The sequence below is a fragment of the Carcharhinus amblyrhynchos genome, chromosome 21, assembly GCF_965287045.1.
Source record: "Carcharhinus amblyrhynchos chromosome 21, sCarAmb.v2.hapA, whole genome shotgun sequence".
Lineage (NCBI taxonomy): Eukaryota > Metazoa > Chordata > Chondrichthyes > Carcharhiniformes > Carcharhinidae > Carcharhinus > Carcharhinus amblyrhynchos.
This window is the reverse complement of record NC_137344.1, coordinates 52,064,999-52,209,177: the sequence shown is the minus strand read 5'-3', so window position 1 is coordinate 52,209,177 and position 144,179 is coordinate 52,064,999.

The window sequence follows — 144,179 nt, the reverse complement described above, 5'->3', positions numbered from 1 at the left end:
AGAGACTCTGAGACGCAGAGACGCAGAGACTCTGAGATGCAGAGACGCAGAGACGCAGAGACTCTGAGACGCAGAGACGCAGAGACTCTGAGACGCAGAGACTCTGAGACGCAGACACGCAGAGACTCTGAGACGCAGACACGCAGAGACTCTGAGACTCAGACGCAGAGATGCAGAGACTCTGAGAATCTGAGACGCAGAGACGCAGAGACTCTGAGACGCAGACACGCAGAGACTCTGAGACTCAGACGCAGAGATGCAGAGACTCTGAGAATCTGAGACGCAGACACGCAGAGACTCTGAGACGCAGACACGCAGAGACTCTGAGACTCAGACGCAGAGATGCAGAGACTCTGAGAATCTGAGACGCAGAGACTCTGAGATGCAGAGACGCAGAGACGCAGAGACTCTGAGACGCAGAGACGCAGAGACTCTGAGAATCTGAGACGCAGAGACGCAGAGACTCTGAGACGCAGAGACACAGAGACTCTGAGGCGCAGAGACGCAGAGACGCAGAGACTCTGAGACGCAGAGACTCTGATACGCAGAGACTCTGAGACGCAGAGACACAGAGACTCTGATACGCAGAGACGCTGAGACGCAGAGACTCTGAGACGCAGAGACTCTGAGACTCTGAGAATCTGAGACGCTGAGACGCAGAGGCGCTGAGACTCTGAGACGCAGAGACTCTGAGACGCTGAGACGCAGAGACGCAGAGATGCAGAGACTCTGAGACGCAGAGAAACAGAGACTCTGAGACGCAGAGACGCAGAGACTCTGAGACGCAGAGACGCAGAGACGCTGAGACGCAGAGACGCTGAGACGCAGAGACGCTGAGACGCAGAGACTCTGAGACGCAGAGACGCAGAGACTCTGATACGCAGAGACGCTGAGACGCAGAGACCCTGAGACGCAGAGACGCAGAGACTCTGAGACACAGAGACTCTGAGACGCAGAGACGCTGAGACGCTGAGACGCAGAGACGCAGAGGCTCTGAGACGCAGAGACGCAGAGACTCAGAGACGCAGAGACTCTAATACGCAGAGACGCAGAGATGCAGAGACTCTGAGAATCTGAGACGCTGAGACGCAGAGGCGCTGAGACTCTGAGACGCAGAGACTCTGAGACGTAGAGACTCTGAGACGCTGAGACGCAGAGACGCAGAGATGCAGAGACTCTGAGACGCACAGACGCAGAGACTCTGAGACGCAGAGACGCAGAGACTCTGAGACGCAGAGACGCTGAGACGCAGAGACGCTGAGACGCAGAGACGCAGAGACTCTGAGATGCAGAGACTCTGAGACGCAGAGACGCAGAGACTCTGAGACACAGAGACTCTGAGACTCTGTGACTCTGAGACGCAGAGTCTCTGAGACGCAGAGACACAGAGACTCTGATACGCAGAGACTCTGAGACTCTGTGACTCTGAGGCGCAGAGACTCTGAGACTCTGAAATGCAGAGACGCAGAGACTCTGAGACGCAGAGACGCAGAGACTCTGAGACGCAGACACGCAGAGACTCTGAGACGCAGACACGCAGAGACTCTGAGACGCAGAGTCTCTGAGACGCAGAGACACAGAGACTCTGAGACGCAGAGACGCAGAGACTCTGAGACGCAGAGACGCAGAGACTCAGAGACGCAGAGACTCTAATACGCAGAGACGCAGAGATGCAGAGACTCTGAGAATCTGAGACGCTGAGACGCAGAGACTCTGAGACGCAGAGACTCTGAGATACAGAGACGCAGAGACGCAGAGACTCTGAGACGCAGAGACGCAGAGACTCTGAGACGCAGAGACGCAGAGACTCTGAGACGCAGACACGCAGAGACTCTGAGACGCAGACACGCAGAGACTCTGAGACTCAGACGCAGAGATGCAGAGACTCTGAGAATCTGAGACGCAGAGACGCAGAGACTCTGAGACGCAGAGACGCAGAGACTCTGAGATGCAGAGACGCAGAGACGCAGAGACTCTGAGACGCAGAGACTCTGAGACGCAGAGACTCTGAGACGCAGAGACTCTGAGACGCAGACACGCAGAGACTCTGAGACGCAGACACGCAGAGACTCTGAGACTCAGACGCAGAGATGCAGAGACTCTGAGAATCTGAGACGCAGAGACGCAGAGACTCTGAGACGCAGACACGCAGAGACTCTGAGACTCAGACGCAGAGATGCAGAGACTCTGAGAATCTGAGACGCAGACACGCAGAGACTCTGAGACGCAGACACGCAGAGACTCTGAGACTCAGACGCAGAGATGCAGAGACTCTGAGAATCTGAGACGCAGAGACTCTGAGATGCAGAGACGCAGAGACGCAGAGACTCTGAGACGCAGAGACGCAGAGACTCTGAGAATCTGAGACGCAGAGACGCAGAGACTCTGAGACGCAGAGACACAGAGACTCTGAGGCGCAGAGACGCAGAGACGCAGAGACTCTGAGACGCAGAGACGCAGAGACTCTGATACGCAGAGACTCTGAGACGCAGAGACACAGAGACTCTGATACGCAGAGACGCTGAGACGCAGAGACTCTGAGACGCAGAGACTCTGAGACTCTGAGAATCTGAGACGCTGAGACGCAGAGGCGCTGAGACTCTGAGACGCAGAGACTCTGAGACGCTGAGACGCAGAGACGCAGAGATGCAGAGACTCTGAGACGCAGAGAAACAGAGACTCTGAGACGCAGAGACGCAGAGACTCTGAGACGCAGAGACGCAGAGACGCTGAGACGCAGAGACGCTGAGACGCAGAGACGCTGAGATGCAGAGACTCTGAGACGCAGAGACGCAGAGACTCTGATACGCAGAGACGCTGAGACGCAGAGACCCTGAGACGCAGAGACGCAGAGACTCTGAGACACAGAGACTCTGAGACGCAGAGACGCTGAGACGCAGAGACGCAGAGACTCTGAGACGCAGAGACGCAGAGACTCAGAGACGCAGAGACTCTAATACGCAGAGACGCAGAGATGCAGAGACTCTGAGAATCTGAGACGCTGAGACGCAGAGGCGCTGAGACTCTGAGACGCAGAGACTCTGAGACGCAGAGACTCTGAGACGCTGAGACGCAGAGACGCAGAGATGCAGAGACTCTGAGACGCACAGACGCAGAGACTCTGAGACGCAGAGACGCAGAGACTCTGAGACGCAGAGACGCAGAGACGCTGAGACGCAGAGACGCTGAGACGCAGAGACGCAGAGACTCTGAGATGCAGAGACTCTGAGACGCAGAGACGCAGAGACTCTGAGACGCAGAGACGCAGAGATGCAGACACTCTTAGAATCTGAGACGCAGAGGCGCTGAGACTCTGAGACGCAGAGACGCAGAGACTCTGAGACGCAGAGACTCTGAGACGCAGAGACTCTGAGACGCAGAGACGCAGAGACTCTGAGACACAGAGACGCAGAAACTCTGAGACGCAGAGTCTCTGAGACGCAGAGACACAGAGACTCTGAGACGCAGAGACTCTGAGACTCTGTGACTCTGAGACGCAGAGTCTCTGAGACGCAGAGACACAGAGACTCTGATACGCAGAGACGCAGAGACTCTGAGACTCTGTGACTCTGAGGCGCAGAGACTCTGAGACTCTGAAATGCAGAGACGCAGAGACTCTGAGACGCAGAGACGCAGAGACTCTGAGACGCAGACACGCAGAGACTCTGAGACGCAGACACGCAGAGACTCTGAGACTTAGACGCAGAGACGCAGAGATGCAGAGACTCTGAGAATCTGAGACGCAGAGACGCAGAGAATCGGAGATGCAGAGACGCAGAGACTCTGAGACGCAGAGACTCTGAGAATCTGAGACGCAGAGACGCAGAGACTCTGAGATGCAGAGACGCAGAGACTCTGAGACGCAGAGACACAGAGACTCTGAGGCGCAGAGACGCAGAGACTCTGAGACGCAGAGACGCAGAGACGCTGAGACGCAGAGACGCTGAGACGCAGAGACGCAGAGACTCTGAGACGCAGAGACTCTGAGACGCAGAGACTCTGATACGCAGAGACGCTGAGACACAGAGACTCTGAGACGCAGAGACGCAGAGACTCTGAGACGCAGAGACTCTGAGAATCTGAGACGCTGAGACGCAGAGGCGCTGAGACTCTGAGACGCAGAGACTCTGAGACGCTGAGACGCAGAGACGCAGAGATGCAGAGATGCAGAGACGCAGAGACGCAGAGATGCAGAGACTCTGAGACGCAGAGACACAGAGACTCTGAGACGCAGAGACGCAGAGACTCTGAGACACAGAGACGCAGAGACGCAGAGACGCTGAGACGCAGAGACTCTGAGATGCAGAGACTCTGAGACGCAGAGACGCAGAGACTCTGAGACGCAGAGACTCTGAGAATCTGAGACGCTGAGACGCAGAGGCGCTGAGACTCTGAGACGCAGAGACTCTGAGACGCAGAGACTCTGAGACGCAGAGACGCAGAGACTCTGAGACTCTGAGACGCAGAGACTCAGAGACGCTGAGACGCAGAGACTCTGAGACGCAGAGACGCAGAGACGCTGAGACGCAGAGACTCTGAGACGCAGAGACTCTGAGATGCAGAGACTCTGAGACGCAGAGTCTCTGAGACGCAGAGACACAGAGACTCTGAGACTCTGTGACTCTGAGACGCAGAGTCTCTGAGACGCAGAGACACAGAGACTCTGATACGCAGAGACGCAGAGACTCTGAGACTCTGTGACTCTGAGACGCAGAGTCTCTGAGACGCAGAGACACAGAGACTCTGATACGCAGAGACGCAGAGACTCTGAGACTCTGTGACTCTGAGGCGCAGAGACTCTGAGACTCTGAAATGCAGAGACGCAGAGACTCTGAGACGCAGAGACGCAGAGACTCTGAGACGCAGACACGCAGAGACTCTGAGACGCAGACACGCAGAGACTCTGAGACTCAGACGCAGAGACGCAGAGATGCAGAGACTCTGAGAATCTGAGACGCAGAGACGCAGAGAATCGGAGACGCAGAGACGCAGAGACTTTGAGACGCAGAGACTCTGAGAATCTGAGACGCAGAGACGCAGAGACTCTGAGATGCAGAGACGCAGAGACTCTGAGACGCAGAGACACAGAGACTCTGAGGCGCAGAGACGCAGAGACTCTGAGACGCAGAGACGCAGAGACGCTGAGACGCAGAGACGCTGAGACGCAGAGACGCAGAGACTCTGAGACGCAGAGACTCTGAGACGCAGAGACTCTGATACGCAGAGACGCTGAGACACAGAGACTCTGAGACGCAGAGACGCAGAGACTCTGAGACGCAGAGACTCTCAGAATCTGAGACGCTGAGACGCAGAGGCGCTGAGACTCTGAGACGCAGAGACTCTGAGACGCTGAGACGCAGAGACGCAGAGATGCAGAGATGCAGAGACGCAGAGACGCGGAGATGCAGAGACTCTGAGACGCAGAGACACAGAGACACTGAGACGCAGAGACGCAGAGACACTGAGACGCAGAGACGCAGAGACTCTGAGACACAGAGACGCAGAGACGCAGAGACGCTGAGACGCAGAGACTCTGAGATGCAGAGACTCTGAGACGCAGAGACGCAGAGACTCTGAGACGCAGAGACTCTGAGACGCAGAGACTCTGAGAATCTGAGACGCTGAGACGCAGAGGCGCTGAGACTCTGAGACGCAGAGACGCAGAGACTCTGAGACTCTGAGACGCAGAGACTCAGAGACGCTGAGACGCAGAGACTCTGAGACGCAGAGACTCAGAGACGCTGAGAGGCAGAGACTCTGAGACGCAGAGACGCAGAGACTCTGAGATGCAGAGACTCTGAGACGCAGAGACTCTGAGATGCAGAGACTCTGAGACGCAGAGTCTCTGAGACGCAGAGACACAGAGACTCTGAGACTCTGTGACTCTGAGACGCAGAGTCTCTGAGACGCAGAGACACAGAGACTCTGATACGCAGAGACGCAGAGACTCTGAGACTCTGAGACGCAGAGACTCTGAGACTCTGAGACGCAGAGACGCAGAGACTCTGAGACGCAGAGACGCAGAGACTCTGAGACGCAGAGACGCAGAGACTCTGAGACGCAGACACGCAGAGACTCTGAGACTCAGACGCAGAGATGCAGAGACTATGAGAATCTGAGACGCAGAGACGCAGAGAATCGGAGACGCAGAGACGCAGAGACTCTGAGACGCAGAGACTCTGAGAATCTGAGACGCAGAGACGCAGAGACTCTGAGATGCAGAGACGCAGAGATTCTGAGACGCAGAGACGCAGAGACTCTGAGGCGCAGAGACGCAGAGACTCTGAGACGCAGAGACGCAGAGACGCTGAGACGCAGAGACGCAGAGACTCTGAGACGCAGAGACGCTGAGACGCAGAGACTCTGAGACGCAGAGACTCTGAGACGCAGAGACTCTGAGACGCAGAGACGCAGAGACTCTGAGACGCAGAGATGCAGAGACGCAGAGACGCAGAGACTCTGAGACGCAGAGACGCAGAGACGCAGAGATGCAGAGACACAGAGATGCAGAGACGCAGAGACGCAGAGACTCTGAGACGCAGAGACTCTGAGATGCAGAGACGCAGAGACGCAGAGATGCAGAGACGCAGAGATGCAGAGACGCAGAGACGCAGAGACTCTGAGACGCAGAGACTCTGAGATGCAGAGACGCAGTGACTCTGAGACGCAGAGACGCAGAGATGCAGACACTCTGAGAATCTGAGACGCAGAGGCGCTGAGACTCTGAGACTCTGAGACTCTGAGACTCTGAGACTCTGTGACTCTGAGACGCAGAGACTCTGAGACTCTGAGACGCAGAGACGCAGAGACTCTGAGACGCAGAGACGCAGAGACTCTGAGACGCAGACACGCAGAGACTCTGAGACGCAGACACGCAGAGACTCTGAGACTCAGACGCAGAGACGCAGAGATGCAGAGAATCGGAGAGGCAGAGACGCAGAGACTCTGAGACGCAGAGACGCAGAGACGCTGAGACGCAGAGATGCAGAGACGCTGAGACGCAGAGACTCTGAGACGCAGAGACGCAGAGACTCTGATACGCAGAGACGCTGAGACGCAGAGACTCTGAGACGCAGAGACGCAGAGACTCTGAGACGCAGAGACTCTGAGAATCTGAGACGCTGAGATGCAGAGGCGCTGAGACTCTGAGACGCAGAGACTCTGAGACGCTGAGACGCAGAGACACAGAGATGCAGAGATGCAGAGACGCAGAGACGCAGAGATGCAGAGACTCTGAGACGCAGAGACACAGAGACTCTGAGACGCAGAGACGCAGAGACTCTGAGACGCAGAGACGCAGAGACGCAGAGACACTGAGACGCAGAGACGCTGAGACGCAGAGACGCAGAGACTCTGAGATGCAGAGACTCTGAGACGCAGAGACGCAGACACTCTGAGACGCTGAGACGCAGAGACGCTGAGACGCAGAGACTCTGAGACGCAGAGACTCTGAGACGCAGAGACTCTGAGAATCTGAGACGCTGAGACGCAGAGGCGCTGAGACTCTGAGACGCAGAGACTCTGAGACGCAGAGACTCTGAGACGCAGAGACGCAGAGACTCAGAGACGCAGAGACTCTAATACGCAGAGACGCAGAGATGCAGAGACGCAGAGATGCAGAGACTCTGAGAATCTGAGACGCTGAGACGCAGAGACTCTGAGACGCAGAGACTCTGAGACTCTGAGACGCAGAGACTCTGAGACGCAGACACGCAGAGACTCTGAGACGCAGACACGCACAGACTCTGAGACTCAGACGCAGAGATGCAGACACTCTGAGAATCTGAGACGCAGAGACGCAGAGACTCTGAGATGCAGAGACGCAGAGACGCAGAGACTCTGAGACGCAGAGACGCAGAGACTCTGAGACGCAGAGACTCTGACACGCAGACACGCAGAGACTCTGAGACGCAGACACGCAGAGACTCTGAGACTCAGACGCAGAGATGCAGAGACTCTGAGAATCTGAGACGCAGAGACGCAGAGACTCTGAGACGCAGACACGCAGAGACTCTGAGACTCAGACGCAGAGATGCAGAGACTCTGAGAATCTGAGACGCAGACACGCAGAGACTCTGAGACGCAGACACGCAGAGACTCTGAGACTCAGACGCAGAGATGCAGAGACTCTGAGAATCTGAGACGCAGAGACGCAGAGACTCTGAGATGCAGACACGCAGAGACGCAGAGACTCTGAGACGCAGAGACGCAGAGACTCTGAGAATCTGAGACGCAGAGACGCAGAGACTCTGAGACGCAGAGACACAGAGACTCTGAGGCGCAGAGGCTCTGAGACGCAGAGACTCTGATACGCAGAGACTCTGAGACGCAGAGACACAGAGACTCTGATACGCAGAGACGCTGAGACGCAGAGACTCTGAGACGCAGAGACTCTGAGACTCTGAGAATCTGAGACGCTGAGACGCAGAGGCGCTGAGACTCTGAGACGCAGAGACTCTGAGACGCTGAGACGCAGAGACGCAGAGATGCAGAGACTCTGAGACGCAGAGAAACAGAGACTCTGAGACGCAGAGACGCAGAGACTCTGAGACGCAGAGACGCAGAGACGCTGAGACACAGAGACTCTGAGACGCAGAGACGCAGAGACTCTGAGACGCAGAGACTCTGAGACGCAGAGACGCAGAGACGCTGAGACGCAGAGACGCTGAGACGCAGAGACGCAGAGACTCTGAGATGCAGAGACTCTGAGACGCAGAGACGCAGAGACTCTGAGACGCAGAGACTCTGAGACGCAGAGACGCAGAGACGCAGAGACGCAGAGATGCAGACACTCTTAGAATCTGAGACGCAGAGGCGCTGAGACTCTGAGACGCAGAGACGCAGAGACTCTGAGACGCAGAGACTCTGAGACTCTGAGACGCAGAGACGCAGAGACTCTGAGACACAGAGACGCAGAAACTCTGAGACGCAGAGTCTCTGAGACGCAGAGACACAGAGACTCTGAGACGCAGAGACTCTGAGACTCTGTGACTCTGAGACGCAGAGTCTCTGAGACGCAGAGACACAGAGACTCTGATACGCAGAGACGCAGAGACTCTGAGACTCTGTGACTCTGAGGCGCAGAGACTCTGAGACTCTGAAATGCAGAGACGCAGAGACTCTGAGACGCAGAGACGCAGAGACTCTGAGACGCAGACACGCAGAGACTCTGAGACGCAGACACGCAGAGACTCTGAGACGCAGACACGCAGAGACTCTGAGACTCAGACGCAGAGACGCAGAGATGCAGAGACTCTGAGAATCTGAGACGCAGAGACGCAGAGAATCGGAGACGCAGAGACGCAGAGACTCTGAGACGCAGAGACTCTGAGAATCTGAGACGCAGAGACGCAGAGACTCTGAGATGCAGAGACGCAGAGACTCAGAGACGCAGAGACACAGAGACTCTGAGGCGCAGAGACGCAGAGACTCTGAGACGCAGAGACTCTGAGATGCAGAGACGCAGAGACGCAGTGACTCTGAGATGCAGAGACGCAGAGATGCAGAGAATCGGAGAGGCAGAGACGCAGAGACTCTGAGATGCAGAGACGCAGAGACTCTGAGACGCAGAGACTCTGAGAATCTGAGACGCAGAGACGCAGAGACGCAGAGACGCTGAGACGCAGAGATGCAGAGACGCTGAGACGCAGAGACTCTGAGACGCAGAGACGCAGAGACTCTGATACGCAGAGACGCTGAGACGCAGAGACTCTGAGACGCAGAGACGCAGAGACTCTGAGACGCAGAGACTCTGAGAATCTGAGACGCTGAGATGCAGAGGCGCTGAGACTCTGAGACGCAGAGACTCTGAGACGCTGAGACGCAGAGACGCAGAGATGCAGAGATGCAGAGACGCAGAGACGCAGAGATGCAGAGACTCTGAGACGCAGAGACACAGAGACTCTGAGACGCAGAGACGCAGAGACTCTGAGACACAGAGACGCAGAGACGCAGAGACACTGAGACGCAGAGACGCTGAGACGCAGAGACGCAGAGACTCTGAGATGCAGAGACTCTGAGACGCAGAGACGCAGACACTCTGAGACGCTGAGACGCAGAGACGCTGAGACGCAGAGACGCAGAGACGCAGAGACTCTGAGACGCAGAGACTCTGAGAATCTGAGACGCTGAGACGCAGAGGCGCTGAGACTCTGAGACGCAGAGACTCTGAGACGCAGAGACTCTGAGACGCAGAGACGCAGAGACTCTGAGACGCAGAGACTCTGAGAATCTGAGACGCTGAGATGCAGAGGCGCTGAGACTCTGAGACGCAGAGACTCTGAGACGCTGAGACGCAGAGACGCAGAGATGCAGAGATGCAGAGACGCAGAGACGCAGAGATGCAGAGACTCTGAGACGCAGAGACACAGAGACTCTGAGACGCAGAGACGCAGAGACGCAGAGACTCTGAGACGCAGAGACGCAGAGACGCAGAGACACTGAGACGCAGAGACGCTGAGACGCAGAGACGCAGAGACTCTGAGATGCAGAGACTCTGAGACGCAGAGACGCAGACACTCTGAGACGCAGAGACGCAGAGACTCTGAGACGCAGAGACTCTGAGAATCTGAGACGCTGAGATGCAGAGGCGCTGAGACTCTGAGACGCAGAGACTCTGAGACGCAGAGACTCTGAGACGCAGAGACTCTGAGACGCAGAGACGCAGAGACTCTGAGACGCAGAGACTCAGAGACGCAGAGACTCTAATACGCAGAGACGCAGAGATGCAGAGACTCTGAGAATCTGAGACGCTGAGACGCAGAGGCGCTGAGACGCAGACACGCAGAGACTCTGAGATGCAGAGACGCAGAGATGCAGAGACGCAGACACTCTGAGATGCAGAGACGCAGAGACGCAGAGACTCTGAGACGCAGAGACGCAGAGACTCTGAGACGCAGAGACTCTGAGACGCAGAGACTCTGAGACGCAGAGACGCAGAGATGCAGACACTCTGAGAATCTGAGACGCAGAGGCGCTGAGACTCTGAGACTCTGAGACTCTGTGACTCTGAGACGCAGAGACTCTGAGACTCTGAGACGCAGAGACGCAGAGACTCTGAGACGCAGAGACGCAGAGACTCTGAGACGCAGACACGCAGAGACTCTGAGACGCAGACACGCAGAGACTCTGAGACTCAGACGCAGAGACGCAGAGATGCAGAGAATCGGAGAGGCAGAGACGCAGAGACTCTGAGACGCAGAGACGCAGAGACGCAGAGACTCTGAGACGCAGAGACTCTGAGAATCTGAGACGCAGAGACGCAGAGACGCAGAGACGCTGAGACGCAGAGATGCAGAGACTCTGAGACGCAGAGACGCAGAGACTCTGATACGCAGAGACGCTGAGACGCAGAGACTCTGAGACGCAGAGACGCAGAGACTCTGAGACGCAGAGACTCTGAGAATCTGAGACGCTGAGATGCAGAGGCGCTGAGACTCTGAGACGCAGAGACACTGAGACGCTGAGACGCAGAGACGCAGAGATGCAGAGATGCAGAGACGCAGAGACACAGAGATGCAGAGACTCTGAGACGCAGAGACACAGAGACTCTGAGACGCAGAGACGCAGAGACTCTGAGACGCAGAGACGCAGAGACGCAGAGACACTGAGACGCAGAGACGCTGAGACGCAGAGACGCAGAGACTCTGAGATGCAGAGACTCTGAGACGCAGAGACGCAGACACTCTGAGACGCTGAGACGCAGAGACGCTGAGACGCAGAGACTCTGAGACGCAGAGACTCTGAGACGCAGAGACTCTGAGAATCTGAGACGCTGAGACGCAGAGGCGCTGAGACTCGGAGACGCAGAGACTCTGAGACGCAGAGACTCTGAGACGCAGAGACGCAGAGACTCTGAGACGCAGAGACGCAGAGACTCAGAGACGCAGAGACTCTAATACGCAGAGACGCAGAGATGCAGAGACTCTGAGACTCTGAGAATCTGAGACGCTGAGACGCAGAGACTCTGAGACGCAGAGACTCTGAGATACAGAGACGCAGAGACGCAGAGACGCAGAGACTCTGAGACGCAGAGACGCAGAGACTCTGAGACGCAGAGACGCAGAGACTCTGAGACGCAGACACGCAGAGACTCTGAGACGCAGACACGCAGAGACTCTGAGACTCAGACGCAGAGATGCAGAGACTCTGAGAATCTGAGACGCAGAGACGCAGAGACTCTGAGACGCAGAGACGCAGAGACTCTGAGATGCAGAGACGCAGAGACGCAGAGACTCTGAGACGCAGAGACGCAGAGACTCTGAGACGCAGAGACTCTGAGACGCAGACACGCAGAGACTCTGAGACGCAGACACGCAGAGACTCTGAGACTCAGACGCAGAGATGCAGAGACTCTGAGAATCTGAGACGCAGAGACGCAGAGACTCTGAGACGCAGACACGCAGAGACTCTGAGACTCAGACGCAGAGATGCAGAGACTCTGAGAATCTGAGACGCAGACACGCAGAGACTCTGAGACGCAGACACGCAGAGACTCTGAGACTCAGACGCAGAGATGCAGAGACTCTGAGAATCTGAGACGCAGAGACTCTGAGATGCAGAGACGCAGAGACGCAGAGACTCTGAGACGCAGAGACGCAGAGACTCTGAGAATCTGAGACGCAGAGACGCAGAGACTCTGAGACGCAGAGACACAGAGACTCTGAGGCGCAGAGACGCAGAGACGCAGAGACTCTGAGACGCAGAGACTCTGATACGCAGAGACTCTGAGACGCAGAGACACAGAGACTCTGATACGCAGAGACGCTGAGACGCAGAGACTCTGAGACGCAGAGACTCTGAGACTCTGAGAATCTGAGACGCTGAGACGCAGAGGCGCTGAGACTCTGAGACGCAGAGACTCTGAGACGCTGAGACGCAGAGACGCAGAGATGCAGAGACTCTGAGACGCAGAGAAACAGAGACTCTGAGACGCAGAGACGCAGAGACTCTGAGACGCAGAGACGCAGAGACGCTGAGACGCAGAGACGCTGAGACGCAGAGACGCTGAGATGCAGAGACTCTGAGACGCAGAGACGCAGAGACTCTGATACGCAGAGACGCTGAGACGCAGAGACCCTGAGACGCAGAGACGCAGAGACTCTGAGACACAGAGACTCTGAGACGCAGAGACGCTGAGACGCTGAGACGCAGAGACGCAGAGGCTCTGAGACGCAGAGACGCAGAGACTCAGAGACGCAGAGACTCTAATACGCAGAGACGCAGAGATGCAGAGACTCTGAGAATCTGAGACGCTGAGACGCAGAGGCGCTGAGACTCTGAGACGCAGAGACTCTGAGACGTAGAGACTCTGAGACGCTGAGACGCAGAGACGCAGAGATGCAGAGACTCTGAGACGCACAGACGCAGAGACTCTGAGACGCAGAGACGCAGAGACTCTGAGACGCAGAGACGCTGAGACGCAGAGACGCTGAGACGCAGAGACGCAGAGACTCTGAGATGCAGAGACTCTGAGACGCAGAGACGCAGAGACTCTGAGACACAGAGACTCTGAGACTCTGTGACTCTGAGACGCAGAGTCTCTGAGACGCAGAGACACAGAGACTCTGATACGCAGAGACTCTGAGACTCTGTGACTCTGAGGCGCAGAGACTCTGAGACTCTGAAATGCAGAGACGCAGAGACTCTGAGACGCAGAGACGCAGAGACTCTGAGACGCAGACACGCAGAGACTCTGAGACGCAGACACGCAGAGACTCTGAGACGCAGAGTCTCTGAGACGCAGAGACACAGAGACTCTGAGACGCAGAGACGCAGAGACTCTGAGACGCAGAGACGCAGAGACTCAGAGACGCAGAGACTCTAATACGCAGAGACGCAGAGATGCAGAGACTCTGAGAATCTGAGACGCTGAGACGCAGAGACTCTGAGACGCAGAGACTCTGAGATACAGAGACGCAGAGACGCAGAGACTCTGAGACGCAGAGACGCAGAGACTCTGAGACGCAGAGACGCAGAGACTCTGAGACGCAGACACGCAGAGACTCTGAGACGCAGACACGCAGAGACTCTGAGACTCAGACGCAGAGATGCAGAGACTCTGAGAATCTGAGACGCAGAGACGCAGAGACTCTGAGACGCAGAGACGCAGAGACTCTGAGATGCAGAGACGCAGAGACGCAGAGACTCTGAGACGCAGAGACGCAGAGACTCTGAGACGCAGAGACTCTGAGACGCAGAGACTCTGAGACGCAGACACGCAGAGACTCTGAGACGCAGACACGCAGAGACTCTGAGACTCAGACGCAGAGATGCAGAGACTCTGAGAATCTGAGACGCAGAGACGCAGAGACTCTGAGACGCAGACACGCAGAGACTCTGAGACTCAGACGCAGAGATGCAGAGACTCTGAGAATCTGAGACGCAGACACGCAGAGACTCTGAGACGCAGACACGCAGAGACTCTGAGACTCAGACGCAGAGATGCAGAGACTCTGAGAATCTGAGACGCAGAGACTCTGAGATGCAGAGACGCAGAGACGCAGAGACTCTGAGACGCAGAGACGCAGAGACTCTGAGAATCTGAGACGCAGAGACGCAGAGACTCTGAGACGCAGAGACACAGAGACTCTGAGGCGCAGAGACGCAGAGACGCAGAGACTCTGAGACGCAGAGACTCTGATACGCAGAGACTCTGAGACGCAGAGACACAGAGACTCTGATACGCAGAGACGCTGAGACGCAGAGACTCTGAGACGCAGAGACTCTGAGACTCTGAGAATCTGAGACGCTGAGACGCAGAGGCGCTGAGACTCTGAGACGCAGAGACTCTGAGACGCTGAGACGCAGAGACGCAGAGATGCAGAGACTCTGAGACGCAGAGAAACAGAGACTCTGAGACGCAGAGACGCAGAGACTCTGAGACGCAGAGACGCAGAGACGCTGAGACGCAGAGACGCTGAGACGCAGAGACGCTGAGATGCAGAGACTCTGAGACGCAGAGACGCAGAGACTCTGATACGCAGAGACGCTGAGACGCAGAGACCCTGAGACGCAGAGACGCAGAGACTCTGAGACACAGAGACTCTGAGACGCAGAGACGCTGAGACGCAGAGACGCAGAGACTCTGAGACGCAGAGACGCAGAGACTCAGAGACGCAGAGACTCTAATACGCAGAGACGCAGAGATGCAGAGACTCTGAGAATCTGAGACGCTGAGACGCAGAGGCGCTGAGACTCTGAGACGCAGAGACTCTGAGACGCAGAGACTCTGAGACGCTGAGACGCAGAGACGCAGAGATGCAGAGACTCTGAGACGCACAGACGCAGAGACTCTGAGACGCAGAGACGCAGAGACTCTGAGACGCAGAGACGCAGAGACGCTGAGACGCAGAGACGCTGAGACGCAGAGACGCAGAGACTCTGAGATGCAGAGACTCTGAGACGCAGAGACGCAGAGACTCTGAGACGCAGAGACGCAGAGATGCAGACACTCTTAGAATCTGAGACGCAGAGGCGCTGAGACTCTGAGACGCAGAGACGCAGAGACTCTGAGACGCAGAGACTCTGAGACGCAGAGACTCTGAGACGCAGAGACGCAGAGACTCTGAGACACAGAGACGCAGAAACTCTGAGACGCAGAGTCTCTGAGACGCAGAGACACAGAGACTCTGAGACGCAGAGACTCTGAGACTCTGTGACTCTGAGACGCAGAGTCTCTGAGACGCAGAGACACAGAGACTCTGATACGCAGAGACGCAGAGACTCTGAGACTCTGTGACTCTGAGGCGCAGAGACTCTGAGACTCTGAAATGCAGAGACGCAGAGACTCTGAGACGCAGAGACGCAGAGACTCTGAGACGCAGACACGCAGAGACTCTGAGACGCAGACACGCAGAGACTCTGAGACTCAGACGCAGAGACGCAGAGATGCAGAGACTCTGAGAATCTGAGACGCAGAGACGCAGAGAATCGGAGATGCAGAGACGCAGAGACTCTGAGACGCAGAGACTCTGAGAATCTGAGACGCAGAGACGCAGAGACTCTGAGATGCAGAGACGCAGAGACTCTGAGACGCAGAGACACAGAGACTCTGAGGCGCAGAGACGCAGAGACTCTGAGACGCAGAGACGCAGAGACGCTGAGACGCAGAGACGCTGAGACGCAGAGACGCAGAGACTCTGAGACGCAGAGACTCTGAGACGCAGAGACTCTGATACGCAGAGACGCTGAGACACAGAGACTCTGAGACGCAGAGACGCAGAGACTCTGAGACGCAGAGACTCTGAGAATCTGAGACGCTGAGACGCAGAGGCGCTGAGACTCTGAGACGCAGAGACTCTGAGACGCTGAGACGCAGAGACGCAGAGATGCAGAGATGCAGAGACGCAGAGACGCAGAGATGCAGAGACTCTGAGACGCAGAGACACAGAGACTCTGAGACGCAGAGACGCAGAGACTCTGAGACACAGAGACGCAGAGACGCAGAGACGCTGAGACGCAGAGACTCTGAGATGCAGAGACTCTGAGACGCAGAGACGCAGAGACTCTGAGACGCAGAGACTCTGAGAATCTGAGACGCTGAGACGCAGAGGCGCTGAGACTCTGAGACGCAGAGACTCTGAGACGCAGAGACTCTGAGACGCAGAGACGCAGAGACTCTGAGACTCTGAGACGCAGAGACTCAGAGACGCTGAGACGCAGAGACTCTGAGACGCAGAGACGCAGAGACGCTGAGACGCAGAGACTCTGAGACGCAGAGACTCTGAGATGCAGAGACTCTGAGACGCAGAGTCTCTGAGACGCAGAGACACAGAGACTCTGAGACTCTGTGACTCTGAGACGCAGAGTCTCTGAGACGCAGAGACACAGAGACTCTGATACGCAGAGACGCAGAGACTCTGAGACTCTGTGACTCTGAGACGCAGAGTCTCTGAGACGCAGAGACACAGAGACTCTGATACGCAGAGACGCAGAGACTCTGAGACTCTGTGACTCTGAGGCGCAGAGACTCTGAGACTCTGAAATGCAGAGACGCAGAGACTCTGAGACGCAGAGACGCAGAGACTCTGAGACGCAGACACGCAGAGACTCTGAGACGCAGACACGCAGAGACTCTGAGACTCAGACGCAGAGACGCAGAGATGCAGAGACTCTGAGAATCTGAGACGCAGAGACGCAGAGAATCGGAGACGCAGAGACGCAGAGACTTTGAGACGCAGAGACTCTGAGAATCTGAGACGCAGAGACGCAGAGACTCTGAGATGCAGAGACGCAGAGACTCTGAGACGCAGAGACACAGAGACTCTGAGGCGCAGAGACGCAGAGACTCTGAGACGCAGAGACGCAGAGACGCTGAGACGCAGAGACGCTGAGACGCAGAGACGCAGAGACTCTGAGACGCAGAGACTCTGAGACGCAGAGACTCTGATACGCAGAGACGCTGAGACACAGAGACTCTGAGACGCAGAGACGCAGAGACTCTGAGACGCAGAGACTCTCAGAATCTGAGACGCTGAGACGCAGAGGCGCTGAGACTCTGAGACGCAGAGACTCTGAGACGCTGAGACGCAGAGACGCAGAGATGCAGAGATGCAGAGACGCAGAGACGCGGAGATGCAGAGACTCTGAGACGCAGAGACACAGAGACACTGAGACGCAGAGACGCAGAGACACTGAGACGCAGAGACGCAGAGACTCTGAGACACAGAGACGCAGAGACGCAGAGACGCTGAGACGCAGAGACTCTGAGATGCAGAGACTCTGAGACGCAGAGACGCAGAGACTCTGAGACGCAGAGACTCTGAGACGCAGAGACTCTGAGAATCTGAGACGCTGAGACGCAGAGGCGCTGAGACTCTGAGACGCAGAGACGCAGAGACTCTGAGACTCTGAGACGCAGAGACTCAGAGACGCTGAGACGCAGAGACTCTGAGACGCAGAGACTCAGAGACGCTGAGAGGCAGAGACTCTGAGACGCAGAGACGCAGAGACTCTGAGATGCAGAGACTCTGAGACGCAGAGACTCTGAGATGCAGAGACTCTGAGACGCAGAGTCTCTGAGACGCAGAGACACAGAGACTCTGAGACTCTGTGACTCTGAGACGCAGAGTCTCTGAGACGCAGAGACACAGAGACTCTGATACGCAGAGACGCAGAGACTCTGAGACTCTGAGACGCAGAGACTCTGAGACTCTGAGACGCAGAGACGCAGAGACTCTGAGACGCAGAGACGCAGAGACTCTGAGACGCAGAGACGCAGAGACTCTGAGACGCAGACACGCAGAGACTCTGAGACTCAGACGCAGAGATGCAGAGACTATGAGAATCTGAGACGCAGAGACGCAGAGAATCGGAGACGCAGAGACGCAGAGACTCTGAGACGCAGAGACTCTGAGAATCTGAGACGCAGAGACGCAGAGACTCTGAGATGCAGAGACGCAGAGATTCTGAGACGCAGAGACGCAGAGACTCTGAGGCGCAGAGACGCAGAGACTCTGAGACGCAGAGACGCAGAGACGCTGAGACGCAGAGACGCAGAGACTCTGAGACGCAGAGACTCTGAGACGCAGAGACTCTGATACGCAGAGACGCTGAGACGCAGAGACGCAGAGACTCTGAGACGCAGAGACTCTGAGACGCAGAGACTCAGAGACGCAGAGACTCTGATACGCAGAGACGCTGAGACGCAGAGACTCTGAGACGCAGAGACGCAGAGACTCTGAGACACAGAGACTCTGAGAATCTGAGACGCTGAGACGCAGAGGCGCTGAGGCTCTGAGACGCAGCGACTCTGAGACGCTGAGACGCAGAGACGCAGAGATGCAGAGACGCAGAGACGCAGAGATGCAGAGACTCTGAGACGCAGAGACACAGAGACTCTGAGACGCAGAGACTCTGAGACACAGAGACGCAGAGACGCAGAGACTCTGAGACGCAGAGACTCTGAGAATCTGAGACGCTGAGACGCAGAGGCGCTGAGACGCAGAGGCGCTGAGACTCTGAGACGCAGAGACTCTGAGACGCAGAGACTCTGAGACGCAGAGACTCTGAGACGCAGAGACGCAGAGACTCTGAGACGCAGAGACTCAGAGACGCAGAGACTCTAATACGCAGAGACGCAGAGATGCAGACACTCTGAGAATCTGAGACGCAGAGGCGCTGAGACTCTGAGACGCAGAGACGCAGAGACTCTGAGACTCTGAGACGCAGAGACTCTGAGACTCTGAGACGCAGAGACGCAGAGACTCTGAGACGCAGAGACGCAGAGACTCTGAGACGCAGACATGCAGAGACTCTGAGACGCAGACACGCAGAGACTCTGAGACTCAGATGCAGAGATGCAGAGACTCTGAGAATCTGAGACGCAGAGACGCAGAGAATCGGAGAGGCAGAGACGCAGAGACTCTGAGACGCAGAGACGCAGAGACGCAGAGAATCGGAGAGGCAGAGACGCAGAGACTCTGAGACGCAGAGACGCAGAGACGCAGAGACGCAGACACTCTGAGAATCTGAGACGCAGAGACGCAGAGACGCTGAGAATCTGAGACGCAGAGACGCAGAGACGCAGAGACTCTGAGACGCAGAGACGCAGAGACTCTGATACGCAGAGACGCTGAGACGCAGAGACTCTGAGACGCTGAGACGCAGAGACTCTGAGACGCTGAGACTCTGAGAATCTGAGACGCTGAGACGCAGAGACGCAGAGATGCAGAGACGCAGAGATGCAGAGACTCTGAGACGCAGAGACACAGAGACTCTGAGACGCAGAGACGCAGAGATGCAGAGATGCAGAGACGCAGAGATGCAGAGACTCTGAGACGCAGAGACACAGAGACTCTGAGACGCAGAGACGCAGAGACTCAGACGCAGAGACGCAGAGACGCAGAGACGCTGAGACGCAGAGACGCTGAGACGCAGAGACACAGAGACTCTGAGATGCAGAGACTCTGAGACGCAGAGACGCAGAGACTCTGAGATGCAGAGACTCTGAGACGCAGAGACGCAGAGACGCTGAGACGCAGAGACTCTGAGACGCAGAGACGCAGATACTCTGAGACGCAGAGACTCTGAGAATCTGAGACGCTGAGACGCAGAGGCGCTGAGACTCTGAGACGCAGAGACTCTGAGACGCAGAGACTCTGAGACGCAGAGACTCTGAGACGCAGAGACGCAGAGACTCTGAGACGCAGAGACGCAGAGACTCAGGGACGCAGAGACTCTAATACGCAGAGACGCAGAGATGCAGAGACTCTGAGAATCTGAGACGCTGAGACGCAGAGGCGCTGAGACTCGGAGACGCAGAGACTCTGAGACGCAGAGACTCTGAGACACAGAGACGCAGAGACTCTGAGACGCAGAGACGCAGAGACTCTGAGATGCAGAGACGCAGAGACTCTGAGACGCTGAGACGCAGAGACTCTGAGACGCAGAGACTCTGATACGCAGAGACGCAGAGATGCAGACACTCTGAGAATCTGAGACGCAGAGGCGCTGAGACTCTGAGACGCAGAGACGCAGAGACTCTGAGACGCAGAGACTCTGAGACGCAGAGACGCAGAGACTCTGAGACGCAGAGACTCTGAGACGCAGAGACGCAGAGACTCTGAGACGCAGAGACGCAGAGACTCTGAGACGCAGAGACGCAGAAACTCTGAGACGCAGAGTCTCTGAGACGCAGAGACACAGAGACTCAGACGCAGAGACTCTGAGACTCTGTGACTCTGAGACGCAGAGTCTCTGAGACGCAGAGACACAGAGACTCTGATACGCAGAGACGCAGAGACTCAGAGACTCTGTGACTCTGAGACGCAGAGACGCAGACACTCTGAGACGCTGAGACGCAGAGACGCTGAGACGCAGAGACGCAGAGACGCAGATACTCTGAGACGCAGAGACTCTGAGAATCTGAGACGCTGAGACGCAGAGGCGCTGAGACTCTGAGACGCAGAGACTCTGAGACGCAGAGACTCTGAGACGCAGAGACGCAGAGACTCTGAGACGCAGAGACTCTGAGAATCTGAGACGCTGAGATGCAGAGGCGCTGAGACTCTGAGACGCAGAGACTCTGAGACGCTGCGACACAGAGACGCAGAGATGCAGAGATGCAGAGACGCAGAGACGCAGAGATGCAGAGACTCTGAGACGCAGAGACACAGAGACTCTGAGACGCAGAGACGCAGAGACGCAGAGACTCTGAGACGCAGAGACGCAGAGACGCAGAGACACTGAGACGCAGAGACGCTGAGACGCAGAGACGCAGAGACTCTGAGATGCAGAGACTCTGAGACGCAGAGACGCAGACACTCTGAGACGCAGAGACGCAGAGACTCTGAGACGCAGAGACTCTGAGAATCTGAGACGCTGAGACGCAGAGGCGCTGAGACTCTGAGACGCAGAGACTCTGAGACGCAGAGACTCTGAGACGCAGAGACTCTGAGACGCAGAGACGCAGAGACTCTGAGACGCAGAGACTCAGAGACGCAGAGACTCTAATACGCAGAGACGCAGAGATGCAGAGACTCTGAGAATCTGAGACGCTGAGACGCAGAGGCGCTGAGACGCAGACACGCAGAGACTCTGAGATGCAGAGACGCAGAGATGCAGAGACGCAGACACTCTGAGATGCAGAGACGCAGAGACGCAGAGACTCTGAGACGCAGAGACGCAGAGACTCTGAGACGCAGAGACTCTGAGACGCAGAGACGCAGAGACGCAGAGACTCTGAGACGCAGAGACTCTGAGACGCAGACACTCTGAGAATCTGAGACGCAGAGGCGCTGAGACTCTGAGACTCTGAGACTCTGTGACTCTGAGACGCAGAGACTCTGAGACTCTGAGACGCAGAGACGCAGAGACTCTGAGACGCAGAGACGCAGAGACTCTGAGACGCAGACACGCAGAGACTCTGAGACGCAGACACGCAGAGACTCTGAGACTCAGACGCAGAGACGCAGAGATGCAGAGAATCGGAGAGGCAGAGACGCAGAGACTCTGAGACGCAGAGACGCAGAGACGCAGAGACTCTGAGACGCAGAGACTCTGAGAATCTGAGACGCAGAGACGCAGAGACGCTGAGACGCAGAGATGCAGAGACTCTGAGACGCAGAGACGCAGAGACTCTGATACGCAGAGACGCTGAGACGCAGAGACTCTGAGACGCAGAGACGCAGAGACTCTGAGACGCAGAGACTCTGAGAATCTGAGACGCTGAGATGCAGAGGCGCTGAGACTCTGAGACGCAGAGACTCTGAGACGCTGAGACGCAGAGACGCAGAGATGCAGAGATGCAGAGACGCAGAGACGCAGAGATGCAGAGACTCTGAGACGCAGAGACACAGAGACTCTGAGACGCAGAGACGCAGAGACTCTGAGACGCAGAGACGCAGAGACGCAGAGACACTGAGACGCAGAGACGCAGAGACGCAGAGACGCAGAGATGCAGAGACTCTGAGACGCAGAGACACAGAGACTCTGAGACGCAGAGACGCAGAGACTCTGAGACGCAGAGACGCAGAGACGCAGAGACACTGAGACGCAGAGACGCTGAGACGCAGAGACGCAGAGACTCTGAGATGCAGAGACTCTGAGACGCAGAGACGCAGACACTCTGAGACGCTGAGACGCAGAGACGCTGAGACGCAGAGACTCTGAGACGCAGAGACTCTGAGACGCAGAGACTCTGAGAATCTGAGACGCTGAGACGCAGAGGCGCTGAGACTCTGAGACGCAGAGACTCTGAGACGCAGAGACTCTGAGACTCTGAGACGCAGAGACGCAGAGACTCTGAGACGCAGAGACGCAGAGACTCAGAGACGCAGAGACTCTAATACGCAGAGACGCAGAGATGCAGAGACTCTGAGAATCTGAGACGCTGAGACGCAGAGACTCTGAGACGCAGAGACTCTGAGATACAGAGACGCAGAGACGCAGAGACTCTGAGACGCAGAGACGCAGAGACTCTGAGACGCAGAGACGCAGAGACTCTGAGACGCAGACACGCAGAGACTCTGAGACGCAGACACGCAGAGACTCTGAGACTCAGACGCAGAGATGCAGAGACTCTGAGAATCTGAGACGCAGAGACGCAGAGACTCTGAGACGCAGAGACTCTGAGATGCAGAGACGCAGAGACGCAGAGACTCTGAGACGCAGAGACGCAGAGACTCTGAGACGCAGAGACTCTGAGACGCAGACACGCAGAGACTCTGAGACGCAGACACGCAGAGACTCTGAGACTCAGACGCAGAGATGCAGAGACTCTGAGAATCTGAGACGCAGAGACGCAGAGACTCTGAGACGCAGACACGCAGAGACTCTGAGACTCAGACGCAGAGATGCAGAGACTCTGAGAATCTGAGACGCAGACACGCAGAGACTCTGAGACGCAGACACGCAGAGACTCTGAGACTCAGACGCAGAGATGCAGAGACTCTGAGAATCTGAGACGCAGAGACTCTGAGATGCAGAGACGCAGAGACGCAGAGACTCTGAGACGCAGAGACGCAGAGACTCTGAGAATCTGAGACGCAGAGACGCAGAGACTCTGAGACGCAGAGACACAGAGACTCTGAGGCGCAGAGACGCAGAGACTCTGAGACGCAGAGACTCTGATACGCAGAGACTCTGAGACGCAGAGACACAGAGACTCTGATACGCAGAGACGCTGAGACGCAGAGACTCTGAGACTCTGAGAATCTGAGACGCTGAGACGCAGAGGCGCTGAGACTCTGAGACGCAGAGACTCTGAGACGCTGAGACGCAGAGACGCAGAGATGCAGAGACTCTGAGACGCAGAGAAACAGAGACTCTGAGACGCAGAGACGCAGAGACTCTGAGACGCAGAGACGCAGAGACGCTGAGACGCAGAGACGCTGAGACGCAGAGACGCTGAGATGCAGAGACTCTGAGACGCAGAGACGCAGAGACTCTGATACGCAGAGACGCTGAGACGCAGAGACCCTGAGACGCAGAGACGCAGAGACTCTGAGACACAGAGACTCTGAGACGCAGAGACACTGAGACGCAGAGACGCAGAGACTCTGAGACGCAGAGACGCTGAGACTCAGAGACGCAGAGACTCTAATACGCAGAGACGCAGAGATGCAGAGACTCTGAGAATCTGAGACGCTGAGACGCAGAGGCGCTGAGACTCTGAGACGCAGAGACTCTGAGACGCAGAGACTCTGAGACGCTGAGACGCAGAGACGCAGAGATGCAGAGACTCTGAGACGCACAGACGCAGAGACTCTGAGACGCAGAGACGCAGAGACTCTGAGACGCAGAGACGCAGAGACGCTGAGACGCAGAGACGCTGAGACGCAGAGACGCAGAGACTCTGAGATGCAGAGACTCTGAGACGCAGAGACGCAGAGACGCAGAGATGCAGACACTCTTAGAATCTGAGACGCAGAGGCGCTGAGACTCTGAGACGCAGAGACGCAGAGACTCTGAGACGCAGAGACTCTGAGACGCAGAGACTCTGAGACGCAGAGACGCAGAGACGCAGAGACTCTGAGACACAGAGACGCAGAAACTCTGAGACGCAGAGTCTCTGAGACGCAGAGACACAGAGACTCTGAGACGCAGAGACTCTGAGACTCTGTGACTCTGAGACGCAGAGTCTCTGAGACGCAGAGACACAGAGACTCTGATACGCAGAGACGCAGAGACTCTGAGACTCTGTGACTCTGAGGCGCAGAGACTCTGAGACTCTGAAATGCAGAGACGCAGAGACTCTGAGATGCAGAGACGCAGAGACTCTGAGACGCAGACACGCAGAGACTCTGAGACGCAGACACGCAGAGACTCTGAGACGCAGAGTCTCTGAGACGCAGAGACACAGAGACTCTGAGACGCAGACACTCTGAGACTCTGTGACTCTGAGACGCAGAGTCTCTGAGACGCAGAGACACAGAGACTCTGATACGCAGAGACGCAGAGACTCTGAGACTCTGTGACTCTGAGACGCAGAGACTCTGAGACTCTGAGACTCTGAGACGCAGAGACGCAGAGACTCTGAGACGCAGAGATGCAGAGACGCAGAGACTCTGAGAATCTGAGACGCTGAGACGCAGAGACGCAGAGACTCTGAGACGCAGAGACTCTGAGACGCAGAGACTCTGAGACGCAGAGACTCTGAGACGCAGAGACGCAGAGACTCTGAGACTCTGAGATGCAGAGACGCAGAGACTGTGAGACGCTGAGACGCAGAGACGCAGAGTATCTGAGACGCAGAGACTCACAGACGCAGAGACTCTGAGACTCTGAGACGCAGAGGCGCTGAGACTCTGAGGCGCAGAGACTCTGAGACGCAGACACGCAGAGACTCTGAGATGCAGAGACGCAGAGATGCAGAGACGCAGAGACTCTGAGACGCAGAGACGCAGAGACGCAGAGATGCAGAGACACAGAGATGCAGAGACGCAGAGACGCAGAGACTCTGAGACGCAGAGACTCTGAGATGCAGAGACGCAGAGACGCAGAGATGCAGAGACGCAGAGATGCAGAGACGCAGAGACGCAGAGACTCTGAGACGCAGAGACTCTGAGATGCAGAGACGCAGAGACGCAGTGACTCTGAGACGCAGAGACGCAGAGACTCTGAGACGCAGAGACTCTGAGACGCAGAGACGCAGAGATGCAGACACTCTGAGAATCTGAGACGCAGAGGCGCTGAGACTCTGAGACTCTGAGACTCTGAGACTCTGTGACTCTGAGACGCAGAGACTCTGAGACTCTGAGACGCAGAGACGCAGAGACTCTGAGACGCAGAGACGCAGAGACGCTGAGAATCTGAGACGCAGAGACGCAGAGACGCAGAGACTCTGAGACGCAGAGACGCAGAGACTCTGATACGCAGAGACGCTGAGACGCAGAGACTCTGAGACGCTGAGACGCAGAGACTCTGAGACGCTGAGACTCTGAGAATCTGAGACGCTGAGACGCAGAGACGCAGAGATGCAGAGACGCAGAGATGCAGAGACTCTGAGACGCAGAGACACAGAGACTCTGAGACGCAGAGACGCAGATACTCTGAGACGCAGAGACTCTGAGAATCTGAGACGCTGAGACGCAGAGGCGCTGAGACTCTGAGACGCAGAGACTCTGAGACGCAGAGACTCTGAGACGCAGAGACGCAGAGACTCTGAGACGCAGAGACGCAGAGACTCAGGGACGCAGAGACTCTAATACGCAGAGACGCAGAGATGCAGAGACTCTGAGAATCTGAGACGCTGAGACGCAGAGGCGCTGAGACTCTGAGACGCAGAGACTCTGAGACGCACAGACTCTGAGACACAGAGACGCAGAGACTCTGAGACGCAGAGACGCAGAGACTCTGAGATGCAGAGACGCAGAGACTCTGATACGCAGAGACGCAGAGATGCAGACACTCTGAGAATCTGAGACGCAGAGGCGCTGAGACTCTGAGACGCAGAGACGCAGAGACTCTGAGACGCAGAGACTCTGAGACGCAGAGACGCAGAGACTCTGAGACGCAGAGACTCTGAGACGCAGAGACGCAGAGACTCTGAGACGCAGAGACGCAGAGACTCTGAGATGCAGAGAGGCAGAGACTCTGAGACGCAGAGACGCAGAAACTCTGAGACGCAGAGTCTCTGAGACGCAGAGACACAGAGACTCAGACGCAGAGACTCTGAGACTCTGTGACTCTGAGACGCAGAGTCTCTGAGACGCAGAGACACAGAGACTCTGATACGCAGAGACGCAGAGACTCAGAGACTCTGTGACTCTGAGACGCAGAGACTCTGAGACTTTGAGACGCAGAGACTCTGAGACGCAGAGACGCTGAGACGCAGAGACTCTGAGACGCAGAGACTCTGAGACGCAGAGACGCAGAAACTCTGAGACGCAGAGTCTCTGAGACGCAGAGACACAGAGACTCTGAGACGCAGAGAGTCTGAGACTCTGTGACTCTGAGACGCAGAGTCTCTGAGACGCAGAGACACAGAGACTCTGATACGCAGAGACGCAGAGACTCTGAGACTCTGTGACTCTGAGACGCAGAGACTCTGAGACTCTGAGACGCAGAGACGCAGAGACTCTGAGACGCAGAGATGCAGAGACGCAGAGACTCTGAGAATCTGAGACGCTGAGACGCAGAGACGCAGAGACTCTGAGACGCAGAGACGCTGAGACGCAGAGACTCTGAGACGCAGAGACTCTGAGACGCAGAGACTCTGAGACGCAGAGACTCTGAGACGCAGAGACGCAGAGACTCTGAGACTCTGAGATGCAGAGACGCAGAGACTGTGAGACGCTGAGACGCAGAGACGCAGAGAATCTGAGACGCAGAGACTCACAGACGCAGAGACTCTGAGACTCTGAGACGCAGAGGCGCTGAGACTCTGAGACGCAGAGACTCTGAGACGCAGACACGCAGAGACTCTGAGATGCAGAGACGCAGAGATGCAGAGATGCAGAGACGCAGAGACGCAGAGACTCTGAGACGCAGAGACGCAGAGACGCAGAGATGCAGAGACACAGAGATGCAGAGACGCAGAGACGCAGAGACTCTGAGACGCAGAGACTCTGAGACGCAGAGACGCAGAGACTCTGAGACGCAGAGACGCAGAGACTCTGAGATGCAGAGACGCAGAGACTCTGAGACGCAGAGACGCAGAAACTCTGAGACGCAGAGTCTCTGAGACGCAGAGACACAGAGACTCAGACGCAGAGACTCTGAGACTCTGTGACTCTGAGACGCAGAGTGTCTGAGACGCAGAGACACAGAGACTCTGAGACGCAGAGACGCAGAGACTCTGAGACGCAGAGGCGCTGAGACTCTGAGACGCAGAGACGCAGAGACTCTGAGACGCAGAGACTCTGAGACGCAGAGACGCAGAGACGCAGAGACGCAGAGACGCAGAGACTCTGAGACGCAGAGACGCAGAGACTCTGAGATGCAGAGACGCAGAGACTCTGAGACGCAGAGACGCAGAAACTCTGAGACGCAGAGTCTCTGAGACGCAGAGACACAGAGACTCAGACGCAGAGACTCTGAGACTCTGTGACTCTGAGACGCAGAGTCTCTGAGACGCAGAGACACAGAGACTCTGATACGCAGAGACGCAGAGACTCAGAGACTCTGTGACTCTGAGACGCAGAGACTCTGAGACTTTGAGACGCAGAGACTCTGAGACGCAGAGACGCTGAGACGCAGAGACTCTGAGACGCAGAGACTCTGAGACGCAGAGACGCAGAAACTCTGAGACTCTGTGACTCTGAGACGCAGAGACTCTGAGACTCTGAGACGCAGAGACGCAGAGACTCTGAGACGCAGAGATGCAGAGACGCAGAGACTCTGAGAATCTGAGACGCTGAGACGCAGAGACGCAGAGACTCTGAGACGCAGAGACGCTGAGACGCAGAGACTCTGAGACGCAGAGACTCTGAGACGCAGAGACTCCGAGACGCAGAGACGCAGAGACTCTGAGACTCTGAGATGCAGAGACGCAGAGACTGTGAGACGCTGAGACGCAGAGACGCAGAGAATCTGAGACGCAGAGACTCACAGACGCAGAGACTCTGAGACTCTGAGACGCAGAGGCGCTGAGACTCTGAGACGCAGAGACTCTGAGACGCAGACACGCAGAGACTCTGAGATGCAGAGACGCAGAGATGCAGAGACGCAGAGACGCAGAGACTCTGAGACGCAGAGACGCAGAGATGCAGAGACACAGAGATGCAGAGACGCAGAGACGCAGAGACTCTGAGACGCAGAGACTCTGAGATGCAGAGACGCAGAGACGCAGAGATGCAGAGACGCAGAGATGCAGAGACGCAGAGACGCAGAGACTCTGAGACGCAGAGACTCTGAGATGCAGAGACGCAGAGACGCAGAGACTCTGAGACGCAGAGACGCAGAGACTCTGAGACGCAGAGACTCTGAGACGCAGAGACTCTGAGACGCAGAGACGCAGAGATGCAGACACTCTGAGAATCTGAGACGCAGAGGCGCTGAGACTCTGAGACTCTGAGACTCTGAGACTCTGAGACTCTGTGACTCTGAGACGCAGAGACACAGAGACTCTGAGACTCTGTGACTCTGAGACGCAGAGACTCTGAGACTCTGAGACGCAGAGACGCAGAGACTCTGAGACGCAGAGATGCAGAGACGCAGAGACTCTGAGAATCTGAGACGCTGAGACGCAGAGACGCAGAGACTCTGAGACGCAGAGACGCTGAGACGCAGAGACTCTGAGACGCCGAGACTCTGAGACGCAGAGACTCTGAGACGCAGAGACGCAGAGACTCTGAGACTCTGAGATGCAGAGACGCAGAGACTGTGAGACGCTGAGACGCAGAGACGCAGAGTATCTGAGACGCAGAGACTCACAGACGCAGAGACTCTGAGACTCTGAGACGCAGAGGCGCTGAGACTCTGAGGCGCAGAGACTCTGAGACGCAGACACGCAGAGACTCTGAGATGCAGAGACGCAGAGATGCAGAGACGCAGAGACTCTGAGACGCAGAGACGCAGAGACGCAGAGATGCAGAGACACAGAGATGCAGAGACACAGAGACGCAGAGACTCTGAGACGCAGAGACGCAGAGATGCAGAGACACAGAGACGCAGAGACGCAGAGACGCAGAGACTCTGAGACGCAGAGACTCTGAGATGCAGAGACGCAGAGACGCAGAGATGCAGAGACGCAGAGACGCAGAGACTCTGAGACGCAGAGACTCTGAGATGCAGAGACGCAGAGACGCAGTGACTCTGAGACGCAGAGACGCAGAGACTCTGAGACGCAGAGACTCTGAGACGCAGAGACGCAGAGATGCAGACACTCTGAGAATCTGAGACGCAGAGGCGCTGAGACTCTGAGACTCTGAGACTCTGAGACTCTGTGACTCTGAGACGCAGAGACTCTGAGACTCTGAGACGCAGAGACGCAGAGACTCTGAGACGCAGAGACGCAGAGACGCTGAGAATCTGAGACGCAGAGACGCAGAGACGCAGAGACTCTGAGACGCAGAGACGCAGAGACTCTGATACGCAGAGACGCTGAGACGCAGAGACTCTGAGACGCTGAGACGCAGAGACTCTGAGACGCTGAGACTCTGAGAATCTGAGACGCTGAGACGCAGAGACGCAGAGATGCAGAGACGCAGAGATGCAGAGACTCTGAGACGCAGAGACACAGAGACTCTGAGACGCAGAGACGCAGAGATGCAGAGATGCAGAGACGCAGAGATGCAGAGACTCTGAGACGCAGAGACACAGAGACTCTGAGACGCAGAGACGCAGAGACTCAGACGCAGAGACGCAGAGACGCAGAGACGCTGAGACGCAGAGACGCTGAGACGCAGAGACACAGAGACTCTGAGATGCAGAGACTCTGAGACGCAGAGACGCAGAGACTCTGAGATGCAGAGACTCTGAGACGCAGAGACGCAGAGACGCTGAGACGCAGAGACTCTGAGACGCAGAGACGCAGATACTCTGAGACGCAGAGACTCTGAGAATCTGAGACGCTGAGACGCAGAGGCGCTGAGACTCTGAGACGCAGAGACTCTGAGACGCAGAGACTCTGAGACGCAGAGACGCAGAGACTCTGAGACGCAGAGACGCAGAGACTCAGGGATGCAGAGACTCTAATACGCAGAGACGCAGAGATGCAGAGACTCTGAGAATCTGAGACGCAGAGGCGCTGAGACCCTGAGACGCAGAGACGCAGAGACTCTGAGACGCAGAGACTCTGAGACGCAGAGACGCAGAGACGCAGAGACTCTGAGACGCAGAGACTCTGAGACGCAGAGACTCTGAGACGCAGAGACGCAGAGACTCTGAGACGCAGAGACGCAGAGACTCAGGGACGCAGAGACTCTGATACGCAGAGACGCAGAGATGCAGACACTCTGAGAATCTGAGACGCAGAGGCGCTGAGACTCTGAGACGCAGAGACGCAGAGACTCTGAGACGCAGAGACTCTGAGACGCAGAGACGCAGAGACGCAGAGACTCTGAGACGCAGAGACGCAGAGACGCAGAGACGCAGAGACTCTGAGACGCAGAGACGCAGAGACTCTGAGATGCAGAGACGCAGAGACTCTGAGACGCAGAGACGCAGAAACTCTGAGACGCAGAGTCTCTGAGACGCAGAGACACAGAGACTCAGACGCAGAGACTCTGAGACTCTGTGACTCTGAGACGCAGAGTCTCTGAGACGCAGAGACACAGAGACTCTGATACGCAGAGACGCAGAGACTCAGAGACCCTGTGACTCTGAGACGCAGAGACTCTGAGACTTTGAGACGCAGAGACTCTGAGACGCAGAGACGCTGAGACGCAGAGACTCTGAGACGCAGAGACTCTGAGACGCAGAGACGCAGAAACTCTGAGACGCAGAGTCTCTGAGACGCAGAGACACAGAGACTCTGAGACGCAGAGACTCTGAGACTCTGTGACTCTGAGACGCAGAGTCTCTGAGACGCAGAGACACAGAGACTCTGATACGCAGAGACGCAGAGACTCTGAGACTCTGTGACTCTGAGACGCAGAGACTCTGAGACGCTGAGACGCAGAGACGCAGAGACTCTGAGACGCAGAGATGCAGAGACGCAGAGACTCTGAGAATCTGAGACGCTGAGACGCAGAGACGCAGAGACTCTGAGACGCAGAGACGCTGAGACGCAGAGACTCTGAGACGCAGAGACTCTGAGACGCAGAGACTCTGAGACGCAGAGACTCTGAGACGCAGAGACGCAGAGACTCTGAGACTCTGAGATGCAGAGACGCAGAGACTGTGAGACGCTGAGACGCAGAGACGCAGAGTATCTGAGACGCAGAGACTCACAGACGCAGAGACTCTGAGACTCTGAGACGCAGAGGCGCTGAGACTCTGAGGCGCAGAGACTCTGAGACGCAGACACGCAGAGACTCTGAGATGCAGAGACGCAGAGATGCAGAGACGCAGAGACTCTGAGACGCAGAGACGCAGAGACGCAGAGATGCAGAGACACAGAGATGCAGAGACGCAGAGACGCAGAGACTCTGAGACGCAGAGACTCTGAGATGCAGAGACGCAGAGGCGCAGAGATGCAGAGACGCAGAGATGCAGAGACGCAGAGACGCAGAGACTCTGAGACGCAGAGACTCTGAGATGCAGAGACGCAGAGACGCAGTGACTCTGAGACGCAGAGACGCAGAGACTCTGAGACGCAGAGACTCTGAGACGCAGAGACGCAGAGATGCAGACACTCTGAGAATCTGAGACGCAGAGGCGCTGAGACTCTGAGACTCTGAGACTCTGAGACTCTGAGACTCTGAGACTCTGTGACTCTGAGACGCAGAGACTCTGAGACTCTGAGACGCAGAGACGCAGAGACTCTGAGACGCAGAGACGCAGAGACGCTGAGAATCTGAGACGCAGAGACGCAGAGACGCAGAGACTCTGAGACGCAGAGACGCAGAGACTCTGATACGCAGAGACGCTGAGACGCAGAGACTCTGAGACGCTGAGACGCAGAGACTCTGAGACGCTGAGACTCTGAGAATCTGAGACGCTGAGACGCAGAGACGCAGAGATGCAGAGACGCAGAGATGCAGAGACTCTGAGACGCAGAGACACAGAGACTCTGAGACGCAGAGACGCAGAGATGCAGAGATGCAGAGACGCAGAGATGCAGAGACTCTGAGACGCAGAGACACAGAGACTCTGAGACGCAGAGACGCAGAGACTCAGACGCAGAGACGCAGAGACGCTGAGACGCAGAGACGCTGAGACGCAGAGACACAGAGACTCTGAGATGCAGAGACTCTGAGACGCAGAGACGCAGAGACTCTGAGATGCAGAGACTCTGAGACGCAGAGACGCAGAGACGCTGAGACGCAGAGACTCTGAGACGCAGAGACGCAGATACTCTGAGACGCAGAGACTCTGAGAATCTGAGACGCTGAGACGTAGAGGCGCTGAGACTCTGAGACGCAGAGACTCTGAGACGCAGAGACTCTGAGACGCAGAGACGCAGAGACTCTGAGACGCAGAGACGCAGAGACTCAGGGACGCAGAGACTCTAATACGCAGAGACGCAGAGATGCAGAGACTCTGAGAATCTGAGACGCTGAGACGCAGAGGCGCTGAGACTCTGAGACGCAGAGACTCTGAGACGCACAGACTCTGAGACACAGAGACGCAGAGACTCTGAGACGCAGAGACGCAGAGACTCTGAGATGCAGAGACGCAGAGACTCTGATACGCAGAGACGCAGAGATGCAGACACTCTGAGAATCTGAGACGCAGAGGCGCTGAGACTCTGAGACGCAGAGACGCAGAGACTCTGAGACGCAGAGACTCTGAGACGCAGAGACGCAGAGACTCTGAGACGCAGAGACTCTGAGACGCAGAGACTCTGAGACGCAGAGACGCAGAGACTCTGAGACGCAGAGACGCAGAGACTCTGAGATGCAGAGACGCAGAGACTCTGAGACGCAGAGACGCAGAAACTCTGAGACGCAGAGTCTCTGAGACGCAGAGACACAGAGACTCAGACGCAGAGACTCTGAGACTCTGTGACTCTGAGACGCAGAGTCTCTGAGACGCAGAGACACAGAGACTCTGATACGCAGAGACGCAGAGACTCAGAGACTCTGTGACTCTGAGACGCAGAGACTCTGAGACTTTGAGACGCAGAGACTCTGAGACGCAGAGACGCTGAGACGCAGAGACTCTGAGACGCAGAGACTCTGAGACGCAGAGACGCAGAAACTCTGAGACGCAGAGTCTCTGAGACGCAGAGACACAGAGACTCTGAGACGCAGAGACTCTGAGACTCTGTGACTCTGAGACGCAGAGTCTCTGAGACGCAGAGACACAGAGACTCTGATACGCAGAGACGCAGAGACTCTGAGACGCAGAGATGCAGAGACGCAGAGACTCTGAGAATCTGAGACGCTGAGACGCAGAGACGCAGAGACTCTGAGACGCAGAGACGCTGAGACGCAGAGACTCTGAGACGCAGAGACTCTGAGACGCAGAGACTCTGAGACGCAGAGACTCTGAGACGCAGAGACGCAGAGACTCTGAGACTCTGAGATGCAGAGACGCAGAGACTGTGAGACGCTGAGACGCAGAGACGCAGAGAATCTGAGACGCAGAGACTCACAGACGCAGAGACTCTGAGACTCTGAGACGCAGAGGCGCTGAGACTCTGAGACGCAGAGACTCTGAGACGCAGACACGCAGAGACTCTGAGATGCAGAGACGCAGAGATGCAGAGACGCAGAGACGCAGAGACTCTGAGACGCAGAGACGCAGAGACGCAGAGACGCAGAGACGCAGAGATGCAGAGACGCAGAGATGCAGAGACGCAGAGACGCAGAGACGCAGAGACTCTGAGACGCAGAGACTCTGAGATGCAGAGACGCAGAGACGCAGTGACTCTGAGACGCAGAGACGCAGAGACTCTGAGACGCAGAGACTCTGAGACGCAGAGACGCAGAGATGCAGACACTCTGAGAATCTGAGACGCAGAGGCGCTGAGACTCTGAGACTCTGAGACTCTGAGACTCTGAGACTCTGTGACTCTGAGACGCAGAGACGCAGAGACTCTGAGACGCAGAGACACAGAGACTCTGAGACGCAGACACGCAGAGACTCTGAGACGCAGACACGCAGAGACTCTGAGACTCAGACGCAGAGACGCAGAGATGCAGAGAATCGGAGAGGCAGAGACGCAGAGACTCTGAGACGCAGAGACGCAGAGACTCTGAGACGCAGAGACTCTGAGAATCTGAGACGCAGAGACGCAGAGACGCAGAGACGCTGAGACGCAGAGATGCAGAGACGCTGAGACGCAGAGACTCAGAGACGCAGAGACTCTGATACGCAGAGACGCTGAGACGCAGAGACTCTGAGACGCAGAGACGCAGAGACGCAGAGACTCTGAGACGCAGAGACTCTGAGAATCTGAGACGCTGAGATGCAGAGGCGCTGAGACTCTGAGACGCAGAGACTCTGAGACGCTGAGACGCAGACACGCAGAGATGCAGAGATGCAGAGACGCAGAGACGCAGAGATGCAGAGACTCTGAGACGCAGAGACACAGAGACTCTGAGACGCAGAGACGCAGAGACTCTGAGACGCAGAGACGCAGAGACGCAGAGGCACTGAGACGCAGACACGCTGAGACGCAGAGACGCAGAGACTCTGAGATGCAGAGACTCTGAGACGCAGAGACGCAGACACTCTGAGACGCTGAGACGCAGAGACGCTGAGACGCAGAGACTCTGAGACGCAGAGACGCAGAGACTCTGAGACGCAGAGACTCTGAGAATCTGAGACGCTGAGACGCAGAGGCGCTGAGACTCTGAGACGCAGAGACTCTGAGACGCAGAGACTCTGAGACGCAGAGACGCAGAGACTCAGAGACGCAGAGACTCTAATACGCAGAGACGCAGAGATGCAGAGACGCAGAGATGCAGAGACTCTGAGAATCTGAGACGCTGAGACTCTGAGACTCTGAGACGCAGAGACTCTGAGACGCAGAGACGCAGAGACTCTGAGACGCAGAGACGCAGAGACTCTGAGACGCAGACACGCAGAGACTCTGAGACGCAGACACGCACAGACTCTGAGACTCAGACGCAGAGATGCAGACACTCTGAGAATCTGAGACGCAGAGACGCAGAGACTCTGAGATGCAGAGACGCAGAGACGCAGAGACTCTGAGACGCAGAGACGCAGAGACTCTGAGACGCAGAGACTCTGACACGCAGACACGCAGAGACTCTGACACGCAGACACGCAGAGACTCTGAGACTCAGACGCAGAGATGCAGAGACTCTGAGAATCTGAGACGCAGAGACGCAGAGACTCTGAGACGCAGACACGCAGAGACTCTGAGACTCAGACGCAGAGATGCAGAGACTCTGAGAATCTGAGACGCAGACACGCAGAGACTCTGAGACGCAGACACGCAGAGACTCTGAGACTCAGACGCAGAGATGCAGAGACTCTGAGAATCTGAGACGCAGAGACGCAGAGACTCTGAGATGCAGAGACGCAGAGACGCAGAGACTCTGAGACGCAGAGACGCAGAGACTCTGAGAATCTGAGACGCAGAGACGCAGAGACTCTGAGACGCAGAGACACAGAGACTCTGAGGCGCAGAGACTCTGAGACGCAGAGACTCTGATACGCAGAGACTCTGAGACGCAGAGACACAGAGACTCTGATACGCAGAGACGCTGAGACGCAGAGACTCTGAGACGCAGAGACTCTGAGACTCTGAGAATCTGAGACGCTGAGACGCAGAGGCGCTGAGACTCTGAGACGCAGAGACTCTGAGACGCTGAGACGCAGAGACGCAGAGATGCAGAGACTCTGAGACGCAGAGAAACAGAGACTCTGAGACGCAGAGACGCAGAGACTCTGAGACGCAGAGACGCAGAGACGCTGAGACGCAGAGACGCTGAGACGCAGAGACGCTGAGATGCAGAGACTCTGAGACGCAGGGACGCAGAGACTCTGATACGCAGAGACGCTGAGACGCAGAGACCCTGAGACGCAGAGACGCAGAGACTCTGAGACACAGAGACTCTGAGACGCAGAGACGCTGAGACGCAGAGACGCAGAGACTCTGAGACGCAGAGACGCTGAGACGCAGAGACGCAGAGACTCTGAGACGCAGAGACGCAGAGACTCAGAGACGCAGAGACTCTAATACGCAGAGACGCAGAGATGCAGAGACTCTGAGATTCTGAGACGCTGAGACGCAGAGGCGCTGAGACGCTGAGACGCAGAGACGCAGAGACTCTGAGACGCAGAGACACAGAGACTCTGAGACGCAGAGACGCAGAGACTCTGAGACGCAGAGACTCTGAGACGCAGAGACGCAGAGACTCTGAGACGCAGAGACGCAGAGACGCTGAGACGCAGAGACGCTGAGACGCAGAGACGCAGAGACTCTGAGATGCAGAGACTCTGAGACGCAGAGACGCAGAGACTCTGAGACGCAGAGACTCTGAGACGCAGAGACGCAGAGACGCAGAGATGCAGACACTCTTAGAATCTGAGACGCAGAGGCGCTGAGACTCTGAGACGCAGAGACGCAGAGACTCTGAGACGCAGAGACTCTGAGACGCAGAGACTCTGAGACGCAGAGACTCTGAGACGCAGAGACGCAGAGACGCAGAGACTCTGAGACACAGAGACGCAGAAACTCTGAGACGCAGAGTCTCTGAGACGCAGAGACACAGAGACTCTGAGACGCAGAGACTCTGAGACTCTGTGACTCTGAGACGCAGAGTCTCTGAGACGCAGAGACACAGAGACTCTGATACGCAGAGACGCAGAGACTCTGAGACTCTGTGACTCTGAGGCGCAGAGACTCTGAGACTCTGAAATGCAGAGACTCTGAGACGCAGAGACGCAGAGACTCTGAGACGCAGACACGCAGAGACTCTGAGACGCAGACACGCAGAGACTCTGAGACTCAGACGCAGAGACGCAGAGATGCAGAGACTCTGAGAATCTGAGACGCAGAGACGCAGAGAATCGGAGACGCAGAGACGCAGAGACTCTGAGACGCAGAGACTCTGAGAATCTGAGACGCAGAGACGCAGAGACGCAGAGACACTGAGACGCAGAGACGCAGAGACGCAGAGACGCAGAGATGCAGAGACTCTGAGACGCAGAGACACAGAGACTCTGAGACGCAGAGACGCAGAGACTCTGAGACGCAGAGACGCAGAGACGCAGAGACACTGAGACGCAGAGACGCTGAGACGCAGAGACGCAGAGACTCTGAGATGCAGAGACTCTGAGACGCAGAGACGCAGACACTCTGAGACGCTGAGACGCAGAGACGCTGAGACGCAGAGACTCTGAGACGCAGAGACTCTGAGACGCAGAGACTCTGAGAATCTGAGACGCTGAGACGCAGAGGCGCTGAGACTCTGAGACGCAGAGACTCTGAGACGCAGAGACTCTGAGACGCAGAGACGCAGAGACTCTGAGACGCAGAGACGCAGAGACTCAGAGACGCAGAGACTCTAATACGCAGAGATGCAGAGATGCAGAGACTCAGAGAATCTGAGACGCAGAGACTCTGAGACGCAGAGACTCTGAGATACAGAGACGCAGAGACGCAGAGACTCTGAGACGCAGAGACGCAGAGACTCTGAGACGCAGAGACGCAGAGACTCTGAGACGCAGACACGCAGAGACTCTGAGACGCAGACACGCAGAGACTCTGAGACTCAGACGCAGAGATGCAGAGACTCTGAGAATCTGAGACGCAGAGACGCAGAGACTCTGAGACGCAGAGACGCAGAGACTCTGAGATGCAGAGACGCAGAGACGCAGAGACTCTGAGACGCAGAGACGCAGAGACTCTGAGACGCAGAGACTCTGAGACGCAGACACGCAGAGACTCTGAGACGCAGACACGCAGAGACTCTGAGACTCAGACGCAGAGATGCAGAGACTCTGAGAATCTGAGACGCAGAGACGCAGAGACTCTGAGACGCAGACACGCAGAGACTCTGAGACTCAGACGCAGAGATGCAGAGACTCTGAGAATCTGAGACGCAGACACGCAGAGACTCTGAGACGCAGACACGCAGAGACTCTGAGACTCAGACGCAGAGATGCAGAGACTCTGAGAATCTGAGACGCAGAGACTCTGAGATGCAGAGACGCAGAGACGCAGAGACTCTGAGACGCAGAGACGCAGAGACTCTGAGAATCTGAGACGCAGAGACGCAGAGACTCTGAGACGCAGAGACACAGAGACTCTGAGGCGCAGAGGCGCAGAGACGCAGAGACTCTGAGACGCAGAGACTCTGATACGCAGAGACTCTGAGACGCAGAGACACAGAGACTCTGATACGCAGAGACGCTGAGACGCAGAGACTCTGAGACTCTGAGAATCTGAGACGCTGAGACGCAGAGGCGCTGAGACTCTGAGACGCAGAGACTCTGAGACGCTGAGACGCAGAGACGCAGAGATGCAGAGACTCTGAGACGCAGAGAAACAGAGACTCTGAGACGCAGAGACGCAGAGACTCTGAGACGCAGAGACGCAGAGACGCTGAGACGCAGAGACGCTGAGACGCAGAGACGCTGAGATGCAGAGACTCTGAGACGCAGAGACGCAGAGACTCTGATACGCAGAGACGCTGAGACGCAGAGACCCTGAGACGCAGACACGCAGAGACTCTGAGACACAGAGACTCTGAGACGCAGAGACACTGAGACGCAGAGACGCAGAGACTCTGAGACGCAGAGACGCTGAGACTCAGAGACGCAGAGACTCTAATACGCAGAGACGCAGAGATGCAGAGACTCTGAGAATCTGAGACGCTGAGACGCAGAGGCGCTGAGACTCTGAGACGCAGAGACTCTGAGACGCAGAGACTCTGAGACGCTGAGACGCAGAGACGCAGAGATGCAGAGACTCTGAGACGCACAGACGCAGAGACTCTGAGACGCAGAGACGCAGAGACTCTGAGACGCAGAGACGCAGAGACGCTGAGACGCAGAGACGCTGAGACGCAGAGACGCAGAGACTCTGAGATGCAGAGACTCTGAGACGCAGAGACGCAGAGACTCTGAGACGCAGAGACTCTGAGACGCAGAGACGCAGAGATGCAGACACTCTTAGAATCTGAGACGCAGAGGCGCTGTGACTCTGAGACGCAGAGACGCAGAGACTCTGAGACGCAGAGACTCTGAGACGCAGAGACGCAGAGACGCAGAGACTCTGAGACACAGAGACGCAGAAACTCTGAGACGCAGAGTCTCTGAGACGCAGAGACACAGAGACTCTGAGACGCAGAGACTCTGAGACTCTGTGACTCTGAGACGCAGAGTCTCTGAGACGCAGAGACACAGAGACTCTGATACGCAGAGACGCAGAGACTCTGAGACTCTGTGACTCTGAGGCGCAGAGACTCTGAGACTCTGAAATGCAGAGACGCAGAGACTCTGAGATGCAGAGACGCAGAGACTCTGAGACGCAGACACGCAGAGACTCTGAGACGCAGACACGCAGAGACTCTGAGACGCAGAGTCTCTGAGACGCAGAGACACAGAGACTCTGAGACGCAGAGACTCTGAGACTCTGTGACTCTGAGACGCAGAGTCTCTGAGACGCAGAGACACAGAGACTCTGATACGCAGAGACGCAGAGACTCTGAGACTCTGTGACTCTGAGACGCAGAGACTCTGAGACTCTGAGACTCTGAGACGCAGAGACGCAGAGACTCTGAGACGCAGAGATGCAGAGACGCAGAGACTCTGAGAATCTGAGACGCTGAGACGCAGAGACGCAGAGACTCTGAGACGCAGAGACTCTGAGACGCAGAGACTCTGAGACGCAGAGACTCTGAGACGCAGAGACGCAGAGACTCTGAGACTCTGAGATGCAGAGACGCAGAGACTGTGAGACGCTGAGACGCAGAGACGCAGAGTATCTGAGACGCAGAGACTCACAGACGCAGAGACTCTGAGACTCTGAGACGCAGAGGCGCTGAGACTCTGAGGCGCAGAGACTCTGAGACGCAGACACGCAGAGACTCTGAGATGCAGAGACGCAGAGATGCAGAGACGCAGAGACTCTGAGACGCAGAGACGCAGAGACGCAGAGATGCAGAGACACAGAGATGCAGAGACGCAGAGACGCAGAGACTCTGAGACGCAGAGACTCTGAGATGCAGAGACGCAGAGACGCAGAGATGCAGAGACGCAGAGATGCAGAGACGCAGAGACGCAGAGACTCTGAGACGCAGAGACTCTGAGATGCAGAGACGCAGAGACGCAGTGACTCTGAGACGCAGAGACGCAGAGACTCTGAGACGCAGAGACTCTGAGACGCAGAGACGCAGAGATGCAGACACTCTGAGAATCTGAGACGCAGAGGCGCTGAGACTCTGAGACTCTGAGACTCTGAGACTCTCTGACTCTGAGACGCAGAGACTCTGAGACTCTGAGACGCAGAGACGCAGAGACTCTGAGACGCAGAGACGCAGAGACGCTGAGAATCTGAGACGCAGAGACGCAGAGACGCAGAGACTCTGAGACGCAGAGACGCAGAGACTCTGATACGCAGAGACGCTGAGACGCAGAGACTCTGAGACGCTGAGACGCAGAGACTCTGAGACGCTGAGACTCTGAGAATCTGAGACGCTGAGACGCAGAGACGCAGAGATGCAGAGACGCAGAGATGCAGAGACTCTGAGACGCAGAGACACAGAGACTCTGAGACGCAGAGACGCAGATACTCTGAGACGCAGAGACTCTGAGAATCTGAGACGCTGAGACGCAGAGGCGCTGAGACTCTGAGACGCAGAGACTCTGAGACGCAGAGACTCTGAGACGCAGAGACGCAGAGACTCTGAGACGCAGAGACGCAGAGACTCAGGGACGCAGAGACTCTAATACGCAGAGACGCAGAGATGCAGAGACTCTGAGAATCTGAGACGCTGAGACGCAGAGACTCTGAGACGCAGAGACGCAGAGACTCTGATACGCAGAGACTCTGATACGCAGAGACGCTGAGACGCAGAGACTCTGAGACGCTGAGACGCAGAGACTCTGAGACGCTGAGACTCTGAGAATCTGAGACGCTGAGACGCAGAGACGCAGAGATGCAGAGACGCAGAGATGCAGAGACACAGAGACTCTGAGACGCAGAGACGCAGATACTCTGAGACGCAGAGACTCTGAGAATCTGAGACGCTGAGACGCAGAGGCGCTGAGACTCTGAGACGCAGAGACTCTGAGACGCAGAGACTCTGAGACGCAGAGACGCAGAGACTCTGAGACGCAGAGACGCAGAGACTCAGGGACGCAGAGACTCTAATACGCAGAGACGCAGAGATGCAGAGACTCTGAGAATCTGAGACGCTGAGACGCAGAGGCGCTGAGACTCTGAGACGCAGAGACTCTGAGACGCACAGACTCTGAGACACAGAGACGCAGAGACTCTGAGACGCAGAGACGCAGAGACTCTGAGATGCAGAGACGCAGAGACTCTGATACGCAGAGACGCAGAGATGCAGACACTCTGAGAATCTGAGACGCAGAGGCGCTGAGACTCTGAGACGCAGAGACGCAGAGACTCTGAGACGCAGAGACTCTGAGACGCAGAGACGCAGAGACTCTGAGACGCAGAGACTCTGAGACGCAGAGACGCAGAGACTCTGAGACGCAGAGACGCAGAGACTCTGAGATGCAGAGACGCAGAGACTCTGAGACGCAGAGACGCAGAAACTCTGAGACGCAGAGTCTCTGAGACGCAGAGACACAGAGACTCAGACGCAGAGACTCTGAGACTCTGTGACTCTGAGACGCAGAGTCTCTGAGACGCAGAGACACAGAGACTCTGATACGCAGAGACGCAGAGACTCAGAGACTCTGTGACTCTGAGACGCAGAGACTCTGAGACTTTGAGACGCAGAGACTCTGAGACGCAGAGACGCTGAGACGCAGAGACTCTGAGACGCAGAGACTCTGAGACGCAGAGACGCAGAAACTCTGAGACGCAGAGTCTCTGAGACGCAGAGACACAGAGACTCTGAGACGCAGAGACTCTGAGACTCTGTGACTCTGAGACGCAGAGTCTCTGAGACGCAGAGACACAGAGACTCTGATACGCAGAGACGCAGAGACTCTGAGACTCTGTGACTCTGAGACGCAGAGACTCTGAGACTCTGAGACGCAGAGACGCAGAGACTCTGAGACGCAGAGATGCAGAGACGCAGAGACTCTGAGAATCTGAGACGCTGAGACGCAGAGACGCAGAGACTCTGAGACGCAGAGACGCTGAGACGCAGAGACTCTGAGACGCAGAGACTCTGAGACGCAGAGACTCTGAGACGCAGAGACTCTGAGACGCAGAGACTCTGAGACGCAGAGACGCAGAGACTCTGAGACTCTGAGATGCAGAGACGCAGAGACTGTGAGACGCTGAGACGCAGAGACGCAGAGAATCTGAGACGCAGAGACTCACAGACGCAGAGACTCTGAGACTCTGAGACGCAGAGGCGCTGAGACTCTGAGACGCAGAGACTCTGAGACGCAGACACGCAGAGACTCTGAGATGCAGAGACGCAGAGATGCAGAGATGCAGAGACGCAGAGACGCAGAGACTCTGAGACGCAGAGACGCAGAGACGCAGAGATGCAGAGACACAGAGATGCAGAGACGCAGAGACGCAGAGACTCTGAGACGCAGAGACTCTGAGACGCAGAGACGCAGAGACTCTGAGACGCAGAGACTCTGAGATGCAGAGACGCAGAGACTCTGAGACGCAGAGACGCAGAAACTCTGAGACGCAGAGTCTCTGAGACGCAGAGACACAGAGACTCAGACGCAGAGACTCTGAGACTCTGTGACTCTGAGACGCAGAGTGTCTGAGACGCAGAGACACAGAGACTCTGAGACGCAGAGACGCAGAGACTCTGAGACGCAGAGGCGCTGAGACTCTGAGACGCAGAGACGCAGAAACTCTGAGACGCAGAGACTCTGAGACGCAGAGACGCAGAGACGCAGAGACGCAGAGACTCTGAGACGCAGAGACGCAGAGACTCTGAGATGCAGAGACGCAGAGACTCTGAGACGCAGAGACGCAGAAACTCTGAGACGCAGAGTCTCTGAGACGCAGAGACACAGAGACTCAGACGCAGAGACTCTGAGACTCTGTGACTCTGAGACGCAGAGTCTCTGAGACGCAGAGACACAGAGACTCTGATACGCAGAGACGCAGAGACTCAGAGACTCTGTGACTCTGAGACGCAGAGACTCTGAGACTTTGAGACGCAGAGACTCTGAGACGCAGAGACGCTGAGACGCAGAGACTCTGAGACGCAGAGACTCTGAGACGCAGAGACGCAGAAACTCTGAGACTCTGTGACTCTGAGACGCAGAGACTCTGAGACTCTGAGACGCAGAGACGCAGAGACTCTGAGACGCAGAGATGCAGAGACGCAGAGACTCTGAGAATCTGAGACGCTGAGACGCAGAGACGCAGAGACTCTGAGACGCAGAGACGCTGAGACGCAGAGACTCTGAGACGCAGAGACTCTGAGACGCAGAGACTCTGAGACGCAGAGACTCCGAGACGCAGAGACGCAGAGACTCTGAGACTCTGAGATGCAGAGGCGCAGAGACTGTGAGACGCTGAGACGCAGAGACGCAGAGAATCTGAGACGCAGAGACTCACAGACGCAGAGACTCTGAGACTCTGAGACGCAGAGGCGCTGAGACTCTGAGACGCAGAGACTCTGAGACGCAGACACGCAGAGACTCTGAGATGCAGAGACGCAGAGATGCAGAGACGCAGAGACGCAGAGACTCTGAGACGCAGAGACGCAGAGATGCAGAGACACAGAGATGCAGAGACGCAGAGACGCAGAGACTCTGAGACGCAGAGACTCTGAGATGCAGAGACGCAGAGACGCAGAGATGCAGAGACGCAGAGATGCAGAGACGCAGAGACGCAGAGACTCTGAGACGCAGAGACTCTGAGATGCAGAGACGCAGAGACGCAGAGACTCTGAGACGCAGAGACGCAGAGACTCTGAGACGCAGAGACTCTGAGACGCAGAGACGCAGAGATGCAGACACTCTGAGAATCTGAGACGCAGAGGCGCTGAGACTCTGAGACTCTGAGACTCTGAGACTCTGAGACTCTGAGACTCTGTGACTCTGAGACGCAGAGACACAGAGACTCTGAGACTCTGTGACTCTGAGACGCAGAGACTCTGAGACTCTGAGACGCAGAGACGCAGAGACTCTGAGACGCAGAGATGCAGAGACGCAGAGACTCTGAGAATCTGAGACGCTGAGACGCAGAGACGCAGAGACTCTGAGACGCAGAGACGCTGAGACGCAGAGACTCTGAGACGCCGAGACTCTGAGACGCAGAGACTCTGAGACGCAGAGACGCAGAGACTCTGAGACTCTGAGATGCAGAGACGCAGAGACTGTGAGACGCTGAGACGCAGAGACGCAGAGTATCTGAGACGCAGAGACTCACAGACGCAGAGACTCTGAGACTCTGAGACGCAGAGGCGCTGAGACTCTGAGGCGCAGAGACTCTGAGACGCAGACACGCAGAGACTCTGAGATGCAGAGACGCAGAGATGCAGAGACGCAGAGACTCTGAGACGCAGAGACGCAGAGACGCAGAGATGCAGAGACACAGAGATGCAGAGACACAGAGACGCAGAGACTCTGAGACGCAGAGACGCAGAGATGCAGAGACACAGAGATGCAGAGACGCAGAGACGCAGAGACTCTGAGACGCAGAGACTCTGAGACGCAGAGACGCAGAGACGCAGAGATGCAGAGACACAGAGACGCAGAGACGCAGAGACGCAGAGACTCTGAGACGCAGAGACTCTGAGATGCAGAGACGCAGAGACGCAGAGATGCAGAGACGCAGAGACGCAGAGATGCAGAGACGCAGAGACGCAGAGACTCTGAGACGCAGAGACTCTGAGATGCAGAGACGCAGAGACGCAGTGACTCTGAGACGCAGAGACGCAGAGACTCTGAGACGCAGAGACTCTGAGACGCAGAGACGCAGAGATGCAGACACTCTGAGAATCTGAGACGCAGAGGCGCTGAGACTCTGAGACTCTGAGACTCTGAGACTCTGAGACTCTGTGACTCTGAGACGCAGAGACTCTGAGACTCTGAGACGCAGAGACGCAGAGACTCTGAGACGCAGAGACGCAGAGACGCTGAGAATCTGAGACGCAGAGACGCAGAGACGCAGAGACTCTGAGACGCAGAGACGCAGAGACTCTGATACGCAGAGACGCTGAGACGCAGAGACTCTGAGACGCTGAGACGCAGAGACTCTGAGACGCTGAGACTCTGAGAATCTGAGACGCTGAGACGCAGAGACGCAGAGATGCAGAGACGCAGAGATGCAGAGACTCTGAGACGCAGAGACACAGAGACTCTGAGACGCAGAGACGCAGAGATGCAGAGATGCAGAGACGCAGAGATGCAGAGACTCTGAGACGCAGAGACACAGAGACTCTGAGACGCAGAGACGCAGAGACTCAGACGCAGAGACGCAGAGACGCAGAGACGCTGAGACGCAGAGACGCTGAGACGCAGAGACACAGAGACTCTGAGATGCAGAGACTCTGAGACGCAGAGACGCAGAGACTCTGAGATGCAGAGACTCTGAGACGCAGAGACGCAGAGACGCTGAGACGCAGAGACTCTGAGACGCAGAGACGCAGATACTCTGAGACGCAGAGACTCTGAGAATCTGAGACGCTGAGACGCAGAGGCGCTGAGACTCTGAGACGCAGAGACTCTGAGACGCAGAGACTCTGAGACGCAGAGACGCAGAGACTCTGAGACGCAGAGACGCAGAGACTCAGGGATGCAGAGACTCTAATACGCAGAGACGCAGAGATGCAGAGACTCTGAGAATCTGAGACGCAGAGGCGCTGAGACCCTGAGACGCAGAGACGCAGAGACTCTGAGACGCAGAGACTCTGAGACGCAGAGACGCAGAGACGCAGAGACTCTGAGACGCAGAGACTCTGAGACGCAGAGACTCTGAGACGCAGAGACGCAGAGACTCTGAGACGCAGAGACGCAGAGACTCAGGGACGCAGAGACTCTGATACGCAGAGACGCAGAGATGCAGACACTCTGAGAATCTGAGACGCAGAGGCGCTGAGACTCTGAGACGCAGAGACGCAGAGACTCTGAGACGCAGAGACTCTGAGACGCAGAGACGCAGAGACGCAGAGACTCTGAGACGCAGAGACTCTGAGACGCAGAGACGCAGAGACTCTGAGACGCAGAGACGCAGAGACTCTGAGATGCAGAGACGCAGAGACTCTGAGACGCAGAGACGCAGAAACTCTGAGACGCAGAGTCTCTGAGACGCAGAGACACAGAGACTCAGACGCAGAGACTCTGAGACTCTGTGACTCTGAGACGCAGAGTCTCTCAGACGCAGAGACACAGAGACTCTGAGACGCAGAGACGCAGAGACTCTGAGACGCAGAGACGCAGAGACTCAGGGATGCAGAGACTCTAATACGCAGAGACGCAGAGATGCAGAGACTCTGAGAATCTGAGACGCAGAGGCGCTGAGACCCTGAGACGCAGAGACGCAGAGACTCTGAGACGCAGAGACTCTGAGACGCAGAGACGCAGAGACGCAGAGACTCTGAGACGCAGAGACTCTGAGACGCAGAGACTCTGAGACGCAGAGACGCAGAGACTCTGAGACGCAGAGACGCAGAGACTCAGGGACGCAGAGACTCTGATACGCAGAGACGCAGAGATGCAGACACTCTGAGAATCTGAGACGCAGAGGCGCTGAGACTCTGAGACGCAGAGACGCAGAGACTCTGAGACGCAGAGACTCTGAGACGCAGAGACGCAGAGACGCAGAGATGCAGAGACACAGAGACGCAGAGACGCAGAGACGCAGAGACTCTGAGACGCAGAGACTCTGAGATGCAGAGACGCAGAGACGCAGAGATGCAGAGACGCAGAGATGCAGAGACGCAGAGACGCAGAGACTCTGAGACGCAGAGACTCTGAGATGCAGAGACGCAGAGACGCAGTGACTCTGAGACGCAGAGACGCAGAGACTCTGAGACGCAGAGACTCTGAGACGCAGAGACGCAGAGATGCAGACACTCTGAGAATCTGAGACGCAGAGGCGCTGAGACTCTGAGACTCTGAGACTCTGAGACTCTGAGACTCTGTGACTCTGAGACGCAGAGACTCTGAGACTCTGAGACGCAGAGACGCAGAGACTCTGAGACGCAGAGACGCAGAGACGCTGAGAATCTGAGACGCAGAGACGCAGAGACGCAGAGACTCTGAGACGCAGAGACGCAGAGACTCTGATACGCAGAGACGCTGAGACGCAGAGACTCTGAGACGCTGAGACGCAGAGACTCTGAGACGCTGAGACTCTGAGAATCTGAGACGCTGAGACGCAGAGACGCAGAGATGCAGAGACGCAGAGATGCAGAGACTCTGAGACGCAGAGACACAGAGACTCTGAGACGCAGAGACGCAGAGATGCAGAGATGCAGAGACGCAGAGATGCAGAGACTCTGAGACGCAGAGACACAGAGACTCTGAGACGCAGAGACGCAGAGACTCAGACGCAGAGACGCAGAGACGCAGAGACGCTGAGACGCAGAGACGCTGAGACGCAGAGACACAGAGACTCTGAGATGCAGAGACTCTGAGACGCAGAGACGCAGAGACTCTGAGATGCAGAGACTCTGAGACGCAGAGACGCAGAGACGCTGAGACGCAGAGACTCTGAGACGCAGAGACGCAGATACTCTGAGACGCAGAGACTCTGAGAATCTGAGACGCTGAGACGCAGAGGCGCTGAGACTCTGAGACGCAGAGACTCTGAGACGCAGAGACTCTGAGACGCAGAGACGCAGAGACTCTGAGACGCAGAGACGCAGAGACTCAGGGATGCAGAGACTCTAATACGCAGAGACGCAGAGATGCAGAGACTCTGAGAATCTGAGACGCAGAGGCGCTGAGACCCTGAGACGCAGAGACGCAGAGACTCTGAGACGCAGAGACTCTGAGACGCAGAGACGCAGAGACGCAGAGACTCTGAGACGCAGAGACTCTGAGACGCAGAGACTCTGAGACGCAGAGACGCAGAGACTCTGAGACGCAGAGACGCAGAGACTCAGGGACGCAGAGACTCTGATACGCAGAGACGCAGAGATGCAGACACTCTGAGAATCTGAGACGCAGAGGCGCTGAGACTCTGAGACGCAGAGACGCAGAGACTCTGAGACGCAGAGACTCTGAGACGCAGAGACGCAGAGACGCAGAGACTCTGAGACGCAGAGACTCTGAGACGCAGAGACGCAGAGACTCTGAGACGCAGAGACGCAGAGACTCTGAGATGCAGAGACGCAGAGACTCTGAGACGCAGAGACGCAGAAACTCTGAGACGCAGAGTCTCTGAGACGCAGAGACACAGAGACTCAGACGCAGAGACTCTGAGACTCTGTGACTCTGAGACGCAGAGTCTCTGAGACGCAGAGACACAGAGACTCTGATACGCAGAGGCGCAGAGACTCAGAGACCCTGTGACTCTGAGACGCAGAGACTCTGAGACTTTGAGACGCAGAGACTCTGAGACGCAGAGACGCTGAGACGCAGAGACTCTGAGACGCAGAGACTCTGAGACGCAGAGACGCAGAAACTCTGAGACGCAGAGTCTCTGAGACGCAGAGACACAGAGACTCTGAGACGCAGAGACTCTGAGACTCTGTGACTCTGAGACGCAGAGTCTCTGAGACGCAGAGACACAGAGACTCTGAAACGCAGAGACGCAGAGACTCTGAGACTCTGTGACTCTGAGACGCAGAGACTCTGAGACTCTGAGACGCAGAGACGCAGAGACTCTGAGACGCAGAGATGCAGAGACGCAGAGACTCTGAGAATCTGAGACGCTGAGACGCAGAGACGCAGAGACTCTGAGACGCAGAGACGCTGAGACGCAGAGACTCTGAGACGCAGAGACTCTGAGACGCAGAGACTCTGAGACGCAGAGACTCTGAGACGCAGAGACGCAGAGACTCTGAGACTCTGAGATGCAGAGACGCAGAGACTGTGAGACGCTGAGACGCAGAGACGCAGAGTATCTGAGACGCAGAGACTCACAGACGCAGAGACTCTGAGACTCTGAGACGCAGAGGCGCTGAGACTCTGAGGCGCAGAGACTCTGAGACGCAGACACGCAGAGACTCTGAGATGCAGAGACGCAGAGATGCAGAGACGCAGAGACTCTGAGACGCAGAGACGCAGAGACGCAGAGATGCAGAGACACAGAGATGCAGAGACGCAGAGACGCAGAGACTCTGAGACGCAGAGACTCTGAGATGCAGAGACGCAGAGGCGCAGAGATGCAGAGACGCAGAGATGCAGAGACGCAGAGACGCAGAGACTCTGAGACGCAGAGACTCTGAGATGCAGAGACGCAGAGACGCAGTGACTCTGAGACGCAGAGACGCAGAGACTCTGAGACGCAGAGACTCTGAGACGCAGAGACGCAGAGATGCAGACACTCTGAGAATCTGAGACGCAGAGGCGCTGAGACTCTGAGACTCTGAGACTCTGAGACTCTGAGACTCTGAGACTCTGTGACTCTGAGACGCAGAGACTCTGAGACTCTGAGACGCAGAGACGCAGAGACTCTGAGACGCAGAGACGCAGAGACGCTGAGAATCTGAGACGCAGAGACGCAGAGACGCAGAGACTCTGAGACGCAGAGACGCAGAGACTCTGATACGCAGAGACGCTGAGACGCAGAGACTCTGAGACGCTGAGACGCAGAGACTCTGAGACGCTGAGACTCTGAGAATCTGAGACGCTGAGACGCAGAGACGCAGAGATGCAGAGACGCAGAGACGCAGAGACTCTGAGACGCAGAGACACAGAGACTCTGAGACGCAGAGACGCAGAGATGCAGAGATGCAGAGACGCAGAGATGCAGAGACTCTGAGACGCAGAGACACAGAGACTCTGAGACGCAGAGACGCAGAGACTCAGACGCAGAGACGCAGAGACGCTGAGACGCAGAGACGCTGAGACGCAGAGACACAGAGACTCTGAGATGCAGAGACTCTGAGACGCAGAGACGCAGAGACTCTGAGATGCAGAGACTCTGAGACGCAGAGACGCAGAGACGCTGAGACGCAGAGACTCTGAGACGCAGAGACGCAGATACTCTGAGACGCAGAGACTCTGAGAATCTGAGACGCTGAGACGTAGAGGCGCTGAGACTCTGAGACGCAGAGACTCTGAGACGCAGAGACTCTGAGACGCAGAGACGCAGAGACTCTGAGACGCAGAGACGCAGAGACTCAGGGACGCAGAGACTCTAATACGCAGAGACGCAGAGATGCAGAGACTCTGAGAATCTGAGACGCTGAGACGCAGAGGCGCTGAGACTCTGAGACGCAGAGACTCTGAGACGCACAGACTCTGAGACACAGAGACGCAGAGACTCTGAGACGCAGAGACGCAGAGACTCTGAGATGCAGAGACGCAGAGACTCTGATACGCAGAGACGCAGAGATACAGACACTCTGAGAATCTGAGACGCAGAGGCGCTGAGACTCTGAGACGCAGAGACGCAGAGACTCTGAGACGCAGAGACTCTGAGACGCAGAGACGCAGAGACTCTGAGACGCAGAGACTCTGAGACGCAGAGACTCTGAGACGCAGAGACGCAGAGACTCTGAGACGCAGAGACGCAGAGACTCTGAGATGCAGAGACGCAGAGACTCTGAGACGCAGAGACGCAGAAACTCTGAGACGCAGAGTCTCTGAGACGCAGAGACACAGAGACTCAGACGCAGAGACTCTGAGACTCTGAGACGCAGAGTCTCTGAGACGCAGAGACACAGAGACTCTGATACGCAGAGACGCAGAGACTCAGAGACTCTGTGACTCTGAGACGCAGAGACTCTGAGACTTTGAGACGCAGAGACTCTGAGACGCAGAGACGCTGAGACGCAGAGACTCTGAGACGCAGAGACTCTGAGACGCAGAGACGCAGAAACTCTGAGACGCAGAGTCTCTGAGACGCAGAGACACAGAGACTCTGAGACGCAGAGACTCTGAGACTCTGTGACTCTGAGACGCAGAGTCTCTGAGACGCAGAGACACAGAGACTCTGATACGCAGAGACGCAGAGACTCTGAGACGCAGAGATGCAGAGACGCAGAGACTCTGAGAATCTGAGACGCTGAGACGCAGAGACGCAGAGACTCTGAGACGCAGAGACGCTGAGACGCAGAGACGCAGAGATGCAGAGATGCAGAGACGCAGAGATGCAGAGACTCTGAGACGCAGAGACGCAGAGATGCAGAGATGCAGAGACGCAGAGATGCAGAGACTCTGAGACGCAGAGACACAGAGACTCTGAGACGCAGAGACGCAGAGACTCAGACGCAGAGACGCAGAGACGCAGAGACGCTGAGACGCAGAGACGCTGAGACGCAGAGACACAGAGACTCTGAGATGCAGAGACTCTGAGACGCAGAGACGCAGAGACTCTGAGATGCAGAGACTCTGAGACGCAGAGACGCAGAGACGCTGAGACGCAGAGACTCTGAGACGCAGAGACGCAGATACTCTGAGACGCAGAGACTCTGAGAATCTGAGACGCTGAGACGCAGAGGCGCTGAGACTCTGAGACGCAGAGACTCTGAGACGCAGAGACTCTGAGACGCAGAGACGCAGAGACTCTGAGACGCAGAGACGCAGAGACTCAGGGATGCAGAGACTCTAATACGCAGAGACGCAGAGATGCAGAGACTCTGAGAATCTGAGACGCAGAGGCGCTGAGACCCTGAGACGCAGAGACGCAGAGACTCTGAGACGCAGAGACTCTGAGACGCAGAGACGCAGAGACGCAGAGACTCTGAGACGCAGAGACTCTGAGACGCAGAGACTCTGAGACGCAGAGACGCAGAGACTCTGAGACGCAGAGACGCAGAGACTCAGGGACGCAGAGACTCTGATACGCAGAGACGCAGAGATGCAGACACTCTGAGAATCTGAGACGCAGAGGCGCTGAGACTCTGAGACGCAGAGACGCAGAGACTCTGAGACGCAGAGACTCTGAGACGCAGAGACGCAGAGACGCAGAGACTCTGAGACGCAGAGACTCTGAGACGCAGAGACGCAGAGACTCTGAGACGCAGAGACGCAGAGACTCTGAGATGCAGAGACGCAGAGACTCTGAGACGCAGAGACGCAGAAACTCTGAGACGCAGAGTCTCTGAGACGCAGAGACACAGAGACTCAGACGCAGAGACTCTGAGACTCTGTGACTCTGAGACGCAGAGTCTCTGAGACGCAGAGACACAGAGACTCTGAGACGCAGAGACGCAGAGACTCTGAGACGCAGAGACGCAGAGACTCAGGGATGCAGAGACTCTAATACGCAGAGACGCAGAGATGCAGAGACTCTGAGAATCTGAGACGCAGAGGCGCTGAGACCCTGAGACGCAGAGACGCAGAGACTCTGAGACGCAGAGACTCTGAGACGCAGAGACGCAGAGACGCAGAGACTCTGAGACGCAGAGACTCTGAGACGCAGAGACTCTGAGACGCAGAGACGCAGAGACTCTGAGACGCAGAGACGCAGAGACTCAGGGACGCAGAGACTCTGATACGCAGAGACGCAGAGATGCAGACACTCTGAGAATCTGAGACGCAGAGGCGCTGAGACTCTGAGACGCAGAGACGCAGAGACTCTGAGACGCAGAGACTCTGAGACGCAGAGACGCAGAGACGCAGAGATGCAGAGACACAGAGACGCAGAGACGCAGAGACGCAGAGACTCTGAGACGCAGAGACTCTGAGATGCAGAGACGCAGAGACGCAGAGATGCAGAGACGCAGAGATGCAGAGACGCAGAGACGCAGAGACTCTGAGACGCAGAGACTCTGAGATGCAGAGACGCAGAGACGCAGTGACTCTGAGACGCAGAGACGCAGAGACTCTGAGACGCAGAGACTCTGAGACGCAGAGACGCAGAGATGCAGACACTCTGAGAATCTGAGACGCAGAGGCGCTGAGACTCTGAGACTCTGAGACTCTGAGACTCTGAGACTCTGTGACTCTGAGACGCAGAGACTCTGAGACTCTGAGACGCAGAGACGCAGAGACTCTGAGACGCAGAGACGCAGAGACGCTGAGAATCTGAGACGCAGAGACGCAGAGACGCAGAGACTCTGAGACGCAGAGACGCAGAGACTCTGATACGCAGAGACGCTGAGACGCAGAGACTCTGAGACGCTGAGACGCAGAGACTCTGAGACGCTGAGACTCTGAGAATCTGAGACGCTGAGACGCAGAGACGCAGAGATGCAGAGACGCAGAGATGCAGAGACTCTGAGACGCAGAGACACAGAGACTCTGAGACGCAGAGACGCAGAGATGCAGAGATGCAGAGACGCAGAGATGCAGAGACTCTGAGACGCAGAGACACAGAGACTCTGAGACGCAGAGACGCAGAGACTCAGACGCAGAGACGCAGAGACGCAGAGACGCTGAGACGCAGAGACGCTGAGACGCAGAGACACAGAGACTCTGAGATGCAGAGACTCTGAGACGCAGAGACGCAGAGACTCTGAGATGCAGAGACTCTGAGACGCAGAGACGCAGAGACGCTGAGACGCAGAGACTCTGAGACGCAGAGACGCAGATACTCTGAGACGCAGAGACTCTGAGAATCTGAGACGCTGAGACGCAGAGGCGCTGAGACTCTGAGACGCAGAGACTCTGAGACGCAGAGACTCTGAGACGCAGAGACGCAGAGACTCTGAGACGCAGAGACGCAGAGACTCAGGGATGCAGAGACTCTAATACGCAGAGACGCAGAGATGCAGAGACTCTGAGAATCTGAGACGCAGAGGCGCTGAGACCCTGAGACGCAGAGACGCAGAGACTCTGAGACGCAGAGACTCTGAGACGCAGAGACGCAGAGACGCAGAGACTCTGAGACGCAGAGACTCTGAGACGCAGAGACTCTGAGACGCAGAGACGCAGAGACTCTGAGACGCAGAGACGCAGAGACTCAGGGACGCAGAGACTCTGATACGCAGAGACGCAGAGATGCAGACACTCTGAGAATCTGAGACGCAGAGGCGCTGAGACTCTGAGACGCAGAGACGCAGAGACTCTGAGACGCAGAGACTCTGAGACGCAGAGACGCAGAGACGCAGAGACTCTGAGACGCAGAGACTCTGAGACGCAGAGACGCAGAGACTCTGAGACGCAGAGACGCAGAGACTCTGAGATGCAGAGACGCAGAGACTCTGAGACGCAGAGACGCAGAAACTCTGAGACGCAGAGTCTCTGAGACGCAGAGACACAGAGACTCAGACGCAGAGACTCTGAGACTCTGTGACTCTGAGACGCAGAGTCTCTGAGACGCAGAGACACAGAGACTCTGATACGCAGAGGCGCAGAGACTCAGAGACCCTGTGACTCTGAGACGCAGAGACTCTGAGACTTTGAGACGCAGAGACTCTGAGACGCAGAGACGCTGAGACGCAGAGACTCTGAGACGCAGAGACTCTGAGACGCAGAGACGCAGAAACTCTGAGACGCAGAGTCTCTGAGACGCAGAGACACAGAGACTCTGAGACGCAGAGACTCTGAGACTCTGTGACTCTGAGACGCAGAGTCTCTGAGACGCAGAGACACAGAGACTCTGATACGCAGAGACGCAGAGACTCTGAGACTCTGTGACTCTGAGACGCAGAGACTCTGAGACTCTGAGACGCAGAGACGCAGAGACTCTGAGACGCAGAGATGCAGAGACGCAGAGACTCTGAGAATCTGAGACGCTGAGACGCAGAGACGCAGAGACTCTGAGACGCAGAGACGCTGAGACGCAGAGACTCTGAGACGCAGAGACTCTGAGACGCAGAGACTCTGAGACGCAGAGACTCTGAGACGCAGAGACGCAGAGACTCTGAGACTCTGAGATGCAGAGACGCAGAGACTGTGAGACGCTGAGACGCAGAGACGCAGAGTATCTGAGACGCAGAGACTCACAGACGCAGAGACTCTGAGACTCTGAGACGCAGAGGCGCTGAGACTCTGAGGCGCAGAGACTCTGAGACGCAGACACGCAGAGACTCTGAGATGCAGAGACGCAGAGATGCAGAGACGCAGAGACTCTGAGACGCAGAGACGCAGAGACGCAGAGATGCAGAGACACAGAGATGCAGAGACGCAGAGACGCAGAGACTCTGAGACGCAGAGACTCTGAGATGCAGAGACGCAGAGGCGCAGAGATGCAGAGACGCAGAGATGCAGAGACGCAGAGACGCAGAGACTCTGAGACGCAGAGACTCTGAGATGCAGAGACGCAGAGACGCAGTGACTCTGAGACGCAGAGACGCAGAGACTCTGAGACGCAGAGACTCTGAGACTCTGAGACTCTGAGACTCTGTGACTCTGAGACGCAGAGACTCTGAGACTCTGAGACGCAGAGACGCAGAGACTCTGAGACGCAGAGACGCAGAGACGCTGAGAATCTGAGACGCAGAGACGCAGAGACGCAGAGACTCTGAGACGCAGAGACGCAGAGACTCTGATACGCAGAGACGCTGAGACGCAGAGACTCTGAGACGCTGAGACGCAGAGACTCTGAGACGCTGAGACTCTGAGAATCTGAGACGCTGAGACGCAGAGACGCAGAGATGCAGAGACGCAGAGACGCAGAGACTCTGAGACGCAGAGACACAGAGACTCTGAGACGCAGAGACGCAGAGATGCAGAGATGCAGAGACGCAGAGATGCAGAGACTCTGAGACGCAGAGACACAGAGACTCTGAGACGCAGAGACGCAGAGACTCAGACGCAGAGACGCAGAGACGCTGAGACGCAGAGACGCTGAGACGCAGAGACACAGAGACTCTGAGATGCAGAGACTCTGAGACGCAGAGACGCAGAGACTCTGAGATGCAGAGACTCTGAGACGCAGAGACGCAGAGACGCTGAGACGCAGAGACTCTGAGACGCAGAGACGCAGATACTCTGAGACGCAGAGACTCTGAGAATCTGAGACGCTGAGACGTAGAGGCGCTGAGACTCTGAGACGCAGAGACTCTGAGACGCAGAGACTCTGAGACGCAGAGACGCAGAGACTCTGAGACGCAGAGACGCAGAGACTCAGGGACGCAGAGACTCTAATACGCAGAGACGCAGAGATGCAGAGACTCTGAGAATCTGAGACGCTGAGACGCAGAGGCGCTGAGACTCTGAGACGCAGAGACTCTGAGACGCACAGACTCTGAGACACAGAGACGCAGAGACTCTGAGACGCAGAGACGCAGAGACTCTGAGATGCAGAGACGCAGAGACTCTGATACGCAGAGACGCAGAGATGCAGACACTCTGAGAATCTGAGACGCAGAGGCGCTGAGACTCTGAGACGCAGAGACGCAGAGACTCTGAGACGCAGAGACTCTGAGACGCAGAGACGCAGAGACTCTGAGACGCAGAGACTCTGAGACGCAGAGACTCTGAGACGCAGAGACGCAGAGACTCTGAGACGCAGAGACGCAGAGACTCTGAGATGCAGAGACGCAGAGACTCTGAGACGCAGAGACGCAGAAACTCTGAGACGCAGAGTCTCTGAGACGCAGAGACACAGAGACTCAGACGCAGAGACTCTGAGACTCTGTGACTCTGAGACGCAGAGTCTCTGAGACGCAGAGACACAGAGACTCTGATACGCAGAGACGCAGAGACTCAGAGACTCTGTGACTCTGAGACGCAGAGACTCTGAGACTTTGAGACGCAGAGACTCTGAGACGCAGAGACGCTGAGACGCAGAGACTCTGAGACGCAGAGACTCTGAGACGCAGAGACGCAGAAACTCTGAGACGCAGAGTCTCTGAGACGCAGAGACACAGAGACTCTGAGACGCAGAGACTCTGAGACTCTGTGACTCTGAGACGCAGAGTCTCTGAGACGCAGAGACACAGAGACTCTGATACGCAGAGACGCAGAGACTCTGAGACGCAGAGATGCAGAGACGCAGAGACTCTGAGAATCTGAGACGCTGAGACGCAGAGACGCAGAGACTCTGAGACGCAGAGACGCTGAGACGCAGAGACTCTGAGACGCAGAGACTCTGAGACGCAGAGACTCTGAGACGCAGAGACTCTGAGACGCAGAGACTCTGAGACGCAGAGACGCAGAGACTCTGAGACTCTGAGATGCAGAGACGCAGAGACTGTGAGACGCTGAGACGCAGAGACGCAGAGAATCTGAGACGCAGAGACTCACAGACGCAGAGACTCTGAGACTCTGAGACGCAGAGGCGCTGAGACTCTGAGACGCAGAGACTCTGAGACGCAGACACGCAGAGACTCTGAGATGCAGAGACGCAGAGATGCAGAGACGCAGAGACGCAGAGACTCTGAGACGCAGAGACGCAGAGACGCAGAGACGCAGAGACGCAGAGATGCAGAGACGCAGAGATGCAGAGACGCAGAGACGCAGAGACTCTGAGACGCAGAGACTCTGAGATGCAGAGACGCAGAGACGCAGTGACTCTGAGACGCAGAGACGCAGAGACTCTGAGACGCAGAGACTCTGAGACGCAGAGACGCAGAGATGCAGACACTCTGAGAATCTGAGACGCAGAGGCGCTGAGACTCTGAGACTCTGAGACTCTGAGACTCTGAGACTCTGTGACTCTGAGACGCAGAGACTCTGAGACTCTGAGACGCAGAGACGCAGAGACTCTGAGACGCAGAGACGCAGAGACTCTGAGACGCAGACACGCAGAGACTCTGAGACGCAGACACGCAGAGACTCTGAGACTCAGACGCAGAGACGCAGAGATGCAGAGAATCGGAGAGGCAGAGACGCAGAGACTCTGAGACGCAGAGACGCAGAGACTCTGAGACGCAGAGACTCTGAGAATCTGAGACGCAGAGACGCAGAGACGCAGAGACGCTGAGACGCAGAGATGCAGAGACGCTGAGACGCAGAGACTCAGAGACGCAGAGACTCTGATACGCAGAGACGCTGAGACGCAGAGACTCTGAGACGCAGAGACGCAGAGACTCTGAGACGCAGAGACTCTGAGAATCTGAGACGCTGAGATGCAGAGGCGCTGAGACTCTGAGACGCAGAGACTCTGAGACGCTGAGACGCAGACACGCAGAGATGCAGAGATGCAGAGACGCAGAGACGCAGAGATGCAGAGACTCTGAGACGCAGAGACACAGAGACTCTGAGACGCAGAGACGCAGAGACTCTGAGACGCAGAGACGCAGAGACGCAGAGACACTGAGACGCAGACACGCTGAGACGCAGAGACGCAGAGACTCTGAGATGCAGAGACTCTGAGACGCAGAGACGCAGACACTCTGAGACGCTGAGACGCAGAGACGCTGAGACGCAGAGACTCTGAGACGCAGAGACGCAGAGACTCTGAGACGCAGAGACTCTGAGAATCTGAGACGCTGAGACGCAGAGGCGCTGAGACTCTGAGACGCAGAGACTCTGAGACGCAGAGACTCTGAGACGCAGAGACTCTGAGACGCAGAGACGCAGAGACTCAGAGACGCAGAGACTCTAATACGCAGAGACGCAGAGATGCAGAGACGCAGAGATGCAGAGACTCTGAGAATCTGAGACGCTGAGACGCAGAGACTCTGAGACGCAGAGACTCTGAGACTCTGAGACGCAGAGACTCTGAGACGCAGAGACGCAGAGACTCTGAGACGCAGAGACGCAGAGACTCTGAGACGCAGACACGCAGAGACTCTGAGACGCAGACACGCACAGACTCTGAGACTCAGACGCAGAGATGCAGACACTCTGAGAATCTGAGACGCAGAGACGCAGAGACTCTGAGATGCAGAGACGCAGACACGCAGAGACTCTGAGACGCAGACACGCAGAGACTCTGAGACTCAGACGCAGAGATGCAGAGACTCTAAGAATCTGAGACGCAGAGACGCAGAGACTCTGAGATGCAGAGACGCAGAGACGCAGAGACTCTGAGACGCAGAGACGCAGAGACTCTGAGAATCTGAGACGCAGAGACTCTGAGACGCAGAGACACAGAGACTCTGAGGCGCAGAGACTCTGAGACGCAGAGACTCTGATACGCAGAGACTCTGAGACGCAGAGACACAGAGACTCTGATACGCAGAGACGCTGAGACGCAGAGACTCTGAGACGCAGAGACTCTGAGACTCTGAGAATCTGAGACGCTGAGACGCAGAGGCGCTGAGACTCTGAGACGCAGAGACTCTGAGACGCTGAGACGCAGAGATGCAGAGACTCTGAGACGCAGAGAAACAGAGACTCTGAGACGCAGAGACGCAGAGACTCTGAGACGCAGAGACGCAGAGACGCTGAGACGCAGAGACGCTGAGACGCAGAGACGCTGAGATGCAGAGACTCTGAGACGCAGGGACGCAGAGACTCTGATACGCAGAGACGCTGAGACGCAGAGACCCTGAGACGCAGAGACGCAGAGACTCTGAGACACAGAGACTCTGAGACGCAGAGACGCTGAGACGCAGAGACGCAGAGACTCTGAGACGCAGAGACGCTGAGACGCAGAGACGCAGAGACTCTGAGACGCAGAGACGCAGAGACTCAGAGACGCAGAGACTCTAATACGCAGAGACGCAGAGATGCAGAGACTCTGAGATTCTGAGACGCTGAGACGCAGAGGCGCTGAGACGCAGAGACGCAGAGACTCTGAGACGCAGAGACACAGAGACTCTGAGACGCAGAGACGCAGAGACTCTGAGACGCAGAGACTCTGAGACGCAGAGACGCAGAGACTCTGAGACGCAGAGACGCTGAGACGCAGAGACGCTGAGACGCAGAGACGCAGAGACTCTGAGATGCAGAGACTCTGAGACGCAGAGACGCAGAGACTCTGAGACGCAGAGACTCTGAGACGCAGAGACGCAGAGACGCAGAGATGCAGACACTCTTAGAATCTGAGACGCAGAGGCGCTGAGACTCTGAGACGCAGAGACGCAGAGACTCTGAGACGCAGAGACTCTGAGACGCAGAGACTCTGAGACGCAGAGACTCTGAGACGCAGAGACGCAGAGACGCAGAGACTCTGAGACACAGAGACGCAGAAACTCTGAGACGCAGAGTCTCTGAGACGCAGAGACACAGAGACTCTGAGACGCAGAGACTCTGAGACTCTGTGACTCTGAGACGCAGAGTCTCTGAGACGCAGAGACACAGAGACTCTGATACGCAGAGACGCAGAGACTCTGAGACTCTGTGACTCTGAGGCGCAGAGACTCTGAGACTCTGAAATGCAGAGACGCAGAGACTCTGAGACGCAGAGACGCAGAGACTCTGAGACGCAGACACGCAGAGACTCTGAGACGCAGACACGCAAAGACTCTGAGACTCAGACGCAGAGACGCAGAGATGCAGAGACTCTGAGAATCTGAGACGCAGAGACGCAGAGAATCGGAGACGCAGAGACGCAGAGACTCTGAGACGCAGAGACTCTGAGAATCTGAGACGCAGAGACGCAGAGACTCTGAGATGCAGAGACGCAGAGACTCTGAGACGCAGAGACACAGAGACTCTGAGGCGCAGAGACGCAGAGACTCTGAGACGCAGAGACGCAGAGACGCAGAGACGCTGAGACGCAGAGACGCTGAGACGCAGAGACGCTGAGACGCAGAGACGCAGAGACGCTGAGACGCAGAGACGCTGAGACGCAGAGACTCTGAGACGCAGAGACTCTGAGACGCAGAGACTCTGATACGCAGAGACGCTGAGACACAGAGACTCTGAGACGCAGAGACGCAGAGACTCTGAGACGCAGAGACTCTGAGAATCTGAGACGCTGAGACGCAGAGGCGCTGAGACTCTGAGACGCAGAGACTCTGAGACGCTGAGACGCAGAGACGCAGAGATGCAGAGATGCAGAGACGCAGAGACGCAGAGATGCAGAGACTCTGAGACGCAGAGACACAGAGACTCTGAGACGCAGAGACGCAGAGACTCTGACACACAGAGACGCAGAGACGCAGAGACGCTGAGACGCAGAGACTCTGAGATGCAGAGACTCTGAGACGCAGAGACGCAGAGACTCTGAGACGCAGAGACTCTGAGACGCTGAGACGCAGAGGCGCTGAGACTCTGAGACGCAGAGACTCTGAGACGCAGAGACTCTGAGACGCAGAGACGCAGAGACTCTGAGACTCTGAGACGCAGAGACTCAGAGACGCTGAGACGCAGAGACTCTGAGACGCAGAGACGCAGAGACGCTGAGACGCAGAGACGCAGAGACGCTGAGACGCAGAGACTCTGAGACGCAGAGACTCTGAGATGCAGAGACTCTGAGACGCAGAGTCTCTGAGACGCAGAGACACAGAGACTCTGAGACTCTGTGACTCTGAGACGCAGAGTCTCTGAGACGCAGAGACACAGAGACTCTGATACGCAGAGACGCAGAGACTCTGAGACTCTGTGACTCTGAGACGCAGAGACTCTGAGACTCTGAAACGCAGAGACGCAGAGACTCTGAGACGCAGAGACGCAGAGACTCTGAGACGCAGACACGCAGAGACTCTGAGACGCAGACACGCAGAGACTCTGAGACTCAGATGCAGAGACGCAGAGATGCAGAGACTCTGAGAATCTGAGACGCAGAGACGCAGAGAATCGGAGATGCAGAGACGCAGAGACTCTGAGACGCAGAGACTCTGAGAATCTGAGACGCAGAGACGCAGAGACTCTGAGATGCAGAGACGCAGAGACTCTGAGACGCAGAGACACAGAGACTCTGAGGCGCAGAGACGCAGAGACTCTGAGACGCAGAGACGCAGAGACGCTGAGACGCAGAGACGCAGAGACTCTGAGACGCAGAGACTCTGAGACGCAGAGACTCTGATACGCAGAGACGCTGAGACGCAGAGACGCAGAGACTCTGAGACGCAGAGACTCTGAGACGCAGAGACTCTGAGACACAGAGACTCTGATACGCAGAGACGCTAAGACGCAGAGACGCAGAGACGCAGAGACGCAGAGACTCTGAGACACAGAGACTCTGAGAATCTGAGACGCAGAGACGCAGAGACGCAGAGACTCTGAGACGCAGAGACGCAGAGACTCTGAGACGCAGAGACTCTGAGACGCAGACACGCAGAGACTCTGAGACGCAGACACGCAGAGACTCTGAGACTCAGACGCAGAGATGCAGAGACTCTGAGAATCTGAGACGCAGAGACGCAGAGACTCTGAGACGCAGACACGCAGAGACTCTGAGACTCAGACGCAGAGATGCAGAGACTCTGAGAATCTGAGACGCAGACACGCAGAGACTCTGAGACGCAGACACGCAGAGACTCTGAGACTCAGACGCAGAGATGCAGAGACTCTGAGAATCTGAGACGCAGAGACGCAGAGATCCTGAGATGCAGAGACGCAGAGACGCAGAGACTCTGAGACGCAGAGACGCAGAGACTCTGAGAATCTGAGACGCAGAGACGCAGAGACTCTGAGACGCAGAGACACAGAGACTCTGAGGCGCAGAGACTCTGAGACGCAGAGACTCTGATACGCAGAGACTCTGAGACGCAGAGACACAGAGACTCTGATACGCAGAGACGATGAGACGCAGAGACTCTGAGACGCAGAGACTCTGAGACTCTGAGAATCTGAGACGCTGAGACGCAGAGGCGCTGAGACTCTGAGACGCAGAGACTCTGAGACGCTGAGACGCAGAGACGCAGAGACTCTGAGACGCAGAGAAACAGAGACTCTGAGACGCAGAGACGCAGAGACTCTGATACGCAGAGACGCTGAGACGCAGAGACGCTGAGACGCAGAGACGCTGAGATGCAGAGACTCTGAGACGCAGAGACGCAGAGACTCTGATACGCAGAGACGCTGAGACGCAGAGACCCTGAGACGCAGAGACGCAGAGACTCTGAGACACAGAGACTCTGAGACGCAGAGACGCTGAGACGCAGAGACGCAGAGACTCTGAGACGCAGAGACGCAGAGACGCAGAGACTCAGAGACGCAGAGACTCTAATACGCAGAGACGCAGAGATGCAGAGACTCTGAGATTCTGAGACGCTGAGACGCAGAGGCGCTGAGACGCTGAGACGCAGAGACTCTGAGACGCAGAGACTCTGAGACGCTGAGACGCAGAGACGCAGAGATGCAGAGACTCTGAGACGCAGAGACACAGAGACTCTGAGACGCAGAGACGCAGAGACTCTGAGACGCAGAGACTCTGAGACGCAGAGACGCAGAGACGCTGAGACGCAGAGACGCAGAGACGCAGAGACGCAGAGACTCTGAGATGCAGAGACTCTGAGACGCAGAGACGCAGAGACTCTGAGATGCAGAGACTCTGAGACGCAGAGACGCAGAGACGCAGAGACGCAGAGATGCAGACACTCTTAGAATCTGAGACGCAGAGGCGCTGAGACTCTGAGACGCAGAGACGCAGAGACTCTGAGACGCAGAGACTCTGAGACTCTGAGACGCAGAGACGCAGAGACTCTGAGACACAGAGACGCAGAAACTCTGAGACGCAGAGTCTCTGAGACGCAGAGACACAGAGACTCTGAGACGCAGAGACTCTGAGACTCTGTGACTCTGAGACGCAGAGTCTCTGAGACGCAGAGACACAGAGACTCTGATACGCAGAGACGCAGAGACTCTGAGACTCTGTGACTCTGAGGCGCAGAGACTCTGAGACTCTGAAATGCAGAGACGCAGAGACTCTGAGACGCAGAGACGCAGAGACTCTGAGACGCAGACACGCAGAGACTCTGAGACGCAGACACGCAGAGACTCTGAGACTCAGACGCAGAGACGCAGAGATGCAGAGACTCTGAGAATCTGAGACGCAGAGACGCAGAGAATCGGAGACGCAGAGACGCAGAGACTCTGAGACGCAGAGACTCTGAGAATCAGAGACGCAGAGACTCTGAGATGCAGAGACGCAGAGACTCTGAGACGCAGAGACACAGAGACTCTGAGGCGCAGAGACGCAGAGACTCTGAGACGCAGAGACGCAGAGACGCAGAGACGCTGAGACGCAGAGACGCTGAGACGCAGAGACGCAGAGACGCAGAGATGCAGAGACTCTGAGACGCAGAGACACAGAGACTCTGAGACGCAGAGACGCAGAGACTCTGAGACGCAGAGACGCAGAGACGCTGAGACGCAGAGACTCTGAGATGCAGAGACTCTGAGACGCAGAGACGCAGAGACTCTGAGAATCTGAGACGCTGAGACGCAGAGGCGCTGAGACTCTGAGACGCAGAGACTCTGGGACGCAGAGACTCTGAGACGCAGAGACGCAGAGACTCTGAGACTCTGAGACGCAGAGACTCAGAGACGCTGAGACGCAGAGACTCTGAGACGCAGAGACGCAGAGACGCTGAGACGCAGAGACTCTGAGACGCAGAGACTCTGAGATGCAGAGACTCTGAGACGCAGAGTCTCTGAGACGCAGAGACACAGAGACTCTGAGACTCTGTGACTCTGAGACGCAGAGTCTCTGAGACGCAGAGACACAGAGACTCTGATACGCAGAGACGCAGAGACTCTGAGACTCTGTGACTCTGAGACGCAGAGACTCTGAGACTCTGAAACGCAGAGACGCAGAGACTCTGAGACGCAGAGACGCAGAGACGCAGAGACTCTGAGACGCAGAGACTCTGAGACGCAGAGACGCAGAGATACAGACACTCTGAGAATCTGAGACGCAGAGGCGCTGAGACTCTGAGACGCAGAGACGCAGAGACTCTGAGACGCAGAGACTCTGAGACGCAGAGACGCAGAGACTCTGAGACGCAGAGACTCTGAGACGCAGAGACGCAGAGACTCTGAGACGCAGAGACGCAGAGACTCTGAGATGCAGAGACGCAGAGACTCTGAGACGCAGAGACGCAGAAACTCTGAGACGCAGAGTCTCTGAGACGCAGAGACACAGAGACTCAGACGCAGAGACTCTGTGACTCTGAGACGCAGAGTCTCTGAGACGCAGAGACACAGAGACTCTGATACGCAGAGACGCAGAGACTCAGAGACTCTGTGACTCTGAGACGCAGAGACTCTGAGACTTTGAGACGCAGAGACGCAGAGACGCAGAGACGCTGAGACGCAGAGACTCTGAGACGCAGAGACTCTGAGACGCAGAGACGCAGAAACTCTGAGACGCAGAGTCTCTGAGACGCAGAGACACAGAGACTCTGAGACGCAGAGACTCTGAGACTCTGTGACTCTGAGACGCAGAGTCTCTGAGACGCAGAGACACAGAGACTCTGATACGCAGAGACGCAGAGACTCTGAGACTCTGAGACTCTGTGACTCTGAGACGCAGAGACTCTGAGACTCTGAGACGCAGAGACGCAGAGACTCTGAGACGCAGAGATGCAGAGGCGCAGAGACTCTGAGAATCTGAGACGCTGAGACGCAGAGACGCAGAGACTCTGAGACGCAGAGACGCTGAGACGCAGAGACGCAGAGACTCTGAGACGCAGAGACTCTGAGACGCAGAGACTCTGAGACGCAGAGACTCTGAGACGCAGAGACGCAGAGACTCTGAGACTCTGAGATGCAGAGACGCAGAGACTGTGAGACGCTGAGACGCAGAGACGCAGAGAATCTGAGACGCAGAGACTCACAGACGCAGAGACTCTGAGACGCAGAGGCGCTGAGACTCTGAGACGCAGAGACTCTGAGACGCAGACACGCAGAGACTCTGAGATGCAGAGACGCAGAGATGCAGAGACGCAGAGACGCAGAGACTCTGAGACGCAGAGACGCAGAGATGCAGAGACACAGAGATGCAGAGACGCAGAGACGCAGAGACTCTGAGACGCAGAGACTCTGAGATGCAGAGACGCAGAGACGCAGAGATGCAGAGACGCAGAGATGCAGAGACGCAGAGACGCAGAGACTCTGAGACGCAGAGACTCTGAGATGCAGAGACGCAGAGACGCAGAGACTCTGAGACGCAGAGACGCAGAGACTCTGAGACGCAGAGACTCTGAGACGCAGAGACGCAGAGATGCAGACACTCTGAGAATCTGAGACGCAGAGGCGCTGAGACTCTGAGACTCTGAGACTCTGAGACTCTGTGACTCTGAGACGCAGAGACTCTGAGACTCTGAGACGCAGAGACGCAGAGACTCTGAGACTCTGAGACGCAGAGACTCTGAGACGCAGAGACTCTGATACGCAGAGACGCTGAGACACAGAGACTCTGAGACGCAGAGACGCAGAGACTCTGAGACGCAGAGACTCTGAGAATCTGAGACGCTGAGACGCAGAGGCGCTGAGACTCTGAGACGCAGAGACTCTGAGACGCTGAGACGCAGAGACGCAGAGATGCAGAGATGCAGAGACGCAGAGACGCAGAGATGCAGAGACTCTGAGACGCAGAGACACAGAGACTCCGAGACGCAGAGACGCAGAGACTCTGAGACACAGAGACGCAGAGACGCAGAGACGCTGAGACTCTGAGATGCAGAGACTCTGAGACGCAGAGACGCAGAGACTCTGAGACGCAGAGACTCTGAGAATCTGAGACGCTGAGACGCAGAGGCGCTGAGACTCTGAGACGCAGAGACTCTGAGACGCAGAGACTCTGAGACGCAGAGACGCAGAGACTCTGAGACTCTGAGACGCAGAGACTCAGAGACGCTGAGACGCAGAGACTCTGAGAATCTGAGACGCTGAGACGCAGAGGCGCTGAGACTCTGAGACGCAGAGACTCTGAGACGCAGAGACTCTGAGACGCAGAGACGCAGAGACTCTGAGACTCTGAGACGCAGAGACTCAGAGACGCTGAGACGCAGAGACTCTGAGACGCAGAGACGCAGAGACGCTGAGACGCAGAGACTCTGAGACGCAGAGACTCTGAGATGCAGAGACTCTGAGACGCAGAGTCTCTGAGACGCAGAGACACAGAGACTCTGAGACTCTGTGACTCTGAGACGCAGAGTCTCTGAGACGCAGAGACACAGAGACTCTGATACGCAGAGACGCAGAGACTCTGAGACTCTGTGACTCTGAGACGCAGAGACTCTGAGACTCTGAAACGCAGAGACGCAGAGACTCTGAGACGCAGAGACGCAGAGACTCTGAGACGCAGACACGCAGAGACTCTGAGACGCAGACACGCAGAGACTCTGAGACTCAGATGCAGAGACGCAGAGATGCAGAGACTCTGAGAATCTGAGACGCAGAGAATCGGAGACGCAGAGACGCAGAGACTCTGAGACGCAGAGACTCTGAGAATCTGAGACGCAGAGACGCAGAGACTCTGAGACGCAGAGACACAGAGACTCTGAGACGCAGAGACTCTGAGAATCTGAGACGCAGAGACTCTGAGATGCAGAGACGCAGAGACTCTGAGACGCAGAGACACAGAGACTCTGAGGCGCAGAGACGCAGAGACTCTGAGACGCAGAGACGCAGAGACGCTGAGACGCAGAGACGCAGAGACTCTGAGACGCAGAGACTCTGAGACGCAGAGACTCTGAGAATCTGAGACGCAGAGACGCAGAGACGCAGAGACTCTGAGACGCAGAGACGCAGAGACTCTGAGACGCAGAGACTCTGAGACGCAGACACGCAGAGACTCTGAGACGCAGACACGCAGAGACTCTGAGACTCAGACGCAGAGATGCAGAGACTCTGAGAATCTGAGACGCAGAGACGCAGAGACTCTGAGACGCAGACACGCAGAGACTCTGAGACTCAGACGCAGAGATGCAGAGACTCTGAGAATCTGAGACGCAGACACGCAGAGACTCTGAGACGCAGACACGCAGAGACTCTGAGACTCAGACGCAGAGATGCAGAGACTCTGAGAATCTGAGACGCAGAGACTCTGAGATGCAGAGACGCAGAGACTCTGAGACGCAGAGACGCAGAGACTCTGAGAATCTGAGACGCAGAGACGCAGAGACTCTGAGACGCAGAGACACAGAGACTCTGAGGCGCAGAGACGCAGAGACGCAGAGACTCTGATACGCAGAGACTCTGATACGCAGAGACTCTGAGACGCAGAGACACAGAGACTCTGATACGCAGAGACGCTGAGACGCAGAGACTCTGAGACGCAGAGACTCTGAGACTCTGAGAATCTGAGACGCTGAGACGCAGAGGCGCTGAGACTCTGAGACGCAGAGACTCTGAGACGCTGAGACGCAGAGACGCAGAGACTCTGAGACGCAGAGAAACAGAGACTCTGAGACGCAGAGACGCAGAGACTCAGAGACGCTGAGACGCAGAGACGCTGAGACGCAGAGACGCTGAGATGCAGAGACTCTGAGACGCAGAGACGCAGAGACTCTGATACGCAGAGACGCTGAGACCCTGAGACGCAGAGACGCAGAGACTCTGAGACACAGAGACTCTGAGACGCAGAGACGCTGAGACGCAGAGACGCAGAGACTCTGAGACGCAGAGACGCAGAGACTCAGAGACGCAGAGACTCTAATACGCAGAGACGCAGAGATGCAGAGACTCTGAGATTCTGAGTCGCTGAGACGCAGAGGCGCTGAGACTCTGAGACGCAGAGACTCTGAGACGCAGAGACTCTGAGACGCTGAGACGCAGAGACGCAGAGATGCAGAGACTCTGAGACGCAGAGACACAGAGACTCTGAGACGCAGAGACGCAGAGACTCTGAGACGCAGAGACGCAGAGACGCTGAGACGCAGAGACGCTGAGACGCAGAGACGCAGAGACTCTGAGACGCAGAGACACAGAGACTCTGAGGCGCAGAGACGCAGAGACGCAGAGACTCTGATACGCAGAGACTCTGATACGCAGAGACTCTGAGACGCAGAGACACAGAGACTCTGATACGCAGAGACGCTGAGACGCAGAGACTCTGAGACGCAGAGACTCTGAGACTCTGAGAATCTGAGACGCTGAGACGCAGAGGCGCTGAGACTCTGAGACGCAGAGACTCTGAGACGCTGAGACGCAGAGACGCAGAGACTCTGAGACGCAGAGAAACAGAGACTCTGAGACGCAGAGACGCAGAGACTCTGAGACGCAGAGACGCAGAGACGCTGAGACGCAGAGACGCTGAGACGCAGAGACGCTGAGATGCAGAGACTCTGAGACGCAGAGACGCAGAGACTCTGATACGCAGAGACGCAGAGACCCTGAGACGCAGAGATGCAGAGACTCTGAGACACAGAGACTCTGAGACGCAGAGACGCTGAGACGCAGAGACGCAGAGACTCTGAGACGCAGAGACGCAGAGACTCAGAGACGCAGAGACTCTAATACGCAGAGACGCAGAGATGCAGAGACTCTGAGATTCTGAGTCGCTGAGACGCAGAGGCGCTGAGACTCTGAGACGCAGAGACTCTGAGACGCAGAGACTCTGAGACGCTGAGACGCAGAGACGCAGAGATGCAGAGACTCTGAGACGCAGAGACACAGAGACTCTGAGACGCAGAGACGCAGAGACTCTGAGACGCAGAGACGCAGAGACGCTGAGACGCAGAGACGCTGAGACGCAGAGACGCAGAGACTCTGAGATGCAGAGACTCTGTGACGCAGAGACGCAGAGACGCAGAGACGCAGAGACTCTGAGACGCAGAGACGCAGAGACGCAGAGATGCAGACACTCTTAGAATCTGAGACGCAGAGGCGCTGAGACTCTGAGACGCAGAGACGCAGAGACTCTGAGACGCAGAGACTCTGAGACTCTGAGACTCTGAGACGCAGAGACGCAGAGACTCTGAGACACAGAGACGCAGAAACTCTGAGACGCAGAGTCTCTGAGACGCAGAGACACAGAGACTCTGAGACGCAGAGACTCTGAGACTCTGTGACTCTGAGACGCAGAGTCTCTGAGACGCAGAGACACAGAGACTCTGATACGCAGAGATGCAGAGACTCTGAGACTCTGTGACTCTGAGGCGCAGAGACTCTGAGACTCTGAAATGCAGAGACGCAGAGACTCTGAGACGCAGAGACGCAGAGACTCTGAGACGCAGACACGCAGAGACTCTGAGACGCAGACACGCAGAGACTCTGAGACTCAGACGCAGAGACGCAGAGATGCAGAGACTCTGAGAATCTGAGACGCAGAGACGCAGAGAATCGGAGACGCAGAGACGCAGAGACTCTGAGAATCTGAGACGCAGAGACGCAGAGACTCTGAGATGCAGAGACGCAGAGACTCTGAGACGCAGAGACACAGAGACTCTGAGGCGCAGAGACGCAGAGACTCTGAGACGCAGAGACGCAGAGACGCAGAGACGCTGAGACGCAGAGACGCTGAGACGCAGAGACGCAGAGACGCAGAGACTCTGAGACGCAGAGACTCTGAGACGCAGAGACTCTGATACGCAGAGACGCTGAGACACAGAGACTCTGAGACGCAGAGACGCAGAGACTCTGAGACGCAGAGACTCTGAGAATCTGAGACGCTGAGACGCAGAGGCGCTGAGACTCTGAGACGCAGAGACTCTGAGACGCTGAGACGCAGAGACGCAGAGACGCAGAGATGCAGAGACTCTGAGACGCAGAGACACAGAGACTCTGAGACGCAGAGACGCAGAGACTCTGAGACACAGAGACGCAGAGACGCAGAGACGCTGAGACGCAGAGACTCTGAGATGCAGAGACTCTGAGACGCAGAGACGCAGAGACTCTGAGACGCAGAGACTCTGAGAATCTGAGACGCTGAGACGCAGAGGCGCTGAGACTCTGAGACGCAGAGACTCTGAGACGCAGAGACTCTGAGACGCAGAGACGCAGAGACTCTGAGACTCTGAGACTCTGAGACGCAGAGACTCAGAGACGCTGAGACGCAGAGACTCTGAGACGCAGAGACGCAGAGACGCTGAGACGCAGAGACTCTGAGACGCAGAGACTCTGAGATGCAGAGACTCTGAGACGCAGAGTCTCTGAGACGCAGAGACACAGAGACTCTGAGACTCTGTGACTCTGAGACGCAGAGTCTCTGAGACGCAGAGACACAGAGACTCTGATACGCAGAGACGCAGAGACTCTGAGACTCTGAAACGCAGAGACGCAGAGACTCTGAGACGCAGAGACGCAGAGACTCTGAGACGCAGAGACTCTGAGAATCTGAGACGCAGAGACGCAGAGACTCTGAGATGCAGAGACGCAGAGACTCTGAGACGCAGAGACACAGAGACTCTGAGGCGCAGAGACGCAGAGACTCTGAGACGCAGAGACGCAGAGACGCTGAGACGCAGAGACTCTGAGACGCAGAGACTCTGAGACGCAGAGACTCTGATACGCAGAGACGCTGAGACGCAGAGACGCAGAGACTCTGAGACGCAGAGACTCTGAGACGCAGAGACTCTGAGACACAGAGACTCTGATACGCAGAGACGCTGAGACGCAGAGACTCTGAGACGCAGAGACGCAGAGACTCTGAGACGCAGAGACTCTGAGAATCTGAGACGCTGAGACGCAGAGGCGCTGAGACTCTGAGACGCAGAGACTCTGAGACGCTGAGACGCAGAGACGCAGAGATGCAGAGATGCAGAGACGCAGAGACGCAGAGATGCAGAGACTCTGAGACGCAGAGACACAGAGACTCTGAGACGCAGAGACGCAGAGACTCTGAGACACAGAGACGCAGAGACGCTGAGACGCAGAGACTCTGAGATGCACAGACTCTGAGACGCAGAGACGCAGAGACTCTGAGACGCAGAGACTCTGAGAATCTGAGACGCTGAGACGCAGAGGTGCTGAGACTCTGAGACGCAGAGACTCTGAGACGCAGAGACTCTGAGACGCAGAGACGCAGAGACTCTGAGACTCTGAGACGCAGAGACGCAGAGACTCAGAGACGCAGAGACTCTGAGATGCAGAGACTCTGAGACGCAGAGACGCAGAGACTCTGAGACGCAGAGACTCTGAGAATCTGAGACGCTGAGACGCAGAGGCGCTGAGACTCTGAGACGCAGAGACTCTGAGACGCAGAGACTCTGAGAATCTGAGACGCTGAGACGCAGAGGCGCTGAGACTCTGAGACGCAGAGACTCTGAGACGCAGAGACTCTGAGACGTAGAGACGCAGAGACTCTGAGACGCAGAGACTCAGAGACGCAGAGACTCTAATACGCAGAGACGCAGAGATGCAGAGACTCTGAGAATCTGAGACGCTGAGACGCAGAGACGCAGAGACTCTGAGACGCAGAGACTCTGAGACTCTGAGACGCAGAGACTCTGAGATGCAGAGACGCAGAGACGCAGAGACTCTGAGACGCAGAGACTCTGAGACGCAGAGACTCTGAGACGCAGAGACGCAGAGACTCTGAGATGCAGAGACGCAGAGACGCAGAGACTCTGAGACGCAGAGACTCTGAGACGCAGAGACGCAGAGACGCAGAGATGCAGACACTCTGAGAATCTGAGACGCAGAGGCGCTGAGACTCTGAGACGCAGAGACGCAGAGACTCTGAGACTCTGAGACTCTGAGACTCTGAGACGCAGAGACTCTGAGACTCTGAGACGCAGAGACGCAGAGACTCTGAGACGCAGAGACGCAGAGACTCTGAGACGCAGAGACTCTGAGACGCAGAGACTCTGAGACGCAGAGACTCTGAGACGCAGAGACGCAGAGACTCTGAGATGCAGAGACGCAGACACGCAGAGACGCAGAGACTCTGAGACGCAGAGACTCTGAGACGCAGAGACGCAGAGACGCAGAGATGCAGACACTCTGAGAATCTGAGACGCAGAGGCGCTGAGACTCTGAGACGCAGAGACGCAGAGACTCTGAGACTCTGAGACTCTGAGACGCAGAGACTCTGAGACTCTGAGACGCAGAGACGCAGAGACTCTGAGACGCAGAGACGCAGAGACTCTGAGACGCAGACACGCAGAGACTCTGAGACGCAGACACGCAGAGACTCTGAGACTCAGACGCAGAGACGCAGAGATGCAGAGACTCTGAGAATCTGAGACGCAGAGACGCAGAGAATCGGAGAGGCAGAGACGCAGAGACTCTGAGACGCAGAGACGCAGAGACTCTGAGACGCAGAGACGCAGAGACTCTGAGACGCAGAGACTCTGAGAATCTGAGACGCAGAGACGCAGAGACGCAGAGACGCTGAGAATCTGAGACGCAGAGACGCAGAGACGCAGAGACTCTGAGACGCAGAGACGCAGAGACTCTGATACGCAGAGACGCTGAGACGCAGAGACTCTGAGACGCTGAGACGCAGAGACTCTGAGACGCTGAGACTCTGAGAATCTGAGACGCTGAGACGCAGAGACGCAGAGATGCAGAGATGCAGAGACGCAGAGATGCAGAGACTCTGAGACGCAGAGACACAGAGACTCTGAGACGCAGAGACGCAGAGATGCAGAGATGCAGAGACGCAGAGATGCAGAGACTCTGAGACGCAGAGACACAGAGACTCTGAGACGCAGAGACGCAGAGACTCAGACGCAGAGACGCAGAGACGCTGAGACGCAGAGACGCTGCGATGCAGAGACTCTGAGATGCAGAGACTCTGAGACGCAGAGACGCAGAGACTCTGAGATGCAGAGACTCTGAGACGCAGAGACGCAGAGACGCTGAGACGCAGAGACTCTGAGACGCAGAGACGCAGATACTCTGAGACGCAGAGACTCTGAGAATCTGAGACGCTGAGACGCAGAGGCGCTGAGACTCTGAGACGCAGAGACTCTGAGACGCAGAGACTCTGAGACGCAGAGACGCAGAGACTCTGAGACGCAGAGACTCAGGGACGCAGAGACTCTAATACGCAGAGACGCAGAGATGCAGAGACTCTGTGAATCTGAGACGCTGAGACGCAGAGGTGCTGAGACTCTGAGACGCAGAGACTCTGAGACGCAGAGACTCTGAGACACAGAGACGCAGAGACTCTGAGACGCAGAGACGCAGAGACTCTGAGATGCAGAGACGCAGAGACTCTGAGACGCAGAGACGCAGAGACTCTGAGACGCAGAGACTCTGAGACGCAGAGACGCAGAGACTCTGAGACGCAGAGACGCAGAGACGCAGAGACGCAGAGACTCTGAGACACAGAGACGCAGAGACTCTGAGACGCAGAGACGCAGAGACTCTGAGACGCAGAGGCGCTGAGACTCTGAGACGCAGAGACGCAGAGACGCAGAGACTCTGAGACGCAGAGACTCTGAGACGCAGAGACGCAGAGACGCAGAGACTCTGAGACGCAGAGACGCAGAGACGCAGAGACTCTGAGACGCAGAGACGCAGAGACTCTGAGATGCAGAGACGCAGAGACTCTGAGACGCAGAGACGCAGAAACTCTGAGACGCAGAGTCTCTGAGACGCAGAGACACAGAGACTCAGACGCAGAGACTCTGAGACTCTGTGACTCTGAGACGCAGAGTCTCTGAGACGCAGAGACACAGAGACTCTGATACGCAGAGACGCAGAGACTCAGAGACTCTGTGACTCTGAGACGCAGAGACTCTGAGACTTTGAGACGCAGAGACGCAGAGACTCTGAGACGCAGAGACTCTGAGACGCAGAGACGCTGAGACGCAGAGACTCTGAGACGCAGAGACTCTGAGACGCAGAGACGCAGAAACTCTGAGACGCAGAGTCTCTGAGACGCAGAGACACAGAGACTCTGAGACGCAGAGACTCTGAGACTCTGTGACTCTGAGACGCAGAGTCTCTGAGACGCAGAGACACAGAGACTCTGATACGCAGAGACGCAGAGACTCTGAGACGCAGAGACTCTGATACGCAGAGACGCTGAGACGCAGAGACGCAGAGACTCTGAGACGCAGAGACTCTGAGACGCAGAGACTCTGAGACACAGAGACTCTGATACGCAGAGACGCTGACACGCAGAGACTCTGAGACGCAGAGACGCAGAGACTCTGAGACACAGAGACTCTGAGAATCTGAGACGCTGAGACGCAGAGGCGCTGAGACTCTGAGACGCAGAGACTCTGAGACGCTGAGACGCAGAGACGCAGAGATGCAGAGATGCAGAGACGCAGAGACGCAGAGATGCAGAGACTCTGAGACGCAGAGACACAGGGACTCTGAGACGCAGAGACGCAGAGACTCTGAGACACAGAGACGCAGAGACGCAGAGACGCTGAGACGCAGAGACTCTGAGATGCACAGACTCAGAGACGCAGAGACGCAGAGACGCAGAGACTCTGAGACGCAGACACGCAGAAACTCTGAGACGCAGAGACTCTGATACGCAGAGACGCTGAGACGCAGAGACGCAGAGACTCTGAGACGCAGAGACTCTGAGACGCAGAGACTCTGAGACGCAGAGACGCAGAGACTCTGAGACGCAGAGACTCTGAGAATCTGAGACGCTGAGATGCAGAGGCGCTGAGACTCTGAGACGCAGAGACTCTGAGACGCTGCGACACAGAGACGCAGAGATGCAGAGATGCAGAGACGCAGAGACGCAGAGATGCAGAGACTCTGAGACGCAGAGACACAGAGACTCTGAGACGCAGAGACGCAGAGACGCAGAGACTCTGAGACGCAGAGACGCAGAGACGCAGAGACACTGAGACGCAGAGACGCTGAGACGCAGAGACGCAGAGACTCTGAGATGCAGAGACTCTGAGACGCAGAGACGCAGACACTCTGAGACGCAGAGACGCAGAGACTCTGAGACGCAGAGACTCTGAGAATCTGAGACGCTGAGACGCAGAGGCGCTGAGACTCTGAGACGCAGAGACTCTGAGACGCAGAGACTCTGAGACGCAGAGACTCTGAGACGCAGAGACGCAGAGACTCTGAGACGCAGAGACTCAGAGACGCAGAGACTCTAATACGCAGAGACGCAGAGATGCAGAGACTCTGAGAATCTGAGACGCTGAGACGCAGAGGCGCTGAGACGCAGACACGCAGAGACTCTGAGATGCAGAGACGCAGAGATGCAGAGACGCAGACACTCTGAGATGCAGAGACGCAGAGACGCAGAGACTCTGAGACGCAGAGACGCAGAGACTCTGAGACGCAGAGACTCTGAGACGCAGAGACTCTGAGACGCAGAGACTCTGAGACGCAGAGACTCTGAGACGCAGACACTCTGAGAATCTGAGACGCAGAGGCGCTGAGACTCTGAGACTCTGAGACTCTGTGACTCTGAGACGCAGAGACTCTGAGACTCTGAGACGCAGAGACGCAGAGACTCTGAGACGCAGAGACGCAGAGACTCTGAGACGCAGACACGCAGAGACTCTGAGACGCAGACACGCAGAGACTCTGAGACTCAGACGCAGAGACGCAGAGATGCAGAGAATCGGAGAGGCAGAGACGCAGAGACTCTGAGACGCAGAGACGCAGAGACGCAGAGACTCTGAGACGCAGAGACTCTGAGAATCTGAGACGCAGAGACGCAGAGACGCTGAGACGCAGAGATGCAGAGACTCTGAGACGCAGAGACGCAGAGACTCTGATACGCAGAGACGCTGAGACGCAGAGACTCTGAGACGCAGAGACGCAGAGACTCTGAGACGCAGAGACTCTGAGAATCTGAGACGCTGAGATGCAGAGGCGCTGAGACTCTGAGACGCAGAGACTCTGAGACGCTGAGACGCAGAGACGCAGAGATGCAGAGATGCAGAGACGCAGAGACGCAGAGATGCAGAGACTCTGAGACGCAGAGACACAGAGACTCTGAGACGCAGAGACGCAGAGACTCTGAGACGCAGAGACGCAGAGACGCAGAGACACTGAGACGCAGAGACGCTGAGACGCAGAGACGCAGAGATGCAGAGACTCTGAGACGCAGAGACACAGAGACTCTGAGACGCAGAGACGCAGAGACTCTGAGACGCAGAGACGCAGAGACGCAGAGACACTGAGACGCAGAGACGCTGAGACGCAGAGACGCAGAGACTCTGAGATGCAGAGACTCTGAGACGCAGAGACGCAGACACTCTGAGACGCTGAGACGCAGAGACGCTGAGACACAGAGACTCTGAGACGCAGAGACTCTGAGACGCAGAGACTCTGAGAATCTGAGACGCTGAGACGCAGAGGCGCTGAGACTCTGAGACGCAGAGACTCTGAGACGCAGAGACTCTGAGACGCAGAGACGCAGAGACTCTGAGACGCAGAGACGCAGAGACTCAGAGACGCAGAGACTCTAATACGCAGAGACGCAGAGATGCAGAGACTCTGAGAATCTGAGACGCTGAGACGCAGAGACTCTGAGACGCAGAGACTCTGAGATACAGAGACGCAGAGACGCAGAGACTCTGAGACGCAGAGACGCAGAGACTCTGAGACGCAGAGACGCAGAGACTCTGAGACGCAGACACGCAGAGACTCTGAGACGCAGACACGCAGAGACTCTGAGACTCAGACGCAGAGATGCAGAGACTCTGAGAATCTGAGACGCAGAGACGCAGAGACTCTGAGACGCAGAGACGCAGAGACTCTGAGATGCAGAGACGCAGAGACGCAGAGACTCTGAGACGCAGAGACGCAGAGACTCTGAGACGCAGAGACTCTGAGACGCAGACACGCAGAGACTCTGAGACGCAGACACGCAGAGACTCTGAGACTCAGACGCAGAGATGCAGAGACTCTGAGAATCTGAGACGCAGAGACGCAGAGACTCTGAGACGCAGACACGCAGAGACTCTGAGACTCAGACGCAGAGATGCAGAGACTCTGAGAATCTGAGACGCAGACACGCAGAGACTCTGAGACGCAGACACGCAGAGACTCTGAGACTCAGACGCAGAGATGCAGAGACTCTGAGAATCTGAGACGCAGAGACTCTGAGATGCAGAGACGCAGAGACGCAGAGACTCTGAGACGCAGAGACGCAGAGACTCTGAGAATCTGAGACGCAGAGACGCAGAGACTCTGAGACGCAGAGACACAGAGACTCTGAGGCGCAGAGACGCAGAGACTCTGAGACGCAGAGACTCTGATACGCAGAGACTCTGAGACGCAGAGACACAGAGACTCTGATACGCAGAGACGCTGAGACGCAGAGACTCTGAGACTCTGAGAATCTGAGACGCTGAGACGCAGAGGCGCTGAGACTCTGAGACGCAGAGACTCTGAGACGCTGAGACGCAGAGACGCAGAGATGCAGAGACTCTGAGACGCAGAGAAACAGAGACTCTGAGACGCAGAGACGCAGAGACTCTGAGACGCAGAGACGCAGAGACGCTGAGACGCAGAGACGCTGAGACGCAGAGACGCTGAGATGCAGAGACTCTGAGACGCAGAGACGCAGAGACTCTGATACGCAGAGACGCTGAGACGCAGAGACCCTGAGACGCAGAGACGCAGAGACTCTGAGACACAGAGACTCTGAGACGCAGAGACACTGAGACGCAGAGACGCAGAGACTCTGAGACGCAGAGACGCTGAGACTCAGAGACGCAGAGACTCTAATACGCAGAGACGCAGAGATGCAGAGACTCTGAGAATCTGAGACGCTGAGACGCAGAGGCGCTGAGACTCTGAGACGCAGAGACTCTGAGACGCAGAGACTCTGAGACGCTGAGACGCAGAGACGCAGAGATGCAGAGACTCTGAGACGCACAGACGCAGAGACTCTGAGACGCACAGACGCAGAGACTCTGAGACGCAGAGACGCAGAGACGCTGAGACGCAGAGACGCTGAGACGCAGAGACGCAGAGACTCTGAGATGCAGAGACTCTGAGACGCAGAGACGCAGAGACTCTGAGACGCAGAGACTCTGAGACGCAGAGACGCAGAGACGCAGAGATGCAGACACTCTTAGAATCTGAGACGCAGAGGCGCTGAGACTCTGAGACGCAGAGACGCAGAGACTCTGAGACGCAGAGACTCTGAGACGCAGAGACTCTGAGACGCAGAGACGCAGAGACGCAGAGACTCTGAGACACAGAGACGCAGAAACTCTGAGACGCAGAGTCTCTGAGACGCAGAGACACAGAGACTCTGAGACGCAGAGACTCTGAGACTCTGTGACTCTGAGACGCAGAGTCTCTGAGACGCAGAGACACAGAGACTCTGATACGCAGAGACGCAGAGACTCTGAGACTCTGTGACTCTGAGGCGCAGAGACTCTGAGACTCTGAAATGCAGAGACGCAGAGACTCTGAGATGCAGAGACGCAGAGACTCTGAGACGCAGACACGCAGAGACTCTGAGACGCAGACACGCAGAGACTCTGAGACGCAGAGTCTCTGAGGCGCAGAGACACAGAGACTCTGAGACGCAGAGACTCTGAGACTCTGTGACTCTGAGACGCAGAGTCTCTGAGACGCAGAGACACAGAGACTCTGATACGCAGAGACGCAGAGACTCTGAGACTCTGTGACTCTGAGACGCAGAGACTCTGAGACTCTGAGACTCTGAGACGCAGAGACGCAGAGACTCTGAGACGCAGAGATGCAGAGACGCAGAGACTCTGAGAATCTGAGACGCTGAGACGCAGAGACGCAGAGACTCTGAGACGCAGAGACTCTGAGACGCAGAGACTCTGAGACGCAGAGACTCTGAGACGCAGAGACGCAGAGACTCTGAGACTCTGAGATGCAGAGACGCAGAGACTGTGAGACGCTGAGACGCAGAGACGCAGAGTATCTGAGACGCAGAGACTCACAGACGCAGAGACTCTGAGACTCTGAGACGCAGAGGCGCTGAGACTCTGAGGCGCAGAGACTCTGAGACGCAGACACGCAGAGACTCTGAGATGCAGAGACGCAGAGATGCAGAGACGCAGAGACTCTGAGACGCAGAGACGCAGAGACGCAGAGATGCAGAGACACAGAGATGCAGAGACGCAGAGACGCAGAGACTCTGAGACGCAGAGACTCTGAGATGCAGAGACGCAGAGACGCAGAGATGCAGAGACGCAGAGATGCAGAGACGCAGAGACGCAGAGACTCTGAGACGCAGAGACTCTGAGATGCAGAGACGCAGAGACGCAGTGACTCTGAGACGCAGAGACGCAGAGACTCTGAGACGCAGAGACTCTGAGACGCAGAGACGCAGAGATGCAGACACTCTGAGAATCTGAGACGCAGAGGCGCTGAGACTCTGAGACTCTGAGACTCTGAGACTCTGTGACTCTGAGACGCAGAGACTCTGAGACTCTGAGACGCAGAGACGCAGAGACTCTGAGACGCAGAGACGCAGAGACGCTGAGAATCTGAGACGCAGAGACGCAGAGACGCAGAGACTCTGAGACGCAGAGACGCAGAGACTCTGATACGCAGAGACGCTGAGACGCAGAGACTCTGAGACGCTGAGACGCAGAGACTCTGAGACGCTGAGACTCTGAGAATCTGAGACGCTGAGACGCAGAGACGCAGAGATGCAGAGACGCAGAGATGCAGAGACTCTGAGACGCAGAGACACAGAGACTCTGAGACGCAGAGACGCAGATACTCTGAGACGCAGAGACTCTGAGAATCTGAGACGCTGAGACGCAGAGGCGCTGAGACTCTGAGACGCAGAGACTCTGAGACGCAGAGACTCTGAGACGCAGAGACGCAGAGACTCTGAGACGCAGAGACGCAGAGACTCAGGGACGCAGAGACTCTAATACGCAGAGACGCAGAGATGCAGAGACTCTGAGAATCTGAGACGCTGAGACGCAGAGGCGCTGAGACTCTGAGACGCAGAGACTCTGAGACGCACAGACTCTGAGACACAGAGACGCAGAGACTCTGAGACGCAGAGACGCAGAGACTCTGAGATGCAGAGACGCAGAGACTCTGATACGCAGAGACGCAGAGATGCAGACACTCTGAGAATCTGAGACGCAGAGGCGCTGAGACTCTGAGACGCAGAGACGCAGAGACTCTGAGACGCAGAGACTCTGAGACGCAGAGACGCAGAGACTCTGAGACGCAGAGACTCTGAGACGCAGAGACGCAGAGACTCTGAGACGCAGAGACGCAGAGACTCTGAGATGCAGAGAGGCAGAGACTCTGAGACGCAGAGACGCAGAAACTCTGAGACGCAGAGTCTCTGAGACGCAGAGACACAGAGACTCAGACGCAGAGACTCTGAGACTCTGTGACTCTGAGACGCAGAGTCTCTGAGACGCAGAGACACAGAGACTCTGATACGCAGAGACGCAGAGACTCAGAGACTCTGTGACTCTGAGACGCAGAGACTCTGAGACTTTGAGACGCAGAGACTCTGAGACGCAGAGACGCTGAGACGCAGAGACTCTGAGACGCAGAGACTCTGAGACGCAGAGACGCAGAAACTCTGAGACGCAGAGTCTCTGAGACGCAGAGACACAGAGACTCTGAGACGCAGAGACTCTGAGACTCTGTGACTCTGAGACGCAGAGTCTCTGAGACGCAGAGACACAGAGACTCTGATACGCAGAGACGCAGAGACTCTGAGACTCTGTGACTCTGAGACGCAGAGACTCTGAGACTCTGAGACGCAGAGACGCAGAGACTCTGAGACGCAGAGATGCAGAGACGCAGAGACTCTGAGAATCTGAGACGCTGAGACGCAGAGACGCAGAGACTCTGAGACGCAGAGACGCTGAGACGCAGAGACTCTGAGACGCAGAGACTCTGAGACGCAGAGACTCTGAGACGCAGAGACTCTGAGACGCAGAGACGCAGAGACTCTGAGACTCTGAGATGCAGAGACGCAGAGACTGTGAGACGCTGAGACGCAGAGACGCAGAGAATCTGAGACGCAGAGACTCACAGACGCAGAGACTCTGAGACTCTGAGACGCAGAGGCGCTGAGACTCTGAGACGCAGAGACTCTGAGACGCAGACACGCAGAGACTCTGAGATGCAGAGACGCAGAGATGCAGAGATGCAGAGACGCAGAGACGCAGAGACTCTGAGACGCAGAGACGCAGAGACGCAGAGATGCAGAGACACAGAGATGCAGAGACGCAGAGACGCAGAGACTCTGAGACGCAGAGACTCTGAGACGCAGAGACGCAGAGACTCTGAGACGCAGAGACGCAGAGACTCTGAGATGCAGAGACGCAGAGACTCTGAGACGCAGAGACGCAGAAACTCTGAGACGCAGAGTCTCTGAGACGCAGAGACACAGAGACTCAGACGCAGAGACTCTGAGACTCTGTGACTCTGAGACGCAGAGTGTCTGAGACGCAGAGACACAGAGACTCTGAGACGCAGAGACGCAGAGACTCTGAGACGCAGAGGCGCTGAGACTCTGAGACGCAGAGACGCAGAGACTCTGAGACGCAGAGACTCTGAGACGCAGAGACGCAGAGACGCAGAGACGCAGAGACGCAGAGACTCTGAGACGCAGAGACGCAGAGACTCTGAGATGCAGAGACGCAGAGACTCTGAGACGCAGAGACGCAGAAACTCTGAGACGCAGAGTCTCTGAGACGCAGAGACACAGAGACTCAGACGCAGAGACTCTGAGACTCTGTGACTCTGAGACGCGGAGTCTCTGAGACGCAGAGACACAGAGACTCTGATACGCAGAGACGCAGAGACTCAGAGACTCTGTGACTCTGAGACGCAGAGACTCTGAGACTTTGAGACGCAGAGACTCTGAGACGCAGAGACGCTGAGACGCAGAGACTCTGAGACGCAGAGACTCTGAGACGCAGAGACGCAGAAACTCTGAGACTCTGTGACTCTGAGACGCAGAGACTCTGAGACTCTGAGACGCAGAGACGCAGAGACTCTGAGACGCAGAGATGCAGAGACGCAGAGACTCTGAGAATCTGAGACGCTGAGACGCAGAGACGCAGAGACTCTGAGACGCAGAGACGCTGAGACGCAGAGACTCTGAGACGCAGAGACTCTGAGACGCAGAGACTCCGAGACGCAGAGACGCAGAGACTCTGAGACTCTGAGATGCAGAGACGCAGAGACTGTGAGACGCTGAGACGCAGAGACGCAGAGAATCTGAGACGCAGAGACTCACAGACGCAGAGACTCTGAGACTCTGAGACGCAGAGGCGCTGAGACTCTGAGACGCAGAGACTCTGAGACGCAGACACGCAGAGACTCTGAGATGCAGAGACGCAGAGATGCAGAGACGCAGAGACGCAGAGACTCTGAGACGCAGAGACGCAGAGATGCAGAGACACAGAGATGCAGAGACGCAGAGACGCAGAGACTCTGAGACGCAGAGACTCTGAGATGCAGAGACGCAGAGACGCAGAGATGCAGAGACGCAGAGATGCAGAGACGCAGAGACGCAGAGACTCTGAGACGCAGAGACTCTGAGATGCAGAGACGCAGAGACGCAGAGACTCTGAGACGCAGAGACGCAGAGACTCTGAGACGCAGAGACTCTGAGACGCAGAGACTCTGAGACGCAGAGACGCAGAGATGCAGACACTCTGAGAATCTGAGACGCAGAGGCGCTGAGACTCTGAGACTCTGAGACTCTGAGACTCTGAGACTCTGTGACTCTGAGACGCAGAGACACAGAGACTCTGAGACTCTGTGACTCTGAGACGCAGAGACTCTGAGACTCTGAGACGCAGAGACGCAGAGACTCTGAGACGCAGAGATGCAGAGACGCAGAGACTCTGAGAATCTGAGACGCTGAGACGCAGAGACGCAGAGACTCTGAGACGCAGAGACGCTGAGACGCAGAGACTCTGAGACGCCGAGACTCTGAGACGCAGAGACTCTGAGACGCAGAGACGCAGAGACTCTGAGACTCTGAGATGCAGAGACGCAGAGACTGTGAGACGCTGAGACGCAGAGACGCAGAGTATCTGAGACGCAGAGACTCACAGACGCAGAGACTCTGAGACTCTGAGACGCAGAGGCGCTGAGACTCTGAGGCGCAGAGACTCTGAGACGCAGACACGCAGAGACTCTGAGATGCAGAGACGCAGAGATGCAGAGACGCAGAGACTCTGAGACGCAGAGACGCAGAGACGCAGAGATGCAGAGACACAGAGATGCAGAGACACAGAGACGCAGAGACTCTGAGACGCAGAGACGCAGAGATGCAGAGACACAGAGACGCAGAGACGCAGAGACTCTGAGACGCAGAGACTCTGAGATGCAGAGACGCAGAGACGCAGAGATGCAGAGACGCAGAGATGCAGAGACGCAGAGACGCAGAGACTCTGAGACGCAGAGACTCTGAGATGCAGAGACGCAGAGACGCAGTGACTCTGAGACGCAGAGACGCAGAGACTCTGAGACGCAGAGACTCTGAGACGCAGAGACGCAGAGATGCAGACACTCTGAGAATCTGAGACGCAGAGGCGCTGAGACTCTGAGACTCTGAGACTCTGAGACTCTGTGACTCTGAGACGCAGAGACTCTGAGACTCTGAGACGCAGAGACGCAGAGACTCTGAGACGCAGAGACGCAGAGACGCTGAGAATCTGAGACGCAGAGACGCAGAGACGCAGAGACTCTGAGACGCAGAGACGCAGAGACTCTGATACGCAGAGACGCTGAGACGCAGAGACTCTGAGACGCTGAGACGCAGAGACTCTGAGACGCAGAGACTCTGAGAATCTGAGACGCTGAGACGCAGAGACGCAGAGATGCAGAGACGCAGAGATGCAGAGACTCTGAGACGCAGAGACACAGAGACTCTGAGACGCAGAGACGCAGAGATGCAGAGATGCAGAGACGCAGAGATGCAGAGACTCTGAGACGCAGAGACACAGAGACTCTGAGACGCAGAGACGCAGAGACTCAGACGCAGAGACGCAGAGACGCAGAGACGCTGAGACGCAGAGACGCTGAGACGCAGAGACACAGAGACTCTGAGATGCAGAGACTCTGAGACGCAGAGACGCAGAGACTCTGAGATGCAGAGACTCTGAGACGCAGAGACGCAGAGACGCTGAGACGCAGAGACTCTGAGACGCAGAGACGCAGATACTCTGAGACGCAGAGACTCTGAGAATCTGAGACGCTGAGACGCAGAGGCGCTGAGACTCTGAGACGCAGAGACTCTGAGACGCAGAGACTCTGAGACGCAGAGACGCAGAGACTCTGAGACGCAGAGACGCAGAGACTCAGGGATGCAGAGACTCTAATACGCAGAGACGCAGAGATGCAGAGACTCTGAGAATCTGAGACGCAGAGGCGCTGAGACCCTGAGACGCAGAGACGCAGAGACTCTGAGACGCAGAGACTCTGAGACGCAGAGACGCAGAGACGCAGAGACTCTGAGACGCAGAGACTCTGAGACGCAGAGACTCTGAGACGCAGAGACGCAGAGACTCTGAGACGCAGAGACGCAGAGACTCAGGGACGCAGAGACTCTGATACGCAGAGACGCAGAGATGCAGACACTCTGAGAATCTGAGACGCAGAGGCGCTGAGACTCTGAGACGCAGAGACGCAGAGACTCTGAGACGCAGAGACTCTGAGACGCAGAGACGCAGAGACGCAGAGACTCTGAGACGCAGAGACTCTGAGACGCAGAGACGCAGAGACTCTGAGACGCAGAGACGCAGAGACTCTGAGATGCAGAGACGCAGAGACTCTGAGACGCAGAGACGCAGAAACTCTGAGACGCAGAGTCTCTGAGACGCAGAGACACAGAGACTCAGACGCAGAGACTCTGAGACTCTGTGACTCTGAGACGCAGAGTCTCTGAGACGCAGAGACACAGAGACTCTGATACGCAGAGACGCAGAGACTCAGAGACCCTGTGACTCTGAGACGCAGAGACTCTGAGACTTTGAGACGCAGAGACTCTGAGACGCAGAGACGCTGAGACGCAGAGACTCTGAGACGCAGAGACTCTGAGACGCAGAGACGCAGAAACTCTGAGACGCAGAGTCTCTGAGACGCAGAGACACAGAGACTCTGAGACGCAGAGACTCTGAGACTCTGTGACTCTGAGACGCAGAGTCTCTGAGACGCAGAGACACAGAGACTCTGATACGCAGAGACGCAGAGACTCTGAGACTCTGTGACTCTGAGACGCAGAGACTCTGAGACTCTGAGACGCAGAGACGCAGAGACTCTGAGACGCAGAGATGCAGAGACGCAGAGACTCTGAGAATCTGAGACGCAGAGACGCAGAGACTCTGAGACGCAGAGACGCTGAGACGCAGAGACTCTGAGACGCAGAGACTCTGAGACGCAGAGACTCTGAGACGCAGAGACTCTGAGACGCAGAGACGCAGAGACTCTGAGACGCAGAGACGCAGAGACGCAGAGATGCAGAGACACAGAGATGCAGAGACGCAGAGACGCAGAGACTCTGAGACGCAGAGACTCTGAGATGCAGAGACGCAGAGGCGCAGAGATGCAGAGACGCAGAGATGCAGAGACGCAGAGACGCAGAGACTCTGAGACGCAGAGACTCTGAGATGCAGAGACGCAGAGACGCAGTGACTCTGAGACGCAGAGACGCAGAGACTCTGAGACGCAGAGACTCTGAGACGCAGAGACGCAGAGATGCAGACACTCTGAGAATCTGAGACGCAGAGGCGCTGAGACTCTGAGACTCTGAGACTCTGAGACTCTGAGACTCTGAGACTCTGAGACTCTGTGACTCTGAGACGCAGAGACTCTGAGACTCTGAGACGCAGAGACGCAGAGACTCTGAGACGCAGAGACGCAGAGACGCTGAGAATCTGAGACGCAGAGACGCAGAGACGCAGAGACTCTGAGACGCAGAGACGCAGAGACTCTGATACGCAGAGACGCTGAGACGCAGAGACTCTGAGACGCTGAGACGCAGAGACTCTGAGACGCTGAGACTCTGAGAATCTGAGACGCTGAGACGCAGAGACGCAGAGATGCAGAGACGCAGAGACGCAGAGACTCTGAGACGCAGAGACACAGAGACTCTGAGACGCAGAGACGCAGAGATGCAGAGATGCAGAGACGCAGAGATGCAGAGACTCTGAGACGCAGAGACACAGAGACTCTGAGACGCAGAGACGCAGAGACTCAGACGCAGAGACGCAGAGACGCTGAGACGCAGAGACGCTGAGACGCAGAGACACAGAGACTCTGAGATGCAGAGACTCTGAGACGCAGAGACGCAGAGACTCTGAGATGCAGAGACTCTGAGACGCAGAGACGCAGAGACGCTGAGACGCAGAGACTCTGAGACGCAGAGACGCAGATACTCTGAGACGCAGAGACTCTGAGAATCTGAGACGCTGAGACGTAGAGGCGCTGAGACTCTGAGACGCAGAGACTCTGAGACGCAGAGACTCTGAGACGCAGAGACGCAGAGACTCTGAGACGCAGAGACGCAGAGACTCAGGGACGCAGAGACTCTAATACGCAGAGACGCAGAGATGCAGAGACTCTGAGAATCTGAGACGCTGAGACGCAGAGGCGCTGAGACTCTGAGACGCAGAGACTCTGAGACGCACAGACTCTGAGACACAGAGACGCAGAGACTCTGAGACGCAGAGACGCAGAGACTCTGAGATGCAGAGACGCAGAGACTCTGATACGCAGAGACGCAGAGATGCAGACACTCTGAGAATCTGAGACGCAGAGGCGCTGAGACTCTGAGACGCAGAGACGCAGAGACTCTGAGACGCAGAGACTCTGAGACGCAGAGACGCAGAGACTCTGAGACGCAGAGACTCTGAGACGCAGAGACTCTGAGACGCAGAGACTCTGAGACGCAGAGACGCAGAGACTCTGAGACGCAGAGACGCAGAGACTCTGAGATGCAGAGACGCAGAGACTCTGAGACGCAGAGACGCAGAAACTCTGAGACGCAGAGTCTCTGAGACGCAGAGACACAGAGACTCAGATGCAGAGACTCTGAGACTCTGTGACTCTGAGACGCAGAGTCTCTGAGACGCAGAGACACAGAGACTCTGATACGCAGAGACGCAGAGACTCAGAGACTCTGTGACTCTGAGACGCAGAGACTCTGAGACTTTGAGACGCAGAGACTCTGAGACGCAGAGACGCTGAGACACAGAGACTCTGAGACGCAGAGACTCTGAGACGCAGAGACGCAGAAACTCTGAGACGCAGAGTCTCTGAGACGCAGAGACACAGAGACTCTGAGACGCAGAGACTCTGAGACTCTGTGACTCTGAGACGCAGAGTCTCTGAGACGCAGAGACACAGAGACTCTGATACGCAGAGACGCAGAGACTCTGAGACGCAGAGATGCAGAGACGCAGAGACTCTGAGAATCTGAGACGCTGAGACGCAGAGACGCAGAGACTCTGAGACGCAGAGACGCTGAGACGCAGAGACTCTGAGACGCAGAGACTCTGAGACGCAGAGACTCTGAGACGCAGAGACTCTGAGACGCAGAGACTCTGAGACGCAGAGACGCAGAGACTCTGAGACTCTGAGATGCAGAGACGCAGAGACTGTGAGACGCTGAGACGCAGAGACGCAGAGAATCTGAGACGCAGAGACTCACAGACGCAGAGACTCTGAGACTCTGAGACGCAGAGGCGCTGAGACTCTGAGACGCAGAGACTCTGAGACGCAGACACGCAGAGACTCTGAGATGCAGAGACGCAGAGATGCAGAGACGCAGAGACGCAGAGACTCTGAGACGCAGAGACGCAGAGACGCAGAGACGCAGAGATGCAGAGACGCAGAGATGCAGAGACGCAGAGACGCAGAGACGCAGAGACTCTGAGACGCAGAGACTCTGAGATGCAGAGACGCAGAGACGCAGTGACTCTGAGACGCAGAGACGCAGAGACTCTGAGACGCAGAGACTCTGAGACGCAGAGACGCAGAGATGCAGACACTCTGAGAATCTGAGACGCAGAGGCGCTGAGACTCTGAGACTCTGAGACTCTGAGACTCTGAGACTCTGTGACTCTGAGACGCAGAGACTCTGAGACTCTGAGACGCAGAGACGCAGAGACTCTGAGACGCAGAGACACAGAGACTCTGAGACGCAGACACGCAGAGACTCTGAGACGCAGACACGCAGAGACTCTGAGACTCAGACGCAGAGACGCAGAGATGCAGAGAATCGGAGAGGCAGAGACGCAGAGACTCTGAGACGCAGAGACGCAGAGACTCTGAGACGCAGAGACTCTGAGAATCTGAGACGCAGAGACGCAGAGACGCAGAGACGCTGAGACGCAGAGATGCAGAGACGCTGAGACGCAGAGACTCAGAGACGCAGAGACTCTGATACGCAGAGACGCTGAGACGCAGAGACTCTGAGACGCAGAGACGCAGAGACGCAGAGACTCTGAGACGCAGAGACTCTGAGAATCTGAGACGCTGAGATGCAGAGGCGCTGAGACTCTGAGACGCAGAGACTCTGAGACGCTGAGACGCAGACACGCAGAGATGCAGAGATGCAGAGACGCAGAGACGCAGAGATGCAGAGACTCTGAGACGCAGAGACACAGAGACTCTGAGACGCAGAGACGCAGAGACTCTGAGACGCAGAGACGCAGAGACGCAGAGGCACTGAGACGCAGACACGCTGAGACGCAGAGACGCAGAGACTCTGAGATGCAGAGACTCTGAGACGCAGAGACGCAGACACTCTGAGACGCTGAGACGCAGAGACGCTGAGACGCAGAGACTCTGAGACGCAGAGACGCAGAGACTCTGAGACGCAGAGACTCTGAGAATCTGAGACGCTGAGACGCAGAGGCGCTGAGACTCTGAGACGCAGAGACTCTGAGACGCAGAGACTCTGAGACGCAGAGACTCTGAGACGCAGAGACGCAGAGACTCAGAGACGCAGAGACTCTAATACGCAGAGACGCAGAGATGCAGAGACGCAGAGATGCAGAGACTCTGAGAATCTGAGACGCTGAGACTCTGAGACTCTGAGACGCAGAGACTCTGAGACGCAGAGACGCAGAGACTCTGAGACGCAGAGACGCAGAGACTCTGAGACGCAGACACGCAGAGACTCTGAGACGCAGACACGCACAGACTCTGAGACTCAGACGCAGAGATGCAGACACTCTGAGAATCTGAGACGCAGAGACGCAGAGACTCTGAGATGCAGAGACGCAGAGACGCAGAGACTCTGAGACGCAGAGACGCAGAGACTCTGAGACGCAGAGACTCTGACACGCAGACACGCAGAGACTCTGAGACGCAGACACGCAGAGACTCTGAGACTCAGACGCAGAGATGCAGAGACTCTGAGAATCTGAGACGCAGAGACGCAGAGACTCTGAGACGCAGACACGCAGAGACTCTGAGACTCAGACGCAGAGATGCAGAGACTCTGAGAATCTGAGACGCAGACACGCAGAGACTCTGAGACGCAGACACGCAGAGACTCTGAGACTCAGACGCAGAGATGCAGAGACTCTGAGAATCTGAGACGCAGAGACGCAGAGACTCTGAGATGCAGAGACGCAGAGACGCAGAGACTCTGAGACGCAGAGACGCAGAGACTCTGAGAATCTGAGACGCAGAGACGCAGAGACTCTGAGACGCAGAGACACAGAGACTCTGAGGCGCAGAGACTCTGAGACGCAGAGACTCTGATACGCAGAGACTCTGAGACGCAGAGACACAGAGACTCTGATACGCAGAGACGCTGAGACGCAGAGACTCTGAGACGCAGAGACTCTGAGACTCTGAGAATCTGAGACGCTGAGACGCAGAGGCGCTGAGACTCTGAGACGCAGAGACTCTGAGACGCTGAGACGCAGAGACGCAGAGATGCAGAGACTCTGAGACGCAGAGAAACAGAGACTCTGAGACGCAGAGACGCAGAGACTCTGAGACGCAGAGACGCAGAGACGCTGAGACGCAGAGACGCTGAGACGCAGAGACGCTGAGATGCAGAGACTCTGAGACGCAGGGACGCAGAGACTCTGATACGCAGAGACGCTGAGACGCAGAGACCCTGAGACGCAGAGACGCAGAGACTCTGAGACACAGAGACTCTGAGACGCAGAGACGCTGAGACGCAGAGACGCAGAGACTCTGAGACGCAGAGACGCTGAGACGCAGAGACGCAGAGACTCTGAGACGCAGAGACGCAGAGACTCAGAGACGCAGAGACTCTAATACGCAGAGACGCAGAGATGCAGAGACTCTGAGATTCTGAGACGCTGAGACGCAGAGGCGCTGAGACGCTGAGACGCAGAGACGCAGAGACTCTGAGACGCAGAGACACAGAGACTCTGAGACGCAGAGACGCAGAGACTCTGAGACGCAGAGACTCTGAGACGCAGAGACGCAGTGACTCTGAGACGCAGAGACGCAGAGACGCTGAGACGCAGAGACGCTGAGACGCAGAGACGCAGAGACTCTGAGATGCAGAGACTCTGAGACGCAGAGACGCAGAGACTCTGAGACGCAGAGACTCTGAGACGCAGAGACGCAGAGACGCAGAGATGCAGACACTCTTAGAATCTGAGACGCAGAGGCGCTGAGACTCTGAGACGCAGAGACGCAGAGACTCTGAGACGCAGAGACTCTGAGACGCAGAGACTCTGAGACGCAGAGACTCTGAGACGCAGAGACGCAGAGACGCAGAGACTCTGAGACACAGAGACGCAGAAACTCTGAGACGCAGAGTCTCTGAGACGCAGAGACACAGAGACTCTGAGACGCAGAGACTCTGAGACTCTGTGACTCTGAGACGCAGAGTCTCTGAGACGCAGAGACACAGAGACTCTGATACGCAGAGACGCAGAGACTCTGAGACTCTGTGACTCTGAGGCGCAGAGACTCTGAGACTCTGAAATGCAGAGACGCAGAGACTCTGAGACGCAGAGACGCAGAGACTCTGAGACGCAGACACGCAGAGACTCTGAGACGCAGACACGCAGAGACTCTGAGACTCAGACGCAGAGACGCAGAGATGCAGAGACTCTGAGAATCTGAGACGCAGAGACGCAGAGAATCGGAGACGCAGAGACGCAGAGACTCTGAGACGCAGAGACTCTGAGAATCTGAGACGCAGAGACGCAGAGACGCAGAGACACTGAGACGCAGAGACGCAGAGACGCAGAGACGCAGAGATGCAGAGACTCTGAGACGCAGAGACACAGAGACTCTGAGACGCAGAGACGCAGAGACTCTGAGACGCAGAGACGCAGAGACGCAGAGACACTGAGACGCAGAGACGCTGAGACGCAGAGACGCAGAGACTCTGAGATGCAGAGACTCTGAGACGCAGAGACGCAGACACTCTGAGACGCTGAGACGCAGAGACGCTGAGACGCAGAGACTCTGAGACGCAGAGACTCTGAGACGCAGAGACTCTGAGAATCTGAGACGCTGAGACGCAGAGGCGCTGAGACTCTGAGACGCAGAGACTCTGAGACGCAGAGACTCTGAGACGCAGAGACGCAGAGACTCTGAGACGCAGAGACGCAGAGACTCAGAGACGCAGAGACTCTAATACGCAGAGATGCAGAGATGCAGAGACTCTGAGAATCTGAGACGCTGAGACGCAGAGACTCTGAGACGCAGAGACTCTGAGATACAGAGACGCAGAGACGCAGAGACTCTGAGACGCAGAGACGCAGAGACTCTGAGACGCAGAGACGCAGAGACTCTGAGACGCAGACACGCAGAGACTCTGAGACGCAGACACGCAGAGACTCTGAGACTCAGACGCAGAGATGCAGAGACTCTGAGAATCTGAGACGCAGAGACGCAGAGACTCTGAGACGCAGAGACGCAGAGACTCTGAGATGCAGAGACGCAGAGACGCAGAGACTCTGAGACGCAGAGACGCAGAGACTCTGAGACGCAGAGACTCTGAGACGCAGACACGCAGAGACTCTGAGACGCAGACACGCAGAGACTCTGAGACTCAGACGCAGAGATGCAGAGACTCTGAGAATCTGAGACGCAGAGACGCAGAGACTCTGAGACGCAGACACGCAGAGACTCTGAGACTCAGACGCAGAGATGCAGAGACTCTGAGAATCTGAGACGCAGACACGCAGAGACTCTGAGACGCAGACACGCAGAGACTCTGAGACTCAGACGCAGAGATGCAGAGACTCTGAGAATCTGAGACGCAGAGACTCTGAGATGCAGAGACGCAGAGACGCAGAGACTCTGAGACGCAGAGACGCAGAGACTCTGAGAATCTGAGACGCAGAGACGCAGAGACTCTGAGACGCAGAGACACAGAGACTCTGAGGCGCAGAGGCGCAGAGACGCAGAGACTCTGAGACGCAGAGACTCTGATACGCAGAGACTCTGAGACGCAGAGACACAGAGACTCTGATACGCAGAGACGCTGAGACGCAGAGACTCTGAGACTCTGAGAATCTGAGACGCTGAGACGCAGAGGCGCTGAGACTCTGAGACGCAGAGACTCTGAGACGCTGAGACGCAGAGACGCAGAGATGCAGAGACTCTGAGACGCAGAGAAACAGAGACTCTGAGACGCAGAGACGCAGAGACTCTGAGACGCAGAGACGCAGAGACGCTGAGACGCAGAGACGCTGAGACGCAGAGACGCTGAGATGCAGAGACTCTGAGACGCAGAGACGCAGAGACTCTGATACGCAGAGACGCTGAGACGCAGAGACCCTGAGACGCAGACACGCAGAGACTCTGAGACACAGAGACTCTGAGACGCAGAGACACTGAGACGCAGAGACGCAGAGACTCTGAGACGCAGAGACGCTGAGACTCAGAGACGCAGAGACTCTAATACGCAGAGACGCAGAGATGCAGAGACTCTGAGAATCTGAGACGCTGAGACGCAGAGGCGCTGAGACTCTGAGACGCAGAGACTCTGAGACGCAGAGACTCTGAGACGCTGAGACGCAGAGACGCAGAGATGCAGAGACTCTGAGACGCACAGACGCAGAGACTCTGAGACGCAGAGACGCAGAGACTCTGAGACGCAGAGACGCAGAGACGCTGAGACGCAGAGACGCTGAGACGCAGAGACGCAGAGACTCTGAGATGCAGAGACTCTGAGACGCAGAGACGCAGAGACTCTGAGACGCAGAGACTCTGAGACGCAGAGACGCAGAGACACAGAGATGCAGACACTCTTAGAATCTGAGACGCAGAGGCGCTGAGACTCTGAGACGCAGAGACGCAGAGACTCTGAGACGCAGAGACTCTGAGACGCAGAGACTCTGAGACGCAGAGACGCAGAGACGCAGAGACTCTGAGACACAGAGACGCAGAAACTCTGAGACGCAGAGTCTCTGAGACGCAGAGACACAGAGACTCTGAGACGCAGAGACTCTGAGACTCTGTGACTCTGAGACGCAGAGTCTCTGAGACGCAGAGACACAGAGACTCTGATACGCAGAGACGCAGAGACTCTGAGACGCAGAGACGCAGAGACTCTGAGAATCTGAGACGCAGAGACGCAGAGACTCTGAGACGCAGAGACACAGAGACTCTGAGGCGCAGAGACTCTGAGACGCAGAGACTCTGATACGCAGAGACTCTGAGACGCAGAGACACAGAGACTCTGATACGCAGAGACGCTGAGACGCAGAGACTCTGAGACGCAGAGACTCTGAGACTCTGAGAATCTGAGACGCTGAGACGCAGAGGCGCTGAGACTCTGAGACGCAGAGACTCTGAGACGCTGAGACGCAGAGACGCAGAGATGCAGAGACTCTGAGACGCAGAGAAACAGAGACTCTGAGACGCAGAGACGCAGAGACTCTGAGACGCAGAGACGCAGAGACGCTGAGACGCAGAGACGCTGAGACGCAGAGACGCTGAGATGCAGAGACTCTGAGACGCAGGGACGCAGAGACTCTGATACGCAGAGACGCTGAGACGCAGAGACCCTGAGACGCAGAGACGCAGAGACTCTGAGACACAGAGACTCTGAGACGCAGAGACGCTGAGACGCAGAGACGCAGAGACTCTGAGACGCAGAGACGCTGAGACGCAGAGACGCAGAGACTCTGAGACGCAGAGACGCAGAGACTCAGAGACGCAGAGACTCTAATACGCAGAGACGCAGAGATGCAGAGACTCTGAGATTCTGAGACGCTGAGACGCAGAGGCGCTGAGACGCTGAGACGCAGAGACGCAGAGACTCTGAGACGCAGAGACACAGAGACTCTGAGACGCAGAGACGCAGAGACTCTGAGACGCAGAGACTCTGAGACGCAGAGACGCAGTGACTCTGAGACGCAGAGACGCAGAGACGCTGAGACGCAGAGACGCTGAGACGCAGAGACGCAGAGACTCTGAGATGCAGAGACTCTGAGACGCAGAGACGCAGAGACTCTGAGACGCAGAGACTCTGAGACGCAGAGACGCAGAGACGCAGAGATGCAGACACTCTTAGAATCTGAGACGCAGAGGCGCTGAGACTCTGAGACGCAGAGACGCAGAGACTCTGAGACGCAGAGACTCTGAGACGCAGAGACTCTGAGACGCAGAGACTCTGAGACGCAGAGACGCAGAGACGCAGAGACTCTGAGACACAGAGACGCAGAAACTCTGAGACGCAGAGTCTCTGAGACGCAGAGACACAGAGACTCTGAGACGCAGAGACTCTGAGACTCTGTGACTCTGAGACGCAGAGTCTCTGAGACGCAGAGACACAGAGACTCTGATACGCAGAGACGCAGAGACTCTGAGACTCTGTGACTCTGAGGCGCAGAGACTCTGAGACTCTGAAATGCAGAGACGCAGAGACTCTGAGACGCAGAGACGCAGAGACTCTGAGACGCAGACACGCAGAGACTCTGAGACGCAGACACGCAGAGACTCTGAGACTCAGACGCAGAGACGCAGAGATGCAGAGACTCTGAGAATCTGAGACGCAGAGACGCAGAGAATCGGAGACGCAGAGACGCAGAGACTCTGAGACGCAGAGACTCTGAGAATCTGAGACGCAGAGACGCAGAGACGCAGAGACACTGAGACGCAGAGACGCAGAGACGCAGAGACGCAGAGATGCAGAGACTCTGAGACGCAGAGACACAGAGACTCTGAGACGCAGAGACGCAGAGACTCTGAGACGCAGAGACGCAGAGACGCAGAGACACTGAGACGCAGAGACGCTGAGACGCAGAGACGCAGAGACTCTGAGATGCAGAGACTCTGAGACGCAGAGACGCAGACACTCTGAGACGCTGAGACGCAGAGACGCTGAGACGCAGAGACTCTGAGACGCAGAGACTCTGAGACGCAGAGACTCTGAGAATCTGAGACGCTGAGACGCAGAGGCGCTGAGACTCTGAGACGCAGAGACTCTGAGACGCAGAGACTCTGAGACGCAGAGACGCAGAGACTCTGAGACGCAGAGACGCAGAGACTCAGAGACGCAGAGACTCTAATACGCAGAGATGCAGAGATGCAGAGACTCTGAGAATCTGAGACGCTGAGACGCAGAGACTCTGAGACGCAGAGACTCTGAGATACAGAGACGCAGAGACGCAGAGACTCTGAGACGCAGAGACGCAGAGACTCTGAGACGCAGAGACGCAGAGACTCTGAGACGCAGACACGCAGAGACTCTGAGACGCAGACACGCAGAGACTCTGAGACTCAGACGCAGAGATGCAGAGACTCTGAGAATCTGAGACGCAGAGACGCAGAGACTCTGAGACGCAGAGACGCAGAGACTCTGAGATGCAGAGACGCAGAGACGCAGAGACTCTGAGACGCAGAGACGCAGAGACTCTGAGACGCAGAGACTCTGAGACGCAGACACGCAGAGACTCTGAGACGCAGACACGCAGAGACTCTGAGACTCAGACGCAGAGATGCAGAGACTCTGAGAATCTGAGACGCAGAGACGCAGAGACTCTGAGACGCAGACACGCAGAGACTCTGAGACTCAGACGCAGAGATGCAGAGACTCTGAGAATCTGAGACGCAGACACGCAGAGACTCTGAGACGCAGACACGCAGAGACTCTGAGACTCAGACGCAGAGATGCAGAGACTCTGAGAATCTGAGACGCAGAGACTCTGAGATGCAGAGACGCAGAGACGCAGAGACTCTGAGACGCAGAGACGCAGAGACTCTGAGAATCTGAGACGCAGAGACGCAGAGACTCTGAGACGCAGAGACACAGAGACTCTGAGGCGCAGAGGCGCAGAGACGCAGAGACTCTGAGACGCAGAGACTCTGATACGCAGAGACTCTGAGACGCAGAGACACAGAGACTCTGATACGCAGAGACGCTGAGACGCAGAGACTCTGAGACTCTGAGAATCTGAGACGCTGAGACGCAGAGGCGCTGAGACTCTGAGACGCAGAGACTCTGAGACGCTGAGACGCAGAGACGCAGAGATGCAGAGACTCTGAGACGCAGAGAAACAGAGACTCTGAGACGCAGAGACGCAGAGACTCTGAGACGCAGAGACGCAGAGACGCTGAGACGCAGAGACGCTGAGACGCAGAGACGCTGAGATGCAGAGACTCTGAGACGCAGAGACGCAGAGACTCTGATACGCAGAGACGCTGAGACGCAGAGACCCTGAGACGCAGACACGCAGAGACTCTGAGACACAGAGACTCTGAGACGCAGAGACACTGAGACGCAGAGACGCAGAGACTCTGAGACGCAGAGACGCTGAGACTCAGAGACGCAGAGACTCTAATACGCAGAGACGCAGAGATGCAGAGACTCTGAGAATCTGAGACGCTGAGACGCAGAGGCGCTGAGACTCTGAGACGCAGAGACTCTGAGACGCAGAGACTCTGAGACGCTGAGACGCAGAGACGCAGAGATGCAGAGACTCTGAGACGCACAGACGCAGAGACTCTGAGACGCAGAGACGCAGAGACTCTGAGACGCAGAGACGCAGAGACGCTGAGACGCAGAGACGCTGAGACGCAGAGACGCAGAGACTCTGAGATGCAGAGACTCTGAGACGCAGAGACGCAGAGACTCTGAGACGCAGAGACTCTGAGACGCAGAGACGCAGAGACACAGAGATGCAGACACTCTTAGAATCTGAGACGCAGAGGCGCTGAGACTCTGAGACGCAGAGACGCAGAGACTCTGAGACGCAGAGACTCTGAGACGCAGAGACTCTGAGACGCAGAGACGCAGAGACGCAGAGACTCTGAGACACAGAGACGCAGAAACTCTGAGACGCAGAGTCTCTGAGACGCAGAGACACAGAGACTCTGAGACGCAGAGACTCTGAGACTCTGTGACTCTGAGACGCAGAGTCTCTGAGACGCAGAGACACAGAGACTCTGATACGCAGAGACGCAGAGACTCTGAGACTCTGTGACTCTGAGGCGCAGAGACTCTGAGACTCTGAAATGCAGAGACGCAGAGACTCTGAGACGCAGAGACGCAGAGACTCTGAGACGCAGACACGCAGAGACTCTGAGACGCAGACACGCAGAGACTCTGAGACGCAGAGTCTCTGAGACGCAGAGACACAGAGACTCTGAGACGCAGAGACTCTGAGACTCTGTGACTCTGAGACGCAGAGTCTCTGAGACGCAGAGACACAGAGACTCTGATACGCAGAGACGCAGAGACTCTGAGACTCTGTGACTCTGAGACGCAGAGACTCTGAGACTCTGAGACTCTGAGACGCAGAGACGCAGAGACTCTGAGACGCAGAGATGCAGAGACGCAGAGACTCTGAGAATCTGAGACGCTGAGACGCAGAGACGCAGAGACTCTGAGACGCAGAGACTCTGAGACGCAGAGACTCTGAGACGCAGAGACTCTGAGACGCAGAGACGCAGAGACTCTGAGACTCTGAGATGCAGAGACGCAGAGACTGTGAGACGCTGAGACGCAGAGACGCAGAGTATCTGAGACGCAGAGACTCACAGACGCAGAGACTCTGAGACTCTGAGACGCAGAGGCGCTGAGACTCTGAGGCGCAGAGACTCTGAGACGCAGACACGCAGAGACTCTGAGATGCAGAGACGCAGAGATGCAGAGACGCAGAGACTCTGAGAGGCAGAGACGCAGAGACGCAGAGATGCAGAGACACAGAGATGCAGAGACGCAGAGACGCAGAGACTCTGAGACGCAGAGACTCTGAGATGCAGAGACGCAGAGACGCAGAGATGCAGAGACGCAGAGATGCAGAGACGCAGAGACGCAGAGACTCTGAGACGCAGAGACTCTGAGATGCAGAGACGCAGAGACGCAGTGACTCTGAGACGCAGAGACGCAGAGACTCTGAGACGCAGAGACTCTGAGACGCAGAGACGCAGAGATGCAGACACTCTGAGAATCTGAGACGCAGAGGCGCTGAGACTCTGAGACTCTGAGACTCTGAGACTCTCTGACTCTGAGACGCAGAGACTCTGAGACTCTGAGACGCAGAGACGCAGAGACTCTGAGACGCAGAGACGCTGAGAATCTGAGACGCAGAGACGCAGAGACGCAGAGACTCTGAGACGCAGAGACGCAGAGACTCTGATACGCAGAGACGCTGAGACGCAGAGACTCTGAGACGCTGAGACGCAGAGACTCTGAGACGCTGAGACTCTGAGAATCTGAGACGCTGAGACGCAGAGACGCAGAGATGCAGAGACGCAGAGATGCAGAGACTCTGAGACGCAGAGACACAGAGACTCTGAGACGCAGAGACGCAGATACTCTGAGACGCAGAGACTCTGAGAAGCTGAGACGCAGAGGCGCTGAGACTCTGAGACGCAGAGACTCTGAGACGCAGAGACTCTGAGACACAGAGACGCAGAGACTCTGAGACGCAGAGACGCAGAGACTCAGGGACGCAGAGACTCTAATACGCAGAGACGCAGAGATGCAGAGACTCTGAGAATCTGAGACGCTGAGACGCAGAGGCGCTGAGACTCTGAGACGCAGAGACTCTGAGACGCACAGACTCTGAGACACAGAGACGCAGAGACTCTGAGACGCAGAGACGCAGAGACTCTGAGATGCAGAGACGCAGAGACTCTGATACGCAGAGACGCAGAGATGCAGACACTCTGAGAATCTGAGACGCAGAGGCGCTGAGACTCTGAGACGCAGAGACTCTGAGACGCAGAGACTCTGAGACGCAGAGACGCAGAGACTCTGAGACGCAGAGACTCTGAGACGCAGAGACGCAGAGACTCTGAGACGCAGAGACGCAGAGACTCTGAGATGCAGAGAGGCAGAGACTCTGAGACGCAGAGACGCAGAAACTCTGAGACGCAGAGTCTCTGAGACGCAGAGACACAGAGACTCAGACGCAGAGACTCTGAGACTCTGTGACTCTGAGACGCAGAGTCTCTGAGACGCAGAGACACAGAGACTCTGATACGCAGAGACGCAGAGACTCAGAGACTCTGTGACTCTGAGACGCAGAGACTCTGAGACTTTGAGACGCAGAGACTCTGAGACGCAGAGACGCTGAGACGCAGAGACTCTGAGACGCAGAGACTCTGAGACGCAGAGACGCAGAAACTCTGAGACGCAGAGTCTCTGAGACGCAGAGACACAGAGACTCTGAGACGCAGAGACTCTGAGACTCTGTGACTCTGAGACGCAGAGTCTCTGAGACGCAGAGACACAGAGACTCTGATACGCAGAGACGCAGAGACTCTGAGACTCTGTGACTCTGAGACGCAGAGACTCTGAGACTCTGAGACGCAGAGACGCAGAGACTCTGAGACGCAGAGATGCAGAGACGCAGAGACTCTGAGAATCTGAGACGCTGAGACGCAGAGACGCAGAGACTCTGAGACGCAGAGACGCTGAGACGCAGAGACTCTGAGACGCAGGGACTCTGAGACGCAGAGACTCTGAGACGCAGAGACTCTGAGACGCAGAGACTCTGAGACTCTGAGATGCAGAGACGCAGAGACTGTGAGACGCTGAGACGCAGAGACGCAGAGAATCTGAGACGCAGAGACTCACAGACGCAGAGACTCTGAGACTCTGAGACGCAGAGGCGCTGAGACTCTGAGACGCAGAGACTCTGAGACGCAGACACGCAGAGACTCTGAGATGCAGAGACGCAGAGATGCAGAGATGCAGAGACGCAGAGACGCAGAGACTCTGAGACGCAGAGACGCAGAGACGCAGAGATGCAGAGACACAGAGATGCAGAGACGCAGAGACGCAGAGACTCTGAGACGCAGAGACTCTGAGACGCAGAGACGCAGAGACTCTGAGACGCAGAGACGCAGAGACTCTGAGATGCAGAGACGCAGAGACTCTGAGACGCAGAGACGCAGAAACTCTGAGACGCAGAGTCTCTGAGACGCAGAGACACAGAGACTCAGACGCAGAGACTCTGAGACTCTGTGACTCTGAGACGCAGAGTGTCTGAGACGCAGAGACACAGAGACTCTGAGACGCAGAGACGCAGAGACTCTGAGACGCAGAGGCGCTGAGACTCTGAGACGCAGAGACGCAGAAACTCTGAGACGCAGAGACTCTGAGACGCAGAGACGCAGAGACGCAGAGACGCAGAGACTCTGAGACGCAGAGACGCAGAGACTCTGAGATGCAGAGACGCAGAGACTCTGAGACGCAGAGACGCAGAAACTCTGAGACGCAGAGTCTCTGAGACGCAGAGACACAGAGACTCAGACGCAGAGACTCTGAGACTCTGTGACTCTGAGACGCAGAGTCTCTGAGACGCAGAGACACAGAGACTCTGATACGCAGAGACGCAGAGACTCAGAGACTCTGTGACTCTGAGACGCAGAGACTCTGAGACTTTGAGACGCAGAGACTCTGAGACGCAGAGACGCTGAGACGCAGAGACTCTGAGACGCAGAGACTCTGAGACGCAGAGACGCAGAAACTCTGAGACTCTGTGACTCTGAGACGCAGAGACTCTGAGACTCTGAGACGCAGAGACGCAGAGACTCTGAGACGCAGAGATGCAGAGACGCAGAGACTCTGAGAATCTGAGACGCTGAGACGCAGAGACGCAGAGACTCTGAGACGCAGAGACGCTGAGACGCAGAGACTCTGAGACGCAGAGACTCTGAGACGCAGAGACTCTGAGACGCAGAGACTCCGAGACGCAGAGACGCAGAGACTCTGAGACTCTGAGATGCAGAGGCGCAGAGACTGTGAGACGCTGAGACGCAGAGACGCAGAGAATCTGAGACGCAGAGACTCACAGACGCAGAGACTCTGAGACTCTGAGACGCAGAGGCGCTGAGACTCTGAGACGCAGAGACTCTGAGACGCAGACACGCAGAGACTCTGAGATGCAGAGACGCAGAGATGCAGAGACGCAGAGACGCAGAGACTCTGAGACGCAGAGACGCAGAGATGCAGAGACACAGAGATGCAGAGACGCAGAGACGCAGAGACTCTGAGACGCAGAGACTCTGAGATGCAGAGACGCAGAGACGCAGAGATGCAGAGACGCAGAGATGCAGAGACGCAGAGACGCAGAGACTCTGAGACGCAGAGACTCTGAGATGCAGAGACGCAGAGACGCAGAGACTCTGAGACGCAGAGACGCAGAGACTCTGAGACGCAGAGACTCTGAGACGCAGAGACGCAGAGATGCAGACACTCTGAGAATCTGAGACGCAGAGGCGCTGAGACTCTGAGACTCTGAGACTCTGAGACTCTGTGACTCTGAGACGCAGAGACACAGAGACTCTGAGACTCTGTGACTCTGAGACGCAGAGACTCTGAGACTCTGAGACGCAGAGACGCAGAGACTCTGAGACGCAGAGATGCAGAGACGCAGAGACTCTGAGAATCTGAGACGCTGAGACGCAGAGACGCAGAGACTCTGAGACGCAGAGACGCTGAGACGCAGAGACTCTGAGACGCCGAGACTCTGAGACGCAGAGACTCTGAGACGCAGAGACGCAGAGACTCTGAGACTCTGAGATGCAGAGACGCAGAGACTGTGAGACGCTGAGACGCAGAGACGCAGAGTATCTGAGACGCAGAGACTCACAGACGCAGAGACTCTGAGACGCAGAGGCGCTGAGACTCTGAGGCGCAGAGACTCTGAGACGCAGACACGCAGAGACTCTGAGATGCAGAGACGCAGAGATGCAGAGACGCAGAGACTCTGAGACGCAGAGACGCAGAAACGCAGAGATGCAGAGACACAGAGATGCAGAGACACAGAGACGCAGAGACTCTGAGACGCAGAGACGCAGAGATGCAGAGACACAGAGATGCAGAGACGCAGAGACGCAGAGACTCTGAGACGCAAAGACTCTGAGACGCAGAGACGCAGAGACGCAGAGATGCAGAGACACAGAGACGCAGAGACGCAGAGACGCAGAGACTCTGAGACGCAGAGACTCTGAGATGCAGAGACGCAGAGACGCAGAGATGCAGAGACGCAGAGATGCAGAGACGCAGAGACGCAGAGACTCTGAGACGCAGAGACTCTGAGATGCAGAGACGCAGAGACGCAGTGACTCTGAGACGCAGAGACGCAGAGACTCTGAGACGCAGAGACTCTGAGACGCAGAGACGCAGAGATGCAGACACTCTGAGAATCTGAGACGCAGAGGCGCTGAGACTCTGAGACTCTGAGACTCTGAGACTCTGTGACTCTGAGACGCAGAGACTCTGAGACTCTGAGACGCAGAGACGCAGAGACTCTGAGACGCAGTGACGCTGAGAATCTGAGACGCAGAGACGCAGAGACGCAGAGACTCTGAGACGCAGAGACGCAGAGACTCTGATACGCAGAGACGCTGAGACGCAGAGACTCTGAGACGCTGAGACGCAGAGACTCTGAGACGCTGAGACTCTGAGAATCTGAGACGCTGAGACGCAGAGACGCAGAGATGCAGAGACGCAGAGATGCAGAGACTCTGAGACGCAGAGACACAGAGACTCTGAGACGCAGAGACGCAGAGATGCAGAGATGCAGAGACGCAGAGATGCAGAGACTCTGAGACGCAGAGACACAGAGACTCTGAGACGCAGAGACGCAGAGACTCAGACGCAGAGACGCAGAGACGCTGAGACGCAGAGACGCTGAGACGCAGAGACACAGAGACTCTGAGATGCAGAGACTCTGAGACGCAGAGACGCAGAGACTCTGAGATGCAGAGACTCTGAGACGCAGAGACGCAGAGACGCTGAGACGCAGAGACTCTGAGACGCAGAGACGCAGATACTCTGAGACGCAGAGACTCTGAGAATCTGAGACGCTGAGACGCAGAGGCGCTGAGACTCTGAGACGCAGAGACTCTGAGACGCAGAGACTCTGAGACGCAGAGACGCAGAGACTCTGAGACGCAGAGACGCAGAGACTCAGGGATGCAGAGACTCTAATACGCAGAGACGCAGAGATGCAGAGACTCTGAGAATCTGAGACGCAGAGGCGCTGAGACCCTGAGACGCAGAGACGCAGAGACTCTGAGACGCAGAGACTCTGAGACGCAGAGACGCAGAGACGCAGAGACTCTGAGACGCAGAGACTCTGAGACGCAGAGACTCTGAGACGCAGAGACGCAGAGACTCTGAGACGCAGAGACGCAGAGACTCAGGGACGCAGAGACTCTGATACGCAGAGACGCAGAGATGCAGACACTCTGAGAATCTGAGACGCAGAGGCGCTGAGACTCTGAGACGCAGAGACGCAGAGACTCTGAGACGCAGAGACTCTGAGACGCAGAGACGCAGAGACGCAGAGACTCTGAGACGCAGAGACTCTGAGACGCAGAGACGCAGAGACTCTGAGACGCAGAGACGCAGAGACTCTGAGATGCAGAGACGCAGAGACTCTGAGACGCAGAGACGCAGAAACTCTGAGACGCAGAGTCTCTGAGACGCAGAGACACAGAGACTCAGACGCAGAGACTCTGAGACTCTGTGACTCTGAGACGCAGAGTCTCTGAGACGCAGAGACACAGAGACTCTGATACGCAGAGACGCAGAGACTCAGAGACCCTGTGACTCTGAGACGCAGAGACTCTGAGACTTTGAGACGCAGAGACTCTGAGACGCAGAGACGCTGAGACGCAGAGACTCTGAGACGCAGAGACTCTGAGACGCAGAGACGCAGAAACTCTGAGACGCAGAGTCTCTGAGACGCAGAGACACAGAGACTCTGAGACGCAGAGACTCTGAGACTCTGTGACTCTGAGACGCAGAGTCTCTGAGACGCAGAGACACAGAGACTCTGATACGCAGAGACGCAGAGACTCTGAGACTCTGTGACTCTGAGACGCAGAGACTCTGAGACTCTGAGACGCAGAGACGCAGAGACTCTGAGACGCAGAGATGCAGAGACGCAGAGACTCTGAGAATCTGAGACGCTGAGACGCAGAGACGCAGAGACTCTGAGACGCAGAGACGCTGAGACGCAGAGACTCTGAGACGCAGAGACTCTGAGACGCCGAGACTCTGAGACGCAGAGACTCTGAGACGCAGAGACGCAGAGACTCTGAGACTCTGAGATGCAGAGACGCAGAGACTGTGAGACGCTGAGACGCAGAGACGCAGAGTATCTGAGACGCAGAGACTCACAGACGCAGAGACTCTGAGACTCTGAGACGCAGAGGCGCTGAGACTCTGAGGCGCAGAGACTCTGAGACGCAGACACGCAGAGACTCTGAGATGCAGAGACGCAGAGATGCAGAGACGCAGAGACTCTGAGACGCAGAGACGCAGAGACGCAGAGATGCAGAGACACAGAGATGCAGAGACGCAGAGACGCAGAGACTCTGAGACGCAGAGACTCTGAGATGCAGAGACGCAGAGGCGCAGAGATGCAGAGACGCAGAGATGCAGAGACGCAGAGACGCAGAGACTCTGAGACGCAGAGACTCTGAGATGCAGAGACGCAGAGACGCAGTGACTCTGAGACGCAGAGACGCAGAGACTCTGAGACGCAGAGACTCTGAGACGCAGAGACGCAGAGATGCAGACACTCTGAGAATCTGAGACGCAGAGGCGCTGAGACTCTGAGACTCTGAGACTCTGAGACTCTGAGACTCTGAGACTCTGTGACTCTGAGACGCAGAGACTCTGAGACTCTGAGACGCAGAGACGCAGAGACGCAGAGACGCTGAGAATCTGAGACGCAGAGACGCAGAGACGCAGAGACTCTGAGACGCAGAGACGCAGAGACTCTGATACGCAGAGACGCTGAGACGCAGAGACTCTGAGACGCTGAGACGCAGAGACTCTGAGACGCTGAGACTCTGAGAATCTGAGACGCTGAGACGCAGAGACGCAGAGATGCAGAGACGCAGAGATGCAGAGACTCTGAGACGCAGAGACACAGAGACTCTGAGACGCAGAGACGCAGAGATGCAGAGATGCAGAGACGCAGAGATGCAGAGACTCTGAGACGCAGAGACACAGAGACTCTGAGACGCAGAGACGCAGCGACTCAGACGCAGAGACGCAGAGACGCTGAGACGCAGAGACGCTGAGACGCAGAGACACAGAGACTCTGAGATGCAGAGACTCTGAGACGCAGAGACGCAGAGACTCTGAGATGCAGAGACTCTGAGACGCAGAGACGCAGAGACGCTGAGACGCAGAGACTCTGAGACGCAGAGACGCAGATACTCTGAGACGCAGAGACTCTGAGAATCTGAGACGCTGAGACGTAGAGGCGCTGAGACTCTGAGACGCAGAGACTCTGAGACGCAGAGACTCTGAGACGCAGAGACGCAGAGACTCTGAGACGCAGAGACGCAGAGACTCAGGGACGCAGAGACTCTAATACGCAGAGACGCAGAGATGCAGAGACTCTGAGAATCTGAGACGCTGAGACGCAGAGGCGCTGAGACTCTGAGACGCAGAGACTCTGAGACGCACAGACTCTGAGACACAGAGACGCAGAGACTCTGAGACGCAGAGACGCAGAGACTCTGAGATGCAGAGACGCAGAGACTCTGATACGCAGAGACGCAGAGATGCAGACACTCTGAGAATCTGAGACGCAGAGGCGCTGAGACTCTGAGACGCAGAGACGCAGAGACTCTGAGACGCAGAGACTCTGAGACGCAGAGACGCAGAGACTCTGAGACGCAGAGACTCTGAGACGCAGAGACTCTGAGACGCAGAGACGCAGAGACTCTGAGACGCAGAGACGCAGAGACTCTGAGATGCAGAGACGCAGAGACTCTGAGACGCAGAGACGCAGAAACTCTGAGACGCAGAGTCTCTGAGACGCAGAGACACAGAGACTCAGACGCAGAGACTCTGAGACTCTGTGACTCTGAGACGCAGAGTCTCTGAGACGCAGAGACACAGAGACTCTGATACGCAGAGACGCAGAGACTCAGAGACTCTGTGACTCTGAGACGCAGAGACTCTGAGACTTTGAGACGCAGAGACTCTGAGACGCAGAGACGCTGAGACGCAGAGACTCTGAGACGCAGAGACTCTGAGACGCAGAGACGCAGAAACTCTGAGACGCAGAGTCTCTGAGACGCAGAGACACAGAGACTCTGAGACGCAGAGACTCTGAGACTCTGTGACTCTGAGACGCAGAGTCTCTGAGACGCAGAGACACAGAGACTCTGATACGCAGAGACGCAGAGACTCTGAGACGCAGAGATGCAGAGACGCAGAGACTCTGAGAATCTGAGACGCTGAGACGCAGAGACGCAGAGACTCTGAGACGCAGAGACGCTGAGACGCAGAGACTCTGAGACGCAGAGACTCTGAGACGCAGAGACTCTGAGACGCAGAGACTCTGAGACGCAGAGACTCTGAGACGCAGAGACGCAGAGACTCTGAGACTCTGAGATGCAGAGACGCAGAGACTGTGAGACGCTGAGACGCAGAGACGCAGAGAATCTGAGACGCAGAGACTCACAGACGCAGAGACTCTGAGACTCTGAGACGCAGAGGCGCTGAGACTCTGAGACGCAGAGACTCTGAGACGCAGACACGCAGAGACTCTGAGATGCAGAGACGCAGAGATGCAGAGACGCAGAGACGCAGAGACTCTGAGACGCAGAGACGCAGAGACGCAGAGACGCAGAGACGCAGAGATGCAGAGACGCAGAGATGCAGAGACGCAGAGACGCAGAGACTCTGAGACGCAGAGACTCTGAGATGCAGAGACGCAGAGACGCAGTGACTCTGAGACGCAGAGACGCAGAGACTCTGAGACGCAGAGACTCTGAGACGCAGAGACGCAGAGATGCAGACACTCTGAGAATCTGAGACGCAGAGGCGCTGAGACTCTGAGACTCTGTGACTCTGAGACGCAGAGACTCTGTGACTCTGAGACGCAGAGACTCTGAGACTCTGAGACGCAGAGACGCAGAGACTCTGAGACGCAGAGACGCAGAGACTCTGAGACGCAGACACGCAGAGACTCTGAGACGCAGACACGCAGAGACTCTGAGACTCAGACGCAGAGACGCAGAGATGCAGAGAATCGGAGAGGCAGAGACGCAGAGACTCTGAGACGCAGAGACGCAGAGACTCTGAGACGCAGAGACTCTGAGAATCTGAGACGCAGAGACGCAGAGACGCAGAGACGCTGAGACGCAGAGATGCAGAGACGCTGAGACGCAGAGACTCAGAGACGCAGAGACTCTGATACGCAGAGACGCTGAGACGCAGAGACTCTGAGACGCAGAGACGCAGAGACTCTGAGACGCAGAGACTCTGAGAATCTGAGACGCTGAGATGCAGAGGCGCTGAGACTCTGAGACGCAGAGACTCTGAGACGCTGAGACGCAGACACGCAGAGATGCAGAGATGCAGAGACGCAGAGACGCAGAGATGCAGAGACTCTGAGACGCAGAGACACAGAGACTCTGAGACGCAGAGACGCAGAGACTCTGAGACGCAGAGACGCAGAGACGCAGAGACACTGAGACGCAGACACGCTGAGACGCAGAGACGCAGAGACTCTGAGATGCAGAGACTCTGAGACGCAGAGACGCAGACACTCTGAGACGCTGAGACGCAGAGACGCTGAGACGCAGAGACTCTGAGACGCAGAGACGCAGAGACTCTGAGACGCAGAGACTCTGAGAATCTGAGACGCTGAGACGCAGAGGCGCTGAGACTCTGAGACGCAGAGACTCTGAGACGCAGAGACTCTGAGACGCAGAGACTCTGAGACGCAGAGACGCAGAGACTCAGAGACGCAGAGACTCTAATACGCAGAGACGCAGAGATGCAGAGACGCAGAGATGCAGAGACTCTGAGAATCTGAGACGCTGAGACGCAGAGACTCTGAGACGCAGAGACTCTGAGACTCTGAGACGCAGAGACTCTGAGACGCAGAGACGCAGAGACTCTGAGACGCAGAGACGCAGAGACTCTGAGACGCAGACACGCAGAGACTCTGAGACGCAGACACGCACAGACTCTGAGACTCAGACGCAGAGATGCAGACACTCTGAGAATCTGAGACGCAGAGACGCAGAGACTCTGAGATGCAGAGACGCAGAGACGCAGAGACTCTGAGACGCAGAGACGCAGAGACTCTGAGACGCAGAGACTCTGACACGCAGACACGCAGAGACTCTGAGACGCAGACACGCAGAGACTCTGAGACTCAGACGCAGAGATGCAGAGACTCTGAGAATCTGAGACGCAGAGACGCAGAGACTCTGAGACGCAGACACGCAGAGACTCTGAGACTCAGACGCAGAGATGCAGAGACTCTGAGAATCTGAGACGCAGACACGCAGAGACTCTGAGACGCAGACACGCAGAGACTCTGAGACTCAGACGCAGAGATGCAGAGACTCTAAGAATCTGAGACGCAGAGACGCAGAGACTCTGAGATGCAGAGACGCAGAGACTCTGAGACGCAGAGACGCAGAGACTCTGAGAATCTGAGACGCAGAGACACAGAGACTCTGAGACGCAGAGACACAGAGACTCTGAGGCGCAGAGACTCTGAGACGCAGAGACTCTGATACGCAGAGACTCTGAGACGCAGAGACACAGAGACTCTGATACGCAGAGACGCTGAGACGCAGAGACTCTGAGACGCAGAGACTCTGAGACTCTGAGAATCTGAGACGCTGAGACGCAGAGGCGCTGAGACTCTGAGACGCAGAGACTCTGAGACGCTGAGACGCAGAGACGCAGAGATGCAGAGACTCTGAGACGCAGAGAAACAGAGACTCTGAGACGCAGAGACGCAGAGACTCTGAGACGCAGAGACGCAGAGACGCTGAGACGCAGAGACGCTGAGACGCAGAGACGCTGAGACTCTGATACGCAGAGACGCTGAGACGCAGAGACCCTGAGACGCAGAGACGCAGAGACTCTGAGACACAGAGACTCTGAGACGCAGAGACGCTGAGACGCAGAGACGCAGAGACTCTGAGACGCAGAGACGCTGAGACGCAGAGACGCAGAGACTCTGAGACGCAGAGACGCAGAGACTCAGAGACGCAGAGACTCTAATACGCAGAGACGCAGAGATGCAGAGACTCTGAGATTCTGAGACGCTGAGACGCAGAGGCGCTGAGACGCTGAGACGCAGAGACGCAGAGACTCTGAGACGCAGAGACACAGAGACTCTGAGACGCAGAGACGCAGAGACTCTGAGACGCAGAGACGCAGAGACTCTGAGACGCAGAGACGCAGAGACGCTGAGACGCAGAGACGCTGAGACGCAGAGACGCAGAGACTCTGAGATGCAGAGACTCTGAGACGCAGAGACGCAGAGACTCTGAGACGCAGAGACTCTGAGACGCAGAGACGCAGAGACGCAGAGATGCAGACACTCTTAGAATCTGAGACGCAGAGGCGCTGAGACTCTGAGACGCAGAGACGCAGAGACTCTGAGACGCAGAGACTCTGAGACGCAGAGACTCTGAGACGCAGAGACGCAGAGACGCAGAGACTCTGAGACACAGAGACGCAGAAACTCTGAGACGCAGAGTCTCTGAGACGCAGAGACACAGAGACTCTGAGACGCAGAGACTCTGAGACTCTGTGACTCTGAGACGCAGAGTCTCTGAGACGCAGAGACACAGAGACTCTGATACGCAGAGACGCAGAGACTCTGAGACTCTGTGACTCTGAGGCGCAGAGACTCTGAGACTCTGAAATGCAGAGACGCAGAGACTCTGAGACGCAGAGACGCAGAGACTCTGAGACGCAGACACGCAGAGACTCTGAGACGCAGACACGCAGAGACTCTGAGACTCAGACGCAGAGACGCAGAGATGCAGAGACTCTGAGAATCTGAGACGCAGAGACGCAGAGAATCGGAGACGCAGAGACGCAGAGACTCTGAGACGCAGAGACTCTGAGAATCTGAGACGCAGAGACGCAGAGACTCTGAGATGCAGAGACGCAGAGACTCTGAGACGCAGAGACACAGAGACTCTGAGGCGCAGAGACGCAGAGACTCTGAGACGCAGAGACGCAGAGACGCAGAGACGCTGAGACGCAGAGACGCTGAGACGCAGAGACGCTGAGACGCTGAGACGCAGAGACGCTGAGACGCAGAGACTCTGAGACGCAGAGACTCTGAGACGCAGAGACTCTGATACGCAGAGACGCTGAGACACAGAGACTCTGAGACGCAGAGACGCAGAGACTCTGAGACGCAGAGACTCTGAGAATCTGAGACGCTGAGACGCAGAGGCGCTGAGACTCTGAGACGCAGAGACTCTGAGACGCTGAGACGCAGAGACGCAGAGATGCAGAGATGCAGAGACGCAGAGACGCAGAGATGCAGAGACTCTGAGATGCAGAGACACAGAGACTCTGAGACGCAGAGACGCAGAGACTCTGACACACAGAGACGCAGAGACGCAGAGACGCTGAGACGCAGAGACTCTGAGATGCAGAGACTCTGAGACGCAGAGACGCAGAGACTCTGAGACGCAGAGACTCTGAGAATCTGAGACGCTGAGACGCAGAGGCGCTGAGACTCTGAGACGCAGAGACTCTGAGACGCAGAGACTCTGAGACGCAGAGACGCAGAGACTCTGAGACTCTGAGACGCAGAGACTCAGAGACGCTGAGACGCAGAGACTCTGAGACGCAGAGACGCAGAGACGCTGAGACGCAGAGACGCAGAGACGCTGAGACGCAGAGACTCTGAGACGCAGAGACTCTGAGATGCAGAGACTCTGAGACGCAGAGTCTCTGAGACGCAGAGACACAGAGACTCTGAGACTCTGTGACTCTGAGACGCAGAGTCTCTGAGACGCAGAGACACAGAGACTCTGATACGCAGAGACGCAGAGACTCTGAGACTCTGTGACTCTGAGACGCAGAGACTCTGAGACTCTGAAACGCAGAGACGCAGAGACTCTGAGACGCAGAGACGCAGAGACTCTGAGACGCAGACACGCAGAGACTCTGAGACGCAGACACGCAGAGACTCTGAGACTCAGATGCAGAGACGCAGAGATGCAGAGACTCTGAGAATCTGAGACGCAGAGACGCAGAGAATCGGAGATGCAGAGACGCAGAGACTCTGAGACGCAGAGACTCTGAGAATCTGAGACGCAGAGACGCTGAGACGCTGAGACGCAGAGACGCTGAGACGCAGAGACTCTGAGACGCAGAGACTCTGAGACGCAGAGACTCTGATACGCAGAGACGCTGAGACACAGAGACTCTGAGACGCAGAGACGCAGAGACTCTGAGACGCAGAGACTCTGAGAATCTGAGACGCTGAGACGCAGAGGCGCTGAGACTCTGAGACGCAGAGACTCTGAGACGCTGAGACGCAGAGACGCAGAGATGCAGAGATGCAGAGACGCAGAGACGCAGAGATGCAGAGACTCTGAGATGCAGAGACACAGAGACTCTGAGACGCAGAGACGCAGAGACTCTGACACACAGAGACGCAGAGACGCAGAGACGCTGAGACGCAGAGACTCTGAGATGCAGAGACTCTGAGACGCAGAGACGCAGAGACTCTGAGACGCAGAGACTCTGAGAATCTGAGACGCTGAGACGCAGAGGCGCTGAGACTCTGAGACGCAGAGACTCTGAGACGCAGAGACTCTGAGACGCAGAGACGCAGAGACTCTGAGACTCTGAGACGCAGAGACTCAGAGACGCTGAGACGCAGAGACTCTGAGACGCAGAGACGCAGAGACGCTGAGACGCAGAGACGCAGAGACGCTGAGACGCAGAGACTCTGAGACGCAGAGACTCTGAGATGCAGAGACTCTGAGACGCAGAGTCTCTGAGACGCAGAGACACAGAGACTCTGAGACTCTGTGACTCTGAGACGCAGAGTCTCTGAGACGCAGAGACACAGAGACTCTGATACGCAGAGACGCAGAGACTCTGAGACTCTGTGACTCTGAGACGCAGAGACTCTGAGACTCTGAAACGCAGAGACGCAGAGACTCTGAGACGCAGAGACGCAGAGACTCTGAGACGCAGACACGCAGAGACTCTGAGACGCAGACACGCAGAGACTCTGAGACTCAGATGCAGAGACGCAGAGATGCAGAGACTCTGAGAATCTGAGACGCAGAGACGCAGAGAATCGGAGATGCAGAGACGCAGAGACTCTGAGACGCAGAGACTCTGAGAATCTGAGACGCAGAGACGCAGAGACTCTGAGATGCAGAGACGCAGAGACTCTGAGACGCAGAGACACAGAGACTCTGAGGCGCAGAGACGCAGAGACTCTGAGACGCAGAGACGCAGAGACGCTGAGACGCAGAGACGCAGAGACTCTGAGACGCAGAGACTCTGAGACGCAGAGACTCTGATACGCAGAGACGCTGAGACGCAGAGACGCAGAGACTCTGAGACGCAGAGACTCTGAGACGCAGAGACTCTGAGACACAGAGACTCTGATACGCAGAGACGCTAAGACGCAGAGACTCTGAGACGCAGAGACGCAGAGACTCTGAGACACAGAGACTCTGAGAATCTGAGACGCAGAGACGCAGAGACGCAGAGACTCTGAGACGCAGAGACGCAGAGAATCTGAGACGCAGAGACTCTGAGACGCAGACACGCAGAGACTCTGAGACGCAGACACGCAGAGACTCTGAGACTCAGACGCAGAGATGCAGAGACTCTGAGAATCTGAGACGCAGAGACGCAGAGACTCTGAGACGCAGACACGCAGAGACTCTGAGACTCAGACGCAGAGATGCAGAGACTCTGAGAATCTGAGACGCAGACACGCAGAGACTCTGAGACGCAGACACGCAGAGACTCTGAGACTCAGACGCAGAGATGCAGAGACTCTGAGAATCTGAGACGCAGAGACGCAGAGATCCTGAGATGCAGAGACGCAGAGACGCAGAGACTCTGAGACGCAGAGACGCAGAGACTCTGAGAATCTGAGACGCAGAGACGCAGAGACTCTGAGACGCAGAGACACAGAGACTCTGAGGCGCAGAGACTCTGAGACGCAGAGACTCTGATACGCAGAGACTCTGAGACGCAGAGACACAGAGACTCTGATACGCAGAGACGATGAGACGCAGAGACTCTGAGACGCAGAGACTCTGAGACTCTGAGAATCTGAGACGCTGAGACGCAGAGGCGCTGAGACTCTGAGACGCAGAGACTCTGAGACGCTGAGACGCAGAGACGCAGAGACTCTGAGACGCAGAGAAACAGAGACTCTGAGACGCAGAGACGCAGAGACTCTGATACGCAGAGACGCTGAGACGCAGAGACGCTGAGACGCAGAGACGCTGAGATGCAGAGACTCTGAGACGCAGAGACGCAGAGACTCTGATACGCAGAGACGCTGAGACGCAGAGACCCTGAGACGCAGAGACGCAGAGACTCTGAGACACAGAGACTCTGAGACGCAGAGACGCTGAGACGCAGAGACGCAGAGACTCTGAGACGCAGAGACGCAGAGACGCAGAGACTCAGAGACGCAGAGACTCTAATACGCAGAGACGCAGAGATGCAGAGACTCTGAGATTCTGAGACGCTGAGACGCAGAGGCGCTGAGACGCTGAGACGCAGAGACTCTGAGACGCAGAGACTCTGAGACGCTGAGACGCAGAGACGCAGAGATGCAGAGACTCTGAGACGCAGAGACACAGAGACTCTGAGACGCAGAGACGCAGAGACTCTGAGACGCAGAGACTCTGAGACGCAGAGACGCAGAGACGCTGAGACGCAGAGACGCAGAGACGCTGAGACGCAGAGACGCAGAGACTCTGAGATGCAGAGACTCTGAGACGCAGAGACGCAGAGACTCTGAGACGCAGAGACTCTGAGACGCAGAGACGCAGAGACGCAGAGACGCAGAGATGCAGACACTCTTAGAATCTGAGACGCAGAGGCGCTGAGACTCTGAGACGCAGAGACGCAGAGACTCTGAGACGCAGAGACTCTGAGACTCTGAGACGCAGAGACGCAGAGACTCTGAGACACAGAGACGCAGAAACTCTGAGACGCAGAGTCTCTGAGACGCAGAGACACAGAGACTCTGAGACGCAGAGACTCTGAGACTCTGTGACTCTGAGACGCAGAGTCTCTGAGACGCAGAGACACAGAGACTCTGATACGCAGAGACGCAGAGACTCTGAGACTCTGTGACTCTGAGGCGCAGAGACTCTGAGACTCTGAAATGCAGAGACGCAGAGACTCTGAGACGCAGAGACGCAGAGACTCTGAGACGCAGACACGCAGAGACTCTGAGACGCAGACACGCAGAGACTCTGAGACTCAGACGCAGAGACGCAGAGATGCAGAGACTCTGAGAATCTGAGACGCAGAGACGCAGAGAATCGGAGACGCAGAGACGCAGAGACTCTGAGACGCAGAGACTCTGAGAATCAGAGACGCAGAGACTCTGAGATGCAGAGACGCAGAGACTCTGAGACGCAGAGACACAGAGACTCTGAGGCGCAGAGACGCAGAGACTCTGAGACGCAGAGACGCAGAGACGCAGAGACGCTGAGACGCAGAGACGCTGAGACGCAGAGACGCAGAGATGCAGAGACTCTGAGACGCAGAGACACAGAGACTCTGAGACGCAGAGACGCAGAGACTCTGAGACGCAGAGACGCAGAGACGCTGAGACGCAGAGACTCTGAGATGCAGAGACTCTGAGACGCAGAGACGCAGAGACTCTGAGACGCAGAGACTCTGAGAATCTGAGACGCTGAGACGCAGAGGCGCTGAGACTCTGAGACGCAGAGACTCTGGGACGCAGAGACTCTGAGACGCAGAGACGCAGAGACTCTGAGACTCTGAGACGCAGAGACTCAGAGACGCTGAGACGCAGAGACTCTGAGACGCAGAGACGCAGAGACGCTGAGACGCAGAGACTCTGAGACGCAGAGACTCTGAGATGCAGAGACTCTGAGACGCAGAGTCTCTGAGACGCAGAGACACAGAGACTCTGAGACTCTGTGACTCTGAGACGCAGAGTCTCTGAGACGCAGAGACACAGAGACTCTGATACGCAGAGACGCAGAGACTCTGAGACTCTGTGACTCTGAGACGCAGAGACTCTGAGACTCTGAAACGCAGAGACGCAGAGACTCTGAGACGCAGAGACGCAGAGACGCAGAGACTCTGAGACGCAGAGACTCTGAGACGCAGAGACGCAGAGATACAGACACTCTGAGAATCTGAGACGCAGAGGCGCTGAGACTCTGAGACGCAGAGACGCAGAGACTCTGAGACGCAGAGACTCTGAGACGCAGAGACGCAGAGACTCTGAGACGCAGAGACTCTGAGACGCAGAGACGCAGAGACTCTGAGACGCAGAGACGCAGAGACTCTGAGATGCAGAGACGCAGAGACTCTGAGACGCAGAGACGCAGAAACTCTGAGACGCAGAGTCTCTGAGACGCAGAGACACAGAGACTCAGACGCAGAGACTCTGAGACTCTGTGACTCTGAGACGCAGAGTCTCTGAGACGCAGAGACACAGAGACTCTGATACGCAGAGACGCAGAGACTCAGAGACTCTGTGACTCTGAGACGCAGAGACTCTGAGACTTTGAGACGCAGAGACGCAGAGACGCTGAGACGCAGAGACTCTGAGACGCAGAGACTCTGAGACGCAGAGACGCAGAAACTCTGAGACGCAGAGTCTCTGAGACGCAGAGACACAGAGACTCTGAGACGCAGAGACTCTGAGACTCTGTGACTCTGAGACGCAGAGTCTCTGAGACGCAGAGACACAGAGACTCTGATACGCAGAGACGCAGAGACTCTGAGACTCTGTGACTCTGAGACGCAGAGACTCTGAGACTCTGAGACTCTGAGACGCAGAGACGCAGAGACTCTGAGACGCAGAGATGCAGAGGCGCAGAGACTCTGAGAATCTGAGACGCTGAGACGCAGAGACGCAGAGACTCTGAGACGCAGAGACGCTGAGACGCAGAGACGCAGAGACTCTGAGACGCAGAGACTCTGAGACGCAGAGACTCTGAGACGCAGAGACTCTGAGACGCAGAGACGCAGAGACTCTGAGACTCTGAGATGCAGAGACGCAGAGACTGTGAGATGCTGAGACGCAGAGACGCAGAGAATCTGAGACGCAGAGACTCACAGACGCAGAGACTCTGAGACGCAGAGGCGCTGAGACTCTGAGACGCAGAGACTCTGAGACGCAGACACGCAGAGACTCTGAGATGCAGAGACGCAGAGATGCAGAGACGCAGAGACGCAGAGATGCAGAGACACAGAGATGCAGAGACGCAGAGACGCAGAGACTCTGAGACGCAGAGACTCTGAGATGCAGAGACGCAGAGACGCAGAGATGCAGAGACGCAGAGATGCAGAGACGCAGAGACGCAGAGACTCTGAGACGCAGACACGCAGAGACTCTGAGACGCAGACACGCAGAGACTCTGAGACTCAGACGCAGAGACGCAGAGATGCAGAGACTCTGAGAATCTGAGACGCAGAGACGCAGAGAATCGGAGACGCAGAGACGCAGAGACTCTGAGACGCAGAGACTCTGAGAATCAGAGACGCAGAGACTCTGAGATGCAGAGACGCAGAGACTCTGAGACGCAGAGACACAGAGACTCTGAGGCGCAGAGACGCAGAGACTCTGAGACGCAGAGACGCAGAGACGCAGAGACGCTGAGACGCAGAGACGCTGAGACGCAGAGACGCAGAGACGCAGAGATGCAGAGACTCTGAGACGCAGAGACACAGAGACTCTGAGACGCAGAGACGCAGAGACTCTGAGACGCAGAGACGCAGAGACGCTGAGACGCAGAGACTCTGAGATGCAGAGACTCTGAGACGCAGAGACGCAGAGACTCTGAGAATCTGAGACGCTGAGACGCAGAGGCGCTGAGACTCTGAGACGCAGAGACTCTGGGACGCAGAGACTCTGAGACGCAGAGACGCAGAGACTCTGAGACTCTGAGACGCAGAGACTCAGAGACGCTGAGACGCAGAGACTCTGAGACGCAGAGACGCAGAGACGCTGAGACGCAGAGACTCTGAGACGCAGAGACTCTGAGATGCAGAGACTCTGAGACGCAGAGTCTCTGAGACGCAGAGACACAGAGACTCTGAGACTCTGTGACTCTGAGACGCAGAGTCTCTGAGACGCAGAGACACAGAGACTCTGATACGCAGAGACGCAGAGACTCTGAGACTCTGTGACTCTGAGACGCAGAGACTCTGAGACTCTGAAACGCAGAGACGCAGAGACTCTGAGACGCAGAGACGCAGAGACTCTGAGACGCAGAGACTCTGAGACGCAGAGACGCAGAGATACAGACACTCTGAGAATCTGAGACGCAGAGGCGCTGAGACTCTGAGACGCAGAGACGCAGAGACTCTGAGACGCAGAGACTCTGAGACGCAGAGACGCAGAGACTCTGAGACGCAGAGACTCTGAGACGCAGAGACGCAGAGACTCTGAGACGCAGAGACGCAGAGACTCTGAGATGCAGAGACGCAGAGACTCTGAGACGCAGAGACGCAGAAACTCTGAGACGCAGAGTCTCTGAGACGCAGAGACACAGAGACTCAGACGCAGAGACTCTGAGACTCTGTGACTCTGAGACGCAGAGTCTCTGAGACGCAGAGACACAGAGACACTGATACGCAGAGACGCAGAGACTCAGAGACTCTGTGACTCTGAGACGCAGAGACTCTGAGACTTTGAGACGCAGAGACGCAGAGACGCAGAGACGCTGAGACGCAGAGACTCTGAGACGCAGAGACTCTGAGACGCAGAGACGCAGAAACTCTGAGACGCAGAGTCTCTGAGACGCAGAGACACAGAGACTCTGAGACGCAGAGACTCTGAGACTCTGTGACTCTGAGACGCAGAGTCTCTGAGACGCAGAGACACAGAGACTCTGATACGCAGAGACGCAGAGACTCTGAGACTCTGAGACTCTGTGACTCTGAGACGCAGAGACTCTGAGACTCTGAGACGCAGAGACGCAGAGACTCTGAGACGCAGAGATGCAGAGGCGCAGAGACTCTGAGAATCTGAGACGCTGAGACGCAGAGACGCAGAGACTCTGAGACGCAGAGACGCTGAGACGCAGAGACGCAGAGACTCTGAGACGCAGAGACTCTGAGACGCAGAGACTCTGAGACGCAGAGACTCTGAGACGCAGAGACGCAGAGACTCTGAGACTCTGAGATGCAGAGACGCAGAGACTGTGAGACGCTGAGACGCAGAGACGCAGAGAATCTGAGACGCAGAGACTCACAGACGCAGAGACTCTGAGACGCAGAGGCGCTGAGACTCTGAGACGCAGAGACTCTGAGACGCAGACACGCAGAGACTCTGAGATGCAGAGACGCAGAGATGCAGAGACGCAGAGACGCAGAGACTCTGAGACGCAGAGACGCAGAGATGCAGAGACACAGAGATGCAGAGACGCAGAGACGCAGAGACTCTGAGACGCAGAGACTCTGAGATGCAGAGACGCAGAGACGCAGAGATGCAGAGACGCAGAGATGCAGAGACGCAGAGACGCAGAGACTCTGAGACGCAGAGACTCTGAGATGCAGAGACGCAGAGACGCAGAGACTCTGAGACGCAGAGACGCAGAGACTCTGAGACGCAGAGACTCTGAGACGCAGAGACGCAGAGATGCAGACACTCTGAGAATCTGAGACGCAGAGGCGCTGAGACTCTGAGACTCTGAGACTCTGAGACTCTGTGACTCTGAGACGCAGAGACTCTGAGACTCTGAGACGCAGAGACGCAGAGACTCTGAGACTCTGAGACGCAGAGACTCTGAGACGCAGAGACTCTGATACGCAGAGACGCTGAGACACAGAGACTCTGAGACGCAGAGACGCAGAGACTCTGAGACGCAGAGACTCTGAGAATCTGAGACGCTGAGACGCAGAGGCGCTGAGACTCTGAGACGCAGAGACTCTGAGACGCTGAGACGCAGAGACGCAGAGATGCAGAGATGCAGAGACGCAGAGACGCAGAGATGCAGAGACTCTGAGACGCAGAGACACAGAGACTCCGAGACGCAGAGACGCAGAGACTCTGAGACACAGAGACGCAGAGACGCAGAGACGCTGAGACTCTGAGATGCAGAGACTCTGAGACGCAGAGACGCAGAGACTCTGAGACGCAGAGACTCTGAGAATCTGAGACGCTGAGACGCAGAGGCGCTGAGACTCTGAGACGCAGAGACTCTGAGACTCTGAGACGCAGAGACTCAGAGACGCTGAGACGCAGAGACTCTGAGACGCAGAGACGCAGAGACGCTGAGACGCAGAGACTCTGAGACGCAGAGACTCTGAGATGCAGAGACTCTGAGACGCAGAGTCTCTGAGACGCAGAGACACAGAGACTCTGAGACTCTGTGACTCTGAGACGCAGAGTCTCTGAGACGCAGAGACACAGAGACTCTGATACGCAGAGACGCAGAGACTCTGAGACTCTGTGACTCTGAGACGCAGAGACTCTGAGACTCTGAAACGCAGAGACGCAGAGACTCTGAGACGCAGAGACGCAGAGACTCTGAGACGCAGACACGCAGAGACTCTGAGACGCAGACACGCAGAGACTCTGAGACTCAGATGCAGAGACGCAGAGATGCAGAGACTCTGAGAATCTGAGACGCAGAGAATCGGAGACGCAGAGACGCAGAGACTCTGAGACGCAGAGACTCTGAGAATCTGAGACGCAGAGACGCAGAGACTCTGAGACGCAGAGACACAGAGACTCTGAGACGCAGAGACTCTGAGAATCTGAGACGCAGAGACTCTGAGATGCAGAGACGCAGAGACTCTGAGACGCAGAGACACAGAGACTCTGAGGCGCAGAGACGCAGAGACTCTGAGACGCAGAGACGCAGAGACGCTGAGACGCAGAGACGCAGAGACTCTGAGACGCAGAGACTCTGAGACGCAGAGACTCTGAGAATCTGAGACGCAGAGACGCAGAGACGCAGAGACTCTGAGACGCAGAGACGCAGAGACTCTGAGACGCAGAGACTCTGAGACGCAGACACGCAGAGACTCTGAGACGCAGACACGCAGAGACTCTGAGACTCAGACGCAGAGATGCAGAGACTCTGAGAATCTGAGACGCAGAGACGCAGAGACTCTGAGACGCAGACACGCAGAGACTCTGAGACTCAGACGCAGAGATGCAGAGACTCTGAGAATCTGAGACGCAGACACGCAGAGACTCTGAGACGCAGACACGCAGAGACTCTGAGACTCAGACGCAGAGATGCAGAGACTCTGAGAATCTGAGACGCAGAGACTCTGAGATGCAGAGACGCAGAGACGCAGAGACTCTGAGACGCAGAGACGCAGAGACTCTGAGAATCTGAGACGCAGAGACGCAGAGACTCTGAGACGCAGAGACACAGAGACTCTGAGGTGCAGAGACGCAGAGACGCAGAGACTCTGATACGCAGAGACTCTGATACGCAGAGACTCTGAGACGCAGAGACACAGAGACTCTGATACGCAGAGACGCTGAGACGCAGAGACTCTGAGACGCAGAGACTCTGAGACTCTGAGAATCTGAGACGCTGAGACGCAGAGGCGCTGAGACTCTGAGACGCAGAGACTCTGAGACGCTGAGACGCAGAGACGCAGAGACTCTGAGACGCAGAGAAACAGAGACTCTGAGACGCAGAGACGCAGAGACTCTGAGACGCAGAGACGCAGAGACGCTGAGACGCAGAGACGCTGAGACGCAGAGACGCTGAGATGCAGAGACTCTGAGACGCAGAGACGCAGAGACTCTGATACGCAGAGACGCTGAGACCCTGAGACGCAGAGACGCAGAGACTCTGAGACACAGAGACTCTGAGACGCAGAGACGCTGAGACGCAGAGACGCAGAGACTCTGAGACGCAGAGACGCAGAGACTCAGAGACGCAGAGACTCTAATACGCAGAGACGCAGAGATGCAGAGACTCTGAGATTCTGAGTCGCTGAGACGCAGAGGCGCTGAGACTCTGAGACGCAGAGACTCTGAGACGCAGAGACTCTGAGACGCTGAGACGCAGAGACGCAGAGATGCAGAGACTCTGAGACGCAGAGACACAGAGACTCTGAGACGCAGAGACGCAGAGACTCTGAGACGCAGAGACGCAGAGACGCTGAGACGCAGAGACGCTGAGACGCAGAGACGCAGAGACTCTGAGACGCAGAGACACAGAGACTCTGAGGCGCAGAGACGCAGAGACGCAGAGACTCTGATACGCAGAGACTCTGATACGCAGAGACTCTGAGACGCAGAGACACAGAGACTCTGATACGCAGAGACGCTGAGACGCAGAGACTCTGAGACGCAGAGACTCTGAGACTCTGAGAATCTGAGACGCTGAGACGCAGAGGCGCTGAGACTCTGAGACGCAGAGACTCTGAGACGCTGAGACGCAGAGACGCAGAGACTCTGAGACGCAGAGAAACAGAGACTCTGAGACGCAGAGACGCAGAGACTCTGAGACGCAGAGACGCAGAGACGCTGAGACGCAGAGACGCTGAGACGCAGAGACGCTGAGATGCAGAGACTCTGAGACGCAGAGACGCAGAGACTCTGATACGCAGAGACGCAGAGACCCTGAGACGCAGAGACGCAGAGACTCTGAGACACAGAGACTCTGAGACGCAGAGACGCTGAGACGCAGAGACGCAGAGACTCTGAGACGCAGAGACGCAGAGACTCAGAGACGCAGAGACTCTAATACGCAGAGACGCAGAGATGCAGAGACTCTGAGATTCTGAGTCGCTGAGACGCAGAGGCGCTGAGACTCTGAGACGCAGAGACTCTGAGACGCAGAGACTCTGAGACGCTGAGACGCAGAGACGCAGAGATGCAGAGACTCTGAGACGCAGAGACACAGAGACTCTGAGACGCAGAGACGCAGAGACTCTGAGACGCAGAGACTCTGAGACGCAGAGACGCAGAGATGCAGACACTCTGAGAATCTGAGACGCAGAGGCGCTGAGACTCTGAGACTCTGAGACTCTGAGACTCTGTGACTCTGAGACGCAGAGACTCTGAGACTCTGAGACGCAGAGACGCAGAGACTCTGAGACTCTGAGACGCAGAGACTCTGAGACGCAGAGACTCTGATACGCAGAGACACTGAGACACAGAGACTCTGAGACGCAGAGACGCAGAGACTCTGAGACGCAGAGACTCTGAGAATCTGAGACGCTGAGACGCAGAGGCGCTGAGACTCTGAGACGCAGAGACTCTGAGACGCTGAGACGCAGAGACGCAGAGATGCAGAGATGCAGAGACGCAGAGACGCAGAGATGCAGAGACTCTGAGACGCAGAGACACAGAGACTCCGAGACGCAGAGACGCAGAGACTCTGAGACACAGAGACGCAGAGACGCAGAGACGCTGAGACTCTGAGATGCAGAGACTCTGAGACGCAGAGACGCAGAGACTCTGAGACGCAGAGACTCTGAGAATCTGAGACGCTGAGACGCAGAGGCGCTGAGACTCTGAGACGCAGAGACTCTGAGACGCAGAGACTCTGAGACACAGAGACGCAGAGACTCTGAGACTCTGAGACGCAGAGACTCAGAGACGCTGAGACGCAGAGACTCTGAGAATCTGAGACGCTGAGACGCAGAGGCGCTGAGACTCTGAGACGCAGAGACTCTGAGACGCAGAGACTCTGAGACGCAGAGACGCAGAGACTCTGAGACTCTGAGACGCAGAGACTCAGAGACGCTGAGACGCAGAGACTCTGAGACGCAGAGACGCAGAGACGCTGAGACGCAGAGACTCTGAGACGCAGAGACTCTGAGATGCAGAGACTCTGAGACGCAGAGTCTCTGAGACGCAGAGACACAGAGACTCTGAGACTCTGTGACTCTGAGACGCAGAGTCTCTGAGACGCAGAGACACAGAGACTCTGATACGCAGAGACGCAGAGACTCTGAGACTCTGTGACTCTGAGACGCAGAGACTCTGAGACTCTGAAACGCAGAGACGCAGAGACTCTGAGACGCAGAGACGCAGAGACTCTGAGACGCAGACACGCAGAGACTCTGAGACGCAGACACGCAGAGACTCTGAGACTCAGATGCAGAGACGCAGAGATGCAGAGACTCTGAGAATCTGAGACGCAGAGAATCGGAGACGCAGAGACGCAGAGACTCTGAGACGCAGAGACTCTGAGAATCTGAGACGCAGAGACGCAGAGACTCTGAGACGCAGAGACACAGAGACTCTGAGACGCAGAGACTCTGAGAATCTGAGACGCAGAGACTCTGAGATGCAGAGACGCAGAGACTCTGAGACGCAGAGACACAGAGACTCTGAGGCGCAGAGACGCAGAGACTCTGAGACGCAGAGACGCAGAGACGCTGAGACGCAGAGACGCAGAGACTCTGAGACGCAGAGACTCTGAGACGCAGAGACTCTGAGAATCTGAGACGCAGAGACGCAGAGACGCAGAGACTCTGAGACGCAGAGACGCAGAGACTCTGAGACGCAGAGACTCTGAGACGCAGACACGCAGAGACTCTGAGACGCAGACACGCAGAGACTCTGAGACTCAGACGCAGAGATGCAGAGACTCTGAGAATCTGAGACGCAGAGACGCAGAGACTCTGAGACGCAGACACGCAGAGACTCTGAGACTCAGACGCAGAGATGCAGAGACTCTGAGAATCTGAGACGCAGACACGCAGAGACTCTGAGACGCAGACACGCAGAGACTCTGAGACTCAGACGCAGAGATGCAGAGACTCTGAGAATCTGAGACGCAGAGACTCTGAGATGCAGAGACGCAGAGACGCAGAGACTCTGAGACGCAGAGACGCAGAGACTCTGAGAATCTGAGACGCAGAGACGCAGAGACTCTGAGACGCAGAGACACAGAGACTCTGAGGCGCAGAGACGCAGAGACGCAGAGACTCTGATACGCAGAGACTCTGATACGCAGAGACTCTGAGACGCAGAGACACAGAGACTCTGATACGCAGAGACGCTGAGACGCAGAGACTCTGAGACGCAGAGACTCTGAGACTCTGAGAATCTGAGACGCTGAGACGCAGAGGCGCTGAGACTCTGAGACGCAGAGACTCTGAGACGCTGAGACGCAGAGACGCAGAGACTCTGAGACGCAGAGAAACAGAGACTCTGAGACGCAGAGACGCAGAGACTCTGAGACGCAGAGACGCAGAGACGCTGAGACGCAGAGACGCTGAGACGCAGAGACGCTGAGATGCAGAGACTCTGAGACGCAGAGACGCAGAGACTCTGATACGCAGAGACGCTGAGACCCTGAGACGCAGAGACGCAGAGACTCTGAGACACAGAGACTCTGAGACGCAGAGACGCTGAGACGCAGAGACGCAGAGACTCTGAGACGCAGAGACGCAGAGACTCAGAGACGCAGAGATACGCAGAGACGCAGAGATGCAGAGACTCTGAGATTCTGAGTCGCTGAGACGCAGAGGCGCTGAGACTCTGAGACGCAGAGACTCTGAGACGCAGAGACTCTGAGACGCTGAGACGCAGAGACGCAGAGATGCAGAGACTCTGAGACGCAGAGACACAGAGACTCTGAGACGCAGAGACGCAGAGACTCTGAGACGCAGAGACGCAGAGACGCTGAGACGCAGAGACGCTGAGACGCAGAGACGCAGAGACTCTGAGACGCAGAGACACAGAGACTCTGAGGCGCAGAGACGCAGAGACGCAGAGACTCTGATACGCAGAGACTCTGATACGCAGAGACTCTGAGACGCAGAGACACAGAGACTCTGATACGCAGAGACGCTGAGACGCAGAGACTCTGAGACGCAGAGACTCTGAGACTCTGAGAATCTGAGACGCTGAGACGCAGAGGCGCTGAGACTCTGAGACGCAGAGACTCTGAGACGCTGAGACGCAGAGACGCAGAGACTCTGAGACGCAGAGAAACAGAGACTCTGAGACGCAGAGACGCAGAGACTCTGAGACGCAGAGACGCAGAGACGCTGAGACGCAGAGACGCTGAGACGCAGAGACGCTGAGATGCAGAGACTCTGAGACGCAGAGACGCAGAGACTCTGATACGCAGAGACGCAGAGACCCTGAGACGCAGAGACACAGAGACTCTGAGACACAGAGACTCTGAGACGCAGAGACGCTGAGACGCAGAGACGCAGAGACTCTGAGACGCAGAGACGCAGAGACTCAGAGACGCAGAGACTCTAATACGCAGAGACGCAGAGATGCAGAGACTCTGAGATTCTGAGTCGCTGAGACGCAGAGGCGCTGAGACTCTGAGACGCAGAGACTCTGAGACGCAGAGACTCTGAGACGCTGAGACGCAGAGACGCAGAGATGCAGAGACTCTGAGACGCAGAGACACAGAGACTCTGAGACGCAGAGACGCAGAGACTCTGAGACGCAGAGACGCAGAGACGCTGAGACGCAGAGACGCTGAGACGCAGAGACGCAGAGACTCTGAGATGCAGAGACTCTGTGACGCAGAGACGCAGAGACGCAGAGACGCAGAGACTCTGAGACGCAGAGACGCAGAGATGCAGACACTCTTAGAATCTGAGACGCAGAGGCGCTGAGACTCTGAGACGCAGAGACGCAGAGACTCTGAGACGCAGAGACTCTGAGACTCTGAGACTCTGAGACGCAGAGACGCAGAGACTCTGAGACACAGAGACGCAGAAACTCTGAGACGCAGAGTCTCTGAGACGCAGAGACACAGAGACTCTGAGACGCAGAGACTCTGAGACTCTGTGACTCTGAGACGCAGAGTCTCTGAGACGCAGAGACACAGAGACTCTGATACGCAGAGACGCAGAGACTCTGAGACTCTGTGACTCTGAGGCGCAGAGACTCTGAGACTCTGAAATGCAGAGACGCAGAGACTCTGAGACGCAGAGACGCAGAGACTCTGAGACGCAGACACGCAGAGACTCTGAGACGCAGACACGCAGAGACTCTGAGACTCAGACGCAGAGACGCAGAGATGCAGAGACTCTGAGAATCTGAGACGCAGAGACGCAGAGAATCGGAGACGCAGAGACGCAGAGACTCTGAGACGCAGAGACTCTGAGAATCTGAGACGCAGAGACGCAGAGACTCTGAGATGCAGAGACGCAGAGACTCTGAGACGCAGAGACACAGAGACTCTGAGGCGCAGAGACGCAGAGACTCTGAGACGCAGAGACGCAGAGACGCAGAGACGCTGAGACGCAGAGACGCTGAGACGCAGAGACGCAGAGACTCTGAGACGCAGAGACTCTGAGACGCAGAGACTCTGATACGCAGAGACGCTGAGACACAGAGACTCTGAGACGCAGAGACGCAGAGACTCTGAGACGCAGAGACTCTGAGAATCTGAGACGCTGAGACGCAGAGGCGCTGAGACTCTGAGACGCAGAGACTCTGAGACGCAGAGACGCAGAGACGCAGAGACGCAGAGATGCAGAGACTCTGAGACGCAGAGACACAGAGACTCTGAGACGCAGAGACGCAGAGACTCTGAGACACAGAGACGCAGAGACGCAGAGACGCTGAGACGCAGAGACTCTGAGATGCAGAGACTCTGAGACGCAGAGACGCAGAGACTCTGAGACGCAGAGACTCTGAGAATCTGAGACGCTGAGACGCAGAGGCGCTGAGACTCTGAGACGCAGAGACTCTGAGACGCAGAGACTCTGAGACGCAGAGACGCAGAGACTCTGAGACTCTGAGACTCTGAGACGCAGAGACTCAGAGACGCTGAGACGCAGAGACTCTGAGACGCAGAGACGCAGAGACGCTGAGACGCAGAGACTCTGAGACGCAGAGACTCTGAGATGCAGAGACTCTGAGACGCAGAGTCTCTGAGACGCAGAGACACAGAGACTCTGAGACTCTGTGACTCTGAGACGCAGAGTCTCTGAGACGCAGAGACACAGAGACTCTGATACGCAGAGACGCAGAGACTCTGAGACTCTGAAACGCAGAGACGCAGAGACTCTGAGACGCAGAGACGCAGAGACTCTGAGACGCAGAGACTCTGAGAATCTGAGACGCAGAGACGCAGAGACTCTGAGATGCAGAGACGCAGAGACTCTGAGACGCAGAGACACAGAGACTCTGAGGCGCAGAGACGCAGAGACTCTGAGACGCAGAGACGCAGAGACGCTGAGACGCAGAGACTCTGAGACGCAGAGACTCTGAGACGCAGAGACTCTGATACGCAGAGACGCTGAGACGCAGAGACGCAGAGACTCTGAGACGCAGAGACTCTGAGACGCAGAGACTCTGAGACACAGAGACTCTGATACGCAGAGACGCTGAGACGCAGAGACTCTGAGACGCAGAGACGCAGAGACTCTGAGACGCAGAGACTCTGAGAATCTGAGACGCTGAGACGCAGAGGCGCTGAGACTCTGAGACGCAGAGACTCTGAGACGCTGAGACGCAGAGACGCAGAGATGCAGAGATGCAGAGACGCAGAGACGCAGAGATGCAGAGACTCTGAGACGCAGAGACACAGAGACTCTGAGACGCAGAGACGCAGAGACTCTGAGACACAGAGACGCAGAGACGCTGAGACGCAGAGACTCTGAGATGCACAGACTCTGAGACGCAGAGACGCAGAGACTCTGAGACGCAGAGACTCTGAGAATCTGAGACGCTGAGACGCAGAGGTGCTGAGACTCTGAGACGCAGAGACTCTGAGACGCAGAGACTCTGAGACGCAGAGACGCAGAGACTCTGAGACTCTGAGACGCAGAGACGCAGAGACTCAGAGACGCAGAGACTCTGAGATGCAGAGACTCTGAGACGCAGAGACGCAGAGACTCTGAGACGCAGAGACTCTGAGAATCTGAGACGCTGAGACGCAGAGGCGCTGAGACTCTGAGACGCAGAGACTCTGAGACGCAGAGACTCTGAGAATCTGAGACGCTGAGACGCAGAGGCGCTGAGACTCTGAGACGCAGAGACTCTGAGACGCAGAGACTCTGAGACGCAGAGACGCAGAGACTCTGAGACGCAGAGACTCAGAGACGCAGAGACTCTAATACGCAGAGACGCAGAGATGCAGAGACTCTGAGAATCTGAGACGCTGAGACGCAGAGACGCAGAGACTCTGAGACGCAGAGACTCTGAGACTCTGAGACGCAGAGACTCTGAGATGCAGAGACGCAGAGACGCAGAGACGCAGAGACTCTGAGACGCAGAGACTCTGAGACGCAGAGACTCTGAGACGCAGAGACGCAGAGACTCTGAGATGCAGAGACGCAGAGACGCAGAGACTCTGAGACGCAGAGACTCTGAGACGCAGAGACGCAGAGACGCAGAGATGCAGACACTCTGAGAATCTGAGACGCAGAGGCGCTGAGACTCTGAGACGCAGAGACGCAGAGACTCTGAGACTCTGAGACTCTGAGACTCTGAGACGCAGAGACTCTGAGACTCTGAGACGCAGAGACGCAGAGACTCTGAGACGCAGAGACGCAGAGACTCTGAGACGCAGAGACTCTGAGACGCAGAGACGCAGAGACTCTGAGATGCAGAGACGCAGACACGCAGAGACGCAGAGACTCTGAGACGCAGAGACTCTGAGACGCTGAGACGCAGAGACGCAGAGATGCAGACACTCTGAGAATCTGAGACGCAGAGGCGCTGAGACTCTGAGACGCAGAGACGCAGAGACTCTGAGACTCTGAGACTCTGAGACGCAGAGACTCTGAGACTCTGAGACGCAGAGACGCAGAGACTCTGAGACGCAGAGACGCAGAGACTCTGAGACGCAGACACGCAGAGACTCTGAGACGCAGACACGCAGAGACTCTGAGACTCAGACGCAGAGACGCAGAGATGCAGAGACTCTGAGACGCAGAGACGCAGAGACTCTGAGACGCAGAGACGCAGAGACTCTGAGACACAGAGACTCTGAGAATCTGAGACGCAGAGACGCAGAGACGCAGAGACGCTGAGAATCTGAGACGCAGAGACGCAGAGACGCAGAGACGCAGAGACTCTGAGACGCAGAGACGCAGAGACTCTGATACGCAGAGACGCTGAGACGCAGAGACTCTGAGACGCTGAGACGCAGAGACTCTGAGACGCTGAGACTCTGAGAATCTGAGACGCTGAGACGCAGAGACGCAGAGATGCAGAGATGCAGAGACGCAGAGATGCAGAGACTCTGAGACGCAGAGACACAGAGACTCTGAGACGCAGAGACGCAGAGATGCAGAGATGCAGAGACGCAGAGATGCAGAGACTCTGAGACGCAGAGACACAGAGACTCTGAGACGCAGAGACGCAGAGACTCAGACGCAGAGACGCAGAGACGCTGAGACGCAGAGACGCTGCGATGCAGAGACTCTGAGATGCAGAGACTCTGAGACGCAGAGACGCAGAGACTCTGAGATGCAGAGACTCTGAGACGCAGAGACGCAGAGACGCTGAGACGCAGAGACTCTGAGACGCAGAGACGCAGATACTCTGAGACGCAGAGACTCTGAGAATCTGAGACGCTGAGACGCAGAGGCGCTGAGACTCTGAGACGCAGAGACTCTGAGACGCAGAGACTCTGAGACGCAGAGACGCAGAGACTCTGAGACGCAGAGACTCAGGGACGCAGAGACTCTAATACGCAGAGACGCAGAGATGCAGAGACTCTGAGAATCTGAGACGCTGAGACGCAGAGGTGCTGAGACTCTGAGACGCAGAGACTCTGAGACGCAGAGACTCTGAGACACAGAGACGCAGAGACTCTGAGACGCAGAGACGCAGAGACTCTGAGATGCAGAGACGCAGAGACTCTGAGACGCAGAGACGCAGAGACTCTGAGACGCAGAGACGCAGAGACTCTGAGACGCAGAGACGCAGAGACGCAGAGACTCTGAGACGCAGAGACGCAGAGACTCTGAGACGCAGAGACGCAGAGACTCTGAGACGCAGAGGCGCTGAGACTCTGAGACGCAGAGACGCAGAGACTCTGAGACGCAGAGACTCTGAGACGCAGAGACGCAGAGACGCAGAGACTCTGAGACGCAGAGACGCAGAGACGCAGAGACTCTGAGACGCAGAGACGCAGAGACTCTGAGATGCAGAGACGCAGAGACTCTGAGACGCAGAGACGCAGAAACTCTGAGACGCAGAGTCTCTGAGACGCAGAGACACAGAGACTCAGACGCAGAGACTCTGAGACTCTGTGACTCTGAGACGCAGAGTCTCTGAGACGCAGAGACACAGAGACTCTGATACGCAGAGACGCAGAGACTCAGAGACTCTGTGACTCTGAGACGCAGAGACTCTGAGACTTTGAGACGCAGAGACGCAGAGACTCTGAGACGCAGAGACTCTGAGACGCAGAGACGCTGAGACGCAGAGACTCTGAGACGCAGAGACTCTGAGACGCAGAGACGCAGAAACTCTGAGACGCAGAGTCTCTGAGACGCAGAGACACAGAGACTCTGAGACGCAGAGACTCTGAGACTCTGTGACTCTGAGACGCAGAGTCTCTGAGACGCAGAGACACAGAGACTCTGATACGCAGAGACGCAGAGACTCTGAGACGCAGAGACTCTGATACGCAGAGACGCTGAGACGCAGAGACGCAGAGACTCTGAGACGCAGAGACTCTGAGACGCAGAGACTCTGAGACACAGAGACTCTGATACGCAGAGACGCTGACACGCAGAGACTCTGAGACGCAGAGACGCAGAGACTCTGAGACACAGAGACTCTGAGAATCTGAGACGCTGAGACGCAGAGGCGCTGAGACTCTGAGACGCAGAGACTCTGAGACGCTGAGACGCAGAGACGCAGAGATGCAGAGATGCAGAGACGCAGAGACGCAGAGATGCAGAGACTCTGAGACGCAGAGACACAGGGACTCTGAGACGCAGAGACGCAGAGACTCTGAGACACAGAGACGCAGAGACGCAGAGACGCTGAGACGCAGAGACTCTGAGATGCACAGACTCTGAGACGCAGAGACGCAGAGACGCAGAGACTCTGAGAATCTGAGACGCTGAGACGCAGAGGTGCTGAGACTCTGAGACGCAGAGACTCTGAGACGCAGAGACTCTGAGACGCAGAGACGCAGAGACTCTGAGACTCTGAGACGCAGAGACGCAGAGACTCAGAGACGCAGAGACTCTGAGATGCAGAGACTCTGAGACGCAGAGACGCAGAGACTCTGAGACGCAGAGACTCTGAGAATCTGAGACGCTGAGACGCAGAGGCGCTGAGACTCTGAGACGCAGAGACTCTGAGACGCAGAGACTCTGAGAATCTGAGACGCTGAGACGCAGAGGCGCTGAGACTCTGAGACGCAGAGACTCTGAGACGCAGAGACTCTGAGACGCAGAGACGCAGAGACTCTGAGACGCAGAGACTCAGAGACGCAGAGACTCTAATACGCAGAGACGCAGAGATGCAGAGACTCTGAGAATCTGAGACGCTGAGACGCAGAGACGCAGAGACTCTGAGACGCAGAGACTCTGAGACTCTGAGACGCAGAGACTCTGAGATGCAGAGACGCAGAGACGCAGAGACGCAGAGACTCTGAGACGCAGAGACTCTGAGACGCAGAGACTCTGAGACGCAGAGACGCAGAGACTCTGAGATGCAGAGACGCAGAGACGCAGAGACTCTGAGACGCAGAGACTCTGAGACGCAGAGACGCAGAGACGCAGAGATGCAGACACTCTGAGAATCTGAGACGCAGAGGCGCTGAGACTCTGAGACGCAGAGACGCAGAGACTCTGAGACTCTGAGACTCTGAGACTCTGAGACGCAGAGACTCTGAGACTCTGAGACGCAGAGACGCAGAGACTCTGAGACGCAGAGACGCAGAGACTCTGAGACGCAGAGACTCTGAGACGCAGAGACGCAGAGACTCTGAGATGCAGAGACGCAGAGACGCAGAGACGCAGAGACTCTGAGACGCAGAGACTCTGAGACGCAGAGACGCAGAGACGCAGAGATGCAGACACTCTGAGAATCTGAGACGCAGAGGCGCTGAGACTCTGAGACGCAGAGACGCAGAGTCTCTGAGACTCTGAGACTCTGAGACGCAGAGACTCTGAGACTCTGAGACGCAGAGACGCAGAGACTCTGAGACGCAGAGACGCAGAGACGCAGAGACTCTGAGACGCAGACACGCAGAGACTCTGAGACGCAGACACGCAGAGACTCTGAGACTCAGACGCAGAGACGCAGAGATGCAGAGACTCTGAGAATCTGAGACGCAGAGACGCAGAGAATCGGAGAGGCAGAGACGCAGAGACTCTGAGACGCAGAGACGCAGAGACTCTGAGACGCAGAGACTCTGAGAATCTGAGACGCAGAGACGCAGAGACGCTGAGAATCTGAGACGCAGAGACGCAGAGACGCAGAGACTCTGAGACGCAGAGACGCAGAGACTCTGATACACAGAGACGCTGAGACGCAGAGACTCTGAGACGCTGAGACGCAGAGACTCTGAGACGCTGAGACTCTGAGAATCTGAGACGCTGAGACGCAGAGACGCAGAGATGCAGCGATGCAGAGACGCAGAGATGCAGAGACTCTGAGACGCAGAGACACAGAGACTCTGAGACTCTGAGACGCAGAGACGCAGAGACTCAGAGACGCAGAGACTCTGAGATGCAGAGACTCTGAGACGCAGAGACTCTAAGACGCAGAGACTCTGAGAATCTGAGACGCTGAGACGCAGAGGCGCTGAGACTCTGAGACGCAGAGACTCTGAGACGCAGAGACTCTGAGAATCTGAGACGCTGAGACGCAGAGGCGCTGAGACTCTGAGACGCAGAGACTCTGAGACGCAGAGACTCTGAGACGCAGAGACGCAGAGACTCTGAGACGCAGAGACTCAGAGACGCAGAGACTCTAATACGCAGAGACGCAGAGATGCAGAGACTCTGAGAATCTGAGACGCTGAGACGCAGAGACGCAGAGACTCTGAGACGCAGAGACTCTGAGACTCTGAGACGCAGAGACTCTGAGATGCAGAGACGCAGAGACGCAGAGACGCAGAGACGCAGAGACTCTGAGACGCAGAGACTCTGAGACGCAGAGACTCTGAGACGCAGAGACTCTGAGACGCAGAGACGCAGAGACTCTGAGATGCAGAGACGCAGAGACGCAGAGACTCTGAGACGCAGAGACGCAGAGACTCTGAGATGCAGAGACGCAGAGACGCAGAGACTCTGAGACGCAGAGACTCTGAGACGCAGAGACGCAGAGATGCAGACACTCTGAGAATCTGAGACGCAGAGGTGCTGAGACTCTGAGACGCAGAGACGCAGAGACTCTGAGACTCTGAGACTCTGAGACGCAGAGACTCTGAGACTCTGAGACGCAGAGACGCAGAGACTCTGAGACGCAGAGACGCAGAGACTCTGAGACGCAGAGACTCTGAGACGCAGAGACGCAGAGACTCTGAGATGCAGAGACGCAGACACGCAGAGACGCAGAGACTCTGAGACGCAGAGACTCTGAGACGCAGAGACGCAGAGACGCAGAGATGCAGACACTCTGAGAATCTGAGACGCAGAGGCGCTGAGACTCTGAGACGCAGAGACGCAGAGACTCTGAGACTCTGAGACTCTGAGACGCAGAGACTCTGAGACTCTGAGACGCAGAGACGCAGGGACTCTGAGACGCAGAGACGCAGAGACTCTGAGACGCAGACACGCAGAGACTCTGAGACGCAGGCACGCAGAGACTCTGAGACTCAGACGCAGAGACGCAGAGATGCAGAGACTCTGAGAATCTGAGACGCAGAGACGCAGAGAATCGGAGAGGCAGAGACGCAGAGACTCTGAGACGCAGAGACGCAGAGACTCTGAGACGCAGAGACTCTGAGAATCTGAGACGCAGAGACGCAGAGACGCAGAGACGCTGAGAATCTGAGACGCAGAGACGCAGAGACGCAGAGACTCTGAGACGCAGAGACGCAGAGACTCTGATACGCAGAGACGCTGAGACGCAGAGACTCTGAGACGCTGAGACGCAGAGACTCTGAGACGCTGAGACTCTGAGAATCTGAGACGCTGAGACGCAGAGACGCAGAGATGCAGAGATGCAGAGACGCAGAGACGCAGAGATGCAGAGACTCTGAGACGCAGAGACACAGAGACTCTGAGACGCAGAGACGCAGAGATGCAGAGATGCAGAGACGCAGAGATGCAGAGACTCTGAGACGCAGAGACACAGAGACTCTGAGACGCAGAGACGCAGAGATGCAGAGATGCAGAGACGCAGAGATGCAGAGACTCTGAGACGCAGAGACACAGAGACTCTGAGACGCAGAGACGCAGAGACTCAGACGCAGAGACGCAGAGACGCTGAGACGCAGAGACGCTGCGACGCAGAGACTCTGAGATGCAGAGACTCTGAGACGCAGAGACACAGAGACTCTGAGATGCAGAGACTCTGAGACGCAGAGACGCAGAGACGCTGAGACGCAGAGACTCTGAGACGCAGAGACGCAGATACTCTGAGACGCAGAGACTCTGAGAATCTGAGACGCTGAGACGCAGAGGCGCTGAGACTCTGAGACGCAGAGACTCTGAGACGCAGAGACTCTGAGACGCAGAGACGCAGAGACTCTGAGACGCAGAGACTCAGGGACGCAGAGACTCTAATACGCAGAGACGCAGAGATGCAGAGACTCTGAGAATCTGAGACGCTGAGACGCAGAGGCGCTGAGACTCTGAGACGCAGAGACTCTGAGACGCAGAGACTCTGAGACACAGAGACGCAGAGACTCTGAGACGCAGAGACGCAGAGACTCTGAGAATCTGAGACGCTGAGACGCAGAGGCGCTGAGACTCTGAGACGCAGAGACTCTGAGACGCAGAGACTCTGAGAATCTGAGACGCTGAGACGCAGAGGCGCTGAGACTCTGAGACGCAGAGACTCTGAGACGCAGAGACGCAGAGACTCTGAGACGCAGAGACTCAGAGACGCAGAGACTCTAATACGCAGAGACGCAGAGATGCAGAGACTCTGAGAATCTGAGACGCTGAGACGCAGAGACGCAGAGACTCTGAGACGCAGAGACTCTGAGACTCTGAGACGCAGAGACTCTGAGATGCAGAGACGCAGAGACGCAGAGACTCTGAGACGCAGAGACTCTGAGACGCAGAGACTCTGAGACGCAGAGACGCAGAGACTCTGAGACGCAGAGACTCTGAGATGCAGAGACGCAGAGACGCAGAGACTCTGAGACGCAGAGACTCTGAGACGCAGAGACGCAGAGACGCAGAGATGCAGACACTCTGAGAATCTGAGACGCAGAGGCGCTGAGACTCTGAGACGCAGAGACGCAGAGACTCTGAGACTCTGAGACTCTGAGACGCAGAGACTCTGAGACTCTGAGACGCAGAGACGCAGAGACGCAGAGACTCTGAGACGCAGAGACGCAGAGACTCTGAGACGCAGAGACTCTGAGACGCAGAGACGCAGAGACTCTGAGATGCAGAGACGCAGAGACGCAGAGACGCAGAGACTCTGAGACGCAGAGACTCTGAGACGCAGAGACGCAGAGACGCAGAGATGCAGACACTCTGAGAATCTGAGACGCAGAGGCGCTGAGACTCTGAGACGCAGAGACGCAGAGACTCTGAGACTCTGAGACTCTGAGACGCAGAGACTCTGAGACTCTGAGACGCAGAGACGCAGAGACTCTGAGACGCAGAGACGCAGAGACTCTGAGACGCAGACACGCAGAGACTCTGAGACGCAGACACGCAGAGACTCTGAGACTCAGACGCAGAGACGCAGAGATGCAGAGACTCTGAGAATCTGAGACGCAGAGACGCAGAGAATCGGAGAGGCAGAGACGCAGAGACTCTGAGACGCAGAGACGCAGAGACTCTGAGACGCAGAGACTCTGAGAATCTGAGACGCAGAGACGCAGAGACGCAGAGACGCTGAGAATCTGAGACGCAGAGACGCAGAGACTCTGAGACGCAGAGACGCAGAGACTCTGATACGCAGAGACGCTGAGACGCAGAGACTCTGAGACGCTGAGACGCAGAGACTCTGAGACGCTGAGACTCTGAGAATCTGAGACGCTGAGACGCAGAGACGCAGAGATGCAGAGATGCAGAGACGCAGAGATGCAGAGACTCTGAGACGCAGAGACACAGAGACTCTGAGACTCTGAGACGCAGAGACGCAGAGACTCAGAGACGCAGAGACTCTGAGATGCAGAGACTCTGAGACGCAGAGACGCAGAGACTCTGAGACGCAGAGACTCTGAGAATCTGAGACGCTGAGACGCAGAGGCGCTGAGACTCTGAGACGCAGAGACTCTGAGACGCAGAGACTCTGAGAATCTGAGACGCTGAGACGCAGAGGCGCTGAGACTCTGAGACGCAGAGACTCTGAGACGCAGAGACTCTGAGACGCAGAGACGCAGAGACTCTGAGACGCAGAGACTCAGAGACGCAGAGACTCTAATACGCAGAGACGCAGAGATGCAGAGACTCTGAGAATCTGAGACGCTGAGACGCAGAGACGCAGAGACTCTGAGACGCAGAGACTCTGAGACTCTGAGACGCAGAGACTCTGAGATGCAGAGACGCAGAGACGCAGAGACGCAGAGACGCAGAGACTCTGAGACGCAGAGACTCTGAGACGCAGAGACTCTGAGACGCAGAGACGCAGAGACTCTGAGATGCAGAGACGCAGAGACGCAGAGACGCAGAGACTCTGAGACGCAGAGACTCTGAGACGCAGAGACGCAGAGATGCAGACACTCTGAGAATCTGAGACGCAGAGGCGCTGAGACTCTGAGACGCAGAGACGCAGAGACTCTGAGACTCTGAGACTCTGAGACGCAGAGACTCTGAGACTCTGAGACGCAGAGACGCAGAGACTCTGAGACGCAGAGACGCAGAGACTCTGAGACGCAGACACGCAGAGACTCTGAGACGCAGGCACGCAGAGACTCTGAGACTCAGACGCAGAGACGCAGAGATGCAGAGACTCTGAGAATCTGAGACGCAGAGACGCAGAGAATCGGAGAGGCAGAGACGCAGAGACTCTGAGACGCAGAGACGCAGAGACTCTGAGACGCAGAGACTCTGAGAATCTGAGACGCAGAGACGCAGAGACGCTGAGAATCTGAGACGCAGAGACGCAGAGACGCAGAGACTCTGAGACGCAGAGACGCAGAGACTCTGATACGCAGAGACGCTGAGACGCAGAGACTCTGAGACGCTGAGACGCAGAGACTCTGAGACGCTGAGACTCTGAGAATCTGAGACGCTGAGACGCAGAGACGCAGAGATGCAGAGATGCAGAGACGCAGAGACGCAGAGATGCAGAGACTCTGAGACGCAGAGACACAGAGACTCTGAGACGCAGAGACGCAGAGATGCAGAGATGCAGAGACGCAGAGATGCAGAGACTCTGAGACGCAGAGACACAGAGACTCTGAGACGCAGAGACGCAGAGACTCAGACGCAGAGACGCAGAGACTCTGAGATGCAGAGACTCTGAGACGCAGAGACGCAGAGACTCTGAGATGCAGAGACTCTGAGACGCAGAGACGCAGAGACGCTGAGACGCAGAGACTCTGAGACGCAGAGACGCAGATACTCTGAGACGCAGAGACTCTGAGAATCTGAGACGCTGAGACGCAGAGGCGCTGAGACTCTGAGACGCAGAGACTCTGAGACGCAGAGACTCTGAGACGCAGAGACGCAGAGACTCTGAGACGCAGAGACTCAGGGACGCAGAGACTCTAATACGCAGAGACGCAGAGATGCAGAGACTCTGAGAATCTGAGACGCTGAGACGCAGAGGCGCTGAGACTCTGAGACGCAGAGACTCTGAGACGCAGAGACTCTGAGACACAGAGACGCAGAGACTCTGAGACGCAGAGACGCAGAGACTCTGAGATGCAGAGACGCAGAGACTCTGAGACGCAGAGACTCTGAGACGCAGAGACTCTGAGACGCAGAGACGCAGAGACTCTGAGACTCTGAGACGCAGAGACGCAGAGACGCAGAGACTCTGAGACACAGAGACGCAGAGACTCTGAGACGCAGAGACGCAGAGACTCTGAGACGCAGAGGCGCTGAGACTCTGAGACGCAGAGACGCAGAGACTCTGAGACGCAGAGACTCTGAGACGCAGAGACGCAGAGACGCAGAGACTCTGAGACGCAGAGACGCAGAGACTCTGAGATGCAGAGACGCAGAGACTCTGAGACGCAGAGACGCAGAAACTCTGAGACGCAGAGTCTCTGAGACGCAGAGACACAGAGACTCAGACGCAGAGACTCTGAGACTCTGTGACTCTGAGACGCAGAGTCTCTGAGACGCAGAGACACAGAGACTCTGATACGCAGAGACGCAGAGACTCAGAGACTCTGTGACTCTGAGACGCAGAGACTCTGAGACTTTGAGACGCAGAGACTCTGAGACGCAGAGACGCTGAGACGCAGAGACTCTGAGACGCAGAGACTCTGAGACGCAGAGACGCAGAAACTCTGAGACGCAGAGTCTCTGAGACGCAGAGACACAGAGACTCTGAGACGCAGAGACTCTGAGACTCTGTGACTCTGAGACGCAGAGTCTCTGAGACGCAGAGACACAGAGACTCTGATACGCAGAGACGCAGAGACTCTGAGACGCAGAGACCCTGATACGCAGAGACGCTGAGACGCAGAGACGCAGAGACTCTGAGACGCAGAGACTCTGAGACGCAGAGACTCTGAGACACAGAGACTCTGATACGCAGAGACGCTGAGACGCAGAGACTCTGAGACGCAGAGACGCAGAGACTCTGAGACACAGAGACTCTGAGAATCTGAGACGCTGAGACGCAGAGGCGCTGAGACTCTGAGACGCAGAGACTCTGAGACGCTGAGACGCAGAGACGCAGAGATGCAGAGATGCAGAGACGCAGAGACGCAGAGATGCAGAGACTCTGAGACGCAGAGACACAGAGACTCTGAGACACAGAGACGCAGAGACGCAGAGACGCTGAGACGCAGAGACTCTGAGATGCACAGACTCTGAGACGCAGAGACGCAGAGACTCTGAGAATCTGAGACGCTGAGACGCAGAGGTGCTGAGACTCTGAGACGCAGAGACTCTGAGACGCAGAGACTCTGAGACGCAGAGACGCAGAGACTCTGAGACTCTGAGACGCAGAGACGCAGAGACTCAGAGACGCAGAGACTCTGAGATGCAGAGACTCTGAGACGCAGAGACGCAGAGACTCTGAGACGCAGAGACTCTGAGAATCTGAGACGCTGAGACGCAGAGGCGCTGAGACTCTGAGACGCAGAGACTCTGAGACGCAGAGACGCAGAGACTCTGAGACGCAGAGACTCAGAGACGCAGAGACTCTAATACGCAGAGACGCAGAGATGCAGAGACTCTGAGAATCTGAGACGCTGAGACGCAGAGACGCAGAGACTCTGAGACGCAGAGACTCTGAGACTCTGAGACGCAGAGTCTCTGAGACGCAGAGACGCAGAGACGCAGAGACGCAGAGACTCTGAGACGCAGAGACTCTGAGACGCAGAGACTCTGAGACGCAGAGACTCTGAGACGCAGAGACGCAGAGACTCTGAGATGCAGAGACGCAGAGACGCAGAGACTCTGAGACGCAGAGACTCTGAGACGCAGAGACGCAGAGACGCAGAGATGCAGACACTCTGAGAATCTGAGACGCAGAGGCGCTGAGACTCTGAGACGCAGAGACGCAGAGACTCTGAGACTCTGAGACTCTGAGACGCAGAGACTCTGAGACTCTGAGACGCAGAGACGCAGAGACTCTGAGACGCAGAGACGCAGAGACTCTGAGACGCAGAGACTCTGAGACGCAGAGACGCAGAGACTCTGAGATGCAGAGACGCAGAGACGCAGAGACGCAGAGACTCTGAGACGCAGAGACTCTGAGACGCAGAGACGCAGAGACGCAGAGATGCAGACACTCTGAGAATCTGAGACGCAGAGGCGCTGAGACTCTGAGACGCAGAGACGCAGAGACTCTGAGACTCTGAGACGCAGAGACTCTGAGACTCTGAGACGCAGAGACGCAGAGACTCTGAGACGCAGAGACGCAGAGACTCTGAGACGCAGACACGCAGAGACTCTGAGACTCAGACACGCAGAGACTCTGAGACTCAGACGCAGAGACGCAGAGATGCAGAGACTCTGAGAATCTGAGACGCAGAGACGCAGAGAATCGGAGAGGCAGAGACGCAGAGACTCTGAGACGCAGAGACGCAGAGACTCTGAGACGCAGAGACTCTGAGAATCTGAGACGCAGAGACGCAGAGACGCAGAGACGCTGAGAATCTGAGACGCAGAGACGCAGAGACGCAGAGACTCTGAGACGCAGAGACGCAGAGACTCTGATACGCAGAGACGCTGAGACGCAGAGACTCTGAGACGCTGAGACGCAGAGACTCTGAGACGCTGAGACTCTGAGAATCTGAGACGCTGAGACGCAGAGACGCAGAGATGCAGAGATGCAGAGACGCAGAGATGCAGAGACTCTGAGACGCAGAGACACAGAGACTCTGAGACGCAGAGACGCAGAGATGCAGAGATGCAGAGACTCTGAGACGCAGAGACACAGAGACTCTGAGACGCAGAGACGCAGAGACTCAGACGCAGAGACGCAGAGACGCTGAGACGCAGAGACGCTGCGACGCAGAGACTCTGAGATGCAGAGACTCTGAGACGCAGAGACGCAGAGACTCTGAGATGCAGAGACTCTGAGACGCAGAGACGCAGAGACGCTGAGACGCAGAGACTCTGAGACGCAGAGACGCAGATACTCTGAGACGCAGAGACTCTGAGAATCTGAGACGCTGAGACGCAGAGGCGCTGAGACTCTGAGACGCAGAGACTCTGAGACGCAGAGACTCTGAGACGCAGAGACGCAGAGACTCAGGGACGCAGAGAATCTAATACGCAGAGACGCAGAGATGCAGAGACTCTGAGACTCTGAGACGCAGAGGTGCTGAGACTCTGAGACGCAGAGACTCTGAGACGCAGAGACTCTGAGACGCAGAGACTCTGAGACACAGAGACGCAGAGACTCTGAGACGCAGAGACGCAGAGACTCTGAGATGCAGAGACGCAGAGACTCTGAGACGCAGAGACGCAGAGACTCTGAGACGCAGAGACTCTGAGACGCAGAGACGCAGAGATGCAGACACTCTGAGAATCTGAGACGCAGAGGCGCTGAGACTCTGAGACGCAGAGACGCAGAGACTCTGAGACGCAGAGACTCTGAGACGCAGAGACGCAGAGACGCAGAGACTCTGAGACGCAGAGACGCAGAGACGCAGAGACTCTGAGACGCAGAGACGCAGAGACTCTGAGATGCAGAGACGCAGAGACTCTGAGACGCAGAGACGCAGAAACTCTGAGACGCAGAGTCTCTGAGACGCAGAGACACAGAGACTCAGACGCAGAGACTCTGAGACTCTGTGACTCTGAGACGCAGAGTCTCTGAGACGCAGAGACACAGAGACTCTGATACGCAGAGACGCAGAGACTCAGAGACTCTGTGACTCTGAGACGCAGAGACTCTGAGACTTTGAGACGCAGAGACGCAGAGACTCTGAGACGCAGAGACGCTGAGACGCAGAGACTCTGAGACGCAGAGACTCTGAGACGCAGAGACGCAGAAACTCTGAGACGCAGAGTCTCTGAGACGCAGAGACACAGAGACTCTGAGACGCAGAGACTCTGAGACTCTGTGACTCTGAGACGCAGAGTCTCTGAGACGCAGAGACACAGAGACTCTGATACGCAGAGACGCAGAGACTCTGAGACTATGTGACTCTGAGACGCAGAGACTCTGAGACTCTGAGACGCAGAGACGCAGAGACTCTGAGACGCAGAGATGCAGAGACGCAGAGACTCTGAGAATCTGAGACGCTGAGACGCAGAGACGCAGAGACTCTGAGACGCAGAGACTCTGAGACGCAGAGACGCTGAGACGCAGAGACTCTGAGACGCAGAGACTCTGAGACGCAGAGACTCTGAGACGCAGAGACGCAGAGACTCTGAGACTCTGAGATGCAGAGACGCAGAGACTGTGAGACGCTGAGACGCAGAGACGCAGAGAATCTGTGACGCAGAGACTCACAGACGCAGAGACTCTGAGACTCTGAGACTCTGAGACGCAGAGACGCAGATACTCTGAGACGCAGAGACGCAGAGACTCTGAGACGCACAGACTCTGAGACGCAGAGACTCTGAGACGCAGAGACTCTGAGACACAGAGAGAGAGAGAGAGTGTGTGAGACAGAGAGAGTGTGTGTGAGACAGAGATAGTGTGTGTGAGACAGAGAGAGTTTGTGTGAGACAGAGAGTGTGAGACATAGAGAGTGTGTGAGACAGAGAGAGTGTGTGTGAGACAGAGAGAGTTTGTGTGAGACAGTGAGAGTGTGTGTGAGACAGAGAGAGTTTGTGTGAGACAGAGAGAGTGTGTGTAAGACAGAGAGAGTGTGTGTGAGACAGAGAGAGTGTGTGTGAGAGAGAGAGTTTCTGTGAGACAGAGAGAATGTGTGAGACAGAGTGAGTGTGTGTGAGACAGAGAGAGTGTGTGTGAGACAGAGAGAGTGTGTGAGACAGAGTGAGTGTGTGTGAGACAGAGAGTGTGTGTGAGACAGAGAGAGTGTGTGAGACAGAGTGAGTGTGTGTGAGA